Here is a 144,179-nt window from a genome sequence, read left to right as displayed (position 1 = left end):
GCTCAAAAGCAAATAAAAATAATTTAAAACAAGTTCCCACATTATTATATACTCTTATTATTATTACTATATCTATCTACTTGGAGGAAAGTATCCATTTGTCATGATGTACCTGACTTTGGGGGATCTCATAATCTGCTCCCCAGAACAGCGTCATCCCCAGAGAGTACATGTGCATCTGTAAAAGAAAGCATAATTTCAACACAAGAACAAACAATTTAAAACAGCAAACTGTAGAGTAAAAATAGAAAAGATGAGCAAAATTTTTTTGATGCTGTCAGATAAAACGAGGCGCTGACCCCCTTCTAAAATAAGTGTCTTTGTGAAGAAAAGACAGAGACTGACTTGAGCTCAACAACTGCTGGGTTGTAATAAAAGGAATTCATTCTTTTTTTGGGTGAAAAAAAAAAAGGAGAAAAAAAAAACAGGGGCTTTCAGTCTAAATCCAAAAACATTTTTCCATTTCCCTGTCCTTATTACCGTGCACTCATTACTTGGAGAGAAATCACTTCCCCTGAATGTTGGGCTTGGTAGAGGAAAGAATAATTCGAGGATTGCCAAAGAATGCAACATAGCCGTCAAGGTCTTTTAGGAACAAATCTCACAGTACAGATTTAAAGACACACACACACACACATTCAGTCAATGTGGAAATGTTCAAAGCCACTCGCATAAAAGCAGCGATACCACTGCATATGATGAAAACGTGAATGGAAAATAGTGGCATTTGCAGCTGACGTATATTTAACCAGTCTGTGATAATGAGAGAAGCAGATTACATTTTCTACACTGAAATAACTCAGCTGGGGAGACAGGCCTCGGGCTGGAAAACTGACTCAGCACAAACTGTGTTGAGGTCTGTGGGGCTGTGCCAGAAACAGGAATCCAGTCATGCAAGCTTTCAGCTCTTCTACCACAGGGGCAGAGTTAAATTGTGGGGGTGTGGTTCAGAGAATATGTAAATGAGGTTTTTTTATGATTACATTGCAGGAAATGATATGGCTTTTCTCAACATCAGAGCTATATTGGACCTGATGTGCTCCAGCACCTGATTATCCCATCACAACAACAGAGGGATTTCATAGCCACAGCTCCACACATAATCACAGAGGACATAAAGAGACCAGATGTATTGGATGTTGTGAATAAAAAAACAAAACAGAAACACTATTAAATGTAAATATGTGGAAGCTGACAAGAACAACAGCGGTCGTTACATATTTTGACAGTCATTTGCCTCGGAGACCACAGAGGGAAGACATTTAGTGAGGCACAACACAAGCACTTTGGTCCCTACTTCCTAGGTTGCCTTGCTACATCACATATATTATATTGTTAGTAGTTCGACTTCATTATATGGAATGCAGCCTATGCTGCTGAACCAGGAACCAGCTTAGAGTGAGCAGATTAATGGCTATAATCTGGCATATTTAAATGTTCAAGTTTGTTCATGTCAAATATCTCTAATAAAATAAATAAATAAATGAGTGATGATAGAACACAAAGGTGTGTTAGTCCTGTAGAGGAACTGTAACATGCAGCAACTCATACAATCATACCTTTTTTTTCTCTTTTAAATATTCTATTAAAACAAACATAATGTGAACATCTTAATTAGGGCACTGAAAGAAAACTTGATAATTTAAAATGAAAAATAAACCCTAAGACTTAATACCTTCTCTATGTCAGAGACTGAAGCCAAGGAAACCCCCTCCAGGACCTCTGGAGCTGTAAACGCTCTTAAGTCCTGCTGGGTGACATACTCGTCCATGAAGGAGATGTTGCCTGAGGGCATGAGCAAGAGGGACCAAGGAGAGATGATGAAGCCCATGGCTGCAGGGTCTGGAGGAGGGAAACACAAGTCAGCAACTGCAGATATGACAACGAAAGGAAACACAGATTTCAATGTCTTTAAATTCTTTGCTATAATCGCACAGACACAGTGGTGAAGTGAAGTGTTGTATTAAAAGCTCAGCACCAGCGTCAAATTTTGTCTAAGCGTTTACACGCGTGGACTTATCCAACCACAGCGAATGTTTCTCTCATAGGATTTTGGCGTTAATGGAAACTCAAGATGATTGAAGTAAACAAAAACACATGTCGCTTTCTTTGCCTGCATGAAAATAACTGTTGAAGCGTGGAGGCAGAGAGGAATGGCTACACAGCGTAATTCTCTTTTCCTACAAACCCGCAGCCAGTGCTATGGTTAGAGAATGTTTTAAAAATACACAAAGGAATGTTTGAGCAGCGCTGCAAAATTCTTTTCTTCGACTGAAACGAAACTCTGCGAGGCGCGCACAGAAACGAACAGAGGAACAGAATTTGAGGCGCTGAATATCTGCTTTCAAAAGCTGGAATTTACTATGTAAATAAAAGTTTCCTGTTTAAAACTCGTGTGAGCATTTGGAGATCGTACTTAAAAGTGGACTGGGTTACTAGGTGTAGCCCACACAAAACTTTAATCTGAATAAGCAAAACCAGAGCTGAGCAGAAGTGCATGACTCAGCCTAAGCACATTTTGTTTTTCTGTGGGTAACAAATGAAAAAAACTATTTCAACAAACCATACACATTGATGGCTCTAACAGAGACTAACTATTTAAAATCACACATTGAATATGTGCCATCGGATTACCCTACTAGACCACACTCCAAGTTCTTTATCCAATAACAACGTGGTTTGCCAGCCTGATGAGCTGTTCCTTATGTACTATATGCATCTGAGCTTATTAGAAGCTACATAGTCACAGACTGTCCGACAAAAACGGTGTACAAATGTATTCAATTCCCAAAAAAATCACATCTTTACCAACAGATATGGAGCACGACGACCCCAAACAAGAGAAACATGTGAGCATGTAAGACACTACTTTCTATACGGCCCTAAATAATGTAGATGGGAGGAACTCCTCTAACAACAAATCAGAAATGTTCACACATCGCTTATTTAAACAAATCATTCCTAAACAAATACAGTAACTAACCACTACTGTTAAACCTCAGGGGGAGAGAGAAAGAAAAAAAAAAGCACTTGTGGTTAAGTGTTTGACGACGTGACGCCATTCACAATGTTTGAGAAGCGCCTGGAAAGTCACGGTGAATTCAGCCAAGTCAAATGTACATTACCTCCTTTCCTCCACAGTGACTGTCGCCACACAGGGAGAAAACTAAAATACACACACAGCATGAAGTTAATTTTAATTTATCATTAAAAAGAGCAAAAAAACAAAACAAAAAAAACACCAAATTCTCCATTAATAGCCGACTAGGTCATCAAACTGCCCAACAAATGGGAAAAAGTTTAAATGGCTGCTGTCATTTATCCACTCTTGTGGTAAACATACTTCTTTACATAGCTCAGTGACTATATAATAGCTGGTTCTAACATCTGCTCTTCAGATTTTAGCTTCACTCAGCAGTCTAAAACTGTACGTGTACACGAGAGGCCACAATTTACCCAGGATAGCTACACAACTACACACTGAAGGAAAAAGGGGGGACTTGTTGACAATCGCAGTCACGGAGAATGAATAATCAAAAACACTACAAATATCCAACCTCGCATCTTGTCCAGAACATTTTAGACAACCTTCTTGTCATGAACCCCGGGTTAAAATCTCACAGGCACCTCACACTGATAAGGAGGGAATTCCTACGTCATCTCAGGATTGTGAGTGATGGGATTAGGCTTCAGATGTTCAAGTTCGTCAAGCTGGTTTATTGAGAAACACACAGGCAAGTCTAGTGTTGCGCAAGTCTGGATAACTGATACATCCGTCCTGTGAGCCCTCTCATCAAAGATCTGCTCCAAAACACTGGAGGACGCCGTTTGTAGTAGAACTGGAGAATTTTGGCTGCACTTTTGCTGACATTTTTTTCAAAACTTGCTCGCTAGGTTCTGGCTATCGTCTGTGCTTCAGCTGTGTTCATCTGTCCTGCTTGTTGTGAAAACTCCAGTCACACACTGCGAGAGCATGGGCAGGTCAATCGGTTAGTGACAGACAGGTAACACAGCAAATTATTTGATTATTAATTTTCGATTAGCATTAGCGTAGCTAGCCGTTTTGTGATTGTCAGCCACCACTAAAGGAATACGTACTTCCTACGGGCACTGCACTAGTGTTTCAAATGAAATGACCGGTGTATATTTCAGTATTGTGAGGGCTACAGATAGTGGCTTTTTTTGCAGACAACTTTAATTTCTTATGTCTATCGGGACAGAAGGAGGATATCAACAAATAAAGAAAGTTTTGGAAAATTTTATGCAGCTCTGAAATCCTCCGCTGAGTCACATCCTGCCTGATGTCCCCAGAGTTAACCCTTCTTTAGTCACACAATGATACAAAGACACTGTCACAGGACTTCATCTCTTTCTGCCTCCAAAGAGAAGACATGCATGCCCACACACAAATTATTTTCACAAATGATTAAAGCACATAAGAACAAAACATTGCATAATTATGCAATCTGCAATCCTGTTAATGACGCTAAACCAGTTTGGAACAGACAGCTGAAGGTTTGTGTGTTTTGATTTCACGGGAAAAAAAATCTGAGGCTAACTTAAAGGGATGGTGGTAGTAAAAGGTATTGACACATTATCAGCATCAAATTTACTGCTGATTTCCTGAATAGCCTTGCCATGCAGCAAAGGATTCATTTAATAAAATCTACACCTGCTAAGAACTACTATAACGCAAGACTATGTTCTCCGCTTTATCTCACTGTAGACAGCTTTGTGGAACAGGACACTCCAAAAAAAATGTGTAAACCACTCATCCTCCCACACCAAAGTCACTAGAGAAAAATCAGCATTTTTTGACTTTTTGACTCACAAGGACAAAGGAGCTGTTGGTTTACTGCAGCTTTGTTTGATCAGTTTGTGTCATCCATGTAAATCAAAGGATTTCCAACTCTAAGTCATAAAATAATGCATTTTAGTGTACCGACAGAGGCAGCAGTGGATTAACAACGCAGTAAAATTGCTGATTTTCTGGACTTTGATGTTAACTTTTGAGCTATAGAAAGAGAGAGGATTACAAACTTCAGGTTCCAGCCCGAATGAAGAAATTATTTGGTGAGTCTTTTATTAAGTAGCTAATGTATTGTAACTTCAGTCCCTGCTTGTAGCCATGTTATCAATGGTCCCGGTCCCAGGCTAGTTCATGGATACAGCTGTGATTTCAGTGTTTATAATTTGTCAGTACCTCATTCAACTCTACTTCAAATAATCTATAAATTAAACAAAAAAAACAATAAGCAAGTAATCTAAGAGAAAGACAATGTGTCGACATAGCAAAAAAAAAAAAAAAAATGTGTTTAAAGAGAAAAGGTTGTAAAAGAAAAAGGGGAACAAGTTGAGTGGAGCCGAGTATGTAAGAAAGACAAATCCATGAGTTCTGTGAGCATGTAAAAATATTTCTAGGAAATGTCCCTGCAGACTGGATTCCACATGTTCAAACCTTTGTGGAAGAGTTCCTGGAGGCTCTCCACACTCTGGCTGAGCACTGCCCAGACCTCTTCCTCCTGCAGCGGACCTCCTCGAACCTCCAGGGCTTCTGCCAGAGACACGTGCATCTTGCCTGTGGAGAGAGTGACAGAGAGACATGTGATCAACACCAGGAAATAACCCTGACAATAAATACACATAAATGTACACAAATAGGCTTTAACCATAGAAGGGGGGAAACGCACACGTTTTCCTGCAGTTATGTGAGAAAAGAGTCAAGTGAACCATAAAATAAAATCATACAGACACAAACAGACAGAGCACGTCCACTTCATATCTCTATTCTCTAGACACATTCAACAAAGTTGCACCAGCTTTTCTCACCTTGTAAATGGGGAAGCGTGTTTTCTGCACCAAATTGATATTTTGACCCACCCCTAATGTGCAGTGAAATGTAGGCTAGCAGCCTTAAAGGCCAAATGCATAGAATCAGGGCAAACTTGTCTGATGTGTAGACAGGCGATGCATTTTTTTTGTGTATAAACCTGTTAAGTGTGCATTGAGTATGTCAAAGTTGTAAATCAAAATATACTCTAAAATTCTGCTCACATTCCAGAACAAATACAAGCTCTTCCCTTCATTATGAAACTACAAAGCATTTCTGCACAGCACCCGAAATTAAATAAATTATAGTAAGTGATTTCTATCACTCCGGAAAGAAAGTATAATTTATTGACATTAATAATAGACAATATGCATGTGTCTGAAATCATGCAAAACTTGAATAACAAGCAAACAGAGAGGGTGGATGGAGAGCCTGTCACAGCAACACCAGATAATTGGTGCTAAAGACCACCAGGACCTGCCACCAGATTAAATTGGACAAAGCACTCAAGAGAGTTTAATCCTCCATCATGTCAGTGTGGTTTTGATATCTGAATCGCCAAAAATGTCTAATCATTTTTTCCCATGGGCCATCACATATCCAAAAATGTCCACAAAATCCTTTTAAACTTTTTGAGCTATGCTGCTCAAGGACAGACAGACAGCAAAAACGCAACCTCCTTGACAGAGATAATGACCAAGAATAATGGCTGCCAGAGATGTTGAGCTCAAAAGGATAAATCCATGAAACTCAAATTAATCCAAACAAATCAGAAATCATGCTGCTTTTACTGTCAAACTATGCATAGTAATATTGTATAAACTAATGCTAGACACCTACTGATAATGATAGCATTCAACTCTTCCTCCACTTATAACTCGAAAACTCAAGGTTTGATTGTCATCGATTACACTTCCCAAAGCCTAGCCTCGATGAGCGAAACAATGAAATGGGCATGGCACAATAGAACAAGAAAATGTGTTTTTGGCCGTACACCAGTGAAAATAAATGGGTTCCTTTCTGGTTCAACTGAGAGAAATTCATCATTTTAACAACTGACATCTTTTCTGATGTTTTAAACCAGGGGTCACCAAACTTTTTGAGACAGAGAGCTACCTTAAGGGTAAAAAATAATATGGAGGGCTACCATATAATATTTTTTTGTTTGTTTACCATTTAAATGATTAATATTATGCATTCAACTGCATACACATTCATTCCAGTGCTTACTCCTAATGATTATCAGTTTGTATAAACAATATCAAAGATATTTGACTGAGCCATCATACGGATACATGCAAGTGAGGTGAAGTGAAGTGAGCCCGTGGGCACCGTATTGGCTGCCTGAGGGCTACCAGGTGCCCGCGGGCACCACATTGGTGACCCCTGTTTTAAACTAATGTAACTTTGCCTTGAGAGCTTAAAGCTCCCAGAGAGTGGTCCTAGACAGAACTGTGTTGTGATTGGCCAGCCAACAACAGCTTTACCAACTGTCTTGTGATTGGCCAGGTACCTGGAGGTGACGTAATTAGCACGTCAGCTCTCAGAAGTGCAGCGCCCCCTCTGGAATAGTGGATGCACTGATACTCATTGTCAAAACATTGTTTTAACAGTGTTTAAAAATGGCTTTGTCATGACTCCCCGCCACAGTCGCTTTAATGCCTTTGACCCGGAGTCGGACCCAGAGTCAGAAGACACTGTCGCAAGTGAAACACCTCCACAACGGACGTCTTTTCTTCTTCTGCGGTTCAATGTACGCAACTGGATGTGCCTGGACTAGTGCCCAGAGCAGGAAGATTTGCTGTTCAGGAGACGGGATCCTTACATAACAATACCAGGCTTTTTCAGACCGCTTGCAGAGCCTGAGAATACAATCAAACACAGCGTTCTCAGTTGAACTGTTTGTTTTGAAACTTTAGAGCCTCATAAACATGGTAATGGCGCAGATACACACCAAAAAACAGCGTTAATTGGAACTTCTGGTCTATGGGAGCTTTAACCAGAGGACATCTGGCTGTGTGTCCTGCGATATTGCTACTGAGGCTTACAATGCACCTGTGACAACAAAGTCACAGCAGAGGATGTAATTACATGTGGACACTGGACAGTGTTAAGTTTGTTTTTTCACATGTGATCATATCTCACTTCCCTGCTCTGAATGCAAATATTAGCGTTACTATTACTATTAGTGTTTGAGAAAACCAAATTACTTTACATGGAGGATTTTTATCCAGTCAGAGTTTGCAGATGTGTGCTATGAAACTGTGTGTGTGAGTTTGCATGTTCTCCCATTTGCGCATGGGTTTTTTCCGGGTACTCTTTTCCTGCCACAGGCCAAAAGTATGCAGATTAGGTTAATTGGACACTCTAAATTGACCGTAGGTGTGAGTGTGTGAGTGAATGGTTGTTTGTCCAGTAGCCTGAGCAAAATAAACATTCCAAAGCTCTTTGTATCAATGGGTCACCAAACATCATCATCAGTGTCAGTAAAATTTAACTGGATGCAATACCTGAAACAACATCCTCTCTACTGATGTGGTTTGGGGAAGAGAGTTAATGAGTAAGCATGTCACAGGCCTAGTTGTTGATGCAGGAATGCAGGTTAACCATTCTAGTAAATGGGAGGCTTGGAGCGAGAGGCGAAGTGGGTTACTACCCATCTTGCTCATTACCCATGAGAATGGGGAGAGCGGGTGTTGTGAAGGTTGATTGTTTTGTGGCCCTTGTTATTTCAACAGAGACCTACAGTGGAATGTTTTTATCCGCACTGAGACTGCTGTGCAGGCCAGCTACACTCTCATTGGACTATGGTGCTACTCATTATTGAGGGGGCTTAGGAGGCATCGGCCCAAAACAGCAAGAGCAGACAGCCTTCACCACTTCACCGCCTCATTCTCTCTCACTCGCTCTCTCTCCCACCCCTTTTTCAAACAGTGGGGATGTTTGTTTCTAGGTATTCCCACACTATAACTTAGAGCAAAAACTTAAAAAGGGCTTAGTGTGCTGCTGCAGCAAAGTGTTTGAAAGTCAGTCACAAGGATTTTAAAGAAAATAATCCTCGAAACGTGATAGCGCTCTTAAACTCTGCACTTAAGTGAAACTATTCCTTTCCTCCCACCTTCCTGTCTGTGATACAGCTGCAAACCATGAAATGAATTCAAACACCATCACCTGAAACATTGCTCTATGGCTTAACAATAACCCAAAATGTACTTTGCTTTCTTTAAACTTTCATCTCTTCACATTTGAAGAAGCAGAAACAGCCTGCACAGCTTTCACCCATGTTATCCTAAATCTTTGAAAACCAGAGTGACTGCACTTTTCAGGGAAATCACCCATTAAAAACACACCAGATTCCACTTCTACTTCCAAAAGCATAACTCATAACATAAGATATCAGAAGGTATTTGCTTGTATCCTCCAAATATCAGAGCTGTGGTCTCAGCTGGCAAAAACATTTGGAACAGAAGCTGGCAAGAAGAGGACCCCGATGCCAACATAGAGGTGAAAATCTTCCTGAAAGGTAGGCGTGCCAGGAAAATTCAACTACAAACTCTGAGTGAACCTCTATTCCCAGAATCGCACTGTATCATGCCGACTGCAAGCACAAGATTCAAATTCAAAACACACGTTGTCGAGGAAGGCCCAGATCACAGTGTCTTTTAAACCGACAGGGCTGATGATGCAATAACGTATGTTTTCAAAATGCAAACCGAAACCAGACAGTGGGCTCGTGTCATGGTAAAATGTAAACTTTGCCGCTATGAATATACAACATCTGATGTATCCTTGCTACAAATGTGTAGAGGAAAAATGGTACCACAAACTATATTTACAGATGTGTCTTCCTTAATCTTGGGATGAAAACAGTAGCGGGAATGGAGCTCAAGTGGTGACTCACCTCAATAAAAGGGCAAACCCAGGGGCTGGTTTTCATTAACTGTACCCTACTTACAAGTGAGGCAATTTGCTTTGACATGCTTTTCCAGATTCTCTTACAATGATTAAACACAGAGGCATTTTTTCTTTTTGAGGGACACAACATTGCCCCATTACATCACTGGACCGAGTGTCTTCCAGTTGTGGAGCAGTCGTGTGTGATTAACCAGTAAGCCACCCTGGATGTTTAGTGTCTCAGCACTGTCAGTGTGAGGAACAGCCAGAATGGACTATTCCATGATTATCAGCCCAACTCTGGACCGACAGCCCTCAGTTCTCATTTCGGTCTCAACCTCATCCGCTCCATTTCTCTTAATCACAGGGTTGCTGCGAGTACCGTGACATGCAGAGCATGGTTTTGCAAAAAACCTCACTCCAACTCCCCCCCTTCTTCCCTTCCCTTCCCAAAACACAAACCCAACCCACTGGCTATTTTTCCGAGGAACATGCTCACTCACACAATTCTCCATCAAAAGCCTCCTTGGATAGTCAGCTTACCCAGTCACACAGCATCACCACTTTTCCTCTTCAGTCTCATATCTAAACCCTCACGACCTTTCACCTTGAAGCAACTTCATTACTATTCTATGTAATGAAGGGGGATGGGGAACAAGACTGACTTCTTTCAACCCCTCCATAAAACCTTCAAACTATGTCCATATGACTCATTTTCATTTTAAAACACGTAAGTTCTGCTCCGGATACACCTCGTATCCTGTCCCCCAAAAAATTTGAAGTTTAAAAACGCTGCAGGCTCCGTTTTCATTTGAAAACTTCAGGGCTGCATTGTAATATGGATGAGCAACATCTGAGACTTTTGACAATAATGATGCAGTTTCTCACATTTGCCTCTGGACCAGTTCTTACCAACCACAACATGACTATCAGCTGTGAATGAAAAACTCTGATAAACCACATACTTTCAGTTTCACCTTGTTGTCACCGTTTTTGTTTCTTGTTAGTGATATTCTCTAGAACTAGGCAAATGGCTGCAGAGGAGATGATAAACTTCCTGTTTAGACCAGCATGTAAACTCTCAGTGTGCCTGAACGGTGACATGACAGGCGAGTTAGTGTGGATGCAGATTAATGAGCTCACATGGACAAATTGACTTCACAATTTTTGTCTGAAAACATTTTTAGGGAAAATGTAGAGAACTTAGCTAAGTCTGTGCCGACACATAATCAAGGGCAACATGCATGTTGGTCAGAAACACATAAACGGTGCAGGTGGATGAACACCAAGGAAGTTTATGGTTATCTAAATACTGGTGTCTGCCACCTACTACTACATGAATTTATAGCAGGGTTTAAAGATGCCCACGGAACTGTTGTGGTTTAATACAACAGAGATTAAAAGAAGCTAGCTTGTAGCTTTGTAAGAGGATTTCTGTAGCTCAAAGAACTTCAGAAGCTTGAGGCCAATTAGGTATTTTGCCAAGCATCTGAGGCCAACGATTGGATTTGTATGTTAGCAAGAACTGAGCATGAGAGTGAAGTAAACAAACATTTTTTTGTCTCAGTTTAGCCATAAACATAACTCAGATGCACTTAGCTACATTAAAGCTGAACAAAGCATCACAATGGCTGCTAATGTATTGTTCTATGTCATTAAAAAATGAACACATAAATATTGAGACCCCCTCAAAATGAAGATGGTACATCTCAAGGGGTTTATCCTGATAATCCTGATAATGGTTTATCCTGATAATGGTGTCATCTTGTTTCAAACCTCGAATACATTGATTAGTTAGCTTGTATCTTGAGGTGAAAACTGTATAACAATCAAGTAAAAGTCGCACATTTGACATTTTAACCAAAACTGCAATATTCGTTCACATGTTAACACTTCAAAGTGTATATTATTAAATGTAAATTTAGACTGTTTTAACCCAAAAGTGTAGCATTTGTATATTCTCAACTGAGGCCCATATGTAGTACCTCCAAAGACCAGCAGTGGGTCGCAGTCCACACTTTGAGAAACACTTAAAAACGGCGTGTTTTTTTCGCCTCAACACAAACCGACTGAATGCCTCAGTTTTTCCCGGTAGAAGCTGCCGACGGTCACGTCAAAGTTGGCGAAACAATAAAGTTCACACCTGAAAACACCTTCACACGAGCTTCTCTCTTCTTTTGTTTTTTTGTTTTAAATAAACTAACAAGAAACTTACCGGACGAGGAGAAGCTAGAGAGCGACTTTCAGGCTAAATGTGGATGCTCCGGTTGCGAGGTTGCTAGGAGTGAGCACACGAACGGGACCAGACGCCATCCCATCCACAAAGCAACATCTTGGAACGTTCAGCAGCAGCAAGAAGCGAAGCAACAGGTTAAAGCCACCGGGGTGAATATCCACTGCGCCGCGGGTAACTCTTACAAACAGTTTAAAAAAAGAAAGAAAAAATATTTAAAAAAAAATACACATAAACAAATCTGTTCCTAGGGAAACTGCTCAGAAGTCGTGTTTGACGGCGGCTACGCGGCATCGAGCTGCCGTCCTGCGCAGCCGAGTTACCATTACTGCTGAGTGAGGAGCTCAATAACCCCTCCCTCCCTACCTCAGAGAGGGGGGGGGGCGGGGGAGAGAGCGCGCGTGGGCAGGCTGGAAGTAACCAGACACCTTACTATGGCTGTCTATTGGCTCCTGCTGAGGGACTGTCATTTAACCGTTTCCATAGTAACACACACACACGCACACACACACACACACACACACGGTGATTTTGCCATCTTTGTGTGGACACTCATAGACACAATGCATCCCCTTACCCTAACCTTAACCCTTTATGGTACTACTCAACCATTTGGTGGTCGACCACCACTTTGTCAGTATATCTCATTGAAAAAATGCATCGAGCTGAACTCACTAACACTAAATTAATGTGACTTGTTCTGAATGTTGTACTTTATGAATTATGCAAACCAGGTTTATTATGAATAGACATCTCAACCGTTTGGTAGAGGCCTGTATCTAAAATACTATAGGTCTAATTTAAAAAAGAAAATATATATATATACACACACATATATATATATGTGTGTATATATATATGTACCTAATCCTAATCCTAATCCAAACCCTAATCCTTACCCTAATCCTAAAAAAAACACATTAAAGTTGTGTGGACCAGCCAACATGTCCTCACAAGGTCAAAATGTCCTCTCAAAGATAGCTTTGTTTGACAAAGTGGTCCACACAGCCTATTCAAACACACACACACACAAACACACACACACACACACTCACGTGTACAGCTATTCTTGTTAGGACACTGCACTGAGTTCCATTCATTTTGACCAGTATCAACAAAGGGTTGTCCCTAAAGCTTCACCCTAACCTGAACCTAACCACAATTTACATATTTGCACTAAACTACTACAGAAAAGGTCGTAAAAAGGCCCAAAAAAATCATCAGGTTTTGTGATCAAACTTTTTTTCTGAACTCTTATATAGTTTGTTTGACCTGTTTACAACCATTTACGTTATCCAAACAGTTTAGTGTTATCTAAAGTTGAACTGTTATCTACTGTAAGTGTGCTCTAACACACCCAAATAACTTCATTTGATCATCACCAGCACTTTTAATGCTTTTCAATGTAGATGATGAATCGTGTGAGGTCTTCTTCTGCACCCTGTGTACTGTGTGAAACAGTTGGCACGTGTTTCTTGATGGAATAAAATTAAAAATCAAACCACTAAAACTGAGCTAAGGGTGAACTTATTTGTCTCTTTCCCACAACATCAAAGCTGTCTCACAATAATGCTGCCAGGAAACAATTCACTGTTGAGTACTTCCTTCCCCTTGGTGCACTTCAAAGCAGCACCATTCAGATTGACTGCCTTGTGCCACCTAGTGGCATTTGTCTACCATTACATTCTTCTTCTTCTTCTTCTTGTTCTTCTGCCTTGTGGTGAACAGACACTCTCTATCTACTGTATCTCTTCCTGCCAGAGCTTGTCAGTGCTAAAAAGCGTGACCTTTATCTCAAACTGTGGGCTGACGTGATAAGACGCTTAGAAGACTGCCAGATTAAGCCTGGTTTTCAGTGTTTAACAGAGAGCAGGTATTCTTGTTTTTCAGTGTTTCATGCTCCTGTTGCATGAGCATAAAACATTTCGGGTGCTTATTGTCATTTCAGTTTCCTAATGCAATAAAGGGAGGCATGGACTTCTTGGAATAAGTGTGCTGCTCCAGCTAACATAAGCTTCAAATCCTGCATATACTGTAGCAACATTGTGCAATTAAACACACACAAACACAATGATCTTGTTTTATACAACACATATGATAATTGTAAAGGTAGAAACTCAGTAGTTCTCAGTCTATTCTTTCTCTTGAGCTCCACTTGCAGCTTCTTTTTTGTTTGTGAAACTTTGATAATCTTTTACTCTGAAGTAGGTCACAAAAACAAGAACACCTAGTTAGGTATTTGACCTCACTGGTTAGTAAATGAATATATATTTAGGGTTGGAGCACAAATGTGCAAGAACCCTGAAATGCAACCAATTCTTCTTATTATTATTAAGCGTTAAAAATTTAAAAAAAATAAAATAATAATAATTGGAAGTGGGAGGGGCTAAAAACTGATGCAATAAAGTTTTAGTAGGTCATCACCTGTCGGGTTTAACGTATATGAACGAAACTGAGTACACACGTTCAGGTTGGGCACTAAATAAAAAGTGTCCTGTGAATCCTACAGGAAGGCTGCCATTTGGGAGGCGTTTTTGGCAAATTTGCACCAATGCTACAAAATCTATCTAGTTCAATTTTACTTTTCCTCACATAAGAAGTATAGAGTCACAGGAAGGCTGTGGTTCTGGTTAAGTCTGAGCAGAGGAAACTGCTCTGGTCTTGATAAGTAATGTCTCGTGAAGTGTAACTAAGAGGTGCAGAATTTATGATTCCTTTCGATTTATACCAGTGCTGTCCTTAATACCTCCCCATCACAGCTACAGCCTGAGCCCCCGAGGGCAATTTGCTCTCTCAAGACTTGAAAGAGAGGATCTGCCTGTCCTGACAGCCCGGAGAAATGTGGGGCGTCTGGCACTGCAGGTTGAAAGCACGCATGCGGCGAGTCGACCGGTTAGTTCAGCTTTTGTGTTCACCTGGAGAGCATTAAAACTTCTCTTCATCGCCCTTTGAAAGGAGCTCCTTGGTCTGCCAAGAGTTAAAAAAAAAATGTGTCAAGGAACCATCCGACATGAATGCACGCAAAGGAAATATTTGAAGTGAGCAACTTTGGTGGATACACATTTAAATTTCCATGCTTTTTTTCCAGGCATTTCTCATTTATCTGAAGCATCCACATCGGTCTTAATACATAAAGGGATTTGGATGTGCATACAGTATCTTGCCCAAGCAGGACACTCTGATAGATTCCTCTAACCTACATATTACCTGAGGCATATCAGGGGGTGAGCTTACATCACTGCTCGCTGCTCTCTCGATGTTAACACGGACAGCAATATTCTGATATATAGCATAGATTTTTTAAAACTGTTAAGAATTGCACAGTGTCTAATATGGAGTGGGATTGAGTTCCATTTTCCAGTTGCTTGGAATTAAAAAGCTGATTGCCCAAAAGTGGTCCTCTTAAATTTGGTGGAACAATCGCCTATAGATAGACAGATAGACTGTTTCCATCACCGTCCCGGATTAAACTGCTGTTTTTCATCTGTATATCTATTTAAAATGTGTATTTTGTATATTCTTTTAAACAGATTTATGTTCTTCATGTGTCAGACTGTTCCATAATTTAAAGGCGCCATATGTAAGAATGTGGCCAAAAACGGTTACTACACTCAAATTCAAAATACCGAGGTCTTTTAGGTTTCGTTTTCTCCGCCATTGTAGCTCAGACGTAACTGGAAACCCGCGGTTGCTCAGTAGCTGAGACTCTACTGACTGCAATGATTGGTAGACGGCGGTAGGTGGCGCCACATGCCAAAAACATGATTTCAAAACATAAACATGATTTGCAGTCTGCAAAATACTGTTTTTAATTCAAATATTTTGGCTGTACTTTTGTTGTTGGTGAGTTCAGTTTGTTATATGAACATTATTCCTGAGTCTCTGTGACATATTAGGAGGATTTTATGACCAGTTGCTTTAGATTTATTACATAATGCACCTTTAACACACACTGAAACACACATTAAGACAATAGTCTGATTGCATATTTTGACTATCATAACCTGACTCATACTCCATGAGTATGACTCTATTATGTCTTAATTCAGATAGCGACGCTGCCCTGTGTTTGAGTTTTTGCAGCAGTGGATGTTTAGCATGTATGACACACAGTCATCTGTCTAGTGAGAGATAGAGAGAGAGAGAGACAGAGAGAGAGAGGGTGTTAACTCTAACAGAGATTACAGCTGCCATAGGAACAGGAGAAAAGGATGAAATGCAGGATTGACTCACGGATCAACAAGTCTATATTCATTTTCACCAGAAACTGAGGTGAAGAGGAGTCACTGTCAACACTCGGACGACCTCATGACCTCAAATCAGACAATTATAGTCTCACCTCCTGTTGGGTCTTCAGGCTTACATCAGTTATGCTTGTTACTACTGTATGTCAGTGTTTGTGCAATGGCCCACTGGTGGTCCTTGGAAGTATTGCAGGTGGGCCTCAAAGAGGGATATGAAATGTGGGCTAAATGTGGTCAAATTCTTTTAAAATTAAACAGTATTTAATATCAATAATTAGATCAGATGTAGGTAAAAAAAAAGGAATGCTCAATGAAAGTAGAATATAATAATGTTTATTTTTGTTATAGCTTGCTTTGAAAAAGCACATTTTTGTGTCTAGTGATATAAGTGTGAGTATTTAAAAAATAATGCAAAAACATCTATGTTGTCTCTAATCATTATATAATATTAATATTATTATATAATAATATACAATAATAAAAATAAAACTCTACTTTGCATGTAGTATATTGAAAATAAATCATATTTTCTGTTCTTTTTTCCCATCTAAAAAAATGGTGGCATCGTGACAAAAACCTGGCATTTAAAGGGGTTAAATCTTTAAAAATGAATTCGTAATATCAATAATTAGGTCAAATGAAAGTAGCATATAGTAATATATATTTTTTATAGCTTACTTTTAAAAAGCATTTTTTTGCATCAAGCAAAAAAAAAAACATCTGTGTTATTGCTAATCATTACATACTATTAATATTATTATATACTGTTATAATATACAATAGTCATTGACATAGCAAAGGCTGCAATTATTCAAAACAAAACAAAAATCTACTTTGCATGTAGTATTATTGAAAATTAATCATATTTCCTGGTTTTTCTAAAAAAATGGTGGCACCAGGACAAAAACCTGACATTTAAAGGGTAAAATCTTAAAAAAATAATTAAATATAAATAATTAGGTCAAATGAAAATATATTTTAATAATGTACAATGTAGCATGTTTTGTGTCACTAATTCTAGACCCATCCCTGACATAAGTTATTTCAAAGATGCAAAACGACTGATATAATTATGGAAATATTATACAGAGAGTCATATTGTGATTAAAAAGCTGCATGTTTTTCACTCTGAGCCTCATGTTCGCGCTGGCGGGACGTCTCGGTGCAGGATGGGAACATCCCCTCCCTTCCGGGGCGAGACAGAGCCTCCTCTCTCTCTCTCTCACCCTCCTCCCCTCCTCTCCTTCATCTCTATCTCTCTCCGTCTATCTGCTCAGGCCTTGACGTCAGACGTGCTCCTGTTGAGTTGCTATGGCAACATGTCTCCCTCTGCCCCCTCCCTCCCTCCCTCTCCCTCTCCCTCCGCTCTGGTAGGTCCACCATGGTACAGGCAGCATCTTGCAGCACAATGGTTGTAAGGTGGTGAGCTGAGGGGAGAGTGATTCAGCATCAGCAAACCTCGGGTCTGTCCACCTCTGCTTTTGTTTTTGTTTTGTTTAATTCTTTTTTTTTGGAGGGGGAGTCCACATCATTCGCCATCTTTATGAAGCATCCTTCAGCAGCAGCAGCAGCAGCAGCCATGGTCGCCGCACCGTCTCTCATCGGGATGTTTTGAAAAAAACAAAAAAACAAAACAGGGACTGTCACCGGGACTGGGATCGTCATCATCAGCTGGCGCGGAATGGTAAGGCCTGGGTGGGCTTTTGTGGTTGGTTTAGCGATGTGGATGTTGATGCTCGGAGGGTGGAGTGATGCCTATCGATCGGGAGGGGAGGTTAATGAAGTCCACTAGCGATGACAAAAAAATAAATAAATAATTAATTAAATAAATAAATAAATAAATAAATGTTGTTTGGTAACATGGAGGGAGAAATTACATTATGGCGTTTGCGCTCCAGCTCCATCATCCATCCAAAAAAACGCATCCTGCGATTGGCTGGGATTAAAAATAAATAAATAATAATAATAAAATATATTTATATCACACAGTTTATCACATTGGACACAATGATAATAACATCACATCATGGGGGATGCCATACAGGACACTTCTCCTGGTTGATCTCTCATAATTATTATTACCCTTCATCCAGCAGCTTTTTTTTTTTATATAGGTGTTAGACTCACAGGAAGAGCAGGAGTGCTGGTGCAAAAATGGATGATGAGGTGTGGGATGAGCGATGCTCTTCAAAAACACATGCCTCACAGGCTACTGTACTGTAGGCCTTCATGCAGAGTTTGTCCCTCCTCTGCCTCTTCCACCTCCTCCTCCTCCTCCTCCTCTTCCCCCTCCTCAGAAGTCAGCTGCGCACCTTGTGCATTATGCAGACCATCACCACTTCACCAGAGACACAGGATCAGCCTCTGCTGCTCCATCATAACAGCATCAGATGAAGATGATGATTTATTGATTTGGTGGCATTTGTATCACTTCACCCGGTGTATCGGTGCTCTCGTGATACTGATGCTGTAAATTGCTGTGCAGGATTATAAAGAAATGGGGAAAGTTGAGGTGGATTTTTAGACATTTAAAGAGAAGTCAGTTCAGAGGGACGGGGTACAATCTGTGAGGTAAAGCCAGAGAGGAAGGTAATTTGTTAACATCCGATTTATTCTTTCATTATAGGCTTTCTTCTGCACTGTGCAAAGACATTTCTGAAAAGCCCCACTGCTTATCACAGTGACTGCCCAGACAGTAAGTAATCAGTGTTAGAAATGCATCACACTGAGCTTTCGGGTGTTTTATGAGCACAGATTGTCTGCTTTGTTGTGCTTATGTTTTCAAATATCTGGGTTGTTTTTTTGTGTTTTTTTGTCCACATACCTGTGCGGGTCCATGCCCACAGTCACAGACTCATTACCTGGTGGTGGTGTGCTGTGGAGTGCGTGAAGGCTCACAACAAACTCTCCGTGGTCAAGACAGGAGGGAGGAAAAAAAAAAAGAGAGAAATGTTTTAGTGCTGTGACCTTGGCTGCTGAATTATTCATAAGCATGCTTCCATGCTTGGGGAAAGTGCTGCAGGGAACATGCTTGACAATTAAACAACGCTTTTTTTGTGGGTGTTTCTGCAGCGGCTGAAGAGACTTAACATCTCTCTTTTGATAAAAACTGGCCTTATCTTCCTCATCCTCCTCCTCTTCTTAATTGTATTGTATTTATGGCGTGTTATACCCCATGATAAAAACAATGTGTATTGTGAGGTAGTTTTCACTGCAGGTTGATAATAAGTCTCCACCACAGCAGACTCATGTTGTGTTGCAGGAAGACGATGCCTGCCCTGCATTGTAATTCTTTTTTGTATCGCACTGTTTATATCATCAGTCTTCTAATCCAATGTTATGTAATAAAGTAAGGCCACGTATTTAGCCGAGATGATGGCAACGGAATTATATGCACGATTAATCAGTAGAGTAAAGGACAGGGGGCCGCTGCGGCTAATGCTTAGTTTCAGCTTCGACTCGTCTGCTGGTTATTTATCCAATTCATCGATTATCAGAGCCCAACGTGCTCCATGTGTGTTAGAGTCTGAAGTGTGCTTTAATAGGATTTTAGATCACTGATATGTTTCATGGTTTAACCGCAGCCCAGTGAATAGTTGTGATATTGTGATAGTGCCTCTGTAAGACACCTTGGAAACAGTGTATGACGTGTCATGAATGTTTTCAGAGTGGCAGAACATTACTGGCAAATGAAAAACATGTGAAAAGTGAAGTTTGGAATTGCTGTTATGAAGGTTTTTATTGCCGACATTCTGCTGTTGTCTACACTCTTAGAAATACAAGTGCTAAGTAGAAGCATATAAGGGTCTTCGGCTTGTCCTCATAGGAGAACCCTTTTTGGTTCCAGGTATAAAGGTTCCACATGGAATCCTTTTGGAGGGTTCCACCAAGAACCCTTTTAAAACCCTTTATTCAGGAAAGGGGTTTTAAAGGGTCCTCTGGATCAAAATGGTTCTTACTGGAACCATTAGTGTTACCAAGAACCCTTGAAAAACCTTTTTTATTTGGGAAAGGGTTTTTCAGAAGCAAATGGTTCCAGGTAGAACCTCAGCCCTTGTAGAAGGACCCTTTTGGAACCCTTATTTCTAAGAGTGTAGAAGGTCTTGAGCAGATAACTGTTGTAATTGACAACTGATTTGTTTAAGGGGTTGAGTTAAGAGTTTTTTCAGTCACATAGTTTGATTTAATTCACATTATCATTACATGAGCAAGATAAACAGAAAAAAAACCAGCAACACATTATTATTTTTAAGCGAGCCTGTTGTCAAGCGATGCAATCTTACATGTTATGTTCTTAACCGGTAGCATCAAATTACACTTAATCATTGTTACTCTTTTTCAACAGTAAACATAATATATTCCATAAAATTAATGTTGCAGTCCTATTCTAATTGAAGTTTCACCAGTGTCTCATAAATAAAACTGAAATCTTGCTGCATGTAAGTTTACTCCCGCAGGCTGCAGCACTGCTTACTACGACACACAAACAGGAAAACAGGCCTGTGTGCAGTAAAACAGCAGTTGTATTTGCTTTATGTTGCAGTTAGTCGTCGTGCCAGACTCCAAGCTGTGTCCTCACAGAGCACACGTGTGTGAAGTCACTAAAGGTCAGACGCTGTTGCATCTTTGAGGCCATCAAAGGATTTCCGATAAAGCCGACTTGATCTCAGTGCACTCGTTTAAAACTGCCTTACTAAAGGGACATGTGACACGTGCGGTATATACTTATGTGCTCGTGTACTGATGGGTTTTTAAACACATCGAGTACAAAACAGTGACGGAAAAAAAAGGGGATGTACATGTGAAGCAGCATTATCTATGTCGTCTTGGCATTGGAGTGTGATCGAGTCAGATATAACCATGGAGTGTAAAGAGTATCCAGGAGGTTGTATTATATAAAGCAGGGGTCACCAACGTGGTGCCCGCGGGCACCTGGTAGCCCTCGGGCAGCCAATATGGTGCCCGCGGGTTCACTTCACCTCAACTCACTTGCATGCATCCATATATTCACTCGGTAAAATATCATTGATATTGTTTATAAAAACTGATAATTGTTAGGAGTAAGCACTGGAATGAATGTGTATGCAAATGAATGCATAATATTAATCATTTGGTAAATGGTAAAAAAAAAAAATGGTGCATAAAATGTTTATATGGTAGCCCTCCATATTATTCTTTACCCTTCAGGTAGCTCTCGGTCTCAAAAAGGTTGGCGACCCCTGATATAAAGAGTCACAGTAGTTTTCAGTTAAAGGCTCTAAATCAGACGAATGTGCTCAGGCACCGTGCATGTTACCATGCAGCTCATCAGAAAACTGCAGCGCAAGCAGGTATTCTTCAAACAGTGAAGTTAGGGTGTGAGTGAGATGAGGCCTAGAAGCAGAATATCTGAATGTGCATTTCACAGTGAAGATGTTACATTCTCACCACCTGTAGATGAACTTAAGACTCAGAATTGTTATTGTTTTTCCCCGTGCTGGGCCTACAGTTAGAAGTGCCTCCCTTCTCTTCTCTTCCCTTCCCTTCCCCTGAGCCCAGATGGGAGGCTGTTCTGCATTTGGCTCAGGCTACACAACACAGCACAGCACAGCACAGCACAGGCAAGGCTGCATACTGCAGGAGAGGCTGAGGCTGCTGAACCAAGCATTCACAATGGAGCTCTGAGGAAGGGGGAGGGGAGACGTTTGCAGTGAGCCTGGGAGCCTGGGAGCGAGAATGGTGGGAGCGAGGGAGGGACAAAGGGGAGGCAAATGCAGGAAAGGGGGGGAACACAGCACTGATGATGGACGGAGGAATGAAGACTAGTGTGTGTGTGTGTGTGCACTCAGTGACATTATAAATTGTGTATCTTTCGTGTATTTCACAGAGGGGAGAAGAGAGATTAGAGGACAGGAAGCTAAGATGGATACTAGAGTGAAAAATAACACTGGTGTGTATATGACGGCACAGGACAGGCACATTGTGCTTCATCATGACTCTCATCACAGTGTGGACCACTGTAAACATCAGCAGACATAATAGAACTGCCTGTAATGTAACTCGAAGTCTGTGCTGCAATACTGAACAAGGCTGGGGTTTCATTCATGCCACATACTTTTTATTATTATTAAGAATTCAACAAATTATTGATTTTTTTTTTTTACCTCAGCAATCCATATGAAATCTTTTGGACTCTTTTGGAACCCTTATTTCTAAGAATGTACAGCTTCACAGTTGCTAAATGTTCTATGCTGCTCACAGCCACCAAATCAGAATTTTATTAAAACACTTGCAATTAATTATTTATTTTGGTTATTTTGCATTGTTGATCCTGGTGGCTGGTCTACAAAAATAGGGTTGACTAGTAGGGTTTGGGTATGATACGATATGCAATACATAGTCTGCGATACCAATAATATCACGATTCTGTGATAATCAATATATTCCAAGACAATCATATCACGATATCTGTCTAACTGATGAAAACAAACGACTGTGAAAGGTTAAAAGTGCAGGATTTCTCTGTTTATTCACAACAGAGAGAACAAAGTGCATAAAGTCTATGTATTGAATGTGGATGGGGCATCTCTTAACGCAGCTTTCTCCGCCCTCTTCTTCAGCCAGGTAATCAGGTAGCGACGCCCGGGGAGTGAAACTGCCAGGAACTGTTTACTCAGGAGTGCTTTAATTTGTTAATTCAACTATCGTATTGCATGAGGAAGGATGACCGTATATATCACCAAATCGATGTTTTGACTCACCCCTAATACAGAGACAATAGACATCTCTGTCACACAATTGGGATTTCCTTACTTTTTACACAGCTAATGTCCTTAATAACAGCAAAAACAACAGGCTTTATGTAACTGTCTATGTCATAACGACAGGTGCAGGAAATAGCGACATTGGTTGCATTCCTGTTAGGTTCCCTGCTGTCGTCAATGCTTCCTCTGAAGTAAAGGAGGTTTTATTTTCACCTGTGTCTGTCTGATAAGCGCTGTGCGCCACAGTCGAAGAAGGCAGCACTGTATACAGAAACATGAGAAGGAAGGATAAGAAGATAAGAGAAGAGAAGGAGACAGTAATTTAACTCCAGGTGCCCGCTGCCATAAAACTATAAATATCAAGTTGTCGATGTGCATGTTAATGAAGAGTTGGTTAAAGGGTAGATGGATTTTCTTTTTATTACTTTCTCTACAATTGCTAGAAGGAACAGTTTAGCCATTTTTCCCCAGTAACACCATAGCCTGTTTGGCCTCAGCGTAGGTGTGTGGTTCAGGTGAGAGCCACTATAGTCATTTTAGCTGCCATGAGAGTGAAACATTGTTCTGGGAAAAGAAAAAGCCTTCCCCTGTCCCTGGTGCATGCTCTTAAAGTGTAAATGTTAAAAGAAATATGTCCTCCTGGATGAAATGACCCTATAGGTCATCTATGCGAGTGGTGTTTTACAGGTTCAGTATACTTTATTGCTGGGCGACCTGTAGTAGCTGTAGGAGTGGATGGATGATGGATGAAATCATCCAACAATCATCACAATCGTTTACATTTTGGAGTGGATTTGGATAAATTAGCACATCTACCCATTATTTTTTATTATCAAGAATTTGTGCATATGGAATTAAATTAGCCAGAGATTTCTATTTTTATGATATTTAAAAATGATGGCTTATGTTCCTATGACATGTCTATAATACACTATGTAAAAAAAAGTACATTGAACTCACAAACATCAAGTTTCACATTTGAAACCCATTATAAACCCATTTCTTCACCTCCCACAGAACATTTCTTACCATTCAGCATCATTTTAACCCATTCCCTGATTGATGTAGACGTAATATTCTTGGTAACCCAGCATGTAGTGGTGTCACATTATAAATATTCCAAAAATACTCAAAATGAAATATATATATATTTTTTTACAATTTTTATCCATTCAATTCATAATTAAGTGAGAAATAACTTTTTTTTTTTTTAAATAAATGTTTTTGGATACAGATGGCAGAGATGTTTGGGCACTGTGACATTTCACAAAACTGAATAATAAAATAAAATAAAATAAAATAAAATAAAATAAAATAAAATAAAATAAAATAAAATAAAATAAAATAAAATAAAATAAAATAAAATAAAATAAAATAAAATAAAATAATAATATCCTTCAAAAGTATATGGGAAATATCACACAGTTATGTTTCTTAAATTTTAGAAATTGTGCATTAAAAGAAACTTTTAGAAAGTAGCAAAAAAGATACAAGATTTAATTGCGGTTTTAAGGAAATGCACACTTTTTGCACTCAAGGTCAATGAATGTTTTTTTTTTTTTTTTTAAAGCTTTAATTTTAAACTCCTAGTATTTTTTGTGCCTTTACTTAAAAACATTTGCTCCTTTGCCTCTTACCTAACAGTAGATTCAAACAATCCTGCCGAACTGAACTGACCTCTTTCACATTTCACGGCCGATCATTCACCTTTCAGAGTTCTGCTTTGCTCCCTGGCTGTAAAGTGACAGATGAAACAGGGAGAAAAAAACCAAAACATTTTTTTTTTTTGAATTAGAAATACTGGGATGAACAGTCCATGCTGTACAATAGCAGCCTGCATGCCTACCAAGTAGTGATCTTTAGTTTGCCTGAGGCACTGAGGCACTGTTGCACCCACTGGGGCGAATGTAACTGAAAGCGCAAGAGCCAAATAACAAGCAGCAGCCACAACAGCAGAGCGTGCACACACACACACACACACACACACACACACACACACACACACACACACACACACACACTGGAACACTTCAGTATCAATATACCAGAAATGGTGAATAATAGTCTGCTGTATCACTAATATGCACCGGCTCATTCCACCTCTGTTTTCTCACACCTCTTTCCGTCTCAAATTCTTTGTTGAGTCTCTTTTGCTTTGTTCATAATAACAGTTGTTTCGTCAGCGCAAATGGCCCAATCTTTTGTAATAAACAACATGCAGTAGAATTATTAGTAAATGTGATTGTGTGTGTATGATGCAAAAAGGAATATTGTGCTGAAAAGTGTGTCTCTGTGCTCTTTTATGCAGGACGTGACACGTCGTAGTTTTCACATTTTTGCATATCTGCTGGGGTTCACTAGTCTGACTACACTCGTCTACGTGGACATGACGTCCAGATGTATATATACATGTGCTGTATGAGGGAGTGAATGGGTTTGTGTGGTTAAATGGCAAACATGCACTGTAAAGTGTTCTGACCTTGATCGTGTGGTTTCAGCTTTAATACTTTACTTATTACTTTCCCTCACTGCTGTGGCAAGAAATTCTTCATGACTCTAAAGTTGTCTCTTAGACAAACTATTAAAACATACAGATATGTAAACATCACACGTTATCAGTCAGTTCCAGAAGCAGGGAGTAGTTCTTAAATCCACCTGAGCAATTTCACACCATCTTAAAAAAAAAAAAAAAGTGCTGCCACTTTCCAGTCTGCGATGTAACAGCTCCCGAAATACAATCGAGCAGATGTATCCAGGAAGGAGAATATTTCCAATATCATGGTTAATGGACATACAGTTTATCTTGTGGAGGTTTAGTAGACTATTACCTCAAACAATCAATTTTATTTCTCCAAAGTTCAAGTCACTCTGCCTTAAATAAAGGTGCAATTTGTGTTGGAATGGAAATCAATGGCGTGGCAAACCAAAATGCTGCCTTACACTGAAATACCAGCCAGTGCAGAGATATGAAATGTGGATTTTATTTTCTTTGCAAAAAAAACATTCATCAGTTGGCTTGAAGTAAACTCGGGAACTGTATTTGCACTGGCTTTAAATAGAGCAATAGGGAGACTGAAATTTCAATTCAGTTATACGTTGATTAAAGGTGCATTATGTAATAAATCTAAAGCGACTGGCCATAAAATCCTCCTAATATGTCACAGAGACTCAGGAATAATGTTCATATAACAAACTGAACTCACCAACAACAACAGTACAGACAAAATATTTGCATTAAAAAATATATTTTGCAAATCCTTTTTATGTTTTGAAATCATGTTTTCGGCATGTGGCGCCACCTACCGCCGTCTACCAATCATTGCAGTCAGAAGAGTCTCAGCTGCTGAGCAACCACGGGTTGCCAGTTACATCTGAGCTACAATGGCGGAGAAAACAAAACCTAAAAGACCTCGGTATTTTGAATTTGAGTGTAGTAACTGTTTTTGGCCACATTCTTACATATGGCAGCTTTAACAGATTTAGTAATAGTTTGTTATTTCAGTAAAAAAAAAAAGTTAAAATGACAAAATGAGTTATATCATACCTGATCTTCACTGACTGGTCACAGAAGGAAAAGCACAGGTGAAACGAATAAGCTAATTAGTGATGGCTGCGTTCCATTTAGCTTTCTCAGTTGCAGGTTGCATGTTGTTGGCTACCTATGACACGAATAGCAAGGCATCATTAATGTAGTAACACATGTATTTTTATTGCAGAGACAGGAAAGTCAAGTTTAGTTTAGTTTAGTTTATCAGTTTAGTTGACAGGGACCATGTATAGAACGGTGTCTATACCAGCGTTAGCTAAATAGCTCATTTGCGTCAGTGGTCCCTGGGCAGAGAGAAAGTAAAAAAAATAAAGAGAAGCACAATATAAAACACTAAAGAACAACATTGTATGTTCTGTAGTTGTTTTATTATTTTTTATATGTATATGTTTGAATTTACTAAGGTGATATGAAGACGAAAAACCTTGATCTAAACCAAATGTAGTCAGTGTTACTGCATGTTTGTGAGTGTGTAGCTACAGTATAGTCCCCCACACAGGATCCAGGTGGTGTTTGAGTTGGGACAGTGTCGACTGATGAAGACAAACAAACAGTTTGGCCATGTGAGAGGTTTAATATCTTATGTACACAGATGGATAAAGATTAGGACATCACAGATAAAGCCGGCTCGGTGGTCATGTGTGCGTTACCGCATCAACTTGTTGAGATTAATAGCAAATATTGCGCTGCTATTGTGGGGCCAGTTATTCATGTCGAACATACAGATGTGGTGTGGAAATTACGAGAGTGGTTTGAGATTGAGTTTACACCTGATAGGGATCACAATCCTGAAATCACTTTGTAAGACATGGCGTCCTCATAAGCTTCCACTTGTGCTATTTTTCTGACTCTTGCTTCATCATGCATTCCCCATACACCTCTCTGCTTGTGCATTTTTTGATTGGAATTCAGCAAGTGAGTGATTATTATTGTGGTCCTTCCGCAAAGTGCTGCATATTCCTCTAGGTTTTTAACCCCTAAACACACCAAGAAACATTTTTGTATTTTTGGCTGTTCATTTCTAGAATATTGTATCCGTATTTCATGCATATTGTTAAAAATGCATGCCATGTTTTGCATTTTTCAGTGTTCTCAATTTTTTTCTTCTTCACAACTCAAACAAAAATACTCACATTAACACACTTTACGCAAAAAGGTCCTCACTGAAACCTATTCAAATCTACGGAAGCCTGTTTCCTCCACTTAGGGGAAAAAAACTATCTTATAATTATGACTTTGTACCTCATAATTTCGACTTTTTATCTCATAATTATGACTTTTCATCTCATAATTTCAACTTTTTATCTCATAATTATGACTTTTTATCGCATAATTTTGTCTTTCTTATCTCATAATTATGACTTTCTATCTCATATTTTCTGCTTTTTATCTCATCATTTTGACTTTCCTATCTCATAATTTCGATTTTTTATCTCATAATTTTGATTTTAATCTCATAATGATGACTTAAAATCTCTAATTTATGACTTTAAATCTCGAAATTACAACTTCATTTCTCATAATTATGATCTGCCAGTTTTTTCCCCCCCAAGTGGTGGAAACAGGCTATCATACAAATCCCGATTTTTGGTGCATCACAAGAAATACATGGCAATATAGGGGTTAAAAACTTAAAATGAATTAATGTTTGATATGAGGACTTGATTTAAAACATAATAAATATAAAATTGTATACAATATATATAGCTTAATTTTTCATGAGAACATTTTGGCGCTCTAGGTGTAACTTGAAGGTGCATCTAAGGGTTAAACACAGCACAGCCAGTTATGATATTAAAAAGTCCATCACTGTATTGACTGGATTTTTTTTTAAACGCTGACTTTCTCTTTGCACATTAAATCTGTCACATCATTACAGCTAATGTATTACCTTTACCACTTGAGAGCAAATTTTATAGCCCTGTCTACTTAAAACTGCTTTTCTGGACTTTGTGGAGGCACACGAGATGAACTGTTTGTGGGTTAATCATGTCCCATTCTCACTAGGCCAGCAAAAAGAAAAAAAAAAAAAATTATCACCACACATTATATTGTTCGGAAAATGTGATCATTAGCACTGCAGGGGCTTCATTACCTGGAAAACCTTTAAAGCCAGAGGCTCATTGTGGGCAAGAGCAGCAGCTGAACTCTTTCCTGGTTAATGTAGGGAACCAATATTGTTAATAGTTTAGTTTCCTCTTTATGCTTTCCTTTTTTTAAATGGCTTGCACAAAATTAGCAAATTCCAATGAAACCAAATGGATCCCTTAGCTGCCTCTTCACAATGAAAGCAGAAGAATGACTATAGTTTCTGTGCAAATGCCATTTCTAATGGCACTGAAAGCTTGTCTAACATCAGTATTAAATTTGAACTTCATCAGACTGAATTCATAATCTCTCCAGTCTGTAGATAAACTCAGGTCCCAGAGGCCATGTTGGTAAAAGGTCAGCATAAAGACTGGACCCAAATTCATTTACTTGCCGCTTGCAAGTTAGGTCTATTATAATGTCTTATATGTATTATAATTTGATATTTCACCGTTTTCCCCATATCTTTATGCTATGCTAAGCTGACCAGTGCAGTGTATCCCTTATATTTAACACTTTGGTTGTATCAATGTGCCCATAATTCTCAGAAAGAAAGCAAAACTTGTCCCAAAATGTCAAACTATTCGGGGAGCAGATGTTACAAAATCATCTATCCAGCACATGTAGGCAGAGGCCATTCTAGAGTCTGTAGGGGCCCTAAGCAAAAAATTCCCAGGGGGCCCTTCCTTCCAACCAGAGTTCATCACCATTATGTTATAAATAATCTGACACTAACGAAAAATGTACGAGTTAAATAACATGGAAAAACCCTGTAATTAAAAAGTATGTGAAACTATAAATGTAAAGAACAATAAAATACTGTAAATAGCTTTTAAAAAACTAGACAAACTTAGTTAAAAAAATACATCACACTGTAAATAACCCACATTATAAAACAATATAAATAGAGCAATAAAATACAGTAAATAACTGAAAAAAAAAAACATATATAAACTGTGTAAAAAAGATATGCATGAAACTTATATTTTCCAACTTGCACAACGATAACTTCACACAGGTTAAAGTGAGGTGGGGCCCCTTTAGGGAGGTTTCCTACTGAGATGTCATTGCAAATCGCCCATTGTTGTTTAAGGGGGACAGGGAGGCGGCTGGTCACTGCACATTTCAGTAAAAACAGCCCTCAAGCTCCGAGTGTCGGGGGCCCCCTATCAGCTCGGGGCCCCAAGCAGTTGCCTCTGGTAGGAGGAGACATATTAGGCTTTATCTTACCAGGGAATCATCATGAAAACATTTGTATTGTCTTTCAATTCTCAAGTACATCGGCGATTCATATCTATTTTTTCCTACCCATACGTCTCAAGTGACTGTTTCCTATTTACAAAGACCACTGTGATGAATTAAACCATTATTATCATGATGGTTTGTTTGTGTTCACTGATTCCTTTTCTCCCTTTTTGTTGTTGTTGTTGTGTTTTCCAGGTATTTATGAGCAGACATTTCTTATATAACTGCAGCCAACCGATCCTGGATGTGAAGATAGCCTTTTGTCAGGTGTGTGTTCCTTACGGGTAAAAAAGGTACAGTATTCATTCCCTTTCATTCCCCTGCATTGCTCTGTATGTTGTGATTAATACACAGTACTGTTGTGTCTCCATGTCAAAAAGCTTTCCTCGAGACAAACGGATCATAAACTTGGCTCAGTTTTAATTTGAAACGGTGAAAAGGTCTCACTTGGCTGAGGAAAACACAGCTACAGCCCGTTTTCCGTGAGCTGCAGAAGACAAACTTACTAACTGAAGCTTTAATCACACATATGCTCTCGAGCTGTGGCAGTGTCAATGAAATACTCCTGTGGGGATGTCATTTCATCACCCCCACTGTCCATATCACATGCCTGGTTTGCTGCCGCGGGCTATTCCACTCAGACGATTCTGGACGGAATGTCTGCACGGCACAGGCATGTGAAGCTGGATGTTTAATAGCCACTGTGCTGCGGGCGATACCGCAAAGGCTAATCAGCTGAAATCATTTAATAAAAGGTTTGGGTCACTTACCTGCAATGTAGTATTTAAGCGTATTACATTACATATTTTAATTTTAAGACCCCTTAGTAATACACCGAGGAACGATTTGTTTGCTTCGTGAACTGTCTTGTAATTACTCAGTCTGTAATTAACTGATGTTTTTTTGTTGTGCCACCATTTCTACAACTCCTCTGCCTCGATGTGTAATTATAGCCTGATTACTGTGTGCGCATTAAGAAATGAATATTGTCTAGTGAAGTAAGTGAGGACATTAGTGGCACTAATGTCATTGCACGGATATTGAATGAGAGAGAGTTTACATTTTTTTTTGTGCGTAGAAACAGGAACAGCAAAAATGATGTAAACTCAGTACGGTGTGGTGTGCTCTGTCATGTTTATGTTGTATGTCACATTTTAACTATTACTATACAACATGTCTTGTTGCGTGGTACCATTAAAGGTCCAGTGTGTTAACAGTTAACAATAAAATGTAGGCTTACGGCTCGATTCTGCACGGAAATACAGCGGAAGGGATTGTGACATGGCTCGCAATCGCTGGGTTTTAGGGGGCCGTACCTATGTTCCCTGGGTCCTATGTTCCCCGGGTTCTATGTTCCCCACTGTTTGCCCAAAGGGTCCTATATTCCCTGCTTTGTATGTTCCCCACTTTTACCCAAAAGTACCCGGGTTCCCCCGATCGGGGAACATAGGACCCGGGGAACATAGGTACGACCCCGTGACTGTGTCAGACAGAGTCTGTGCTTTGGTCATGCAGGAAGTACTGAACTAATCTTCTTAATGAAGTGATTCTAATGATTCAGTACATCAAAAACAACTGCCTCAACAAGTCACTAGTCGCTAGTTACTAGTTTATGAGTGTAGCGGTAGTACGAAATATGGTGGAGGGGTTGTGATGCGGCTCGCGATAGCTGGGTTTCCGTAGTCCTGTCTTTAAATACACCGGACTCCCCTGTTAAATATTGAGATTTTATATATTTCCTTGCTAAATATTGGAGATTAACGCACGTTTTCAGGATTTCAATTTTTTTTTAACTGATCTACACATTGTTCGGTTTGATTCTTGTGTCGGGCATCGCACTCATGACTCTTCCAGACTCTTCCACCACCTCGTACTGATAAAGTACCAGGTATTATCGCTAATGGAAAATTGATAATGATGAAATGAGTCGAGCCGTGTTGGAACTTTGTAGTGGAAAAGCGACATTAGTAGAATAAACCTTACCACTGTATATCAGACAGGGTAGCCTTGCTTTAGGAAGTGTGCCATTTTTTACCGATAATGTGAAAACCAAAGAAAGAGAAAGAGGAAATGAAAGAGAGAGACAGAGAGGGGGGGGGGGGGGGAGAGTGTAGAGAGCGTTTACTGTACATCCTTTCTGACATATGAAGGTCACCGTAGTTGGCTTTCATGCTTGGTAAAAGGTGAGCGGAGTAGCCCTCTGCAGCTTCACCGTTATGCGTCACAAAATATTACACACTGGTCCTTTAAGGAGATAATAGTGAATACAGTAAATAAGACATCCTCACCAACATGATTTTTTTTGTTACTGCTGTTGTTTGCTTCCTGCAGGGTTTTGGAAAACAAGTGGATGTGTCATATATCGCCAAACATTACAACATGAGCAAAAGCAAAGTGGACAACCAGTTCTACAGCGTGGAAGTGGGAGACTCTACCTTCACAGTTTTAAAGCGCTACCAGAATTTAAAGCCCATCGGCTCTGGAGCTCAGGGAATCGTCTGGTAGGTTCTCAGAACTCTTTATGTCCTCTTTAATATCATAGCAGGGTATTGAACTTGTTTTTATGTCGTATTTTCTACAAGATTATCTCATTTAACTGTTAGTTGTGTATCTTAATCGTTGTAGTTTATTGTTATGGCTTTAATGCAGGATGAGGATCTCTCTCTGCTTCAAGGAGTGACAATCAGTTACAGATATGACAAATAAGTTGTATCTTGTTCTGCTACTTCTGGTGTCATTGTTCTTGAACTTAAAGGAGCATTATGTAATAAATCTAAAGCAACTGGCCGTAAAATCCTCCTAATATGTCACAGAGACTCAGGAATAATATTCATATAACAAACTGAACTCACCAACAACAACAGTACAGCCAAAATATTTGCATTAAAAAAAATATTCAAAAACCATGTTCATGTTTTGAAATCAAGTTTCGGCATGTGGCGCCACCTACCGCCGTCTACCAACCATTACAGTCAGTAGAGTCTCAGCTGCCGAGCAACCACGGGTTGCCAGTTACGTCTGAGCTACAATGGCAGAGAAAACGAAACCTAAAAGACCTCGGTATTTTGAATTTGAGTGTAGTAACTGTTTTTGGCCACATTCTTACATATGGCGCCTTTATATTTGAAAGAATAGCATGCAAACCATGTGACTCGTCCGTGCAGAGACCTGAGGGGAGATCTGATCAACATTAAAGATTAAAAAGGGCTGTTGGTGCAGAAAGATTTTATTGGGCTTTAATCTTGTAATGATAAACTGGTGCAAGTGTCTCTAAAAAATACACGTATTGAATTATTAATGTTTTTCCCATGCAGGTAAAACATATTTTACTTGTAAAGGGAATTAAAAAGAAGACATAATATGTAATTTTTTTTAAAATCTGAATATGACATAATTAATATTTTAGCCTACCCAGAACTAAATAAAGAGCACCCTGACCCTGAAAAATGTACCATTCGTCATTTTTGCCACGCTTTTGCTGTAAATTGTGTCTTTCCAAAAGTTCAAATCCCCCTCCATGCAACCCTGCACGCCGATGACATATCTGTCGTTTAGAATATGGATGCGCGGTCTAACAAGATGGGCACTTAACTGAATCCTGAAGATTGCAGAGACAGTTCATCGTCTTTGTGATTCATTGCACGTCTGCCGTGTGTCAGAATGCAGTGGAACTAGTGCCAAGGCTCCACTTAAAGGAATGCACCCATAAGTTATATTCATGTTTATGCTGTGACACTTTACCAGCCTTGGACACCCACACACACACACACACACACACACACACTGGTATGACCGAGCAATGTTTTATTGACGTTTTTGTCATATTAAGTGTTTGAAGATTCACCGGATCTAACCGTCCTTACCCCCGCTGGCCTTCACATGTCCCCCCCGTGACTTTGTCCTGCTTTGACTTCCCATGCCCTCTCCCAAAGCAGGTTTGTTGCATATGCAAAAGAGCCAGGGCAGGATGTGACTGCTTATGCCTGGGACTGTGCCCATTTTGAAGGAGAGATTGTTGGGATGGATGGCAGAGAGAGAGAGAGAGAGAGAGAGGGCAAAATCTAATTTAACCTGTCGCTTGGCTCTCCCCCGCAGCTGTCATCTGGTGTCATATGGTCACGGTATTACCGACTAAACCACATAAAACCCCAGAGCGGATATAATGTCCCGCTGATTACAAAGACAAAAATGCAGGTTTATTCTTTTAGACGTTTTTTCATAATATGAAATGAAAAAAAAAGAAGAAATAATATGCAATCTTTCTGCATGGAAATATCTAAAAACGACAAGACTGGTGTTACATACTGTATATCTTGTTGGTATAGTGTACTTACAGGAGAGCCAAAATGTGTCCAAGGAGGGAAATACTTTGTTCTGCAAACCAACATCTGACATCAACAAAACAAACTAATCCAACATCAGACCTGTCTCCCTGAAGCTTGTAAATGAGAGAAAACTTCACAGCTAAAACTCACTCTGTGCCCTTATGACTGTGTGTGCTCTGCAGTCTGGATGAGCAGCATCTTTAGCCGAGATGGAGGCTTTAAGTAGTTTCGCCGGTCATGACATCATCTTTCACTCAGCTGGAAAAGTGATGACTGACTCAAATCCCTGTTGGATCAATGCTTTTATGAAGGCTGCCACTGTTTCCATGGCCACACACTTCATCCCTGGACTGCAGTGGTCCACAGAGACACGACGGACCACAGGCGCATCCCACCCACACACCCGCACACATAGCATCATGGGTTACAGAGTTACACTGAGGCTGCATGCAGACTTGAGCCCCTGCGTCATGTCATGAGGACTGGTCAGAGATAAGACGCCATCTAGGACTTTAACTGGAAATGTGTGGCACTTTTATAGCAGCTTTTCTTTTTTTGTTGATAAATCTTCACAAAGGTTCAAATCCCAGAGGTTTTTCCCGAGGTTTTGGTGTTTTGCTGAGGCCAGCAGAGATTTCACTGTGCCGCACTGACCTCTACGATGGGCCGGGCCACTTTGTGGAAAGAGAAGCCATCAGCGTATATATCTTACATGTTACATGACATTTTTTTTATTTTAAAACATCACTCATTCTTACTATTTTGGATTAAATGTGAATTTAGAAACACTATTTTTGTTAAAGGTGCCATATGTAAGAATGTGGCCAAAAATGGTTACTACATTCAAATTCAAAATACCGAGGTCTTTTAGGTTTCTTTTTCTAATGTAACTGGAAACCCGTGGTTGCTCGGCAGCTGAGACTCTACTGACTGCAATGACGGCGGTAGGTGGCGCCACATGCCAAAACATGATTTCAAAACATAAACATGATTTGCAGTCTGCAAAATGTTTTTTTTAATGCAACTATTTTGTCTGTACTGTTGTTTTTGGTGAGTTCAGTTTGTTATATGAACATTATTCCTGAGTCTCTGTGACATATTAGGAGGATTTTATGGCCAGTTGCTTTAGATTTATTACATAATGCACCTTTAATCAATCATAATCCTTATTCAAATACCCCAAGTTTGCTTCTTTGGTCGTGTTTCATATTTATAGTGTCAACATTCTGTTAAACACAGTCATGACAGCAATATCAATCTTTGTATTTACTGCTCTACAGGAAGAAGTATTTCCCCCAAAACCCCCAGACAATTTTCTGATCCTGTTTCTCCTCTTGACAGCTACACTGAACACATTGTTGTTGTTTCTCTGATAGTGACAAGTTCATACCACTGAGGAAAAAAAAAAAGTTTAACAGATAAAATTGAGTTCAAAACAAAGGCATCTGTTCACTGGAGTTGTGACAAATGATCATTGTATTTGCGACAGCATGGACGTGCATCATCGAATCATCTCGTTTCGATGGGAAAAAAAATGGCTTCACTTTTGCTGTTTTGTTGTTCTTGTTGTTGTTGTTGTTTCTCCTGTGCAGTGCGGGCTATGACGCTGTCCTGGACAGAAATGTGGCCATCAAGAAGCTGAGCAGACCCTTCCAGAACCAGACCCACGCTAAGAGGGCGTACCGGGAGTTGGTGCTCATGAAATGTGTCAATCACAAAAATGTGAGTCTTTCAGCCGAGATATTCTCTCTACAGAAACACAGATCAGAAACTGCCGTGTTGTGCGACCGTGCTAAATTCCATGCCTCCAGATACTTTATGTACCGAACTGGCAGGAGCATGAAACAAAGAGCACTTGAAGGCATGAATGTAATCTCCTCTCCTGCAGTTTGGACTCTTTTTTTTTCCTCCCCTTCCTCCTCTATCTCCTCTTTTTATCTCCACTCTTTTGTTCCATCTCACTTCTTTGCTTCTCGCTGTCCCCCCTCACTCTGCAGTGTCCTTCATCAGGGTCACTACCAACTTGCATCCACACAGGGACTTGCTGTAACTCTCCTCTCATGTGTGCATATGTGACTGCTGTACAATGATATTATGTCTCCATTCTCTTCTCTCTCCTGCAGATTATCAGTTTATTAAATGTTTTCACGCCACATAAATCATTAGAGGAATTCCAAGATGTGTGAGTATACGAAACACCTATTTACACAATTACATTTCCAAGTAATGTTACATTAAGTTAATCTCATATTTATCCTACGTTCTTAGAAATAAGCGTTCCAAAAGGGTCCTTCTACATTCTGAGAAATAAAAGTTCTATGTTCTCATAGGAGAATCCTTTATTAAGGAAAGGGGGTTTAAAGGGTTCTCTGGATCAAAATGGTTCGTACTGGAACCATTAGTGTTACCCAAGAAGCAAATGGTTCCAGGTAGAACCTCAACCCTTGTAGAAGAACCCTTTTGGAACCCTTATTTCTAGTGTACTGAATAAAGTGTTTTAAAATGGTTCTTGGTGGAACCCTCCAAAAGGGTTCCAGGTGGTACTACCTGGAGCAAAAACGAGTTCTCATGAGGACAAGCCAAAGAACCATATATGGTTCTACTTAGCACATTTATTTCTAAGAGTGTACAATGGCTGTGGTTCTACCTGGAACCGGGAATGGAATTTGTTTTTCAAGGGTTCTTGGTAACACTAACGGTTCCAGTAAGAATCCTTTTGATCCAGAGAACCCTTTAAAACCCCTTCACCGAATAAAGGGTTTTAAAAGGGTTCTTGGTGGAGCCCTACAAAAGGGTTCCAGGTGGAACCTTTTGAAAAAGTTTCTATCTACTGCAAGGGCTGAGGTTCTACCTGGAGCCATTTGCTTCTGAAAAACCTGAAGAAAGGGTTTTCCAAGGGTTTTTGGTAACACTAATGGTTCCAATAAGAACCATTTTGATCCAGAGAACCCTTTAAAACCCTTTTCCTGAATAAAGGATTTTAGGACCTGGAGCCAAAAAGGGTTCTCCTATGAGGACAAGCCGAAGAACCTTATATGGTTCTACTTAGCACTTATTTCTAAGAGTGTATGACAGAGAACATTGGGACTAATTATATTATATAATATTATATATAATATACTTATTACTCTGTTGCACAGACAGTTGTGACAAGTGTTGTCAGTAAAAATACTACGGGTGAAACCCGAGGCTGTTTTGAGATATCCTGTTCTCAAACTGCGTGATAAATGAGAGTGTGTTCACTTTCAGAACAAGCTGTCAGTCAAGTTTTTTATATGACTTTTTGGCATTTTTCTGCACATATACACAAGTCATAAACATCTCAGTTGATCTCTCTTTTTCCCCCTCAGGTATCTAGCGATGGAGCTGATGGATGCCAACTTGTGCCAGGTGATTCAGATGGAGCTCGACCACGAGAGAATGTCCTACCTGCTCTACCAGATGCTTTGTGGTATCAAACATCTGCACTCAGCTGGCATTATTCACAGGGTAAGGCAGCTCCCATTATTATTATTATTTTATGTCTGTATAGGCATCACATTAGGCAGAAAAGTGCATCCCATGCTGGTAAAAACGCTGCCGTGGAGTCACTTCAAATTTGTGTGAGCACAAATCAAATGTAGTTTCTACAATGTTCCATGTCACAGCTCATGAGTAAAGTTCAACCTGAGGACCAACACTTATTAGCAGAAACAGTACACGTGTTAGGACACGGTCTTTCCAGAGTGAGAGAAAATAATTATCAAAAAAAACAACAACAGCAGACAGTTTTTGTGAATGAATATGTCATCACTGGATCAGATATGGGACAGATCAAAATGCACAATCCAAAAATAATCCTATGTGTCGCATGCTTCGCTATGCACAGACTGTAAAAATGCAAGCAAAAGAGCAGCAAAAGCACTTTAGCTGAGTCATGTTTGGGCTGTTTATTTCGTCTTTTTTGGGAGAACAGTATTTGTTACACAGCTGGAGAATGATGTCTTAGAAATGACTCGGCACAAAATGTGTTGTCAACAGCTTCATAGAGTTCATAAATGTAGGACTGTATTGGACTATTATCGGTACACTCTTAGAAATAAGGGTTCCAAAAGGGTCCTTCTACAAGGGCTGAGGTTCTACCCGGAACCATTTGCTTCTGAAGAACCCTTTCCGAAGACGGGGTTTTTCCAGGGTTCTTGGTAACACTAATGGTTCCAGTAAGAACCATTTTGATCCAGAGAACCTTGTAAAACCCCTTTTCTGAATAAAGGGTTATAAAATGGTTCTTGGTAACACAGGGTAATCACTGAATCAGAAAAATGAACTGTCCTTTTGTCCTTTGTTTCTCTATAGGACCTCAAACCAAGCAATATAGTGGTGAAGTCTGACTGCACCCTGAAGATCCTGGACTTTGGTCTGGCAAGAACTGCAGGCACAAGCTTCATGATGACCCCTTACGTGGTGACTCGATACTACAGAGCCCCAGAGGTCATCCTGGGCATGGGATACAAAGAGAATGGTGAGAATTAAAGAGTCTCTTTGCCAAGTTTTAACCAACTGTCTACTAATAGAAACATTACAAACACATCTCGTCAAATCACGTTTTGCAGATAAGCTCAGTTTCCGCTCCTCTAATGTATCTCCATACATCTAACTTAATATTTCACCACTGCTTCATGTGCCCTAACACTAACCTTTTGCTTTCTTGTTCCTTTTTTTCCCCTTCGCTTCCTGTTCTGTCTCACCTTCACCTCTGTGCGTGCAGTGGATATATGGTCGGTGGGGTGCATTATGGGAGAAATGGTGCGCCACAAAATCCTGTTCCCTGGCCGGGACTGTATCCTTGCTAAAACAAAGCAACGTTAGCTGACGGTAAACGCTGTAAATGTTGATTTAATAGTAGTAATTTGTGTACAAGTACAGGTATAATACACATGTTTATATTTGTAATGCACCTTTTAGCAAGGTCATTTGGCCTAATGTTCTCTGTATGTGTCTGAGGTGAACTAAACCACTCTCATATCCGGCTGGCTTGATAACACATCTGTCTCTATCTCACTTTTAATACAGTATAACCAGCAGTAACACCATAATATAAGCACACTACATTATGTCTGTTTTTAAAACTTTAGTCTGTCACATTTTGACAAGAGGAATCATTCTCTCCTCTCTCTCTTCTCGCTCAGTGTGTCGCTGAATATTTAAGTGTGTGCTATTTTGTGGAGTGACGCCTGGTGAGTCTCTCCCGCAGCGAGGGGAGCTGCTGCTGCTGCTGAATTCCCCGGGACGGTTTCTTTCAGCAGGATGGATATGAATAAACAGGTCGTCCTGCTGAGTTTGCATACGTGCGCGCACTTGAAGAACATCCTGCCAATGTGAGGGTTGTCCACATTTGTGAGTCAGGCATAGTAATTAAGCTTTCAATGAATAAATAATGGGTCATTAATGCAGTCGTTTTTTGAATAGCAGCACAGACAAACTGGCTCGGCGTGAAGAGATCGCTCAGTGGTTTGCTAATATGTCAGCATGTAGGCTTTGAAATAAACATCCTTCAATTATGAGTTGTACACTCTTAGAAATAAAAGTGCTAAGTAGAATCATATACAGCTCTTCTGCTTGTCCTCATAGCAGAACCCTTTTAAAACCCTTTATTCAGTAAAGGGGTTTTAAAGGGTTCTCTGGATCAAAATGGTTCTTACTGGAACCATTAGTGTTACCAAGAAAACTTGAAAAACAAATGTTTCCATGTACAACCATAGCCCTTGTGCACTCTTAGAAATAAAAGTGCTAAGTAGACCCATACAAGGTTCTTCGGCTTGTCCTCATAGGAGAACCCTTTTTTGCTCCAGGTAGAAACTTTTTTAAAGGTTCCACCTGGAACCCTTTTGGGGGGTAAGACCAAGAACCCTTTTAAAACCGTTTATTCAGGAAAGGGGTTTTAAAGGGTTCTCTGGATCAAATGGTTCTTACTGGAACCATTAGTTTTACCAAGAACCCTTGAAAAACAAATGGTTCCACGTAGAACCACAGCCCTTGTACACTCTTAGAAATAAAAGTGCTGAATAGAACCATATAAGGTTCTTCGGTCCACCTGGAACCCTTTTGGAGGGTTCCACCAAGAACCCTTTTAAATCCTTTATTCAGGAAAATGGTCTTAAAGGGTTCTCTGGATCAAAATGCTTCTTATTGGAACCATAAGTGTTACCAAAAACTCTTGGAAACCCCTTTCTTTGGGAAAGGGTTTTTCAGAAGCAAATTGTTCCTTGTAGAACCTCAGCCCTTGCAGAAGGACCCTTTTGGAACCTTTATTCTAAGAGTGTAGATCTGTCTCAACTTATCCTGTGAAAGGACCTGCCATTACAAAAAAATGAAGTAACTCTACTTCATTAGGGCTGGATACAGTATTAATATCAATATGTGGACACCAATTTATTTTACATACCAACTTATTTAATAAAATCTGTTTCAACAAACACATTATAGTGAAATTCTTTAGCTGTAGCTGACCCGATCTTTGTCTTCAAAGTTCTGCTCTTATTTCATGTACTTTAGATCTTCTCAACATTCTTTCATTCATTCAAAACACAACACAAACCAGTTTTCTTGTCTCCTTTGGGGCATTTTTAACCCTTTAGATAATGAAATATTAAATAAAAACTATATTAGGTGATACGGAGGAAGTTCGATTCCCATCGGTAGACGTGGTCATCTGTCATGATGAACATGGTTTTTGGGCTTTAAGCTCATAAATAAGAGCATATTATTGACTGATGGACTTGACTTTACACAGAATGTGTTAACCATATGTAAAGTATGAAAAAAAAACACCTTGAAAATGATGATTTTGATCATGGATGCAAACAAGACACAAAATGCTGACTGCGCTGTCTGTGAGTGCTTGTGGCCAGGACTTTGACCTCTACGTCTCTGAACCTGCCGTCCTCAAGAGACCGAGGCTCTGGAGAACCCGAAACTCCTGTAATGAACTCTGCAGTATCTCACTGTCTCCCTCTGCTCTCACTATGAACCTGAAATTGTGTAACACTCTATCCGTGCTTACTGTGTCGATGAAGAAAGAGCAGTCACACACGCCTTTGTTATCTGTTTATGGATCAGATCTGGAACCAGTACCCTGACTTAAATAATCTTAATTCCCTAACATGCTGAGGTCACAGCACAGGGAACCTCGGGTGTTTTGATGGCTGTATAGTGCAGCAGTGATATTGGGTTATGTTTGTTGCTTAAGTCAAATACACAGCTATGCTTATTGAATACTCACATATTTGGCACACAGGAAATTAAAAACCAAACACAAAAGGGATGTAGAATTTGAACTTGAAAGTGATTTTTGGATGGATGTTAGTGGTAATGCTAGTGTGTGCATGTCCTTGTGTGTGTTCATGTGTGTCCCCAGTGGACATGTGGTCAGTGGGCTGCATCTTTGGAGAGGTGATAAGAGGGACAGTGCTTTTCCCTGGGACTGATCGTATCCTTCTGCTGCTCCTCTCTCTCTTTTTCTCTCTGTTGCTCATATGTAACCTGAACACTGTACATTGTTGTGCTCAGGATCATGATGCACCAACTGGAGACATTTGTGATAGTCATGCTTTTTGGCAATGGCACACTTGAGCTTGAGAGCTATGGATAAGAGCCTTAGTGGATTAAAAGAAAACTGCCTCACTGAGTACTGGGGTGGATCACAGCCAATGTGCAATGGAGACAAAAAAAAAAAAGAGGTGGAAATGTGTGGTGATCCAGCAAGTTGAAGTAGCAGGGATGTGGCGTTGGCACTGTCAGCAAACTCTACCAACATGAGAGCATGGGAACATGGAACATGGAGTAATGAGGGAAGAGGTATTTGTTGTCAAGGGGGCAAATACACGGTTGATCGTATATAATCCTTGTCAGGAGGTTCAGTGAAAGCTCTGCACTTTCATGACTCTGTTTTGAGTTTCTTAAAGAAGCTTAACAAGTAAAGAGTAGCACAGTTATTGTATAAAATAAAGGTAGAGGAAGTAGGGACCACTTTAAGCCAAAATCTCCACAAAATGGAAGGAAACTTAAAAAAAACCAGTAGTAATATATGGGTAGGCAAGAGAGTGAATAGAAATGCTTGCCTCCATTTAAAAACCAAAAACAAAACAAAACACATATACAAAAGTAATTGTTTTCATTAGATAGTTATTAATAGTATTTTATTGTTTTTTCTTTAAAATGGGTATTTTAGGTATATTTTCTATATCTCTGATGTACAGCACTTTGTCCCAGCTGTTTTAATTTTTGTTTTCATCTAGCTACGCTAATGCTAATTGAAAATGAAAACATTTGCATTGTGCCTCATGAGGTTGCTCACTCCCACCTCCCCGCTTCAGACAGCGCAGCTGCTGCCGCTGAGTCTCTGCCTGCCTCGTGTAGCGTGATAAATCAGCGAAAGTGCAGCGAGCTAAATCGGTGAAAATTAAAATTCCTCCCAAAAATGTGAAAATCAAGGATGCATATCATCAGGCCATTCACAACCCATATCCAAAAATCTTAGGGCGATCTGACTAATGGTCAGCGACATATGCCCGTCACAGACACACACACAACTTGCTTTATAGATAGATGATTGGATTAATGTTTTAATGGAACACTTACCCTATACCAATCTCACTGTTGTGTGATGTTTCTCATGATGATTATTATTTGTAGCACCCCTCCATGTTAATACTGTATAGTCTACAGTCATTTTTACTTATTTTTATTTTATAAGTCTACATTTATCTGCCCCATAGTGATTCTAAATATCAGTTTAAAAGGCTGTGTGTTGGTGCAGTTCCACATGAGACAGCGTGTTGCCCTTAATCCTGACCGACCACATCAGACATCGACCAGTGGAACAAGGTGATCGAGCAGCTGGGGACTCCGTTACCGGAGTTCATGAAGAAGCTTCAGCCCACCGTGAGGAACTACGTGGAGAACAGGCCAAAATACGCCGGCCTCACCTTCCCCAAGCTTTTCCCCGACTGCCTTTTTCCTGCTGACTCTGAGCACAACAAACTCAAAGGTGAGGACGTGCAGTTCTAACACTAAAGATGCGGTGACCATGGGGGGGGTGGGTGGGACATGTCCTTCATTTTATGGACTGTTTATGTGAGATCTAAAACGAAAAAATAAAAAGTATGATTGTCTACTGTAAAAAGAAAAAACCCATAGGAGAAGTAATAACCAACAATGTTTTACCACTCATATATTCCCTTTAATTACAAACTCAAAACTACTAAACCGGAAACATGAGGTGTAAAAATATACAGTTTTTTCTATCATGTAGGACAGGGGTCACCAACGTGGTGCCCGAGGGCACCTGGTAGCCCGCGGGCACCGTATTGGTTGCCTGCGGGCTACCTTCACTTCACTTCACCTCACTTGCATGTTTCCGTATGATCACTCAGTAAAATATCATTGATATTGTTTATTAAAAACTGATAATCATTAGGAGTAAGCACTGGAATTAATGTGTATGCAATTGAATGCATAATATTAAAGGTGCCATATGTAAGAATGTGGCCAAAAATGGTTACTACATTCAAATTAAAAATACCGAGGTCTTTTGAGTTTTGTTTTCTGACGTAACTGGCAACCCGTGGTTGCTCGGCAGCTGAGACTCTACTGACTGCAATGATTGGTAGACGGCGGTAGGTGGCGCCACATGCCAAAAACATGATTTCAAAACATAAACATGATTCGAAGTCTGCAAAATATTTTTTTTAATGCAAATATTTTGACTGTGCTGTTGTTGTTGGTGAGTTCAGTTTGTTATATGAACATTATTCCTGAGTCTCTGTGACATATTAGGAGGATTTTATGGCCAGTTGCGTTAGATTTATTACATAATGCACCTTTAATCATTTTAATGGTAAAAAAAAATTAAAAAAATTGCATAAAATGTTAATGTGGTAGCCCTCCATATTATTCTTTAATCCATTAAATGTCCAGTGTGTAACATTTAGGAGGGTTTATTGGCAGAAAATGTAGTATAGTACCCATAAGTATGTTTGTATGAGTGCTTTAAAAACAAGAATTATTAGAATATTAGTACAATTAGCCTGTTATATGTACTAAAATTATCATCCGATCATAGTCACATGTCTTAATCAGATTATAATATCTTACTGGAGTTTTTACAGCACTCTAATTATGTAATCTGATGCTCTGTCACAAGGTAAATAGATTATCGGTGTCCATATTATTGTAATTGTGTAGAAATAAGGCTTGTGTGTTCTTTTATCACAGAAATCCTCAGGGCATTCTACTGTGATAAAAACTTTTCTTAAGTGCCATCCTGAGTCTAAATCATTTATTTCTGTCATCTCAGTTGAGAAGTAGTGGAAAGTATTTTCAATGAAAGGCAGTTTTTGAAGTCGCCCCACTCTTTTACCGTGACATGTATGGGCTTTGTTTTTTTTTTGAAATTTAGGAAGCAAGCGAGGACAAGAGGAAAGAAAAGAGGGGAGAGACAGAGTCATTTTACACATTCACATCCTTTGTCCATTTTATATTGATGTGTTGGTTCTGAAGCAAAAAAAGAAAAACTCAGGAAGGTTCGCCAGAGTCGTCTTTCTTTCTTTGTTTCCTCAGTTCAGTTTCTTCGCTCCTTCGGTGGTCTTGAGATATTTATAGTGAAGGTCAGTGTGTGCAGGAGAGTGGGACGGTGTGCGGTTTAAGGGTCTCCATTTCCGACCGAGCCAAGTCTGAGGGTGTAAAATAAAGTATGACCAACTGTGAGTGATGCTGATGACAAAGCTTTAAAAAGAAAGAAACACAGTGGTCGTTTCTCAGATTCGGTCGATACGTTATTTTCTTCATAAACAGTGTGGCTTCCTTTAAAGGTGCAGTGTGTCAAATATAGCAACATTTATTGATGAGGTTGCATATTGCTCATGCTTCCTTTACCAAGTATGAATGAGCTTTTCAGTTGTCATTAAAATTCGAGATGTTAAGTTTGTCTATCGTGGGCTGTTATAAAAACATGGTGCTCTAAAATGACGGCCTCTGTAGTGCAGACTCAGCTCATGTTATTAATATGAAAGGCTTATTCTGGGATAATTCATACATTATTTTACATTTTTTACCAGATTAACATAACTTAACCAAAATTGTGCTTACTGGACCTTTAAAGGCTTTATGTAATGCAGACTGTTCTCATACCAAGAGCATCATATACACTCTTAGAAATAAGGGTTCCAAAAGGGTCCTTCTACAAGGGCTGAGGTTCTATCTGGAACCTTTGGGAGGGTTCCACCAGGAACCCTTAAAAAACCCTTTATTATAGGGTAAAGGTATAATATAATATAGGGTTCTCTGGATCAAAATGGTTCTTACTGGAACCATTAGTGTTACCAAGAACCCTTGAAAAACAAATGGTTCCAGGTAGAACCACAGCCCTTGTACACTCTTAGAAATAAAAGTGCTAAGTAGAACTATATAAGGTTCTTCAGCTTGTCCTCATAGGAGAACCCTTTTTTGCTCCAGGTAGAACCTTTTTCAAAAGGTTCCAAATGGAACCCTTTTAAAACCCTTTATTCACTCCCTTTATACACTCTTAGAAATAAGGGTTCCAAAAGGGTTCTTCTACAATGGCTGAGGTTCTACCTGGAACCATTTGCTTCTGAAAAACCCTTTCCCGAAGAAAGGTTTTTCAAGGGTTCTTGGTCACACTAATGGTTCCAGAAAGAACCATTTTGATCCAGAGAACCCTTTAAAACCCCTTTCCTCAATAAAGGGTTTTAAAAGGGTTCTTGGTGGAACCTTTATAAAAAGGTTCTACCTGGAGCCAAAAAGGGTTCTCCTATGAGGACAAGCCGAAGAACCTTATATGGTTCTACTCAGCACTTTTATTTCTAAGAGTGTACTACTGCTCTAACACACTTTTGTGAGCACTAAGCAAGGAAAATATATACTTTATTTTGTATTATTTAAGTCGCAAATCCTCAAAATGAAGTTGGGAGTTCCAGGGAATTCTTTGACTTGGAAAAATTACATGGTCGAACAATCAATTATCAAAAAATAACTGCTCTTTGCACTCGTTCTATATCGTAACTATATCAGATCTCTGGACAGAACATCGCTGTGTGCTTATAGATCTTATACCCACACAAAATCCATAATAAAAATAACGTTGTTATATGCTTTTCCAAAGCTCTTATTCCACATGAGATTGATTTTCTGCGAAGGTCTGGTTTCCTTTGACAAGATGCTGTTGTTTATTACTCTCTATCATCCATGCATTTCTCCCGTCTCTTCCTCCTCCTCCCGTTCTGTTTTGACGAACAGTTTCTTGCCTCATAGAATCAACCAGATGTTGTTTCTTTTGTCATTTTTGTTTGTTTGTTTTTTTTTTTTTTTAAACCACAGCGAGCCAGGCCCGAGACCTGCTGTCTAAGATGCTGATCATTGACCCCGCTAAACGGATATCTGTGGACGAGGCCTTGCAGCACCCCTACATCAACGTTTGGTATGATCCAGCCGAGGTGGAGGCGGTGAGTAGGCCCCTTTGGCTACAGAGCTGCGTATCGATTACAGTCCCGTGCTCAAATCCTCGTCAGCGCTGTTCAATATGAGACTCACATGAATAGAATCTGGAGATAAAACAATGTCTCTCTCTTTGTTTTTGTGTGTGTGTGTGCGTTATCTTTAGTTTTTAAAAAGCAAATACACTCATTTACAAAACTATTTTAAACTCTCACTTTGAGAATTATCAGTAGCTTTTTTGCTTTGCATCTCATTTTCATTTTTTTTCCTCTGCCTCTCACATATTATGATTTTATTCCTAATTTCTGAACATTTAGTTTCAGATTTGTTTTTACTCCATACTTTTTGTTACTGCTACCGTTGTAACAGAGTGACTCAGTGCATTGTCCTGTCTTGTAACGTAAGAGAGGTAGTGGCTCTGGTCTATAATTCTTCTTCTTCACCACTGCCTCATTAGTACGAGGTGACAGTGAGTGAGATTCGGGGGGAAAAAAGAAAAGAAAAGAAAAGAAAGAAGCCGTTTGCGGCTCAGTTGAAGTCTCTCACAGACGCCCACACTGATGAGTACATGACATGAAGTTCACACAAACACATCCACTGTAGCTATGAATCACACGTAGAGGATTCTGTGACTGTACACCCGAGTTGTGTAGCTGTTGTTGTTGTTGTTGTTGTATCGGTGATGATGATGATGATGATGATGTTAAGACTTGATGTGAACATGTTCTGCTGTTTTCCCTTTCTCTAATGTCATCTCATGCTGATGAAGGCCAAAGATCTCATCCAAATATCCATGGTAAATAACAACCGCCCTACTTCAAAAAAAGAAAAAGACTCAATTTAGAAAAGAAATTTGGTTCTGCAAACTGTTCTTCAAATTTAAATCTTTAAAAATATCGATGGTATGTGATAAAGGAGAAGGAGAATGTTTCCAAGAGGCCTGACTGTAGTTGCAGGTTGCAGCTCTTGTTGTGCATGTGTTCATTCATCTCAAATCTGTGAGGCTGCATATGAGTCATGTTGAAAATATTAAAGGTCCAGTGTGTAAAATTTAATAGATTTGTTAGAAATTTAGCTTTTTTTTAAATAATATCTTACTGTTTTTTATAATAACACCTCATGGACGAACAACATCTTATGAGTTTTGATGAGGTGCAAGTGAGTGATATACAGCTTGCATCTTACCAGTCAATATTGATAAATCATTTTACACACTGTACCTTTAATTTTCTTTAAAAAAAAAGTGATGCCTCCTGGATTATAAAACAAATTTGATTCGAGTTCTGTGCCCGGCTGTGTGGCTGCTGAATGCTGTGACCTGTTAATGTCCTGCCAAGGTCATAACAGGGAGTTTCTCTTTGTGAGGAGGAGGATTATGTTGTTAGCGTCTGGCGCAGGATCACTGTGATGTGTGTGTGTGTGTGTGTGTGTGTGATAAGAGAGACAACATATTTCTGTCCTGTTAGAATGATCCTCTGAGACAAGTTCAAAGATGTAATACGGTGGGGAAACTCCTCTATGTTGTTCTTATCTCTGCGCTGAATATAATGTATTAACATTTAAATCTAAAAAAAACAAAAATGTTGGTTTATGTATTCATTTATTTCTTATTTTCATCATAATCTACACATTTGCATCATTGCTTGCTTATATTTATTAATTCCTTCATTTGGTGAATGCATTATACATGTACAAGGTGTAGTACATACACTTACTATGTGCATGAAATGTCAAAATGATGAGTTGTTTGTCATAATACATGACATATGTATTATGTCACTTAATATGTCCCTTCATTTTACTATGATACAGGAAAAGATGAAAAGCGCTAATTAAACTGTTTAACACTTAACCCTTTAAGGTACTAGTCAACCTTTTGGTCGACCACACTTTAAGTCACTATATCTCATTGAAAAATGCATCGAGCTGAACTCACTAACACTAAATGAATGTGACTTGTTCTGAATGTTGTACTTTATGAATTATGCAAACCAGGTTTATAATGAACAGACATATCAACCGTTTGGTAGAGGCCTGTATTTAAAATACTGTAGGGTCTAATTTAAAAAAAAAGAAAAAAGAAAAAATTGATTGTCATTAATGTTATCATAAGTAAATAAAATAAAATAATAACATAATAAAAAAATGCATAGAAATATTTTTTCCTTTGCTTTTTTCTTGGTCCGTACCTTAAAGGGTTAACGTGACCTGGCTCAGTTAAAATGTGATTTACAGCAGGTTCCTGATGTGAAGAACAAATTAATTTACAGAATAACAACGCAGACACGCAAATTAAATACATCACAAAGACACTACAAAGAAGAGAAGTCGAGTGAAAGAAATATTAGCCAAATAGAATATTACATCACTGATTATAGACATAACTTTCCAACAGATTTGTTCAACTAGTATGTCAATGTATGTTTTCTAAAACTGTCTCTAAAATAGAGTGCACTCTCTCTTTCTCTTTCTTTCTCTCTCCCCTTCAGCCTCCACCTCAGATCTATGACAAGCAGCTGGATGAGAGAGAACACTCTATTGATGAATGGAAAGGTGAGAACCATCAATACTTCACTACCGGTCAAAAGTTTGGGGTCACCTATACAATTTTTTTTTGTGTTTTCCGTTAAAAGTCACACTTTTGTTCATCAAAAGAGTTGCAAAATGAATAGAAAATATAGTCAAGACATTGACAAGATTAGAAGTAATGATTTTTTTATTCCAAATAATAAACTTTGCTTTCGTCAAAGAACCAGCAAAACTGTTTTCAGCTGTGCTAACATCATTGCACAAGGGTTTTCAAGGGTTTTCTAATCATCCAATAACCTTCTAACGTGATTAGCAAACACAGTGTACCATTAGAACACTGGAAATGGGCCTCTATACACCTATGTACATATTCCATTTTCCATCCCATCCATCCAGACGTTTGCAGCTAGAATAGTCGTCACATTAACAATGTATAGAGTGGATTTCTGATTCATTTAATGTTATATTCATTGAAAAAAAGAGCTTTTCCTTAAAAAATCAGGACATTTCTAAGTGACCTCAAACGTTTGACTGGTAGTGTACTACCTTTTCTACTACTTCTTCTTCCTCTATTACTACTAATAATAATGATAGTCAAACTATTAAGAGTGAGTAAAGTTATTTTTCCCTTTTATTACATCATGTTACTGCTACTTCATTGTGGTTTTCAGTCATTTTTGACCCAGGACAAGGTCTGGAAATGAGCAGCGGAATCTGTTTCATTTTACTAAACTGGAACAATGCTTATATGTAGTGGCCCCTATAAAAAAAGAAAAGAAAAAAGTTAACTGCATATATATTTTAATGCATGTATTAACCCTTAGTCCTTATATGGACATCCTGGGGGTCTGCCTTTATAGGTCGCATCTTCAGGCTTGTGCAAAAGTCACAAAAATAAGCCAAGTGAACTTTGAAGTTAAACATATTTTAAATTTAAAGAATTTTTGATTACTTGCTCAGGTGTGTTTTATATAGTTGGTGAAGATGAAAAAAATATATATTTCTTATAGCGTCTGTATAAAAAGCAGCCTAAATGCTCTGTGTTCTAAGGGTTAAAACGTATGAAAAAACAACATTTTGTAAGCCAATGTGTATCGTTAATTATTTTCTTCGCTTGTTTTATATGACAGTTATTTAGTGGCTAAAGGCCTTAAAGTTGTGAGGTTAACCATTTTCTAATCCCACACTGTCCTGACTTTGCTCCCTGCTAGAACTCATCTACAAAGAAGTGATGAACTTTGAGGAGAGAACGAAGAATGGCGTTGTGAAGGGACAACCTTCACCTTCAGGTACTCTCAGTGCATAACCCTAATCGCTCTGTAAGTGAATTTACTCGAACCTTAAATGGACTTTTTACCCTTTGTATATATATAGAGCAACTCATTGTGCTGTCGACCATGTGTCTCCGTCTCCTGCATCCAAACCTAAATGTTGTTAAGTTTAATAGTGATGTCATTGAGTAACTGCTAATATTGCCTCTACTGAATATTTTAATAGTAGATGATGAGTGCTTTTTTTTATGATTATATATGTGAATATGCATATACGTGTCATAATTTAAGGTTTGGGTTTGCTGGGATCCAGCACAGGAAAGCTGCAGCTGACATTTATAAAAAATATATATACAGTATATATATTTGGTTCTTTCCTTGAAGTTCTCATGGTCTGGCACAGTGAGGCAGTATGGAGTCATGTTAGTGGTAACACCTTGATTAGGCCGTACGCACACACACACACACACACACACACACACACACACACACACACACACACACACACACACACACACACACACACACACACACACACTAGAGTCAGACACGTGAGGAACTAAAACTTATTGCTGAGTCACATTAGCAGACGTTCCCCATTAAAAACAAACAGCAGGTCCATTTTGAAAAATGGGAAAGCAAAGACACAAGTGATGTAAAAATCCTGATGAGACAGCAGCATCTGCTGGTCATGAGAGGTAACTGCATGTATAAGTGTGGGAAAAAAATTAGTGTAGGTCTGAAATATAATGTTTTGATACCATATTATATCCCATTTACAGTGTTATAATGTAATAAAGTACAACTACTTTGTTACTACTTAAGTACAAAACTCGCATATATGTTCTTTACTTTGTTTTTTGTATTTCTAGCAACTTTTACTCCACTACATTAACTCCAACTATCTTTGTTACTCGTTACTACCAAATAAAATCAGAAGAAGAAGAGTTGGTAATGGTCTGTATTTATAATATACAGAGCTTTTCTAGTCTTGATGAACTGATTTACACTATAGTTTTGCCATTCACACATCTTTCATACAACAACATGGGGTTATGTGTACTGCTCAATGACACATATAGACTTAGCAGAGCCAAGAATTGAACCCACAACCTTCCAGTTGAAAGACAACTCGCCCTCAGAAAATGACTTAAGTATTAAGTACAGTAAATGTCATATAGTTTAAGGCCTTTATTAAAGTAACATTATACAAAAGTGACTTCAACTTCTACTAAAGTCATTGTCTGGTCAGATACTTGTACTTTTACTCATGAATCCCTTTAAGGTACTTAGGTATTTATGTCGATCAAAATTCAGAGATCACAGTTTGCCTCGATGGGCTTTACAATCTGTACATTCATAGGTCACTGTATTTTACTATATGTCTCTAAACCAATGTTGCTAAATCCTGATCCTCTGAGACCCTCACGTCCTGCACGTTTTTAGACATTTCCCTGATCCTCCGACACACCATGAGGGTCAACTGAGGGGTCATTGTCAGGCTTTTGCTCGATGACAAGCTCGATTATTTGAATGAGGTGTGCTGAAGCTGAGAAACACTGATCTAAACTAATACAAACAGTTGATTTCATATTTTCTTTCTGTTTTCCTCCCTCACAAACTTGCCACTTCAAAAGTTTACAACATCTGTTTTTCTTAATATTCCGTCCACATACACTCATACATGTCTTAGCCACAGTCAGAAAGCTCCTCTGAAGTCCATCAACATGAATTCATGATCCAAAAGCCGTAATTAATCTTCATTTTAAGTATTTTTACAGCTGCCAGGGTGAGGTCAGTTTTCAGAATTATCTTCCTTGCTTTTTTGCAGATATTCCTGATGTATTTACACTAAAGTAAAGCAGCTGGTATTTAATGCCAGCCATTAATATTGACTTATCTGTTGTATTTTGGGTCAGCTGTAATACTTCCCAGCCTCCATTAAGCAATTACTAGAAACAAATAGCAGATTCATGATTTGCCTCATCGTACATGCCGTTCGTGCAATTGACGGAACTGTTTATACGGTGGGGAATAAAAGCAGTTGATTTAGTGTATAAACGCTCGCATTCTTTGTTCTTTCCACTCACAGTTTCTGTGGCTAAAGCAGATGTTTCCATTGATTTGAGAAGACATGTACAGTGTGTCTCCAAACATTTACTGCAGAATGAATCGCTGTTTCCTGTTTCTTTGACTTTGAAATTAGATAATTGGAAAAACACAAATGATAGATATTGTCATGGCGAGTGCTGGACTTCAAGAGCAGGCAGAGGCAGTTTATGAAAGAACGAGTAACAGATGAGATCAATTCATGCAGGAATTCTGTTCTCTGATCTATAGGAAGTTCTGAGCACAGGAGTTAAGAGCAGAGTACAAGCAAATTACTAAACACAAGAGAACTGAGAGAGCCATCGTGATGTTAACCACATAGAGGTCTGTGACAATGTGGGAAAAGAGAGACTGGACAACCAGGAAATAAGTAGAGGTGGTTGGGGATTAGATTGGGAGCAGGTGTGCTCCTGACACAGGTGAACTGATTGCAGACAGAGCTGAAAGCAGGAGACACAGGAGGAGATGAAGGCGGAGCATGACCAATATGAACTTGACTGTTAACAGTACACCTTATGCTAGTTTTCCTGGGTGGGTCCTCCTTAAATAAACATTCATTAGACATTGAGCAAATTTGAAACATTGACAAAACTTAAAGGTGCATTATGTAATAAATCTTAAGCAACTGGCCATAAAATCCTCCTAATATGTCACAGAGACTCAGGAATAATGTTCATATAACAAACTGAACTCACCAACAACAACAGTACAGACAAAATATTTGCATTAAAAATATATATTTTGCAGACTGCAAATCATGTTTATGTTTTGAAATCATGTTTGGGCATGTGGCGCCACCTACCGCCGTCTACCAATCATTGCAGTCAGTAGAGTCTCAGCTGCCAAGCAACCACGGGTTGCCAGTTACGTCAGAAAACGAAACCTAAAAGTCCTCGGTATGTTGAATTTGAATGTAGTAACCGTTTTTGGCCACATTCTTTCATATGGCGCCTTTAATAAAAGCATGTTTGAAATCATACAGTCATGACACACCAAAAGTAATAATAATAATAACATTGGTAACACTTTAGATTAGGGAACATATATACATATATATTAACTGGGTGCTTACTAATAAAAAAAAAGTCGCATACTAGCCCTTTATTAGTAATCATTAAGCACGTATTAACACCTTATTCTACATAACCTTATTCTACCTCTATTATGAATTTTTTTCCTACATAAGGTGTTATGTGCTTAATATTTACTAATAAAGGGCTAGCATGCTGCTTATATGCATGTTCGTAAGCACCTAGTTAATGCTGAATATGTGTTTCCTAATCTAAAGTGATCCGTTAATGTGGAGGAACCTTTAATTTGTGGCCTAGTTACGAGCCGAGCAGCGATGCTTCCTGTGGAACCCACTGGACCCAAACCTTAACCACCCTTGTCTCATATAAACGCAGTGTTCTTGTCGTGCCCCACAGTCGTCACCGTTGTCGTCGTTGTTGTTGTTGTTGATGTTGACCTCCCACTCACAAAATGACCTCTCCCCTGGCTGTTTAACTGCTCCCGCCTTTACCGGGACTCCTTTACGTTGTAACCCCCTGCTGCTGTTGATTCCCTTAGCACAGGTGCAGCCGTGAACAGCAGCGAGAGCCTCCCTCCCTCCTCCTCGATCAACGACATCTCCTCCATGTCCACTGACCAGACCCTGGCCTCAGATACTGACAGCAGCCTGGAGACCTCTGTAGGACCCCTGGGGTGTTGCAGGTGACTAGCCGCCTGCCTGCGCAACCCCATGTTCTTCCGAAGGTGAAGAAATCCAACTGAAAAGGCCAAAACAAAAAAAAAATATGATTAAAAAAAGGAAAAAAAGATCAAAATCAATATATTAAGAGCAAAACATGAGCTATGGGATGTGAAATGTTGAAATCTAAAGCCTGTGCATTGTCATAAAAAAAAATCAGCAGTGGTATTTAAACTGAAGTAAATGAGCTGAGGTATATGTTTATGATTCTCTAGTTGCTTTGCTTATATTACCCCCCAATATCTTGTATAATGGCATCCGAACATAACGGCCAAATGCTTCTGAACAGCATCCTCTGCAAAGTGCATATTGGCTGGCTGCTGGTCTCCCAACTCCTCTCTGAAGCATTTAGGCTCCAATCATCGTGGCGAGGTGAGGGTCGGCCATTTTGCTCATCCCTAACTGTACAATACAAGCGTCACTACTCGCCTCCTCCTCCTCCTCCTCCTCCTCCTCCTCTTCCTCCCGACCCGGCCCTTATGTAATGACACTGCTGTGTTTGAACCCTCATCTGCACCCGGCACAATCCCTGACGTAAGGTTGACTGAATGGTGTGTTTGTATGTGGTTATTCTGCAGGGATTTGTCGTCGCTCCCACCCAAGAGCGGCGCACTCACCCCCCACCCCCCCCCCCCCCCACTGTTGTACTTGTAAATAATGTAATTCTGTACAGCTGAAGGGCACACAGAGTGGGACTGACGGCCAGTACACTGGGAGTTTTTTGTTTGTTTTTCGGACTAGCGCACCTTGCACGTCACCGCTTTCCACCTCAGTTGCCCCCACTCCTCCCTTCCTCGCCCTCCCGCTTATTGCTGTAGTACCTGCATGATTAGATTTGAAAACAATGCTAATCTCACTGTATGCTAAATCGAGTCTGCATAGAGACTTTTGTTTATATATGATGTAAAACTAACACAATTCCAGACATGGTTGGGTCGGAGGGGTCTGGGAGAGACACGCCATTAAAGGGTCATTACACTCAGACAGAGTGTTTATATGATTACCTTTAAGGAGTCTGATGTGTGTGTGTGTGTGTGTGTGTGTGTAATGTCCCTTTTTATTTCCCACCTTGCAGTGTGTGTGTGTGTGTGTGACTGGTCCCTCCACCGCTCATGCATGTCACTGTGTACCATTAACCCTGTACAGGCATTGGAGATAGGTCCATTTCTGCACCTTGGCGTTAAAAACCACGAGGAGACTCTTCTTATTGTTTTGACTCTTAGAAACACACGATACACGTGAGGTTGTTCAAAGGCGGATGATGAGTGTTAACCTTTGTAGCAACGGCTCGTCCTTGTAAAAGTTGGACACGCGTCCGTTATATTTCACCTCACGCTACATGAAAACGTGTGCTTTATCTTCGCTACACTCTTAGAAATGAAAGTGCTAAGTAGAACCATATAAGGTTCTTTGGCTTGTCCTCATAGAAGAACCATTTTTGGCTTCAGGTAGAACCTTTTTATAAAGGCTCCACCTGGAACCCTTTTGGAGAAAAACCCTTTATTCAGGAACGTGGTTTTAAAGGGTTCTCTGGATCAAAAGGGTTCTTACTGGAACCATTAGTGTTACCAAGAACCCTTGAAAAAAAAACAACCCTTTCTTCGGGAAAGCAAATGGTTCCAGGTAGAACCTCAGCCCTTTTGGAACCCTTATTTCTAAGTGTGTATGAAGTGCTGGACAAATGCCACCTATTGGCTGTTTTATTTCTTATTTATTTGTTAGTTTTTTACCGCTTTATCCTCCATACGAGGTTTCGCACGGGGCTGGAGCCAATCCTGGACAGGTTTTCGGTCCAAAAATACAGAGATGAACAACAATTCAGTCTCATCATCACACCTACGGACGGTCACAATTTAGAGCGTTTAGATCTCTGCATGTTTTTGGACTGTGGGAGGAAACCGGAGAGCAGCAACAATGTCCCAGCCACCGTACCACACCACGTGGCTTGTTATTTTAGTCACTTTTAGTACTTACTTATTTATTTATTTATTCCGATGAATGAAACCTGAATATGGCAAGTGCCTTTTGGAATGAAGCATCGCAGGTGTAGTTGAGATAGTTGAGAGTTCCTTTCCTTGGTCTGTTTTTTTTTGCCATTTCATTGTTTTTTTTCCATTTAATGTCCCATCAGTCAGGATAACAGGGTGACTATAGATTCCCTTAAAAAAAACAAACACTTAACTTTGTTTGCACTGAACTTTGCAAAGACACGTCAGTGAACTCTTTCTCACCTTCCTGTTTCCACGTATGGCCTATAATAATTCACGTCCGACGGTGAACTTTTTATTTACAAAGGAATGTGTGCAGGAGATAAAGAGGAGAGACCGATATCCTCACCTCTCTGTCTGCTGCGTCTATTAATCTGTCTCGTAGCAGGTTTGTGGCGACAGCTTTCTTTTTATTGCTTTAGATAAAACTGCGCTCCTGTCAGGCACGTCGTCTTTTTTTATTTGTATATAGTGTGTTTATTCTTAGGTTAAAGGGAATAATGGAAGACATTGTCATTTTTTTTTTTAAGCTTCCATTGCCATATTTGATGTTTCCATGCAGGTTTATGGACAGTAAAGTAAAGAAATGGGATAGGAATAGGATTTAAAAGTTGGCGTCCTTTAAAGGCGTCCTGCAAAGCTGTGTTTGTATAAATGGAACAGATATACGTCAGGGACGCTGACAAAATCAAGGACACTCGATTGTTTCACTTAACACGGCACATGTGTTTGTTTAAAGTGCGTCAGAAACACACTTTACGGTAATAATCGCCACATTACTACGTATAGAAAACCGCATGGCTCAACCCGGTTCATTGTCAGTTGTGGAGATGTGGTGACATCACTCTTAACGTCTTCATTTGACATATTTTTGTCCCCCACCCCCCCCCCCCCCCACTTTGTATGTCTGCACAGCTGTGTCCTCTCTGTGCATGTCTCCCCCAAACATCCTTCCCAAACACACACATAACACTTCATATATATATATATATAGCTACTTAGTTAACACTCACTCTGCCTGTTGGGGCATGTGTGCACAGTGAACCACACACAGAGGGTAACTGAGGGCGGCGGCATCTCCAGGATAAGCTCGGGGGGGGGGGGGGGGGGGTGGGCGAGCTCGGCTTTCTTGTTCAGGGTCTGGCCAGGGGCAGTCGTTTCAAACAGGGTGCAGCTTTGAAATTCTTTGTGCTTTGGAAAAAAAAATGTTTTCCCGATCGACTTTGTCACAAAAAGGGGGGGTTCGGTGTTTTGAGTCGGCTCCTGCGCCACAAACACCCTTTTTCTACAGGGCGTTGTACTCTCTCACTACAAAACCTGAAACATGTTTTTATTGTTTTATTTCTTTTTTTCTTTTCTTGAATGTGAACTTCTTTTTGTATAAGCCATCCCTCCAGACAATTCAATTGTAATAATAATATTAATGATAAAAAAAGGTGCTTTTGAACCTTTAAACGCACCTGACCATGAATCATCTGGGTTGTCGGCACTGAATGTAGGAAATGAATGGTTGCACAAACGACGCACACTGTTGTTGTTGTGTGTGTGTATGTGTGTGAGTGTGTGTGTGTGTGTGTGTGTGTGTGTTGGGTTTTCAAATAAACCAGCATCAACTTGAAACACTGTTGAGCAGGGGTCTCAAACTCAAATGACCTGGGGTCCAATGCTCATCTCTTGTGGTCAAGAGGGGGCCAGGCCGTGAGAACAAAAAGTTGTTGAAAAACTGAATCACACGTCTACTTAATAATACTATTTATGATCCAAAATGAATGTATTAATATCAAAAACAGACATTTATTTTGAATTACATTAATAATAGTGTGGACAACTGTAATTAAAATTCGTACCAGGAGCCGTTTCGGCCACTGCCATTCGTGGCTCGGGCCCTAACAACCGTATTTATATATGTAATAATTAAATGAGGGGACAATTATGACCAAATGTCTTATTATTACTGTTATAAAAACATTGCTAGCAAACAAACAGTATTATATTCTATGACCTCGCTGGCAGCTGTGCCTCAGCTACACTGTGTTTAAAAGACGGTGAAGTCGTGTTTGCATTATAACATGATATTCAGTAGGGGGGCTGCATGTAATGGATTGTGGGGACCGCATGTGGACCCCGGGCCGCCAGTTTGAGACCCCTGCTGTTGAGGGTTTAATTGGGAAATGTGATCTGGCATCAGCTGGACAATTTCATTTTTCTTTTTTTTTTTCTCACAACATTAAAGAATGTCAATCAGTGCAGTCGCGTATTTGAAAGTCGACCATGTTTGTATTTATCTTCAGCCACAAAACCTTTGGATTAGAGAGATTTTTTTTTTTTTTAAATGTCTATTATTGCTAATGTTAAAGTCTTAACACAAGGTACTTACGATTCCCCCATTTCACTTCTTCTTTTTCTCAGTCACATTGTAAATAACAACAATACAACAATGCAATAAACACTTTATTGCACTCAAGACAGGGAGGCGAGCTACTGCAAGGGTCAGGTGATGCTTAAATGTTTAGTCTTAAATGTGGAACTCTACAAACGATGAAAAAACCCCTGTATAGCTCATCTGAATCAGGTGATGTTGTTCTACAATTCTTTAACAATTCCCCCTAACACCCCCCCCCCCTTTTTTTTCTCTTTTCTTTTACTCTGTGCTGTTTTAATAATAATAATATTCATTCTTTTTTGACATTGTCAGGTTAAAAAAAAGAAAAAAAAGAAGAAAAAAAATGGAGAAAAAAAAAGTTGTATCTGTTTCACGCTAATCTCAAAGCTTCGGAGCGATAGCGTTTCAAATAAAGTCAAACAAATGCAAAAGAAAAAGAGACAACAACAACAACAACAAAAAAAGAAGATAATACTGAAAGCTGTACCTGTAAACACAACATTTTAAAGGAACTGTGTATGTAAAAATAGTATATGTATGTGATTGAAAATAAAGAAAACCTTTGATCTTGGATAACAGAGTTCATTTTTCTTTTGTACACGGCATGTGTTAGTTTGAGGATTTCGTCTCTATTTCTCTAAAGGTTCTTGTGCAGGAGTTTTAAGACGTAACCTGGATGCAGAATGAAATCAAATGCATTCATAGAATAATAGAAATGTGACTGGAGACCATATCAATGTCTTTTCCATTACAGGCACACTGTTTAGGCATTAAGCTGACAGCTTTAACATAATGTTGCATTAATATCTATGATTTTTTCATTCATTTTAAATTGTTTATTATTTATTTAACCTTAATTTAACCAGGAAAATCCAAGAATCCAATTAATCTAATTGAGATTAAGAATCTCTTTTTCCTGGCCAAGATAGGTAGCACACTCTTAGAAATAAGGGTTCCAAAATGGTCCTTCTACAAGGGCTGATGTTCTACATGGAACCATCTGCTTCTGAAAAACACTTTCCCAAAGAAAGGGGTTTTTGGTAACGCTAATGGTTCCAGTAAGAACCATTTTGATCCAGAGAACCCTTTAAAACGCCTTTCCCGAATAAAGGGCCTTAAAAGGGTTATTGGTGGAACCCTCCAAAAGGGTTCCAGGTGGAACCTTTATAACTATCTACCTGGAGCCAAAAAGGGTTCTCCTATGAGGACGTTCTTTGGCTTGCCCTCATAGGAGAACCCTTATTATGGTTCTACTTAGCACTTTTATTTCTAAGAGTGCAGTAAATACCAAACACTCAACAGTTAAAACACAAAACTAAAAGTAAAACTGCCAAAATACCCAGTGCTCTGCTTATTTTTATTATTTTGTTTCAGATCTCATTTAACTGTTTAAAAGTTTCTATAAAGATATTTTGTCCACCTGAGACAAAAATAGAGGGGAAAAAAGTATGTTTTTCAGTATGTAATATTTCTTAGGGCTGATGACCACTCAATGTAGATGAGTTATCTTTAGTTCTGGAAATCTGAGATGAGCATTTTTACTGTTTATGACATAGACTTGATGAATTAAACAATGAATCAATACATGGTAAAGGTCTAATCTAAGTCTAATGTCCTGTCCATACATACAAAACAGTTGCATCAATATTTGAGACACTCAAAAAAGAGAATATCAAAGTGGTATTATGATGAAAACACATCTTTATTCATATTAAATAATTTTTCAAAGTTGCTGTGTGTATCAAGTATCACGTCATGATAATATTCCACCATGCCCGTCCTCCTCTGCCCACTCGCCGCCGTGTCCGTGATCTGCTCGTTTGTGTGGAATTCACAGAACAAGGTGACACTTGTCCGCTTGGCTTAAGCCCATTATTTTACCAGTGAAGGGTGCAAAAAATGAGAAGCCTGGATTTCAGTCACTCAGGCACTTTTCCTCCATCTATATGTGCACATTCCGACGTCCTGCAATGACCAGCAGCAGGCTTATGCACACGTGCACAAAGAATCAACTCCTGTGGAACTCAAGTCCAGACCTGGTCTGTGCTGTGCTGAGGTGCTCTGTACCCATTTAGCAAATCCACCGTGCGTATGCAGACATTCACTTGTTGTTCACGCTGATGCACTTATCACACACTCGCTGCAAGATTTTGGCAGCAAATCTCCCCTAATGTTGACAAACTTGATGCCGTAATCCCCACTTTCCACATGAGTCATGAGCCAAAAAGCACAAGTCAACAAGTGTGTTGTGGCGGCAGCTTGTTTTTGTGTGTTAGGCGAGACTACAGGGGGAGTATTTGTATCAAAGCTGGCACCTCGTGTGCTCAGCCACCAGCTGTGTTTCCCATTGGAGGATTCAAAAACTGACACCATCTCTTAATTAGGAAAGTGGAATAAATCATCCGCTACAGACGTTTTTTGGGATTTACGCCAGTGACCCAACGTGCAAGTCACCATCGTGCAAATGCATTTTTTTTCTTTTTGTACAGGCTACATCATTCTACAGTCAGCATTTATATCGTGTGCCACATCCATCTGAATATGCTTCAAACCACAGGACAGGACTCACAAATTAGTGTCTACACTTACACACAATATTTACAGTACAGGCTCTTGTTTTTGGTCATGGGGTGAATACAACAGCGTAGAAGCATCAGGCGCATAATATACAGTGTCATATCTAATTTAATAAATCATACACACACACACATTGACCGACAATACATTCAGTACCAACAGTAAGTGCAAGGAAAGATCGTAATATAAAATATCACACATTGATAAATTGGCTTAAATATCACTGAAACATTGAAAGCAGGACTTTAATGTCTCTTTACATACATACGCTGCTGTTTTCCTGCATTATTTACCTCTATGTACATGAGTAGACACAGAATCACATGAAACAGTAAGATTTTTTTGTTTTTTTGGGGGGTTAGATTTAAAATGAATTGAGATAGAAAGGATGTAGCTGATGATGCTTTATTCCTTGTGTTATGCTGAACACGGCCTTTTTCAAATGTTCATCCTTCCCTCTGTCTGGCTCTAGGAGCTAATATATGATAATGGTTGTCCTGTATATCATCACAGACTGTGGAGAAATGTCCCTTTTTCTCCACTTCCAAGTCAGATAAGTGAGTACCACAGCAGTTTCTGAGAAAAAAAAAAGTTTAAATAATGCTGTATTTACACGGTAAAGTCCCTCTGACATCACTCCAGGTGATGTCTACAGTCGTACAGGTGGGCGACACCACCTACTTTACAACCAGCAGCCAAATCCTGTTTGGCGCCTGCCTACTGTTCACGCTCATTCCCCACATCCCGCGTCCTCCCCTTCACTGTATCCAGATGGCGTTGTTGCGATCCGAGCGGCGCGGGTCAGCCGCTGCCGCCGCCGCCGTCGTAGCAGCGCCGGTTGCCGTGAGGTCACTGAACGTGGAGAAAAACTGTTCCATCTCTTTCTGCAGCATCTGATTCCGCCGCTCGGCGTCGTCCCTGGCGCGCTCGGCATTGCGGAGCTTGATCTCCGCCATGGTGTACTTCTTCCTCTCCTGGTCCAGCTCCTCGTGGATGCTCACCATTTCTGTCTCCAGCTCCAGATTGCGTTGCTCCAAGCTGCAGAGAAGGGTGACAAAATTGTGTTTCGTTTTTTTTCTTGAAGGTGAATAATATAACACATTCACTATCACAGTATAATCATGTGTCCACATGCCCTTTACACTGAATGTGTCAAGGTCAGCACAGATCTATCTGTGTCTGATGTACCAGTACTGAAGCAGGAGGATTTCATATGCAGCTTGCAACGTTATATTTGAGTCCTCTGCGGTAGACTCAGTCATGTTCGGAGTCCCCAGTGTCCCAGGATATGAACCATAATACACTAAATTCATATTTAATGAGCCCTGACTGCGCCTCTAATCCTCCTCAGCTCAGACTCAAGCACCGGTGACTTGGCTTTTGAGCACTGACTGCATACTCACTCACACGTTAGAGGCAAAGATATAGTTATGAGATATCAAGGCAGATTCATAGAAGTGGATTTACGGATACCGTCCAGTCATCTGAATGTATTTCAATGGCTGTATTGACTTTATTCTAGCTGCCTATGAACTCCTCTATCAGCACTAATACATCATTTTCCAGGGTACAGTAAATTAGACACAGATCAAATGAATTAACCAAAATTTCCACATTTTAATGATGCCTTCAAAGAGGGTGCTTTACAGGTTCACATTTGTGCCAAGAGTAGATCAATATCACTCTTATCGCAGCATTCTAAATATAAATCAATAGAAGCCAACAGTCAGTATATTAGGTTGGCATACTGCAGAGAAATAGTCTAGGAATCAGAATCTGGTTACTTTGTTTTTTATTCCTCCTTTTTCAATTACTCATCAGAAGGTATTTAGTCGTCAATAAATTAATATCACCACAAATCAAATAATTTCCTTGCTTGGGTCATAACCTGCGTCACCAGAGACATTCTGCTAAATCTGCACTTAACTTTGTGAGTTATGCTCCTGAGAAACAGACAATTATCATAACCGATGTAAAGACGGGACCATACCTCTTTATCCTGGCCTCATATTCTGTCTTCTGCTTGTGCATCTCCTGTTTAAGACTGGCCACTAAGCTGTGCAAAGCGCTGTGGCTGCCGGGCCCATTAACAGCAGTGAAGCCATCGCTGTTGTCGCTACTGCTGGTTCCCCGACTGCTCCCCCCTGCTCCATCTTCACCTCCTTCCCTGTTGCTGATCCGGCTCTCCCCCTCTCCTCCTCCGCCAGACTGGGGTGGTTCATTATCCTGTGCTGGTCCGTCCAAGTCCTCAAAGTGACCGCCATAGAAGTCCTGCTCAGGGCAGGTGGTGGTGGAGGAACGACAGGATGTGGAGTTGTCCGGAAGAGAAATTTCACAGGAAGAAGTGGACCAGGTGGCGCTGTCGACGCTCTGCTTGTCCTCACAGCTGCTGTTCAGACACGTGCCGGTGATCTGGTTCTGTAGCTGCAGGTTCTGGTGGTTTAACTGGACATTGTCGTACGTAGACAGACGATTCTGATTGGTCGTTTGATCCCCGTTGGAGCCGTCACGCGTTTTATTGTTCACCCGTAATGTGACACAGCCGTTTGGCGCCCAGAGGCCATTGCGGCCGCTCAGGCAACCAGTGACCACGTCGGTGCCTGAAATGCCCATGCGCACGACTCCAGTCCCGTTCCCTCCAGTGCCACTCCCACTTGTGACACCGCTGGTGCCCATTTTTGTGCCTGAACCTTTGAGCGTCCCACTGCGCCGCACCGGTAAACTCCCACCTCCACTGAGAGTCTGGTTCTTTTCTTGACTGGGGTCTGAGGAGGGCGAAGAGCTAAAGGACCCGTTTGTAACAATCCCACTGCCTTTACTGAACGCTGGGTTCTTTTTAACCGTCAGTGGTGGACTGCGGGTGATGTCAAAGCGTCCGGTGACACCGTTACGAGGGCTCAGTGACCGTGGGGAGCCACTGTTGTCTACATGCTGGCGGTGCGAAGGGGAATCTGGTGTTTCCCAGACACACTGTCGCACCAAGTGTGTGTTGTTGTTCTCTGCGTTCTGAGTCACTGTCATGATAGTGGAGGTAGTTGTGTTTGCTTGCCGCCGCGGGAGTTCAACGTTGTTGTTGACGAGCTCGAGGGCTGTGGGGCTGTCTTCGTTGCAGGGGAACAGCACGTCGTGGCGGCCAATCAAAACGGCCATAAGCTGCTGGACCAGAACAGTACCTGAGAACATGGGATCACATGTTGTAAAATGTGTGTTAAATGTATGTGACATTTTCATTTAAAATCAATTGTTATTTTCATTTCCCCAGACTGAGCCTTCTATATTTACTAGTGCAGTGCCCATAGAAAGTATGATTCCTATAGTGGGAACTGAAGAAGATTTTTTAGTTATGGTAATGCATGATAAGGAACGTAAAGGCTAACATAATACAAACACTGTGCAACAACGCACAACACAAACTGTCACAACATCTAGCTACGCTAATGCTAATCGAAAATGAAAACATTTGCGTTGTGCCCAATGAGGTTGCACAGTGTTTGCATAATGTTAGCCCTGCGCTAATGCTAATCGTAGCCTCGCTAGCTTACCTTTGGAAACAGGTTTGCCAAGTTAGCGGCAAAGTGGTAGTATGCTAATGCAAAATAAATATGTGCTTGCATATTGGTGAATGGACACCTCGTCGTTTCAGTATATGCTCTGCGGTAAATTTTGATGCTAACTGAAGGCTACGTAGAGGAAGTTTGACACACCGTATTTTCAAAACAATACTGACCTTCCATTATGGCTACTGGATCCTCCAACTTTGGCCTCAAAATATTTGGCCCAAAGACTGTCGCCAAGTTCTGAACACTCATTTTGTTCACTCCTGAATATGACTGGACTTCATCTAAAAATCTGACACAGAAAAATAAAATATCCCCAATGTTACGTTGATCGATGATGGGGAAATCAAAGCATGTGGAGACTTATACAGAAGACAATGCATCAACTTAAAGAAATAATCACTACCTGCAGATGTACTTGAGAAGGTTGTGATTTACTGGAGGTAGACTTTCCAAGAGTCTTCTCAGCTCCTTCAAACCCTACGGACGATGCACACATTTTAGGTAACAGTATCTCCTTAATAGGACCAATAACTCACACCATTATAACACCAGTTGTAATCAATCACGGGTCATTTCTAGCTCATAAAATACATCACCCAAAGACAAGTGTATTGATGTGTTACCGAGTTTCAAAAGAGTCATGAAAATGTTTTTATGAGAGCAATTTAAAGGTCCGTTATCTCTCATCTAAAAACAGTGAGTCAGGGGTGCAATTCTCTCTCTCCCTCTCTATGAACTTTTGAATTTATTTCTGGAATGCCAACATTTTCAGTGACTTCCAGTTACTGCTTGAAAAATCAGTCCCCTGACAATCAGCGGGTACATTTGAACGACAGAAGCAAAAACAATGGTTAAACCATTAAAAATGAATATATAGATATATATATATATATCTATATATATGCTGCAAATACTGGCTATGCTGCTGTTCCTTCTTTATTCAGGTCTAATACACACTGTTGGCATATTTCCGGACTTACATAACACTCATGAATGCACACAAATACAACAAAATCTGCGCTAGGACAACAGGTCTGACCACAGATGACTGAGCAGTGGGGGACACGCTTGAAAGCTTTTTTAGAGATACATAACTCCCACTTTTCGCTTCATCTGGAAAGCAAAGTGTGTGAATGTGAACCTGTTGAGTGACACACTGTAGATGTGAGAATTTCAAATACCCTTTCCTACCATTTCGTCATCTTTCCCAAGGAGCTTGGCGGTTGCGAGGAAATCGTCGTACTTTTGGAAGGGGATGACAGGCTCCGGCAGCTCTCTGAGATAGAGCTTCAGTAGAGAAGCCACTGTGTGCACATCTGTGTTACTGCAGGGAAAACAAGACGAGACAGTCAGACAGAGACAGAGTGGGGGTAGGCTGTTATGATTTATTAAGGCTACATTGCAGAGAGTCAAAAAAAGAATCGCGGTGAAGCCTTGTGCAGGGACAGCGCTGCAGGACATAGATGGAATCAGTGGAGAAGATAATGTAAATACCAGTGAAAGCAAAATGTGTATCACTTCACTTTCTGCATCACTATAAATAAAAATGCAGAGGATTTCCACTGTAGGCTCAGAGAGGCTAATAAACCAAGGTGGGGGTGGCAGATGAGGCAGGTTTAGAGGCCAGGAAGAAATCTAATCTGACACTGTAGCTTTTACCATGACATGAGTTGTGTTAAAGCTGGAGGTGGAGAGCACGGATGTGCATTTGTGCAGCTAACATAATGGTGGGTGTCTTTCTGCATCCTGTGTTTCAAGCAGGCGTAGACATGTTGATGTACAGCGAGGTTCCTGACAAATTTTATTCATGGCGACCTGATTACATGGTCGGAGTGATGGATGGTGTGAAAGGGGCTGGAGGAGCAGAAACGAGGCGGCTGTGTATGTTCATTCACTCATGCATTTCTTTGTCATTCTGAGTGATGAATGAAGCTTGTCGCGTTGTATATCAGCTCTCTGTTTCACAGTACTGCCACCTGTAGGTGGCAAATTATAACAATAACAAATTATAATTCATTTCCAACTTTGTTTTTTTTGGTCAGGGTTTGTACTGGTTAATTTCACAACCCCCGGATTTTCCTGGATGTCACTTTTATTTGAACATATATTCAGTTTTCTTTCCTGTGTACCTCATGTGTAGTGCTTCCTGTCCTGTCTGCCCTGATTGTCTGCCCCGCCCTGATGTGTTTCACCTGTGTCTCGTAAGTCACACCTGTGTTTGATTTTTCCTGCCTCCTTAGTGTCTTCAGTCTGTGTGCTCTGCCTTGTGTTTTTCTCTCCATGTTTTTTGTGTTCCCAGTCACCTCCCCATGTTTCTGCTCCATGTTGTTTTTTTAAGCTTATGTTTCACTCTTTACATTTTTAACTTTATGAAATACTCTTTTGTTCATTTTAGGTCTTCTGTTTGTTAGAAGCCCTTGACAGTGTCATGGTCAAATGCGTTTTATTTGAGTTTTGTGCCTCTTTTTTCACACTTATTCATCTTCTCTCTCTCTTTTTTTTTTTTTTTTTACATCTGGACAATGTGTTTAAATTGAAAGTCCTGACAATGTGTTTTTAATCGTTCCTTTTCACTTTCCAAAATATTGCTTCATTTGAACTGCATATTTGGTTTGAATATAATAAATATAATACGCTATATTTTTAAAAGAACTGAATAAAATTATAAAACGAGAGGCACTCGGAGAGCGCAGACCTCCGCCAAGGCAACTCAGTGCCTACAAAAAACACCCTGGGTCAGACAGCGAGTGTTGTAAGCAGTGATAGCGTCTACGGATCACACCCAACATTTAATCACTTGTTCCTGGTTCCATTGTGGACATTTCCTGAAAATGTCATCCAAATCCATCTGTGACTTTTACAGTTATCTTGCCAACAGACAGACAAACAAACAAACTCCGGCGAAAACATATAAAAATAATTTAAATGTAGCAATTAGTATTTTTTGCACATTATGTCATTTCTGCTGCTTGTAGTCACTCAATCTCAACCAGGATGCAGCATGAGATCATGGAAATTGTTGTCTTGTTTGGTTCCCCTTTGAGTTTGGGCAACTTTTTTTTAATTATAAATTCAAGCAGAAAATCCTGACCAAGACAGGCAGCAGCAAATACAAAGCACTCAAGAGTTACACATTTGCAAAGTTAAAAGAGAGCGTTGGCGGCACTTTCGTTCACTTTCTTTGTAAATGTACAGAATGTGACCAGTCAGCAGTCTGAATGTACACTAGCTATACTTTAAATTGCGCTCAGTGTGCGCTCACGTGTTTCCTCACCAATCAAACGCAGGCTTTTCACCACAGTCGAAGGCGTCCTGCAGCTCTTTGACCAGGTTAGCCTGTCCGGGCAGCCGGAATAAACCCTCCTCCTGGAGGCCCCACTGGCGAATGAAATCTACACACTGCTCTACCAGCATGGGAGCGAGCTTGTTCCCAAAGCGGCGTTCATAGCGCACCGTCTCCTCCAACTTCTGACCAAAAATCCCTGAAAGGAAAGGCAAAAATATTAAATGACTGTGCAAGAGGGATAAGTAATGATTCCCCACCTAATATTTGAACATTATATTATATAATATATCAAATTGGATACAGCTGCCATTTATAGTGGGTACTATACTTTTGGTGCATTGTTTAATACTGTTTTCACAGATTTTTCAGCTGAACAATTCAACTGTAACATGAGAAAATCTACAGTTCAGGACCAATTTGTGTCAAGATGGACCACACAGCCAAAGCTCAAACATGTACACCCACAAAGCTTTAACTCTGATGATCAAATCTCTAACTTCCTGCTGAGCAGCTCTCCTCTTTTGTCTGAGGCAGCCGCCGTATAAAAAAAAAAAGAGGGGCTGATTTCCATTTGCAGCCTTCTCATGTGAACGCAACACAAGAGGGGATTTAGGCAGCCTTCCTGAGAGATTTGGATCTGCATACTTTTCCGGTCTCTAGATACAGACAGAGGCTACTCACACACATGCACACACGTGGTACGACCAGGTACCGCAAGGTGACTGAATCCAACTGAGCTTACCGGAATCCTTGTGCTTTTGACAGCGTTTGGCACGGCTTAAAAAAACCCCCACCAGTTTTCATCTGACCACTCTGAATTCATAGCAAATACGAACATTTTATCAATTCGTAACGTGGCTTTTCTGGTAAACAAGCTCAAACGCATCATTACAACATCATAAGACATAGAGATGCTGACATTTTCTACCAGCTGACTGTCGTACTCACCCCTCTTGAAACTTGCAAGCTTCCGGAAGAAACGCCTATTAATAAGTTTGTGATAAGACAACATACCAGAGGTGCAGAATTTAAAGCGTTCTAGCATTTTCCAACAACTGGTTTTTACAGCTATGCGGGAAAGCAGAAAATCAGGGCAGAAATAAGAACGATGCATCCGTTTGACAACAGGTCCGTCAAACTGTCCTCATTTCCATATGTGAGAAAGTCCTCTTTCATTTGAAAGCAGGCAGCTCAGACTTTAACAGTGAAGTCCTGTGTGCTGTTGTTTTTCCTTTGGGTCAGTCACTTTGGAGATATTTTCCACTTCAATCTTTACAGCAATGCATAAGACAAAATGGTCAAGTCCCAAACAAACTGGAAAACAGACTGGAAAATCCACCAGAGAAAGAAAAAAACCAGATGAATATCCTCACAGAGATGCTGCTACGAGCGTAAGAGCGCAAAGGAGAAAAGAGTGACTAAATGAAAACGAGGTCATCCCTCCTCCAGACAGTCTGGTCATGAGTCTAGGAATGTTTTCACGGGTCACATGTGTGAACCAGCTTAACAACTGGATGTGTATGTGTTTATGTATATTTGCTTTGTTTTTCCCTCACTGGACCAGATTGTACCACAACCCACGGAACATCTATCTATAAAGCAAGTTGCGTATCTTGCTGACCGTTAGTCAGATCGCCTTAATACTTTGGATATGGGTTGAGCATGGCCCGATGGTGTGCATCCTTGATTTTCGCTGACTTATCATGCTACACCAGGCAGGCAGCGGCTCATCAGCAGCAGCTGCGCCGACTGGAGCGAGGAGGTGGGAGTGTAGAGGTTGTCCTCACGGTGGGTGAGACATTTTCACACGGTTCACCGCAGAACATGGTGTTATACTGAAATGACGAAGTCGGTGTACATTCACCAATACGCGAGCACATATTTATTTAGCATTAGCATGCTACTATTTTGCGGCTAACTTGGCGAACCTGTGTCCAAAGGTAAGCTATCGAGGCTATGATTAGCATTAGCGTAGGGCTAACATAATACAAACACTGTGCAACCCCATTAGGCACAACGTAAATGTTTTCGATTAGCATTAGCGTAGCTAGATGTTGTGACTGTTTGTATTATGTTAGCCTTTATGTTCCTTATCGTGCATTAACATAACTGAAAAATCTTCTTCAGCTGCCACTATAGGTATACATACTTCCTACGGGCACTGCACTAGTTAAGCAAACAACGGAAGAGGGGACACCATATTTTCTCTACAGGTGTTCCATCAAGATGCTTCACAAACCACACACACACACAATTACATCTATACTCACACAAGGGGAGGGAGAGTGATGAGATGATGCAGGCTATTTTTTTCTCTCTCCAAGCTTCCTATCATCTTTTCATTGTCTTCAAATTTATAAATGCTGATATTAACTGCTTCCATACTTAACGCTGCATCTGTTTGATTCTGTCTCCCATGATGCAATGCTTTATATGTTGGAACAACAATGAGATAAGTGAGCTGACCTCAAAATTTTTGCATTTTGTTCAAAAACTAAATTCAGCAACTCAAACTGGCTGAAATCTGCTTCTCAATAGTTGACAGCTTCACTGATTTTACTTCGTTTTTATATTAGATCCAATTGACTTGGTTATTTATAAAATGGTAAATGCCTGCATTAATAGAGCACAGGTTGACGCTACACACAAATTCCTACAGAGAATCTACAGCATACAGTAGGCAATGATATCGTCACAGACTGCTGACACAGCCCGCAAGAGCAATTTCAGGGTTTAGTAGAGTTTTGCCCGAGGACACTTGAGCATGCAGATGGATCAAACCCCCCTACCTCCTGATCCACAGACACCCCGTCTACAAAACATTAGATTATTAGATATCTAACACAATTCAAGACATTAATGTCTTATATCATTGAGTGATTAGCTTAAAAATCACTTCACAGTATTAAACAAGTCACGCCAACCAGTTTGGAGCTAGATCAGAGCACAGAAGCAAAAGAAAAGAACTATGAGATGTCCGCAAAAACATCATCATCATCACCACCATGTGACTGACAAACCCTTAGAGAACCTTTATACTCTAAAAGAAGCAGAGCACGCGCAGAAAAGTCCATAACTGTGTAGCTAATGCGTTCCATTACATTTTAACTGTTAAACTACAGTTAAAACCGTCAGAATAAATAGAAACAAACGTCTGCAGGAGGTGGATGCGTTACCAACAAACTTTTTAACTCATCACTACATTTCATTGCAAAATATTCATAATACAAAATCAATAAAATCCACAAGCCCAGTCTGGATACTTTTAATATACGTTGTGATAATACAACAAACTCAAATGGTGCACTACATAGTATTCGTTTCAAATTTGAACAAAATAATTAATAATAATTAATATTTATCCTCCAGCAACAACAGAGTCCACTGCTACTATTTTAAAACGTGTGATTACCATGAAATAAATCTCCCAGTATCCAGATGGAGAGGCCACAGCTGCACATTTCTCTGACTTCGAGTTCTCTCTGGTCCAACTGTGTGTACTAAACTGGCTGGTAATTAATGCAGCATCATAGCAAGTGTTCAGCACATGACAGCAAAAACCGTTGGAGGCTCCAAGCTGCTCTGTGGGCTAAACACTGGGGATCTCTCCCTCCCTGTCTGTCTGTCTGTCACTCTATGAACAGAATCACACTTCAGGGCAAACTGGCCAGCCAATCAGGGCTCACATCGTCTCTGTTGCTACTGCAAAATGTGAAAGGATGGAACATGAGGGCATGTGAGTGTGTGTGTGAGAGAGAGAGAGACAGAGGCAGCCGGGGCTCCGCTCCAACGTGGAGCCACCTTTCTTGTGGCATCTTTGACAAATGGCTCGTCCTTTTGAAAAGCAGTCAACTGCAATAGACATCAAACTCCCTGAGCTGAAAACAGAGAGGCCAGCTCAGCCGAATCCATTCACTGTGTCACTGAGAGCGGCATGAACTCCCTGTCCGGTTACAAATGCCGCACTTGTACCCGGCCCTTACACAATGTTAGCCAATGTTTGGCCAGCGCAGTCAATAATAATCCACAGCGGCGCAGTGGGAGGCTCAGTAATCAGCACAGTGATGCCACATAAGTCAGGACACAAGTAACTGATTTCAACGCATTCATACATTTTGATAGAAAGCAAAACAAACAAGGAAGATCAGATTTGATATTTTACATTTTGTCCTTTCTGCAGAACCACCTGAAAGGCTTAATTCACACATAAAAATACAATACACAAATACACGCATACAAATCAGGTTTTATCTCACATCAGAGAGACAGACACAAATCCGACTGGATCCAGCCAATAATAAAGCTATCTGCATTTTGGTAGCAATGTAGCAATACCGACATTTGTGAGGTGGCTTTCTAACTTTGATGCAGGAAGAAATGGAGGTGCATCATCTCACTCTCCAAATAATCACCATGTCAAGTTGAGGTGAAGAACCGGGGCACAAGGAAAACTAAAGGCCACATTATACTTCTACAACTGCGTAATGCGTAATCCAACTGCGTAACCACGGAGACCCCTTGAGCTCTCATAGTTCTCCGTCGTGGTGCCGGATACGCACTGCAATTTCCCGCCCAATCAGTACGGGTCGATACGCAAGGTTGTTGTGCTTCTGGCTACAGTGAGCAATGGTGCCCGAGAGAGAAAGACTGTTGTTGTTGTTGCAGCTGAATAACATTGAAAAACAGATACTTTTGATATAAAAATGGAGACATGTCCGGAGGATATATATTGGACTGATAAGGGACATGGACGAAGAAACGCATTTCAGGTACTTCCAAATGTCAGCTGGCAAATTTGATGAACTTCTATGTCGTGTGCTACCTCATATTAATCATCAGGGCACCCACCGCATGCCCATTGATACTGCCCAGAGACTGGCTGAGGACCAATTACAGCCCTTGCCGTCTCCGTTGTCCCTTGACGGAGACGATGTAGAGGCTCTCCGTCGACGTAGAGGGATCTCCTTAATCGGCGCAGAGCACTTTACGCAAGAGTATAAATTGGGCTTAAGCAGTGGAGGAGACGCATACACTCACTCACTTCCAGCTGTTTTATCCTCTCCAAGAGGGTCCGCCAATCCCAGCTAACATAGGGCGGGTACGTCCTGGACAGGTTGCCAGTTCATCACAAAGCCACATAAAGACAAACAGCCATTCAATCTCACACTCACACCTATGGTCAATCTAGAGTGCCTCATGGCCAAATCTGCATGTTTTTGGATTGTGGGGGGAAACCAGAGAACCCGGAGAAAACCCATGCACACACAGGGAGAAACCTGCTCCATGCAGAAAGGCTCTTGTTCCAACCGGTCATGACACCCTGATTTCGCCTGGCACCCCCAACAAACCCAGAGCCATCAACAAAAACAAGAAACTGACAACACAAATCTCTTTATCAACAAGTTATTCACAAGATAACCGACTGATAAAAATGTTTGCATACTGACCTCCACCAAAAGGTGCCCAGATGACTCGTCGAATTGTCTTCACCCAATCCTCCATGTCATTCTGGGTGCTGGCCATAAGGAGGTAGGTCTCATGGTTGGCTGTCATCCGCTCTCTGTCTCCCCCTGTTCACAGAATGGAGGAGAAAATGAAGATTTAAGAATCCAGAGTTGTCTGTTTTACAACATTCAAAACCATATTGGAAGTTCAAGATGTTTGGTGTTCCAATCATTCTTTCAATAATAATTGAGGTCTGGTAAAGTCCATTATCCGTCAATGGAAAATCCAGATTTCTTGAACATGAACATTTTCATTTCAAATGACATCCAGGCACATGATGTCTATTATTAGTAAATGAGTTTAAGTTGAGCGCTGGACGATGATTGGTGTCCTGACCAGTTGAATAGAGTGACAGGCAAACATCAAATGAATTTTAACCAAGTTCAAAGTGGAGATAGAAGTGTTTTCAATGTACAAATGTTCCATTAGAGACAGGTTACTTATACACTCTTAGAAATAAAAGTGCTAAGTAGAACCATATATGGTTCTTTGGCTTGTCCTCATAGGAGAACCCTTTTTGGCTCCCTTTTGGTGGGTTCCACCAAAAACCCTTTTAATATCCTTTAATCAGGAAAGGGGTTTTAAAAGGTTCTCTGGATAACACTAATGGTTCTTACTGGAACCATTAGAGTTACCAAGAACCCTTGGGTAGAACCTCAGCCCTTGTAGAAGGACCATTTTGGAACCCTTATTTCTAAGAGTGTACTGAGTCCACAAAAAGACCAGTTTCATGTAACAAATGTGGTTGCAGTGATCACGGTGACTGCAGCACTGTTTTGCACAGCTCCACTTGAGCTTTATTAAGATGAAAAACCAACAAACGAAGCAGTGACTCACGCCATTTCACATGTCTGCACCTGGAGGAACGGATGAGCTATTAACAGACATGTGTCACACAACAGCTGAATTATTCATGACTCAACCCACCGGGGATCCTGATCCATTGATTGTACAGTTACACGGATGTGAGCTGCACGTTGCATACAAACACTGTTTATTGACTAGAATGGGAAATGACAGGCAGGGTTAGAAGCTCAGGTTCATCCCTGTGTAGTTAAAGGATTTTCAATACATTTAAAGTCGAAACAGCAAAGCAGTTATTTTGTAAGTGATTATAAGTAAGTGAGGGGCAGTGTGTGTGTGTTTTTTGTTTGGTGTCGACTGATCAGAGAGCAGGACTCACATCTACACTGGTTGCCAAACTTTGACAGAGAGATTGATGCACTCTGTTAGTCCCGACAAGATCTCATTAGCAGGCAGCAGATGCCAGTGTTTGTCCAGTGCAGCACTCACTATGTTAGCGTTTATCTGCTCTCAGTTCCCATGACAAAGAGACAATAATGAACATAAAAATGCCAATTATTCTTCTTCTTTTTTTTTTTTAACCTCTAATGGACTCAGAAAATAGTTCAAATTAGAAGTCACAATAAGATTCAAGGTCGTAATATTGCCGTCTCATGAAACACCATTACCAGCTTCACTGAACACTCTCTTAGAGCTAACACGCACCGCACACTGTGACATTGTGATGTGAGCATTGAATTGAATATGACGCAACCTAGCGTTTATCTCGCAGGCTGATGATGGTCACTGATACTACTGTATTACTCTGCGCTAATATCAACATGTACTGTTTACATGTATCGTACATTCTCAGCACTTCTGAAAGTGCTTCACTAAACGTGCGCTCGTACTAAGGCAGTGACATAACAGGAGGGATTTTCAAGGGAAAATTACAAATATAGCACTTCTCAAAAGAGATGATTTGCTACTTGTATTTCTTTTGCATAATACGAGAATGTCTTCTAGTATAATATGATATAATATAACATCATATAATGGTTTGCTTTGTTTGGTTATCTGTTAAAAGCAATACACTTGAAGAATTAACCCTGGCTGCAGTGAAATTGCATTTTGCAGACCTTGCATTTGATTAGTTGAAAAACTTGAAGGTTAAGACCATGATCCGTGCAAAGATAATGATATTTGCCAGTTTTAAAAAAGTCACAGTTTGCACATTGCTGGAAAAAAAATATCTGACTGATGTAATAACAGTGGAACAGCAACACCCATGTATCCATCCATCGTGTGGCAGTAGCTTCAAAATACTAAGGGTGGGTCAATATATTGATTTGGTGATATATCGCCGTCCTTCCTTGTGCAATACCATTATGCAACACCAGGGCAAATATCGATATTTGAATTAATACATTAAGGCGCTCTAAAGTAAACAGCCCCTGCATGTTTCAATCCTGCTGCGCCGCTACTTCATGGTGCCTCTAATCAAATGAATGAGGAAAACTTGGGTGAACGTTACCTGGCCTAAGAAGAGGGAGTTTATAGCAGGATAACAATGGAGAAAGCTACTTTAACCCTTTAAGGTACGCACCAAGAAAAAAGCAAATTATTATTATTTTTAATTTACTTATTTAATTTTACTTATGATAACAACAATAACGACAATCAATATTTTTTTTATTTTTTTATTTTTTTAATTAGACTCTACAGTATTACAGATACAGGCCTCTACCGAACGGTTGAGACGTCTGTTCATAATAAACCTGGTTTGCATAATTCATTAAGTACAACATTCAGAACAAGTGACATTAAGTGTTACTGAGTTCAGCTTGATGCATTTTTCAATGAGATATAGTGACTTTTATATAGTGACTTTGACTTTTATATAGTGATCGACCAAATGGTAGTACCTTAAAGGGTTAAGAGATGCTCCATCCACTTTCCCAACTAGACTTTATGCACTATGTTCTCTATGTTGTGACTAAATAGAGAAATCCTGCACTTAGTTCGACAGATATCATGTGTTTGGCTGTATGATTGTCTTGCAATATATTGATTATCACAGAATCGTTGTATCGCGACGTTATCGGAATCGTGGACCATGTATCGTGTCGGGAGGAACCCTGTGATTCCTGTGAGGTTTTCACTTCATTCATGCTGATCTGTGTGCAGAAGTCCTTCACTTCAATAGTGGGTTAGTAACCTCTGACCTCTGATCCATTGCATTGATTAGTCACTACCCGTAACTGACTTTGCCTTGAGAGCTCCATTAATTGTCAATCACACACACGCACACGCACACGCCCCCCCCCCCCCCCCCCCCCCACACACACACACAGAGAGAAAGAGAGAGAGCCTTGATTTCCATTCATATGGTCAGCCAACCCAAAGCATTATCCCTAATCAATCATAACATAAATCTAACCACATTAGGACCAGGTTTTGGTCTCCATGAGGACGAATGTGGTCCTGACAAGGACAGTGTTTATGTCAGCACACACACACACACACACACACACACACACACACACACAGTAGCAGTGAAACAACATTTGTGTCCATGCGGCATAATTTCGACTGCGCGTGCGCTATTTACCCACTCACAACAAGTAAAACAGCTAACAAAAGAGACAGCTTTACACAAACAACGTCACGTTTTCTTCATATTATACCGAGAGTTACACGTTCCGTTGTACGTTACGGGTCAACAACTACAAACAACAACCGAAACGAGGCACTGACCGGTGACTGCAGCTTCTTCTACTCTCTCATGTGAGTGACTCTTCTGCCGCTGTGAAAAAGAAAAGAAAAACGCTCCAAAAACACACCGAACACAACGCTTCAGGTGTGGGTTACTAACGCGGACAACCTCGGCGAAACAGAGTTGTCATGTGGGCTGAAGAAATAATGAATTAAAGTCGGAGAGAAGGAGGTTATCGATGTTCTGCTACTTCCACTGAGAGAGAGAGAGAGAGAGAGAGAGAGAGAGAGAGAGAGAGAGAGATAGACCATAAATGCCGGTGCAGGGACGGCCCAAGCTTTTTGTGGGCCCGCCCCCCTTAAAACAACAAAGTCTTATCACTTACTTTCTCTATCAGGCTACATTTACTATGTTTTCATTAAGGAAAATGTAATTTCATATAAAATGCTTCTTAGCTCCGTATCAGCAATAATTAGCATTTATTATGACACGTGAATACTAGGTTATTACACTCATGTTATGAGTATTACTAACGAGAAACAACACAGCTGAAAGTAATAACATGAAACGACGATTTAAAGCTGCACTCTGTAACTTTGGTCCGTCACTGAAATTATTGAACTTATTGCAAAACTAAAATGAACTGTACAGGGAAAAAAAAGTATATTCAACTACACATACAGTATATGAAAGATATTTAAACAACACAAACTAATAATGAATGTAAAATTACCATTTAAGCTTATTAGGCTCTGCTTCACAAGTATATTCTTTAACGTTTAGCAAGAATTCCTTCTTTTGTACTTTTATTTATATTCATTAATTCATCTTCATCACACTCACCGGTTCTGTGTGGATGCAAATAAACAAATTCTCGTGTGCACATGTTCTCAATGGCCTATTTGGCATTTAGCATTGTTGTGTCAATTGTCATTCAAATTCATTGTGATTCCCTGTGAGCTTATTTGCCATCATTTTCAATCAATCAGCCATTATCCTAGATCTACTGTTTCCATGAACAGGCTACATTTCCTCCCAGAAACAATGGTTGTCAATCTGTGAAATGAGCATTCAACAGCGTACCGTAGTACTGTACCGTACTTTCCATTTCCTGCCTTCTTTCTTTAATAGTGGCTCACTTCACCACTTGATTTATAAAGACAAGTGAAATGTCAAACACACTTTGCTCAAGGACAGATTTCTGGACAAAACCTTCACGGCATTCTCTTCACGGAGAGCTCATTTGTCCATGACTGAGTAACAGGCTGTATTTTGGAAGCCTTCTCTGACATTTAAAGCTAAGTGTGCGTAACTTTATGGTATCTTTGCTGCTGCTGTTAAAATTCTGCCTTTGTGTACGAAACAATGTCATGTAAAAGTGTAATTATATATATGTTATACATGGGACGGATGAAAAGGGTTTATCCCAGCAAACTGCTGAATAAATGTTTCTTTTTAAGCAATAGCATTCACTTGCATAACAACTAACAGATCACATTGGATCTAAAAAGGCACAAAACATCCTGTGGGCCGGATTGGACCCTTGGATGGGCCAGTTCTGGCCCACAGGCTGTATGTTTAACACCCCTGTTCTACACAGAGAAACACAGAGAGAGTCTTAATCGGCGCTGTGTGAACTCATTTGACAATGATCTGTTCATATTTTAATGTTACACACCACATTTTAACAGTATTAATGTCTTAATTTAATTAATTAGAGGCATGACAGCATTCAGGTGCTGCATCTGCAAAACAAGCATATGCAAAAGCCTGGTAATGACCTATTTGAATCAGGTGTGTTGGAGCAGGGGAACACCTAAAACATGCAGGACAGTGTGTCCCGAGGATCAGGATTGTGAAATGCCACTGCTTTAGAGGGATAAATGACTAATACCATTTGCATCATAATATAAGTCAGTAATAACCTTTTAGCGCATCAGTGCTAATGCTGTTTGTAATGATGTTTGACTCAATGACAGATTCTGGATTGTCCTCTGACAACACACACACATACACATACACACACATACCTGCTAATCAGTTATCTGACTCCTTCACATTCCTGTGAAAAATAAATATTTGCTTCTCCGGGCCCCTAATTGCAGCTTTCATAGTAATAAGGAATTACAAAGAAGGAAGAAAAGCTACAGACATTAAGCTCAAATGTCAACGTGTCACCTGTGGGTCGATGCTCCCTGTCTGTCCACTAGATAAAACCACTGGAGGCTATTTCTATTTTTTTTTTGACAGATTCTTTACAAGCTGCAGTTAAGCAGCCTTCAGGTATTATTCTCCACCACGCAACTTATGTGTGTGACTGGCACTGCTCCTCAAAGGAAGCCCTCAATCACCGGCCCCTTAAATGAGACCAATCCTCGCGGGAGTTCCGATGATACAGACAGACGGGGGTCTTCACTCATAGCATGACTCAACGTGAAGAGACAACCGTGGCAGCTGCTGCTGCTGCTGCAATTCCCCTGATTCACCATGCTTCAGCACACCGTTCCAAAGTTTTAGAAACTCAGCGGTGAACAATTGTCAGCGCTACAGACACATGCAGTCTGCTACTTCAGAGGACAGCTTGTAGTAAAGAAGTCAGGATTCCTTATTCACTGTTACATTTCAAAAGGGATTCTGTCTAATATATCGCGGATTCACAGACAATAGTATCTGCAGTAGAACATTTATTAAACTGACTACTTAGTTTAGTCACCCTTCTGTCTCTTAAGCCTCTTTCTCACCTGGATTAACACGCTGAAAAAGGTGATTAACACCATTCTTGCCAGTAATTGTTCTGTTGCCCTGTGGCACAGCTCAGTGACACTGTGGTTTTACATCTTTGTTCCTCTGAGACAAACTGTGTTTTCATAAATGCACACCTGAACCAAAGCTGACTGCCAATTAAATGGTCAAAAATCAATGTAAACCTGGGTTTAATTGTTTTTTTTTTAACCAGTGGAAACGGGGTTTAAGGGGAAATAAATATTGCACTCCAGCTGCATTGTGTTACAGGAATACTGCATGTTTAAACAGGTGATTAACACAGACCCCCAGAAACATGATTATAGCACAAGTACAGTAAATTGGCAATAATATGCAGGACATTTTTACACAAAACTGACCTAAAAGTGATCACCTCTCAGTAGGTGCTCTCCCAATTTGCAGTACAGCGTATATGGTTCGCCTTTGTGTGTCATAATTACCGTCTGTTCACTCCAGTTGTGGCCACTGCTTTTAATAAGTGGCCAAACTCAGCTGCAGACTGGTCTTTAAACTAATGGCTTAAAACAGGTGGGAGACAACAAAGGCTCCCACTGTGCTGTAATTGTTCAAATACCTGGAGCCCCAATACATTTCACTGTGACCTCTGTATGTCAATGCTGTAAAACAAGATGGAGTTCATCCAATGCGAGTGAGATACTGAGTAATATGAGTTAATTAAGTGCAGACATTTTGTACTGTAGTACTCTACAGTGTCTGTTAAATACAATATATGCTACAACATGAGGACAGTTATCTTAAAATGCATCCTCACTAATACTGAGTCTGTTTTTTTGTCTGCATCTGTCTGTTATAATGACCATCCATTAGTTTGTAGTCGCTAGTAGTTGCAAAAAGACCACAAATGTAGGCAAAGAGCGGGGATTTCTTCTCTTGGAAAGACAACAAAGTTAGTTTTATTTGCTGCCGGGAGTCAAATTGTGACATTGAGCATTTATTAAGAAGTAGTTAGGTATTAAGGAGTATTATTACTGTGGATACAAGTCCAAGACAAGTAGAGTATATCCTATCCTTTTCTTTTAACTACAACATACAGTACACTCTAAGTAAGGGTTCCAAAAGGGTCCTTCTACAAGGTCTGGAACCATTTGCTTCTGAAAAACCCTTTTCCCAAAGAAAGAGTTTTTCAAGGGTTCTTGGTAACACTAATGGTTCCAGTAAGAACCATTTTGATCCAGAGAACCCTTTAAAACCCCTTTCCTGAATAAAGGGTTTTAAAAGGGTTGTTGGTGGAACCCTCCAAAAGGGTTCCAGGTGGTTCTACCTGGAGCCAAAATGGGTTCTCCTATGAGGACAAGCCAAAGAACCTTATATGGTTCCACTTAGCACTTTTATTTCTAAGGGTGTATATAAGAAACGCTAAAACATTTAGAATGTTAATTAGTTAGCTTAGCCCAGAAGCCTTTGGTACCCATTTTTCCAGCCTCCATCCTGCCTCTCATTGCTTTCACGGGATATAAAAACAGAATTCTCGTCTATTTTTCAGCTGAAAAGCAAACAAACACATTTTGCAAAGTGTTAAAACTATGCCTTTAATGTGGTTCCACAAAGAATACCCTGTTGCGAAAGAATCTAAGAGCAATACAGAGCGGGACACTGCTGAAAATCTTCTGTCTTGCTATACCTTTTAAAGCCGTCTGCAATGTGGCAAAATAGTGTGTGGAATAAATTTGTGTCAGACTTGTGGAAAAGTTTGGTTCTCACAGACTTTGGCTGTGAGTCTTGTGAGTGGAGGAAACAGCTGCTGCTGCTGGCAAACAATGCAGACACTGTAACTACAATGTTTAGCTTTAAATAACTAAATAAAAATATGTATTCCAGCCTTTGCATCTGTGTGTGTATACAATGGGAGGTTCAGTGACTTCATCAGTGTCAGTTCTCTCTCTTGTCTACATGAGTCTTCTTGTTTGCATGCAGGCAGGGGCAAGTTGAGATCCAATATTGTGTCTAATGATAGTCTTCTCAGAAGCCCACACATCATAAATACCTCCAACGGAAGAGGAAGTTGCTCACCGAGCAACACAACAGTGCAAAAAGTTCATAAGAAAACCTGATGGCGATTTAATAAAAAAAAAGAAATACCCAGATTTAATTCATCACCTTTACAAATGATGCCTCCCCCCCCTCACATGCCGAGTCTCTTTGATTCATGAGCGATATAACCTCCAGATGATCTAATCCTCCTCCTGAAACGTGCAGCTGTTACAACAGAGACATCTGTATCGCGGCGACATCTGTGTACGTGTGCAGAAATACATCATGCATTATGTATTTCATTACATATCGAGCTAAACCTCAGGCTCATAGCAGGAGTCGTATATTACCTTGATGTGATGATGATAAATTAGAGAGTCCATACTGAGGTAAACTATGATGAACCACCTCCATGCCTCCTCCACGCTCCCCCCCGTCTCAGGCAAACCCGGAAAAGAGGCTGCAAAAGTTTTTGGCTGCTTATAGGTTAACTTGAGGACAGGAGTTCCTGACTGTAGGAGCTGCCTTGCCAGTTTTTGGAGTGAGTGAGCACAGCTGAGAGGGTGTGAAAGAGAAAGCAAAGGAGGGGAGAGAGAGAGGTGAGGTTTGAAGAGGGGGTTGGGGAGTGCACACACACACACACACACATATTTCCCTTAAGCACTGTTGTGGGAACAATGGGCAGATCTCTATTAAGGCTTGGTTTTTTTGAAAGGGCCACTTCTTTGACACAGGGCACGACCCCATAAGCAAACATGGCATCGGCCATTCACACTGCAGTGCTGTTTTAACATCTGCGACCACAAAAGTGTTAAGAGCAGAATGATGTCATGAAATGTGAGCTTTTCAGATGTGAAGTCACTCAGGACTTACAGTAACGTGCAGTAAAATGGTCACATACACACTAAGAAATCAAAGTACGAGACTGTACCTTTCGCTGTCGCTCCAGGGTACAAGGACTGTACCTTTCTCAGTGTGTACAGGTACATTTTTGTCACTAGGGGTGCAGAAATGTTTCTTTAGAGGTACAAACAAGCAGGTACAAATTTTAAAGGTACAGTGCTTGTAACCTGATAGGGTACAACTGTAGCGACAAAGCATTTGTACCTTTTTAGGTACAATACTTACTTTGATTTCTTAGTGTTTAGTTTTGTGTTATTAAGTTCATGTCATGTCATCGTCTATCCATGTATTTTCTGTCACTTCTTGTTTTTTCCTGTTGTTGTTGTCATTACTAATCTATTGTTCTGCTGTGAAGTCTCCTGCCTGTATTTTGTTATGTGTGTGTGTACCTGCAGAGGGCTGTGACTCTGTAATTGTGTACATGCTTTTGTATGGCAGCCCCCGCATGCTTGTTCCAGCCAGGATTGACTCAAGATGGCTGGAGATAGATGGTGCTGCACGCAGAGCCCATGAATTACCGTTTTTTTTTCTTTTTTCTGTTAACAATACAGACAGAGAAAAATGCTGAAATTGCATCCTGGTCTTCATTTTGCATACAGAACACACATAAAGTGTGATTTTAGTGCGACCATACAAACCCTGATAATGTGGTCGGGAGTCGAACTACTACAGTATACACTACCATTCAAAAGTTTGGGGTCACTGAGAACTTTTTTTCCAATGAATATAAGATTAAATGAATCATAAATACACTCTATACATTGTTAATGCGGTAAATGACTATTCTAGCTGCAAACGTCTGGTTTTTAATGGAATATGTACATCGGTGTATAGAGGCCAGATTTCCAGCAACCATCTCTCCAGTGTTCTAGCGGTACATTGTGTTTACTAATCATGTTAGAAGGCTAGTGGATGATTAGAAAACCCTTGAAAACCCTTGTTAGCACAGCTGAAAACAGTTTTGATGGTTCTTTGATGAAAGTTTGAAGGGCAAAATTATTATTTGGAATATAAATCAGTATTTTTTCCAATCCTGTCAATGTCTTGACTATATTTTCTATTCATTTTGCAACTCTTTTGATGAATAAAAGTGTGACTTTTAATGAAAAAGGTGACCCCAAACCTTTGAATGGTACGAGTGCTCTACACAGTCTTATTTAACTGTGCATGCAAACTTACTGAATTATTCTATATGTTCCACTTTCCTGCCCTAACAGCCTAGTCTCTCATTATGTGTACATTTGTCATGCTGCACAAACACCTGGCGTACAGCTCCTCTCTCTCTGCAGCTTCAGTATCTCCATGTTATCTATAATGGGAGTCCTGTTTCACCTCACCCCCCCCCCCCCCAGTAAAGCACTGGCTCATTCTCTTCCTGGTGTCATGGTGGTTTCTTTCCTGTCAATAGACATGATCTGAAGGCAGACAACACAACATTAGTCTCCACCTAAACTCCCCAAAGACATTGTCTGGTAGAGAACACAGACTCCACAGAGTTCCTGTGGCTATCCATTACCATCTGATGCTGCGTGAGCAACAAAGTGAATAAGAGGGGGGGGGGGGGGGGGTCAAAGGGGACAAGGGTTGCTTGGCTCTATTGTGCGTCTGCAGGTGCCCATAGGGGGCGAAGGTAATCATGGCACCAAAAAATGGGGAATAATGGCCACATCAACCCCTCTTTGGCAAACATGATACCTTAACTATTCGGGGTCTAGAGCTACAAGGTAGCTGGAAGTAAGTGTGGTGAGGTGGTGGTCATAAATCTTTAAGTTGATGCTACAAGTCTAGAAAAAGATTAAAGGGATTTAGCTAGTACATATTTATTCTACTGCTCTGACATGGTGTTGGTCCGAGTAAACGATACTGTTGCTACTTTTACCATTTGGGTCTGTACTTTTTTGGCCCCAAGATAAGAAAATCCAAGAGTTTGCTCCGTTTCTGTTTCTCACAATGATTGACAGGCAGACAGACACATGTCTGCTTGCTGCGGTTGTATCTCTGTGTGTTTGTGTGCAGCACAGCTCAGTGACAAAGTTGTGTACAGGTTAACAAGAACCTGTCAACTGTGATGAACTTGAGCACTGGAAGAGGAGGAGGATGGCGCTGACAGCAACGTCCTACATCTCCGAGACAAAAACAAATCTGTCACTGCAAGAGAGATTATCATTAGCCTACACTCTTAGAAATAAGGGTTCCAAAATTGTCCTTCTACAAGGGCTGAGGTTCTACCTGGAACCATTTGCTTCTGAAAAACACTTTCTTCGGGAAAGGGTTTTTCAGAAGCAAATGGTTCCAGGTAGAACCTCAGCCCTTGTAGAAGGACAATTTTGGAACCCTTATTTCTAAGAGTGTATACCATCACCCCATCCTGAGGTCATGAGGCTAGGGTTCTTGGTAACACTAATCATTCCAGTAAGAACCATTTTGATTCAGAGAACCCTTTAAAACCCCTTTCCTGAATACAGGGTTTTAAAAGGGTTCTTGGTGGAACCCTCCAAAAGGGTTCCAGGTGGAACCTTTATAAAAAAGTTTCTACCTGGAGCCAAAAAGGGTTCTCCTATGAGGACAAGCTGAAGAACCTTATATGGTTCTACTTAGCACTTTTATTTCTAAGAGTGTACAAAGAAGGAACCGTAAACTGACATAAAAGCATTTGCTCGAACATCTACTTAGCATCGAATTCAGGTGAGCGAATGAAACAGTTGCTGGTAAGATCAAGCAGATACATACACAATATAAAATGAACTTTCGCCAACCCTGATCTGACACAGGACGAGAAGAGAGCGATCTACACTGGTCAAGTATGACTGAGCACAGTTGTCATCAGGACAGTCAGGGGGTAGCGTTGGGTCAATCCGTTCAGGCATGGTTGCAGAGGAGCTGTCAAAGAGCCAAGCGTCTCCATTCTGATTTCAAGCCAACTAAATAAAGAGCGATGTCTCCGTGTGCTGCCAAGGCTGCTGTAAATATACCATTATGTAAGTGGAATCGATTTCAACTTTAGGAAAAGGGAACACGACTCAGACTGGGGTCCCATGTGTGTTCTGGAAAATGTGCTGACGTGATAAAGGCTAATACACATGTTGTACTTTTACTTGTAAACACTGTGCTGCTATTCCTGATATACCATGTCTTCAGTTTAAGTGACTTGACTAAAATGGAAACAGTGGCTGCATTAAGGCCAGGAAATTAGTCTTCGATAAACAATTTTTGCTTTGGAAATGTATGAACAGGTGCAAACACATACAAAGACTGACACCCAATTCAATTGTTAATAAAAATCATAAATGATATTAATGGAAACAACAGGAAACCACACACACATTATGGTTTTTCTGCGGTGACTTGCAACACGATGAGAGGACTGCATCGGTGCGTATTGACTGGAGGATTAATATCCCATTAAAGTGTTAGGAGCGTTGAGTTTTGGTGAGGGATGGCAGCTGTTACTTGAGCTGTGAGAGTCACACCTCTTCAGCTGAGATCTCTTAAGTCAACCTGACACTTATTTTTAATGCACTTTTAGCTGTGGGCATAATCACCACATTGTCAGCCAATAATTCATATTTAACAACCGGTTATAAAGTCTGTCTGCAGTTTGTCTTGAAAAGGATGAGTGTTTGTACTGTTATCTCTGCTGCGTGTGAGCGCTCATTGTGTCGAAGGCTAACGTACGGTTCTGCATAAGCGTAATCTCCCGATGACAGATCGCCAATTTGACAAGTGTACGGTAATCTCACAACCATGACGCTGTGGCTGGAGTGCGTTCCATGCACTCGTGCAGTATGTGCAAGCCAAGGTTTCCCATGATGTTTAGCCAACATTCAAAGAATATTTTCAATGCTACACCCCAGACAGACTACACGTGTGTATTCCATTAAAGTGCTGAATGACCATGTATTAGATGAGTAGTAGTAGGTTCTTCGGCTTGTACTCATAGGAGAACCCTTTTTGGCTCCAGGTAGAGCCTTTTTATAAAGGTTCCACCTGGAACCCTTTTGGAGGGTTCCAACAAGAACCCTTTTAAAACCCTTTATTCAGGAAAGTGGTTTTAAAGGGTTCTCTGGATCAAAATGGTTCTTACTGGAACCATTATTGTTACCATGAACCCTTGAAAAACCATTTCTTTGGGAAAGGGTTTTTCAGAAGCAAATGGTGCCAGGTAGAACCTCAGCCCTGGTAGAAGGACCCTTTTGGAACCCTTATTTCTAAGAGTGTGGGGTGTTACTGTTGCCCCCATCAATCTCAATCACTTCTTGTGTACAGCTAAAAGATCTCAACACCGCTATTCTTGAAAAACTAAAAGTGAACTCCCTTGACAATTGAACAAAATGGACGTTTGTTAATTTAAATGTTGACAATGTTTTGCAGGATAAAAGGTCTCTTTATTTACTCACATATTGCAATAACTTGCTTGTATAAGAGGAAACGTTAAGAGTTACTGTATATTCCAAGGAATATATGCAAGCAAGATCCTAGCAGGGCTGAACCTCCCTTAATCCACACCAGAGAATGAAACAAAGACTTGACAAAATGCCTGTTGCTCCACTCACTAATACCTTCTAATATCACCTTTCAGCACTGATGAGGGTTTCAGGGCAGATGCACACCTGCACTCCCCACAGCCAAAATTGGTAGGTTGTGTCAGCCCGGCCTTAAGGTAAGCCCTTTGAACCTTTCTGGTAGGGTTTTAGAAACCTGACTTTACCTTTATTGTGACTAATGGAGACTCTGTTTGTTCCAGTGAGAACAGAGGACAGAGTCAGCAAAGTGAAACAGAGGCAGCCTAAGTATGGATTTGATTAAATTCTGGATATACTGTTGGTATAGATCTGAGGGAACAAAAATGTGAAGTAATAAAAAGGTGTTGGGAAGATAAAATGTGAAGTCATTTCATTATAAAATGTGTCATCAAATCATTAATCACTTGTTTTTTTTTAATTTTCTAGATGGCTTCAGGAGATTGAAGGGCCTGTCAGAGGTGAACATTATTGTGATAGAAAGTAGAGATAAATCTAACTAATCTCATCAATCACCACCACGCAAAAGCTTTCCCCACCACATATTTCCATTTAGTGACTGATGAGGTAGAAAATGAAAAAAACATTTTTTGTGCTCTCACAACATACAGAAAAGTCATGAAAAACTTAGAACTTGGAAACTTATTTTAAGTATACAATTCTGCAAATATGTCTGTGTTAAATTAAACCTCACTGCATAGTTATTTGATGAGACAACAGCCTGAGCTGGATTAGAGAGTTTTTAATTTCTGCTTCTATCGCAGCGGTCCGGTCTGCTTTGCCTCTCCACATCCTCGTTGTTTTCTCTGACAAATCTAAGTCAAAGGAACTGTGAGAGGGCTGCAGTGCAGAGGGGGGGGAGTTGCAGTGAAGCTGGATCAAAGCAAAAGATCGGTGATGATCTGAGTGGAGGAGACCTGAGAGAAATGCTGACGACGAGTTTGGCTCATTGTGAGTGTGCGAGTGTGCAAGCGTTGAACTTTTGCTGATGTTGTTTCGATCAATTTCGCAAACTTGTGAAGCTCTCATGTCTGCAGTCACTGCTGCAGAGTTTCCGCACATGCATAGTGTTTTTGAAGTCAGTGTTTTTAGTAGGTATTCCATACAGGTAGAACCTTTTTTATAAAAGTTCCACCTGGAACCCTTTTGGAGGGTTCCACAAAGAACCTTTATAAAACCCTTTATTCAGGAAGGGGTTTTTCAGAAGCAAATGGTTCCAGTTAGAACCTCAGGCCTTGTAGAAGAACCCTTTTGGAGTCCTTATTTCTAAGAGTGTAGTGTATGAATTAAAATAAGTCGTCATCGATCAAACGTAAGACTTTATCAATTTATAATTTTCTCAATGGCATTGTTTAAAGACGACCCCTTCAGATGGATTGCTTTGTGCAGATAAGAGTCCTAAAACCCTAAAAAAAAAAGGGCACATTCTTAACTTTGATGAACATTTCAATGTCAGAGGTCACCCACTGATGCGGTGGCTATTGTTGCCTCACAGCAAGAGGGTCAACGGTTCAGATAAGGCTCATGTGTTAGTTGTATCCACTTACTGGGTTAGGGTTTGTCAGCTTTTACCTGACCAGCTATCAAGGTTAGTAAGACGAGATATATTATATTATATATTCAGCAAAGGGGTTTTAAAGGGTTCTTTGAATACTGGAACCATTAGTGTTACCAAGAACCCTTGAGAAACCCTTTCTTCGAGAAAGGGTTTTTCAGAAGCAAATAGTTCCAGGTAGAACCTCAGCCCTTGTAGGGGTTAAGGACCCTTTTGGAACCCTTATTTCTAAGAGTGTACTGAAGATGACAATGACCTGGATGAACAAGAACCTTTAACTGACATTAGGACATACTCTACGGCTCCATGCACTTCAACAGGTGCTTTAACATTCTTGATAATGTTCCATTTCTCTGCCCTTTTACATTTTTGTATGAGAAAATCCCTTACAGGGTGTTACAGTACAGTACAGTATACATAGGCAGGATGGGAGTGAAGAATTCAAGAGTCTGTGCTGTTATCTGCCTCAGGCATCCAAGCAAAGTGAAATCTGATCCAGCTATGTGACTACACTTTGACCGAGCATGACTTTTATTCCACTGGAAAGCTGTACATAATGTAGTATAGCTACACTGGAATTGATATTACAGATATGGTTTAAAAGCATATTTTTCCTGATATTTTTAATTGTGACCACGTTATTAGCATGGAGTTAGGAAGGTTTAAAAATTCCAGACAGGTATTTGGTGCTACTATAATATAAATATTTAATACAATTGTATATTAATTGGAGATACTTATTTCAGTAAACTTTGCAGCAATTTCATTATAGCGACACCCAAGTTATTACAAATCATCCTGATGGGAATTTGAGAAATACAACCAGTTCGTTGACTGTTGCAGAGTCTGTCTTTTTCAAATCACAAAAATCAGAATCGACAAAGACTTTCGTGACAATAGTTTGGAGAGTTGTTGAGATATTTCATTCTGGACCAAACGTGAAGATTGACCAAAATGTCAAACTGGCATTGTAGTCCCAAGAGCAGTGGAGTTAAAGTGTCCATTCTCTCAAAACCAGCATGAATTACTGACTAAAATGACAAAATTACTAAGAATGACTCACACATGTTTGTGGATGTTTCATAGTGAACAAAAACTGAGGAAGCTCATGTCTCACGGGAAATTTCGGAATGCAACCATCATAAAGTGCTCATGTGAAATTACAGCTGCAATAAGCATAAGCTATGAACGGTTTCTTGTAAAACAATCATCTGCTGACATAATGTATGGACAGCACATGGAGGAGACACTAGAACAGAACAGACTGTTACGTCATCAATTCAACAATTTCTTCCTTTTAGTTTAAAACAAGTAAAAAGTGACTCTGTCACGACCATCACTGTCTGATGTGTTAAATCCATCACCAAAAGACACAGACCTGAGTTAAGATCCGTGGGTGGGGGGCTTTGGAAGAAGACCAGCCCCCTTTCATCCACATGCAAATGTGTTAGTATCCGTCACCTTCATGGAAAGACACAGACCTGAGTTGGAGTGAAGATCCATGGGGGTGTGAAAGCAGACAGACCCCCTTCTCTCCTGAAGGGCGAGGGAGCAAAAGCCACGCTGTCGCTGCTGACCGCCGTCACCCCTGTGTGCCACTTCTTCATCTGTTCTTCAATCCGTACCACAGATTGGTTTCTCTCCTTCCCCCTCCAGCACACACACACACACCTCTGCACCTACTACTGTAATTCCAACTCTCTCCCCCACACACACACCCTTTCTTCCTTTGTTTCTCTTCTACCTCATACAGTAACTCTCTGGCTCAAAACTTCATTTTTCTTTTTTCTGCCAAGTCAAAGGCAGGTCAATGTGACACGCCAATCAGCAGCACATGGGGGCAAGGTCAGGCCGAGGGTAGTCCGTCTAGTGCCTCTCGCTATAGGCATATATCGTCTCACACGTACGTTTTGTCAATGGAGCTGAAAGAGCAGAGGAAGCGCGCTTGTCTCAGAGACACGCACGGAAGGCAAGATGGTTTGTTTCTGCTTGTCTCTGAGGGAAGTAGAGTGAGGGGTGGGAGCCAGTGGAGCAGGGAGGGTGATCTGTGGTATCGTAAATCAAGCACGGTGGGCACTCGGCCAAATGACTCATCCCCAGCGCTCTATAAATACAGCCGTGCAGGGTCGGAGAGGCTGCTGCTGCAGCTACCGTTGGACAAAAAAAAAACCCTAAATACACTGGGGTTTCTCCTTTTTCGCAGGAAGGTCTTTAATGACCTATCCTTATCATTTTTCAATCTCCTCCACACAGCACTTGGTTTGTTTCCACTAACTGGTCCAAGTGAGCCCGTTTTAAACCTGTACCCTTCAAGGATGAGTGCATTTAAAGTGAACACTACCTGTTGAATCTGATTCAGAAGGGTTAAAATGTGCTCGTGTGGAGACTCTAAATATTTATCCATAGGCAAATCTGTTTACATACCAGTGATCTGAGCGTTCAAGTCAAGGGTCCTTACAAGACAAACATACTGTAGTAGTCAGGCAGCAACGTCACTGGAGGCCAACGAGTGCCCTCACTGACACGGGGCTAACATGATACATGTGTACGGGGGGGGGGGCACGGGTTGTGGACGTGGGGTTCAAGTGGGAGCCCCCGATGCCAGAGACAGGTATGCGACATGTCAAATTCCGATCCCTTCAATAAGGCTGTTATGTAAGTGTCTAAACTTCCTGTCCACGTCCTGAGACTTGCAGCCTCGCTGCATTTCCTGCAACCGGAACTCGCCACACACAGGAATAAATGACACATGGACACGAGAAAGGAAGACAAAAGGTGTGGAAATTGTCAAGAGCCCAGACAACAATGAGGCGGATATATCAAACATCATCTCCTCAAGGTATGTGGCTCGCTGTATGGCCACGTAATTCCGTAGCCTCCTGCTTTTTGTCGCATACCATCGCGGAACTGGAATTTTGTGTGGCGTGACTAAGTTATGGCCTGTTTTACGTCATTCTCAAGACCCGACTGTATATGGACCATTTTCTGTCCTTCGCAGCTGGTGTGAAAACATTTACTATCACATGCCGTTTATCATCTTTTCGTCACATTCTGAACAAAAGTGTCTCACATCCTATGAGTTTTCCCTGTGCTGTTTTTTTTATATAGGCTTTATTCTTCACTATGCAGTTAAGATCTTATGTTGGGTCCTACACTCTTAGAAATAAGGGTTCCAAAAGTGTCCTTCTACTAGGGCTGAGGTTCTACCTGGAACTATTGGCTTCTGAAAAACCCTTTCCCGGAATAAAGGGTTTTAAAAGGGTTCGTGGTGGAACCCTCCAAAAGGGTTCTAGGTGGAACCTTTATAAAAAGGTTCTGCCTGGAGCCAAAAAGGGTTTTCCTATGAGGTCAAGCCGAATAACCTTATATGGGCTATATATAAGGGCTTGTTGTTAAAAGAAAACATAAGCACTGTGACAACATACAATATAAAACAATTAATCATCTACTCTTGTGCTGCTACGAAACCTATAAAGTGAATTTTTGGCGTTATGGATCAATAATTCCATAAAAACTTCTTAAACTTTCCATATAATGTACATTAAGCAACTTGTATGCGTTCTTCCTCACAGCCTTTGCTACTTCTCACCATAGACAGTATATAAACATTAGATGAACACCAATGCAAAAGTTAAAAATATATTGAATACCAGCTGGGGGAGACTGCTGGTTGCAAGCCAAAGAAGTCAACTTCTTACTTAATTTACAAAAGTTAACCGTCACTAAACCATTTCCTGAGAAGTCAATGACCTCAATCACTAGTTTCAGATCAACTTAACTTGCACATGATGCCAGTGTTGTATATGATGTTCCCATTTAGAGAGAAAATAGACAATAAAGTATGACCCATATGAGTGGACACCAGTGTGGTTGACTCTCAGAATCAACTCACTGCAGTCAGGTGTGTGTGGCACTGATCGGCGTTGATCAAGCCCAGGTGTGAGCAGTCTTCATATACCCTGAGTCTCCAGTGCTCTGTGCTGACTCATTGCCTCACCTTCAGAGGTAGTGAGAGGTTCTCCCTGTGGCTTCTTAGGTTGTCAGTGTATCTATAAACACCAACTCAGACCTTTGTGTGTGTTTGATGTGAATTGTCTGTTTCCCAGTGTGTAACTTGTGGTGCTGGAGAGTTTGTTGTGACTTCAGCTTTTTGGGTTATCAAAGGTCTCCCAGGCAGACTTTGCCTTTTGTTTCATGTTTTCTCAGTCTCCTGGACAATTCTGGAGTCATGTGGTTTAGTTAATCATTTTAGTGTTTCATTTCTATCGCTATTGCAATTTTGTGGTTATCCCTCTGCGATGACTTTGAGACACCCCTGGGTCCGCACTTGTGTCCCAACCTTTGTTTCCTGACAGTCACAACCACTTGCCACTTGATTCCGTTCAATTATATTGGCTATTCCGACTCTGGAAACATCTCCCTTTGATTGAGTGATTGCTATTCCAGCAATGGCAACAACTTAGAAACCCCCAAAAAAAGAATATACTCTGAAAAAGAGTTGGACAGTAAATGGAGAGAATCATCTGGATTCTCTGTCTGTGTTCAACTGGTGAGAAACTCTAGCAATCCTGCATACTGCTGCTTTAAATGTTTGTACACAACACCTGGCACCTTAGCAGCAAGACTACAAAGCCTCCGGATCATCATCGTTCTTCCATAGCCTTGCTTTCTTGACACCTTTAAACATAGGTGTGTTTGCTACCACAAAGCAACACAGAGACTTCCACAAGACACTAATAAAACTGTAACATTTACCACAAACTGTACATTATTCCACCTGTAATCAAATGCCCCCCAGACATTGTGCCATAATGTCCAGTCTGTGAGATCCCACACAGAAGGGAGGTGTCCTTATATGGACACTCCTCCCTGAGTGTATAATGACCATGCCGGTCCAGTTCTCCCACAGCAACCTCAGTAAAATACAGTGGGGAGCCTGATCAATGACCTTTTTCCTAATTCACAAAGCACATGTAGCCAGGATTAGTCAACTCACAGTGTAAAAAAAGGCTATGCAACATCTACATTGTTGCTTTTTAAATCTGTTTGACAGTCAGCGAGTTTTCCTTTCCTGCACCTTGTCAGGTTGTTTTCAGCAGAACGGTAGCTCGAGTCGTCTGCAATCTGAAGCCCAAACGTTGAAATACTGAACAGATTTCAGGCAGAATTGATTCAAACCCACATGCCATGAAATTGTCTCAGCAACCTCTGCTAAGCAAAACCTTCAAGACTCCAACATTTCCCCCTGAACAAAAGCTGTCGACTTGGGTTTGTTTCTGAAACTGCTCTTCTGACATTTCTGTCTCTGCAAAACCCCCAAACAATGTCCTGATTTCTCGTTCTTTTATTATGAGCTGATCTGTTCCCCACTCGAGCCTCTGCTTTGAAAACCAGGCAGCGGCAGCCACTGTAAATAATTTTATGAGTGGGAAATACAACCTGGATCCAGAGGACGTACTATTTTAAACTGAACGCTCTTCCCTTCACTGGCAGCAGGAATGAAAGCTACTGCTCCACGACTAGTTTTTGACCAAACCCCCATTCTTCACGTTCCTATAGGACGGATAAGAAATATAGTAAGACATAAGAGAAGTATATAACAATATACAAAGTAAGTGTGATCATACTAATAAGTCATGATAAATCAATTATCATGCATCTAGACTAATATTATATAATATATAATATATGCCAAAAGTCCCACAATGCAAGGCTCACAGGCTGATATATACAGTATATACAGAGGCTATAAGAATGTGCAATATAGTGTCTGATATCCTTTTCTTCAGCACGATCTAGACAATCCGATTTACATATGTATATATATATATATATATATATGTATATATATACATATATACATATATATAAACATTCACCAATTATATATATTTGGATCGGACTGAATTTGTGAAATTAGGAAATAGGTCACAGTTCAAAATTTGCCTGGCTCTTTTTATGAACAAAAATAAACGAGGTCGGTGCCGCCTGAGCACTAAGGGTTGCACACCTTTTATTAAAGGTGCATTATGTAATAAATCTAAAGCAACTGGCCATAGAATACTCATTATGTCTCTGAGACACAGGAATAATGTTCATATAACAAACTGAACTCACCAACAACAACTGGACAGCCACAATATTAGCATTACAAAAATATTTTGCAGACTGCAAATCATGTTTATGTTTGGAAATCATGTTTTGGCATGTGGCGCCACCTACCGCCGTCTACCAATCATTGCAGTCAGTAGAGTCTCAGCAGCCAAGCAACCACGGGTTGCCAGTTACGTCACAAAACGAAACCTAAAAGACCTCGGAATTTGAATTTTGAAAGTAACTGTTTTTGGCCACATTCTTACATATGGCACCTTTAATGCATCCCAGTTTTTGTTTTGACACACAACAATTGGGCATCACAAATTCATGTTGGACGTCATGTTGTCTTCATTGATATTCCCTGTGCTTAGAAGACTCACACACTTTGAATATTAAACGATAGACACCGCCTTATATGTGGGGATAAGATTTATTGATTAGAAATGTCAACAGCAGCCGTTTGCCGGACCTCAACTCTTCCAGTAGGCGTGTTCTGTTGTGTTACAGGCGCCACGTTATTGACTTTATATTTGTTCACACACACACACACACACACTGAGAAACATCGGATGTGCTTAAACATGTCCACACACACACAATGAGGAAAAGAGGAAAGAAATAAAAGTTCAGTTACTGACCTTTTTGGAAAATGTCATGACTGAAAACGTCTCACATGCAGCTCTGAGCAGACAGAGTGGGGACGTGTGCAAATGGACATAATATAGTCAAACCCTTTGAAACGCGGAGCCAAAATCTTGTTTCTTATGTTTCTCCGGGCTTCGTCATTTCTCCACAGCAATGTCCATATCGTCTGTTTTACAGCTTTTGCTCTTAACGCATGCTTTCATACTGTTTCCTCCTGGATTTATGATGCACAAGAGTCTGTGTATCTAACTGCTAATTAAAACAGTATCGTAAAACATGGAGCTGCTTGTTCATGTTGTGTGTGTCAGATTCATTCTGTTCATTCGTTCTGCTGTTGCTACATTATAAAGGAAAACACAAAGGTCCCAAACTTGCGCCCGTGGGCCACATGAGGCCCTCAAAGTGATTTAATTTGGCCCACAACTTAGTATTGATTAGTTATAATATGGTATTGTGTATGTTTTTAATGCAAATATTCATTTTGCATCATAGATACCATTTTATCACAAACTATATATCATTCCATATCAACACAAGCACTTTTATTTTCAAAGTCTGTGAAATATTGTGACAAATATTGCTGTTGTGATGGAATATCTTGATATGAGGTCATTTGAGTTTGAGACCCCTGCATTAGGCAAAGGAATAAGTTGGAAGCTTGAATGTTTGGACGCAAATTTAGCCTCATGACATCAGGATGATATATATATATATATATATATAAAGAAATAAGGGTTCCTTATAAGGGTCCTTTTACAAGGGCTAAGGTTCTACCTAAAACCATTTGCTTATGAAAAACCCTTTCCCGAAGAAAGGGTTGTTCAAGGGTTCTTGGTAACACTAATGGTTCCAGTAAGAACCATTTTGATCCAGAGAACCCTTTAAAACCCCATTTCCGGAATAAATAGTTTTAAAAGGGTTCCAGGTGGAACCTTTTTATAAAGGTTCCACCTGGAACCCAAAAGGGTTATCCTATGAGGACAAGCCAAATAACCTTTTATTTCTAAGAGTGTACTGTAAACTTTTTGTTTTTGTCTGTATTCATGTAGAATAAAGAGTTATTCTATTCAGGGTGCAAACCTAACAGGCCATGCCTAACTGAGGACATGAGTTTGTCATGAGAATAAAATTTTAATGTGTACACTACATATACAGATGATGTATAAACATCAGATGACTATAAACAGTCTTGGCCATTCAACCCACTGATAAAACGAAGATATACGAGTTCAAACATCCTGTGGATTAAACTGCACAAGAGCTCATTAAATGTTGCTTAAACACTGAATACTGTATACACACAGTCACTGCCAACACCGGGCGTTATACATGACTGATGTTAATATTGGGGCTCATTTGAAAACCACCACCATCCACCCTGACACTGCGATGTCAGCACTACAGATTAATAGTCTCTTTAAATGACTCCACTCTGCTCCACTGGGGATTCTTCAACCTTTAACACAGTGTCTGTACAGGGTGATATTCTCAGCAGACCATATTTATTCCCATCAAGTGTTTGGATTATAAAATACCTGCTCCTACTGAATTGGATTTCTTTAAAATGTAATTCACCCATGAATAAATATGTTTATGATCAGCTGTAGGTGCCTAAAGTCAGATTTGCCAGCTGTTCAATAACCTTGCTGATCTTTACACCTGCATATCTGTCGTCACTCTCCAATAGTAAATTGTTACCATTAGACTAAGACTCAGTCATTACTTTCTAATAACACGTGCCTATATATCATAGGTTTAGGTAAGATGAGCGTGCTATCTTGAGAAAGCACATTCCCACATGGATCACAGAGTGACGGTTTACATCGATTTTTCTCATTAACCAGAATAAAAATGACATCTTCTCTAACTGCTTGGCTCTGATTTACTCCCTTCCCTTTCCTGCCTTCACATAATTACATTGTAATTATCATAACTCAACCGCACACGTCAGACTGTGTGAAGAAGCCGTGCACTTCAGCGACATATGACACTCGTAATTCATTGCAGAGGGGGGTCACAGAGCTGGCCACCTGTCAGTAATCACAAATGCACTTAATCTAAAATAATTTCATTATGTTAGACTAAAAGTAGTGCTTAATACTACATAATACAGTATAATACAGTTAATATCACACTCTGCAAATCCTCTCAACAAGGATATGGTTTCACAAACGGCGTGAAAAACAACAAGTTTCTTGTGTAACGCGATCTCAAAATGGCTCTCATCGATTGCACTGAAGCATTTGCAAAATGCAAAGATGAACCACTGCGCTCGCTGCACTTCCTCAGAGCAAACACAAGATGGCACTCTGACACTGTCCCACATCCTGACAACTTACTCCACCGCCTTTAATATTCCCTAAATGCCTTCACTGTGACTGTATGCTTCTCAAAAAGCTGGAGAAGAAGAAGAAGAAGCTGCAGCTCTTCAGGTGCTTTGTAATATGAACTCGAAAGACCCTGCACCTGTGCACAACAACATGATCCTGAGATCCTCTCACGAGTGAAGCGATGGTCGCCTCTGGAAACGAACACGGGGAACCATTTCCCATAATTCATCAGCAGTGTCCTGCTGTGGCCTGACCAGCGACTTAAATCACTTCATGAGGAACTGAAAGCCCGAGGCAAAGAGAAGAGGGAGAGGGAGAATTCACATTGGTGCCAAAGTCTTGTCTTTATTAGAGTTTGGGTGAAGAGGATCACACTGTGTGAAAACAATGGAGGGAGTGTTTCTTAACCATCCTTGTTTTATGGGGATGGAAAGATAGTTGAACCGCAGTAGCATTCACAAGTAAAACACATCACAAATATGATCGTCTAATTCCATAAACTGCCAAAGTATCTGCGATACAGACACGATTGTCTGTATCGCAGATTCAAGTTCTAGTTTCCCCCGCTCCCCCCCGGGCGTTTCGAGCTCATTGTTACATCACGCCGCTGTATTCAGATCATACCTGACATTCTTGGGAGGATTCAAAAAAACACAAGACACAACATCACACAGCTCCTAAGCAGCAGGATGATCCGGAGGCTGCTCCAGATAAATGGACTGATCCTGTTTTTATTCTGTCAGTGCTGCCTGAACGTGAAAAATAAAGTTTTAGACATCACATGGAAGGGGGGCCGACGGTTGGTGTAGTGGTTAGCACTCTTGCAGCAAGAAGAACCAGGTTCCTGGGTTCGAGCCCCGTTTGGAACAACTTCGGAACATGTTCTTTACCCATGCGTGGGTTTTCTCCGGGTTCTCCGGCTTCCTCCCAGTGTCACACTCTCACACTGTAGGTGTGAGAGTGTGAGTGAGTGGTTGTTTGTCTCTATATGTGGCCCTGTGATGGACTGGCAAACTGTCCAGGTTGTACCCCGCCTATCGCCCAATGTCAGCTGAGATAGGCACAGCAACCCCCGCGACCCTCTGGTGGAGGATAAAGCAGTAGATAATGGATCGATGGATATCACATGGAAAATAACGAAATTGAATAAAATACATCAGGTATATGACTCTACAGGATCTGTCATAATCCCCTGTAGTTGAGGCCCATGTGTGCTTAAACATGTCGTAACGTGTCATCGCTGACGGAAGACAATGTCACACTGGTGCTCGAAGTCTCGGCCTGGGCGAGCGAAAAACAAGACGTCCAACTGCGTCTGTGTACCCGCGTGTCTCTGTCAGACGGTTGAAAATGTGACATAAGCGTGATTCTAGTCTAAATATCGTTGGTTAACGTGGTGACTCTGCTCCAACAATCTCCCGCCCACCCTCTCTTGTTTGTCTTTCTGCAAGATTTGCTCACACACTGAAGAGACAGAGATGAGAAGAGCACCAGACGCTGCCGAGCACAGCACAGCGCAGGTGAATAAAAGATGAGGAGGTGTTTGCTGAACTGTCTGGCAACTTTTTTTTTAACCGAGTGAAACTTTCCGGAAAAAGCTAAAAATACAGTGTGTTAATCTGACAGCTGAGACTTCCCTCGCCTGCATAATGTCCCAGCGCTGCAATTCAAGCTCCAGGCGGTCACCAGACACCCGGCCCGTGTTCAGACCTCATCACCGCCCCTTACAAGACAACGGACATCTCTGTACAAGTCCTGACTTCCACCACTTTTCCCCCTGCCGTTCTCCACCCTCTGCCAGAGACTGTCCATGTGTTGTGTTCAAGCTGCACGGCCACATTTAGACCAGTGGAATATGTGTGCTGTGTTTTCCTTCCATTTGCGCTCCCTCTGCGACTTAGAGCTCTTTATTTGCTGCCTCATAACAAGTCATGTTCTTGTTTTCCGTCAGTGTGAGGGCGTTGTAGATGATGCAGAATGGAGAAAAGCAGTGCGGTGGTACGCGTGAGAGGCTACTGAAACTCTCATAAGTTCCTTAATGAGTCCTTGGGCAACCTTCAAACCCTCTTTTATTGAACAACACGCGGCGAACAAATTGACACGCACACTTGAGATTCGGCGATGACGAGCTCGACTTTTGGCAGTTTGAAGAATAAGGGTTTATGACGGACATCGTTGTCATCATTAGGAGTGAAGTACGAGCATGTGTGTCGTCCTGAGAAATGATGGAATAAGTTCATTTGACAGTGAGGCAAGGACACTTTCATATCTGGCCATTAAATATGAAGTTGATTGATCTGCAGGTTGTAGGTCAATCGCTCTTTTTTAATGAAAGCTGTTGCTACATTATAAAGGAAAACACAGAGGTCCCAAACTTGCGAGCCGTGGGCCACATGAGGCCCTCAAAGTGATTTAATTTGGCCCACAACTTAGTATTGATTAGTTAAAATAGGGTATCATGTATTTTTTAATTTTGACTCATAGATACCATTTTATCGCAAACGATATATCATTCCATATCAACACAAGCACTTTTATTTTGAAAGTCTGTGAAATATCGTGACAAATATTGCTGTTATGATGGAATATCTTGATATCAGGTCATTTGAGTTTGAGACCCCTGCATTAGGCAAAGGAATAAGTTAAAAGCTTGAATGTTTGGACACAAATTTAGCCTCATGACATCAGAATGGGGGGTGATGGTATACACTCTTAGAAATAAGGGTTCCAAAAGGGTCCTTCTACAAGGGCTGAGGTTCTACTTGGAACCCTTTGCTTCTGAAAAACCCTTTCCCGAAGAAAAGCTTTCCTGAATAAAGGATTTTAAAACGGTTCTTGGTTGAAACCTTCAAAAGGGTTCTAGATGGAATCTTTATAAAAAGGTTCTACCTGGAGCCAAAAAGGGTTCTCCTATGAGGACAAGCCAAAGAATCTTATATGGTTCTACTTTGCACTTTTATTTCTAAGAGTGTCGCTCGGTGGTAGAGCGACACTCTTAGAAATAAAAGTGCAAAGTAGAACCATATAAGGTTCGTCGTCTATCAACACGTAGGTTGTGGATTCAATTTCCGGCTCCGGTAGTCTACAGTGTGCATGGGTATGAAAAATGAGTGATAGAAAATGCACTGCACATAGATGCGCTGTATGAAAGTGTGAGTGAATGGCAAAACTGTGGTGCAAAAGCAGCTTTGAGTGGCCATCAAGACTAGAAAAGTGCAATATAAATACAAACCATGTACCATTACTTTTTTGGCCTCATTGACTTTAAGTACAGTAGGGAATATAAACCTAGTTTTTTAAGTTTCCAAGACAAATCAATTAAATTTGTTAAATGTATACAAACAACAGCATATTTTCCATGTATTGGCCATGGGCAGCCCACGGAAAGGGAACTTGTCTTGTAACCGCAGGGTTGCTTCTCCTAATTCTAGGAAGGTTTCTAGTAAAGGATGGGCATTAAGATGCAGAGAAGGAAATTTCCCCTGCGAGACGGATAAAGGACTAATTTAATTCAAGTTATTGTAAAGCAGACTCAACACAGTTTTGCTTGGCCAACCCACTGGAAACTGTCCATGAAAATCAAATTTAAAGAAAACAGTCGCGCAACAACATTCGATAACGCAATGTAAATTGTGTTTTTGTACAACTTACTGTTTATTCAAAATTGAATAGATGTTTTAACAAAGTTGTCGGCTTACAAAGCATAAAGTGTAAGTGCATTACATGGTGCCACATCGTTATTTTAAATATTTGATTTACTGTAGGCGTCTAATACAATGACACGCTACGGGATGAAATCAGTGTTTGGCCTTGTTTGCAACCATTTTGATAAAAAGCTTATAAGACAACCATGTAGAATGCCCGCTGGGGATAAACTACAGTAAATTTGAAAATTATGCTACAACTTCTGCTGCATGCGGACAAACATTTCCTCTCATCCGTCTTCACTATATTTACAGAAGCTAAGAACAGTCTGGGGATACGGGAACAAATGAGAATGCAAAACGAGGAGTCTCACAAGCCCAGCAAAATAAAATGTCTGATATTACACATGTCATTCTTTACCCAGAGAAACACAAGAGCATGTAACTACATAACCGTTTGTGTTAATGTGCCTATTCTATTTCAGTTTGAAAAAACCCCAACAACATACACTGCAGTGGATGGAAGAGGGGAAGTGAAAGTGGGCACAATAGGTCATTGAAGCATGTGATTACATTTTTATTGCACTCTATTTTGAGACTTACAGCAGAATACAAATTTCAAGGGACAAGAATAAAGTTGCTAACAGATCACATTCTTAAAAAGCGACGTAGTCAGCCGTTTTTTTGTAAATCTTTACATCCAATGAAATGTATCCCAGTGTGGCCACAATCCTCTGTAACACAGTGTATTTGCTGCTCACATAAGTCTTTAATAAGGCTGATTATGAGTTAATGTTAAAATAGATTCATGGGTAAACTCACATCTCCTTATTTTTGTGGTTATTTATCAGCTGACTTGTACAGACATATACAAAAATGTGCGGTTTTGTTTTTTCAAATGTCCTTTTGGTTCCTCTAATGCAGGGGTCACCAACCTTTTTGAGACAGAGAGCTACCTTAAGGGTAAAGAATAATATGGAGGGCTACCACATTAACATTTTTTTTTGTTTACCATTTAAATGATTAATATTATGCATACACATTCATTCCAGTGCTTACTCCTAACGATAACCAGTTTTTATAAACAATATCAAAGATATTTTACTGAGCGATCATACGGATACATGCAAGTGAGGTTAAGTGAAGTGAGCCAGCGGGCACCGTATTGGCTGCCTGCGGGCTACCAGGTGCCCGCGGGCACCACGTTGGTGATCCCTGCTCTAATGTTTTCCTCTTACTAAAAATAAGCTTTTATTTAGTTAAAAAGGAAGCAAGTCATTTAAAAAAATCCCAAAATTGAAGTCGACCGCTTTTAGATCCAAATGGCTGAAAATAAATTTGCCAGATAAAATGTATAATTGTATATTCATGTGTCTTTATTCAAACGCATACACTCTTAGAAATAAGGGTTCCAAAAGAGTCCTTCTACAAGGGCTGAGGTTCAACCTGGAACCATGAAAAACCCTTTCCCGAAAAAAGGGTTTTCAAGGGTTCTTGGTAACACTAATGGTTCCAGTAAGAACCATTTTGATCCAGAGAACCTTTTTAAACACCTTTCCTGAATAAAGGGTTTTAAAGGGGTTCTTGATGAAACCCTCCAAAAGGTTCCACCTGGAACCAAAAAGGGTTCTCCTATGAGGACAAGCCGAAGAACCGTATATGGTTCTACTTAGCACTTTTATTTCTAAGAGTGTACCTGCTCAGGCTCCCTCACTGAAAGGTTATTAAACAGCATCAAAAACTGAAATAACTTGGTCATACATTGTTGTATCATGTCAGAGACACATGCACATGGAAAAGTAACAACTCACACAAGTGTGAAATCATCTTGGCAGTTAACTGTTAACCCTCACACTTGGAAATGAGCAATACTGTCAATTATTAACCGACTATGTCGAAAAAGCATCAAAAACACCATCAATATGCACCTGGACTGTTTATCTGTCAGATCCGGTTTAAACTATAATCCGCCGTGATTCCGCTGGGAGCCACAAATCACGTGAGACAACATACTGATATTTCCTTCGAGAGAGAGAGAGACTCTGGGAAAAAGATTAACACAAATAAAATATGAACTGTTGCTGCAGACATCCGGTGTAATCTACAGGGTTTCTTGGATGATCAGTGAGTGCACTCTGCTACCGTATCATTTCACAGCTGGGGTTTACTCCCCCCAGTGTGCATTAGAGCTTAAATATCTTTTCCATATTCTTGGCGTCGCTCAAACCAGGAAAACACTAACACACTATTTCTCTGCATCATTTTGCAGCTGATGTGTGTGTGTGTGTGTGTTTGTGCCTGGTTTTCCTTACATTGTGGGGACCTAAATCTGTTTACACACTCACGTTATGGGGACCTGTCTTCTTATGGGGACATCACCGTCATGTAACTGACAAAATTTTAAGGTGAAGAAGAATGATGAATATAAGTCAATGCAATGTCCTAAATAAACTGTGTGGACCAACTGTCAAACAAATCCATATTCATGAGGACATTTTACCTTGTGAGGACATTTTGGCTGGTCCACACAACTTTAACATGAGGACCTGGTTTAGGGTTAAAGGTGCATTATGTTATAAATCTAAAGCAACTGGCCATAAAATCCTCCTAATATGTCACAGAGACTCAGCAACAACAGTACAGCCAAAATATTTGCAGTAAAAAAATGTTTTTTTGCAGACTGCAAATCATGTTTATGTTTTGAAATCATGTTTTGGCATGTGGCGCCACCTACCGCCGTCTACCAATCATTGCAGTCAGTAGAGTCTCAGCTGCCGAACAACCACGGGTTGCCAGTTACGTCAGAAAAGGAAACCTAAAAGACCTCGGTATTTTGAATTTGAATGTAGTAACCGTTTTTGGCCACATTCTTACATATGGTACCTTTAAGCATGTATTGTGTCTATGTCTAAAACCAGCATGTATGTGTGTGTTCTTGGATTTTCAGTTTTTAAGGCTCAATGGTTCAAACTTTGATATAAAGACAGATAAGACAGAAAAACGATATTAGAAAAACTTGAGCTTGAATAACTCAGTAAAAAGTGAGAGAGAGAGAGAACGAGAGAGAAAAAGTTTTTATCTTCTCCTACCTGGAATGACCTCGAATAGAAATCTTCCCCCTTCATCACCGCTGGTGTGATGCTCCGCAACTTTGTTTCCGGGTAAGAAAATGACTCCCTGCGGAGAACAAAGAACAGCATCTTTAAGCATTTTGGTTAAATCATTCAAGTCTGCTCGCTGAATTTTAAAGTAGTTCATTTTTTTTGTGTGGGTACAGTTTTACAGAGTATTTCTTTACTAATATTTGCGTATTGATGGTTTTACGCTTACTGTGCCAGGTTTAAAGCCACACAGTCAACATCAGATTTACACACGCACAGTCCACATGTATAACATACAGATTATCATTATTATACCATATATTGAGTGCAAATTGGCTGCGAGTGATTGCACAGGCTTGACTTTGTGTACAAAATGTGTAGCTGCTCAGAACGCTGACATGTTTGTCACAGGATTTTTGCCTTGTCATATGCATCATCATCTCTGCCGGTCCGTGCAGGAGGTGGTGGTGGTGTGTGAGGATGTGTCTGGATGATGGAGCAGGGTTGAGATAAAATGTGACAAAGTGGGTGCATTACGGCGGATCACCGTGTCCCTGGCTCAGCTCTGCATGACACGAAAGGCCAGGAATTCTCTTCTTTATGTACTGTGTATATATAGCGAAAAAACATCAGCATCTTTTTCCAGAATCAACCTCACAACAATCTGGCTGTTGGTGACACACTGTCTGTTTATAAATGCTGCAGGTGGCAGATTTGTAAAAGTCACACAGCGACATCCTTGCAGCAAACGAGGCTGATTATCTGATATTGACTAAATGACCAGGAAACCATAATCAGCTAGAAATGTAAATATTAATTTCGTCTCTACTACTTGTGTGTGTCTGCAAATAGTTGTGAGTCTCTGTGGGAGAAAGCGATGGCATTTAGTGAGGTAGTAAAAAATTCACTGCTCCACTTACTCATCTGCATTAACATTTAGTTCTACTTATGATGATTAATTCCACATGTGGAACATTAGATCAAACAGTGCTGCAGCGTTGAAATGATGATGACATATTAACGGCACTATAGTGATTCAGTAATGATGGTCATTCAGCTGCCTGATATCAATTCACACGTTCATTTAGCTGGTGATACGTTTGCAATTTTGTCTTGTAAGCTACGAATGCCGGACTTCAACTTGTATTAGATGTAAAAGTAGTTTTAAACTGGTGGTTCTGGGGGCACAAATAGTCCATCCATCCATTTTCTACCACTTTATTCTCCACATGAGGGCCACAGGGGGGAGCTGTGCCAATCTCAGCTGACATAGGGCGATAGTTTACCAGTCCATCACAGGGGCACATATAGAGACAAACAACCATTCCCTCTCACACCTATGGTCAATTAAGAATGTACAATTTGCCTAATCCCCATATTGCATGTTTTTGGACTGTGGGAGGAAATCGGAGAACCCATAGAAAACCGATGCACACACGGGGAGAACATGCCAACTGCGTGCAGAAAGACCCTTGTTCCGACCGGGTCTCAAACCCAGGTCTTCTCGCTGCAAAAGAGAGAGCGCTAACCACTACACCAACCGTGTTCCCTGGCACAAATAGTAAATTATAAAAATAAACAAGAGACAATGGAATGACTTTACAACTGCTGCACTCAATTAAAGGTGCCATATGTAAGAATGTGGCCAAAAACGGTTACTACATTCAAATTCAAAATACAGAGGTCTTCTAGGTTTTGTTTTCAGACTTAACTGGCAACCCGTGGTTGCTCGTCAGCTGAGAGTCTACTGACTGCAATGATTGGTAGACGGCGGTAGGTGGCGCCACATGATAAACATGATTTTCAGTCTGCAAAATATTTTTTTTAATGCAAATATTTTGGCTGTACTGTTGTTGTTGGTGAGTTCAGTTTGTTATATGAACATTATTCCTGAGTCTCTGTGACATATTAGGAGGATTTTATGGCCAGTTGCTTTAGATTTACTACATAATGCACCTTTAATTAGGCAAACGTTTCAACATTCTCTTATTGACAACAGCTTTGGTGGCAGAATGCACGGCAAATGAGACAATGAGTCGTCGCGACATTTCTTTCCTCACAGTGATGGTTTGCCCCAGAAGTTAAAGAATCAAAAATCAAGAAGATGACGTCATTTAAAGGGAACCAAAACAAAGGAGTCCTTCACCTTGAAGAGAAATACAAATTTCACACTCAACAAAACATATAGCATTAGTCATTAGTTGGTTTTAGGTGCATAAGTTGCACATATTATGAATATTAATTGACTTCAATGTGAATATCTGTTGGTTTTCTGGACATTGATAATTACACTGTTGCTTTTCTTCCATCTTTTCATCCAGAGGTAAAGCATTTACGTATTGTAAACTGTGTACACCACACGCTCAGCAGTTTAGTAACCTTACCAAGTACATTACGAGCTAACTTCATGACCTGTAGGTTTCTATTCTTCAAACAGAACACCGCACTTTCTTCATTATATCGACTATAAAACAGCATTACAACACCATCGTTTACCATTAACACGATCAAATGCCGGCTCTTCACTTGATTTACAACTCCAGCGTTAAAACCACAAACACAGTATCCGTATCTGGGTTAACAACACTAACGCAGACAAGATGTGCGGCGGTGACAGCGGCGGTGTTTAAGATCTGCACACATGAACAGCATCTGAGGGGCAGTCGGTCTACTTCCTGCTGAGAGAGAGGGCTCCTTAATGAGCCATATAACTGTGACAACCAGGAAGTGGAAACCCTACCTGAGGCCTTAGAAGAAGAAAGTGATTTAAAAGGAGGTTACTAAGACGGAAACTGACATGTCGCAAAATGGAGGAGTGAGGGAAGAGAGAGGAGATCGTTTGATGTGGCTTTCAGCGAGAGAATCTGTTTGGCTTCAATATCTTTGGGATTAAAACCACCGTCGCTGAACACGGATCTTGTTGTCATGCACAATGTAGTGATCTCAGGGAAAGAGGAGACGACTGAAGTGAACTGTGTGACGTGTGCCTCAAAGAAGAAAGAGGCCTGTGTAGTCCCTCCATACTGTGAAACCACAAAACCATGGATTCTCCTCTGGCCACAGCCACACTTTCCATACTGACATCCCACCGGTGGTCTGTTGTTTGCTGCAGACAAATCTAACCACAGACAGAGTCATATTTACCCAACAAAGCATAGGATAGCCCAGCCCTAAAAAAAATAAGCAACAAAACCCAACCTATTTCATGGGCTTATGCATTTTTATAATGTTGTTAAAGGCAATGAGGTCACCTTTGGAAACCATTTCACGACAGAAACCTAATTATCTTTTAAACATGCACCAGCACAAATGTAAAACAGAAGAGGCTTAAAGAAATCTGTCCGAGGGAAGTGACAGCAGGAGGCTCAGGCTCATAAGCAGCAGCTCAGAGTTGGGGGTTTTGTGTGTGTGTGTGTGTGTGTGTGTGTGTGTGTGTGTAGGGGGGGGGGACTGTTTCTGAGACTGTGTCCAGCATGTTCCAAATGAAATCCAATTTGTCGTTGTCTCAGACTACGAGCAAATACCAGAACACTGACTGGGTGCTCCAATTCTATTAACTCCTTTGTCACACAACAGCAATTAAACCCAAATGTGTGAAGTTTGAAGTCATAAACCAAATGTTGAACACGCTGAATATTCACTTTTATTTCAACATTGTATTGTGTAAAATTTACACAATGTTCAAGCAGTTCTACTTTACTGCTGCAGCTGCTGCGGATTTGAATGTTTATATGTATTAATCTGCCATTGATAGGTCAGACAGTCTTCTACAATATAAATATATTGTATTCTTTCTTAGCTGTGGACAGAATGTTTCCCCAAAAGCCAACTAAATAATTAGTTACTTCAGTATAGCCATCAAAACACTCTCATTGTTTGGCATGTGGTCAGAGCCAAATCGAGGCATATAGGCCATAATCTATGTTTATTACTTTTATTACCGTCCATCCATCCATCCATCCATTTTCTACCGCTTTATCCTCCACTGTGCCAATCTCAGCCATCACAGTCCCTCACAGGGAGACATATAGAGACAAACGACCATTCATTCTCACACCTACGGTTCATTTAGAGTGTTTCGAATTTAGAATCCCCATATTGCATGTTTTTGGATTGTTGGAGGAAACCGGAGAACCCAGAGAAAACCCACGCACACACAGGGAGAACATGCAAACTCCATGCAGAAATGCCCTTTTCCAACTGGGTCATCTTCAAAAATTCAAAGATTCAAGATTCGAAGACTTTTATTGTTAATTTTCTATATGTACAGGACATACAGAAAAATCTAAATATCGTTTCTCTTGTCACCAAAATCCCCATCTTGCCAAAGGCAGCAAATGCATAGTGCCGGCCCTGCACATGGTTTTTACGTAAAATTCCATTGTTGGACCAGTTTTCTTAGTTGTTTCCACAATCTACAATTATCCATTTCAGTTGAGGCCACAGTAATTTGAAAACAGAAGTTGAGGTTTTTTTCTTTTTATTCTTTATTCTCACAATAACTATATTTGTTTGTGGGCAGAATAACACTCAGCAAAAAGAAAGAGACATCCTCTTTTAGCCGTTTTACCAATTCCTACACAGTGGTAGAGTATAGTGGAGAAATACGCCTCCATGTCTGCTGTTTCTTGATGCTTGGCAAATTTTCAGAACGTTAAGGCTGGTTAACCTTTACAAGACTTGGTACCGAATGGGAAAGCTTTGACAAACTCTAAAGGCTGACATAAAACTTAGCCGAGCAGAGAGGAACTGCAGCGATACGTAATTATTCTCTCCACGTCCATGAGCAGCTGCTGCTATTGATCACAGAAAGAACAGAACAATCTGACATTTGTCAACATAATGAAATCCAGAGCAAGATACTGCGGGGGCAGAAATTGATTTCTAAACTGCAAACATATCAAGGCTCATGCACTGGTCAATTAACCTGGAGTTATTAGTGTCATAGATCATACTGATTATTACATCTCAGCTTGTTGGCTTTTTTTTATATCAATAATTACTGTTCTCTATGGTCAAAGGCAATGGATTCGGAATCATCAGGAGATCTGGATAAGTTAGATATTCTTATGTGTATGAATGTTGTAATGGTAAAATTCAATTTCTCAGTCTCAGAGCTACATTTGCCCAACACTGATATCCACGCAGTACAGAATATCAGGTACTTTGTGTATAGTGTATTGTATATTGTGTATTGTGTCTAGCCTGCACCTTCCTGCCACACCAGCAGGGAGCCAGCTCCCCGATGCCTACAGTAGACAAAGAGGTGTGTGAAAGCACCGTCTGAAGGTAGGGACTTTGCCTATTGGAGGAATGCGAAGGGGAGCTTCTCAGGCATAAATGTGGAGTGTTCACTATGCTCTGGGTCTTTCTCCAGCAAGGATCACTCCTGTGAAGATTGACCTTTTCCTTGCAACGAAAGTAAAACCTTGTCGGCCGGCAGAAGTTCTCTATTTCATTCTTTACCAGCAGCGAACAATGTATGATTCTGTCTTTATATACTGCTCTATTTGATACTTATTTTACTTTTAAATCAACATTAACTGTCACTTATGGTTGTTCTCTTCTGATTACTTCACTGAGACCATCAATCTATCATCATTATTCCACTGGTATAAAACAAGTGTACCTGTTCCTTAAGTCATAAGGCACTGTAAAATAATAAACAAATGCAACTGTGGTGCATTCACTTCAAGATTAATGTGCCAATGGGCTGCAGTGGTGTTGAAAAAATGAGGATTTGGCCATTAACTTTTAACCGTGCGGTGGCAAACGAAGCGAGAAACTACCGTAGATGTTACGTTAATAAACCAAGAGAAGCTGAACTGGATTCTGCTGGAATCATTACTACACAGTGTCTAAAATAATAATAATAAAAAAAGCAGCAGAAAGACATATTTTCCTCAAAACCGTGAAAAGGTGAAAAAAAAAAAGTCACCTCCTGTTTTGCCTGAACACGTTCTGAACCCACCTCTGTGTCGAGCTCCGTGTTTGTGTTGGAGTTTCACAAAATTAATTAAATGACATAATAAATCATCTCATAGCCTGTCCTCCTCGCTGGAGGCAGACTTTACAAAAACACACAGTTTGTGGCAGTGAGGCTGTAACTTGTTTTTTTTTATATTTTATATATTTGCATATTATATTGTAACACAATCTGGGACAGGGACACAAAGCATGGAGACAGACAACAAAAAAAGAGACATTAATGGTCTTGAATACGTTCGACACATTTTTATCCACCAAAACCCACATGAAAACAAAAACAATACAAAACAAAACAGAAAAAGTAAGAAAGTCAACAATGATTTTGGTCACGTCTCTTTCTTTTAGGAAAAACTGTCACTGCTGCTGCTGCAAAACACAAACTTTTATTTCAAGCCAACACATATAAAGTTTCATTCGGTATCATCTTGCCAAAACAAGCGGCAGTAAGACATAAAATGTCACAAGCAAAGCCACTATAGATAATATACATCAAAAACTGATTTTTGGGAAATGTATACTTTATGAATTATTTTCGCAATGGCTCTGCGTTTTTTTGTTATGACAAGACTATAAATGTCAAAGAATTGATGGTAAAATCTTATAATTACACAGTAAAAGGATAGGGGCGCAGTGCACCGTGTGCAGTCTTGGCATGTGAGAAAAGTAATACCTTTGAGAGGAAGAATATAATCTTTAAAGAATGCTAATAGCAGGTTTTTACAACACGTTGCTGCTCTGCAACTCATTTAATCGAATTAGACTATCATAGACCTTGTTAAACAACCGCTTTCTGTGGAAATTGTGACATGATGGAAGCCAAAATACACATTAGGCGGATTATAATAGTTTATAGTTTCCATTCATATTTAAGGATATTTTTTATTCATACAGGTGTCACACAATCCATAGTTTACGCAACATTACGTAAACCTGAGGTCCTTTTTTTTTTAGGGTTTTTGGATTTATCTTTGGTAACGGAAACAATAAAGAAAACAAGATGTGTCACTGTATAGCAACCTTAACTTTTACAAGTTGTTGGATCGGCTTTTGGAATCAAGAATGTCGTATATTTGTGGCAATTCAGTTTGAGCTCACCCATGTTCTAGCATGGACACAACATGGTTTTAATTTATTTATTTTTTCAATAAATAAATGAAAGATTTAATCAATACAGAAATAAATAAATAAATAAATTAATTAATTAATTGATACATAATTAAAGGTGAATTATGTAATAAATCTAAAGCAACTGGTAATAAAATCCTCCTAATATGTCACAGAGACTCAGGAATAATGTTCATATAACAAACTGAACTCACCAACAACAACAGTACAGCCACAATATTTGCATTAAAAAAAATATTTTGCAGACTGCAAATCATGTTTATGTTTTGAAATCATGTTTTGGCATGTGGCGCCACCTACCGCCGTCTACCAATCATTGCAGTCAGTAGAGTCTCAGCTGCCGAGCAACCACGGGTTGCCAGTTACGTCAGAAAACGAAACCTAAAAGACCTCTGTATTTTGAATTTGAATGTAGTAACCGTTTTTGGCCACATTCTTACTTATGGCACCTTTAATTAATTAATAGTAGTTAGCACTCTTGCCTTTGCAGCAAGAAGACCCAGGTGCATGTTCTCCCTGTGTTGTGTGTTTTCTCCGGGTTCTTCCGGTTTCCTCTCACAGTCCAAAAACATGCAGATTTTGAAATAGCAAAATCACTCTAAATTGACCGTAAGTGTGAGTGGTGATATGTTGGATGGTTGTTTGTCTCTATGTGTGTCCCTGTGAAGGACTGCCTAGAGTGTGACTCTACCTTTCGCCATTATGTCAGCTGGGATTGTCACCATTAACCCTCATGTGGACGATAAATCGCTAGAAGATGAGTGACAATTAATAAATACAGAAATAATTACAGACCTAAATAAATATTCCGAATTATTTGTCATTACATTTAAAGCGGACCTAGACCGGAAGTTCCAATTAACTGTTTTTCTTGTTGTGTATCTGCGACATCACCTTGTTTATGAAGCCCTGAAGGTTTGAAACAAACAGTTCAGCCATTGCTGAGAACACTTTGATGTATTGTAATCTCGGGCTCAACGAGATCTCTGAAAAAAAGACCCTTCCGGTTACGTAAACAGCGGTTCTCCTGAACAGCGGATCCTCCTGGTCCGGGCACTAGTCCGGGCATATCCGGTTCTGTACATTGTACCGCAGAAGAAGAATAACGTCCGTTGTGGAGGTGTTTCACGAGCGACAGTGTCTTCTGACTCTGGGTCAAAGTCATAAAAGGGACTGCGGCGGGGAGTTGTGATGAAGCTATTTTTAAACATTGTTAAAACAATGTTCTGATAATGAGTGAGCTGGTGTGCTAATTATGTCCCTTCCGGGTATTGGCCAATCACAAGACAGTTGGGAAGGCTCTACGCTGGCTGGCCAATCACAACACAGTCTGTCTTCTGGGTGTGAGATTTCAGTCTGAAACACCGCGGCTGAGGAGAGCGTCAGAAAGGAGAGATTTCTATTGGCTAATTTACAGCAACTAGGAGGTTTTTGACCATAACAACAAGTTAATGTATGTAAGTAGACCTCCATAACTAACATATATGTGCAACAGGACCACTCTATGTGAGCTATAATACATTCCCTACCACTAGGTATCTTAATGGCATCAAGTCCACATAAAATAAAACGCTCCACACAGTTCACATTTGAACTTGAGTGACACACTTGTATTGAGCCAGCGAGCAAAAAAAAAAAAACAGTAAAGTGAGACATCTCGCCGCAGACAGCCTTGAGTCTTATGTGATAAACACCCCAGAGGCTTGAAGATAACTGGTTGCCAAGAAATAATGCCCCCTACAATAAAACCTTGATAAACTGTATAGCTCCTGAACTCGCGATGTGACATTTAGTCTGCCTCTATCAAAAGAATGACACCGACTGGAACAAGGTTGGTAGGTCTGCGCTCTGTTCAGGGTCCCAAATGCGACATAAAAAGCGACGCTTTGAGCTACACGGGCCTCGTGAAATAATGAAAGACATAAAGTGCAGTAAATTAAAGGCATAAACATTCAATTTTGACATCTCTGATGTGGTCAGAGGTGAATGGCAGGTTTTCCCACAAGTACAGACACAACAGTAAGTAAATACACAACATTACAATATTTTATCATTAAAAGGATAAAATGAAAAACAGAAGTCGTTCAATGGGACCGTTAATTTTCAGGCTACCTCTGTCATGCAGAGCCTCGGTCAAGGGGAGTATCTGTGTACGTTTAATAGAGGGCCCGATTTTATTACACCATTTTGAAAAGCACTGAGATTTATAGGTTTAATAAAAAAAAGTCATTCTCCTGACTGTACCACGTTTATAGAATGAAATGATATACAATACTATATATACCTTTACCTCCGTAACTTTGAAATCAATATGATCCTATAGGACATTTTGCAACAAACACAACCAGAAAAAAATGTTTTTGTTCTATTGTAAAAAAAATGAGCTTTTAAATTGTGTGAGAAGTGTTGCACTGAATCAGTTCTCACAGGATGAGTTTCTAGCCTCAGTATATATTTGGATTTTATTGATGGGTTGTATTTATAAATAGCTTTGCGTATGCAGAGTGGTAACTCAATCTTTTTTTTTCCCTGCTGCTTCCAATTAGGTCACTGAAAGTGAAGATGTACGTTATATCAGAGAGGTATGTTACTGGGTTTCCACAAAGTCTCTCTGGTTTTCATAGAATAAACATTAATAACAGGGCTATAATTTTAGAGTGTGTTATATGAAGTGATGAAATGACCATGAAGTGTCATAAAAGATGAAGGAAAATGGTGAACTAATAATTATGGTACAGCCTGTTTGTTATATTTTGGTCTGTTGTTTCATCCACTATATATAATATAATAAGAATGCAGCTCAGTACATGTACATGATTGATACATGGTTTGCTGAATGTTATCAAACCTAAAAAGCCTCACAACCCCTCTCAAAAACGACAATATGCTTATTTTTGTAAGAGGTTGTCAATTATGGAATTCACTATCAAATGAAGGCAAATCAGTTTCAGATAATAAATCTTTATACTTAAATTTTACTTTACACAAATCAAATTACTTACACTTCCAATTCCCCCCCTCCCCCCACTCAGTCAGAGGGTTAGAGCACAGCTGCAGAATGTACTGAAGGAGGACAAAATTACATCTGTAAATAAATATGAAATATATGAATATGAAAAATGAAAGATTAAATAAATACTTGAATAAATAAATACATGATTAATTAATTAATTAATAAATAAATAATATAATAATATTGCAGCTCAGTACATGTACATGACTGATACATGAATTGCTGAATGTTATCAAACCTAAACAGCCTCACAACCCCTCTCAAAAACGACAACATGTTTTTTTTCTGTAGGAGGTTGTCAATTATTGAATTCACTATCAAATGAAGTCAAATAAGTTTCAGATATTAACTCTTTATACTTTATTTTTGCTTTACACAAATCAAATTAATTTCACTTCCAAACACCCCCCCAACCCCCCGTTGCTGACACACACAAATGAATGAAATAGGTATAGTTATGTGTGTATATGTTTGTCATATATCCCCTTTAAGTAAACATGTAAAATCACAAATCTCACATGGTTCGCAGGTCCGACTTTGACAGAAACTTTTAAGCTGTGAGTTATTATAGTTTCTCATACCTGACTCCGTTCTGAGAATATGCCTCCTGCAGAGAGTCTGAGTGGACACAGTGGGAGTGAGTTATATGCTACACACTGATACTGCTCATGCACATTTTTGTCTGACAGGTTACTTCTGTCACTGACTGGGGACTGACGAGAAAGAGAACGTAGGAAACGTAAAAATGTTTCTGGCAAAGAGATTGAAGAGTTTGGGTCTGCATGATTTCGAACTACTACTTGTTGGCAACTGCATTACAAATACAAAAAACCCCATTAATTTTGTCACTAAATAGCAGCGGAAACCGAACCATGTACACAATTATTACAACAGACACAGAGCAACATCAGCATCATGTTCCTAGGCACCAGGGAAATGATGTTAGCCAGCGAATGCTGCTGACTGCGCAACTTGTTAACATTCTTGGACCGTTTGTTCGTGAGAAATTTGTGTATAGTTTCAGTTCTTTCCCGCTGAAGTTAAACGATGCACCAAAAAAAAACAGTCAAGTTAAAGTCTAAGGAACTAAAACGATGAGGGAAAAACTCTCCATAGAGCTGCAGGGAACTGTAGAGTTGGCTGATAATTCTCCATGGGTTTGTCACATTTGTTGAAATGATCCATAATAACCCGATTAAATCTACTTTATGTTGAATAAGACTGCCCATATTAAACAATACTCAACTGTCGGCGTGATAACACAGAGATTAACACATGCAGCCAATGGCAGGTGAAGTATTTTAAGTCAGACAAAGTCGGTGCCTCTGGAAAACCATCTCAAACCACTGTTGTGTGTGTGTGAAGAGCTTCGTACAGCTCCGGCACCAGCGGCATACTCACCTCTCGTGAGGAAATGCACTAATCGCCAAGTCGTGCAAACACCGCTACACCTGCACATACCTGAAATTTATAGCAGAGCCCGAGCTGTTACCGCCCGAGCTACTGGAGACCGAGAACAGAGATAATGCAACTTGCATGAACTTGTTTCAAGTCCAGTGAGAGTTAAGAGACTTTCCCATCCATCTATACAGAGCTTATTAGACATGCAGTCACCCGCAATCAAAAGCAAACCGTCTCTGTGTTTAGTGTGTGCGCTGTCTCATGTTAATAATTATTCCCTCCCTCCACGCTCTTAAGTATTGAGCTCGCTGAATAATATGTCTGTGCCTGAATATTATTCTTTAATGAAAGAAATGATGTCACACACGAGACAAAACGAGAAGTGATGTAGTAAATAACAAGTGTTTCACATGTGACCCGGCACTTAATGTCAACTTATTTTTGAGTATTAGATTTATTTTGCATCATAAATACATTCTTATTGTGAGCTATATATATCAACACAGGCACTTTTATTTAGAAAATCTGTGAAATATCTATCATCTCTAATATTTGATTCCAATTTTTTTATTATCTCGATATAATTAAGCTCATATTGCCCACACCTACTGAAAAGTTTTTCTATTGACTTTTTTTCCCCCCACTTGACTGCCCCCTACTGGCCAGACCAGGTGCTTGGTAGCCGCCAAGATCATTTGAGTTTGAGACCCCTGACTTTACACTTAAAAGATTTGTCTTTGTTTGTGTAGTAAGCTTCTGCTACAAACACTAAACGCACACAGTAGTTGTTTTTTTTCTCAGGATGGGAATCAGTATTGTTCAGTATCGGTATCGGTCCGATACTGGTCAAAATCACGGAACCTGATATCAGACAGATACAGATTTGAAATCCGATACAAAATCCTATATATCTCATGCTTCACTATATGCACGGACTGTAAAAATATGAAGAAAAAACATTTTAGCTGAGTCATGTTTTTTTTTGGGAGAACAATATTTGTTACGAAGTTAACAAGTCCTGTCTTTGAAATGACTCAGCGTAAATGTGTTTTTAAGAGCTTCATATTTCATAAATGGTCTAAAACGACCGTATCAGACTATTATCGGTATCGGTAGATTTTGTGATATCGGTATCGGACACAGAAAAGTGGTATCGTCCCATCTCTGGTTTGTTCAGGCTGCTGCTAAGATGGCAGCACAAGATGGCGACCTCTTGCCTAAAGTACTGTAATTGTATGACTGCAAAAACCAAACGATTATACAAAGTTATTATACACTTAAGATTATTATACACGTAGATTTGGATTCAATTTCTGCCAATAAACCTAAACGCACACATCTACATGTCACATATCTAAAGGAAAATGACATGTAACAAGCTTTTAATGATGCTTACTGTACATGTGAGTGTTATGGATAGTGTTCACACTATTGTCCACATTCCTCTGACATTCAAACGTACGTGTCAGAGCTCGTGTGGAAACCAGTGAGAGAATCCCTCACGAAAACACCTCACATAAAAATGACGCAATTATTTTTGTCCTCCAAAAGTAAGTTTAAAATGCCAATAACGTGCCATCAAAGCAGTGATAAGACGATCAAAAGTCCCGCATCGTGACCAACTTCACCACCGCAGCGGCATTTTATGCACTCCCGTTAAATGCCAAGGTCAAACGGTTTCCAGCTCGAGCAGAGAAAACAAAGGATTTTTAGTGCATTATTGCTTTGTTGAATTATTGATTTAATGCAAATTCTCATTAAAGAAAACTACTTTTCCCCAGATCATTTCGCCTGACCCTTTCACACCATGAATATTAATTAGCTCTCAAGTCTTTGTTGCGGCCAGAATCTTTAGCAGGCTCTTCCATTCCTTCATACATTATAATAATATAAAATTAGTTGAATGTATTTGATCACAACTCTCCCATTCATTCATACAGTAATGTTACCTCACTTACATCCCGAGCATACAGATACAATTCTGAGTGGTTTAAATTACAATAATAATTCTATTCCCCCGCCCCTTGCTGGATTAGTTCTGTCTTTGTGTTTTTGCTCGGCCAGATGTAATCTGAGGGCACGTCTGTGTTTGTGCGCATCTGAGAATGTGAGTGAGTACATGCGTGCTTGCGTGCCTATACGTCTCCACGGGCGAGTGTGGGCAGGCAGATGGCATGTTGACACGGAGCCCACACGTGCCGTACCCTACGCATGCTTCGCGGCGACCCTTCACCTCCATCTGACTCCATTCTTCAGATTCCTCGCGTTGCTCAGAGAGTCGTTGCCCCCACTGAAGAGGACACAACAGGGTCCCCCTGTGTTGACGCTATTATTACGGGGTAGTGTCTTTGATTCGTATTATCTGCAAACGTATTATCGGGGCAGCGGTGGAGTGAGTCGTCTTTCAAATCTACATGCAGATGTGTCTTTTGGTCAGAACACTTAACCCTATGTTGCTCATGACGGTGTGATGATGAATAAATGTATCATGTGATCATCAAACGCCTGCTCTGAGACACACGTCTCATTGCAAAAACAACAGAGGAAGTTGGCACTCTCATAATCGACATCAAAGTCACTTCCTTCAATGAAAATAAAAGCCCTATGCTGCTCTTCACTGAGTATCTGTAAACTATAGTGTTATGAGTAAAGTAAACTTCAATAAGAAGATAAATAATATTCCACCATTGTAGGAGAATGTGAAATAAACAAACACAGCAGCATCACAAGGATCTTAAGTTTATTCCTCACTTAACCGAGTGGAAAAAACAACTTTTTTTTATATTAAAGCTGCAGTTGATTTTGTTTTCGATGATTATTGTTTATTATTAACAACAGTAACATTATTTATACCATGAAGCTGCTGAATGAGCAGCAGGATTCACTTCAGAAACTTTTCCCTGGCTGCTTCTTTTGTGTTTTCATTCATACTACAAACTTCTTTTTTTATTTGCCGCCGCCGCCTCCTCACTTTATTAGTGCAACGTTGCTGTTGCCGACATCTGTCTTTACATCAAACAAATCACTTTCAGTGCGCAGTGTGGGGATGTCGCTGGGTAACATGTGCTGTAAACACTGCTAAACTGAAGAAGACGGAGGTGTTTACAGCTGAACAACAGGTTTGAATGGAACTGATTGAAATCGAAGAAAAAAAAAAACAATCGATATATTTACCCCCTCATGCTTGGTCAAAAAATCACTCCACATTGAAAACACTGAAGAGAAAATGAAACAAAAACTATTATACAACGACAAGACAATGCAGGAGCACATTTTGTAATATATATAAAAAAGTGGATTTTGGGTCATATATAAACCCATAAATACTACACACTGTCCCTTTAAGGGACTGGGAGCTAACAACAGTTAGCATTTGGAAAAGTGATCATCAGGTGCTAGCAGGCACATTGTCATCATCCAATGGACAGATAAATCCTCTGAGGCTGGAAGTGTGTGTAAGACTCTGTGCTGCACTGTGGAGCCAAGAATAGAACTTTTCGCGGACTTCCGGTTTTCGGATGACGTTGCCCTCGCCAGCACTCTCGCGGGTTTTACGGACAAAGCGGAGCTCCGCGAGACAACAAATTTCAGGAATTTAAGCGCATTGTGACGTCCGAGTGAGTGCGGAAGTCAACATCGCGTGTTTTATCTCCTGTACTTAGACTGAGGAGGACCACAAAAACATGAGTGAGTCATCATTTTTCACACTAATAGAGCCTCCCAAATATAAGTATAAAGTTGATTTTGCATAAAATGGTCCCCTTTAAGACCAGTTCAGTAGAGTTCATAATGTGCAGCCCATTCAACACACAAACACCCGCCTGGAGAAAAATACTTTCAGCTCCACATGGTTTCCGCTCTGGCGCCTGCACTGACAGGAGTTCATCAGCGCTTTTCGACACACAACACATGTGGCCGTGACAAAAACAACAAATCGCATCAGCAGTTCAAGTTGAATCATCTCTAACCAACGACACATAATGTGCACTAAAATGCAACTGGGAAGCATCTCCGTCCGTCACAGGCCTTTGGCTTCTACTGTTCACGTCAAAACAGTCTGAGCTTTGGCGGCGTCAGTGTTGCCATGGGCAACCCAAAAAAGGGCAGATGCTGGCGCTCCAATACAGGAGGCAGCAATTAGGCTAATGTGACAGGAGACAAATGGAGCCCTTCATAGGATGCGACAGAATGAATTAATAGCTGATCTAAATATGGCTTCACACCTCTACAGCATGTGGTCCATGAATCAGGACGGGGAGATTTAACTCCAGTGAACTCTCAGAAGTATGTACACTTGTGTGCATGTGTGGCCTCATCTTGAACACTAGTGTTAGAGGCCATAAGAAACACTCTAGAGGGCAATTTCTCCTCTTTGCCCCCCACTTCACTCCGGATGCTAGCAACTTGAGACTAGTTATCCTGTATTCTGCTGGGTACTGTATCTTGTTAAGTTTTCCTTTTTGTGCCAATCCATGCTGTTCCACATTGGAGGTCATGGAGATTTAAGGACTTTGAATACACTGCTCTGTGCCTGACCTACTTTTATTGAATTCCCCCTGTTCTCTGCAAAAAAAGTAGCAGCTTTAGGTATCTGAAATTTATGTTGGCTTTGTTACAGAAGTAGGGTAAGAGTGGAAACTGTGCAAAAACATACATGAGTACAGTGTTCCTTAGGTACCGGCGCTTGTAGGGAACACTGATGAATAATTATTCTAGGGTAGATAAATATAGATGACAAGATATTTCAAGGGAAACTAATTGTTTCACGTCATGTGATGAAGAACTACTCCTCAGCATTTGTATCATTCCCTCAGGAGGACGTTCCCGGGCACCAGGAACTAAAACACAACTTTAAATATGCTGCTTATGATCCAGAGCTGCTCAGCATAAACGCGGAGGAGACTCTTATTGTCTCTGCATCTGGCCAACTGCCCACCTTCAGGTCTGGTGTGTTAACCTTGCGAGACTTCTGCTGCTGATGTGGCTTGGGTTTGGCTGAGCTGAGCTGCGCTCTCTGGGAAATCAGCCAGACAGAACAGTGTGGGCTGATGAGCAGAATGAAGACTTCAATTGTTCAAAAGTTTGTTTTTTTCTTTTCCCCTTGGAAAAAGGGAGGATATTGATTGAGAGGAAAAAGATATTAGGAAAGGTTGGGCTTATGTGTGGACTTTTCTGTCCTGGCTTTCTGTTGCGAAACTATTTACTTGTACAAATGCATCCTGGTTTTTATGCTTAAGTTATTTATTCTCTTTTGGCTGTAGCCTCATATTTGACCTCTGCCAAGGAGGTATATGTTTTCGGAGTTTGTTTGTCTGTTAGCAACATAACTCGAAAAGTCATTGGCGAATTTGGATGAAATTCAGGAAATGTCCTTAATGGGATCAGGAACAAGTGATTACATTTTGGGCATAATCCATAGATGCTATCACTGGTTACAACACTCGCTGTCTGACGGCGGGCTGTGCTCTCCGAGTGCTTTTCTAGTTAACACTGTAGTAGGCAGGATTGCTTTAAAAAAAAAAAAAAAAAAAAAGAGTAGTTAAATGTTGAGTTTCGTTCCCAAATCTATAAAATATTATGGGTTTGAGACGCTCTGATGAAAATGCACTTCACAGTACACACACACTGAGGCAATCTCTCCTTCTCTGAAAAACCCCCACCAACACAGACCGACATGTTATTGCAATTATTGTCAGACTCGCCCCTTTTACTTTTTCGGTTGCTTTGCAGCATAGTCTGCATAGACACGTTCATGCAGCTGCTTAAAAGAACAGCCAACTGGATAGATTAGTATATATTTATTAGTCCTTTCAGAAATCCTACATACGGCGATTGTCAGATCAGCAAACAAACAACGTCTATCTCAGAAATCGACAACACCTGTTGCAAACAAAACCCACATCAAACAAAACATCAATTCATTTTACAAATAGACCTATTAAAAGTCACATAATGTGCGTCCTCACAGATATTCCATAGAGCACCAGCTCTCTTATAGGAAACAGAATGTGTGGTGCAGAAGTCTGGTTCTCTCTCTATGGATCAATAATGACATTAGCTACTCCAACTTGAACTGGTAGATATACTATTACGTATTGTCTTGGCAAGAGAGCACCGAGCGAATACCCCAAAATGACTAACTATTCCTCTAATATCCCCTTGTTATCCGTGTTCTGCTGTCCTTGGCTCCCGGATACTTAATCCAAGCAAACTGATCCCCAAACAGCCCGAATACAGAAATAGCACTAATCAATGAGCGCAGATTTTTTATCTCATTGAGCTATCCTCGTAAAATTAACTGTGTATCCATGTTCTTCCACATTTCTGTGATTTGAAACCTGGCTGAGTCTTTGTTCAGTGGACACATGCTCAGTGAGAGGAGCTGCCGGGTTACAGTAACGTTAGAGACGGCCTTATTGTCTACATTACTCACTGTCTCCTCTCCTTTCACTATAGCTTTCCTGTGTCGGCTTCGGTGGAAACGAGCCCAAAACAATTCGCTCTGACTTTCTAGTGCAAAAGTCAAAACAGCGCGGTTTCGGTATAACTTGGCGGAGATGCCTCTCTGCTCTGTGGACTCCAGGTGTCCATTGTTTCAGAGGCAAGAGAGTTGGAATTGCACACATTTGCATAATAAAAGGGATTTTTAAACATTTTTGTAAAAATAAGCCACCACAGAGCAAATTAATATTCACAGAAAACTACAAAGCTCTCTATCATTCTTGTAATCTGAAAGTATTGTTAACGGTATGACTGTGTCACATAGAAACTTATCACTGTTCTCTACTTGACGACAATCATCCTTATCTTTGGCTTGGATATCAGTACGTTCTGTGTCTCTGTGTCCTGTCCTGACCCTTAGATGACCAAAGCCTCACAAGATAAGTCTGCAGAGTGAATGATAAAGAAAAAAAAAATGAAATTCTCCAATAAAAATGTGCTTGAAATGGGATATTCTCAGCTCTTTGTTGGTTTCAGTGGTATGAATATCCTTTCTTCTTTGGCTCTCTAGTAGTTATGTAAATTAAATAAATGAAGAAGCTTAAATGGGAAAAGCTCTATACCTGCCGAATGTCATTCAAAATCAGCCAAAAACATTTGCGAGAACTGTTTTACGATTGTTCAAAAAGATTTCATCCCCAACAACAAAATCTGTCGATGCTGTGATGTCACGATTTTGACGTGTGGGTGCGTTCACAGGCTTACCAGGGCTTTGGTCTCCTCCTCATCCTTGTAATAGTGCAGCTGCTCTCCTCGCAGAACAAACCAGCGACTGTGCCAAGTCTTCACAAAACCGCCTTGCTTCCTGAGCCACCCACACCTGATGACATCTGGCCGACCCTGCCTCTGATCGTCGGTGCTGGCCGGACTACCGCTGTGCTGTGAACTGCTGTGGGACACACACTGGTCCTCCATTCCAGCAGCAACTCTGATCTGTGGACGGGCAAAACACTTTGATTAGGTTTAGATAAGGTAAATGCATCTGGCAACATATTCCATAACTGATAGAGATCGACCCTTTCTAAAATCAGCACGGGAAGAGAAATGGAATAACCATTATTCATTCTGTTCATTCAATATTTCTTTACTGAAGTCTTCTGAAAAGACATGTTGTGTTGTTTTGTTTTTCATGGTTTAGAGAAATCAACCCTTATACAGGAATGTCTGGCTTATTCACCGCGGTTTGCCTTTCGTGGAGCTCTGTGGAATTTGAGCCAGACAGAAGTGCGTGCTGCAAAAAAAGACAATGGCAGACGGGGAAAATGGTGTGGGATGAGGAATTGGTAAGCCAGATAACGAGACCACAGACGAAAACCAAATGCCTTTTATGTTGTGTTTTTTTTTTTCTTTCTTGCTTCACCCTCCTACATTTGTTGCCCCCACCATCCCCCCATGTGAAACCCACCCATCCCTGCTGCTTCTACAAACCCAACACAACACACACAAAAACAACAAACTGTACAAACACGAGTGCAACCACAGCAACGCATGCAATAACCCGACCTACACATATTTCCTCCTAAGCACAACAGAATGTTTCAACCTCCGCATCATTCAATCCCATGCCACTTCTCACAGAGAAGACTGTTGCTGCACTGGCTTGTCATCACTGGCTCTGGTGGAGCTTGGCTTGGTGGACATCCAAACAGCCCACAGGACCAGATGAGGACCAGATGCAGTTCAGCCGTGTTCCAGGCTGTGGTGCGGCAAGTGCAGCAGGATTATGGCAAACCGTCTGAGCATTTATTCAATATCCTTGATATCGGACTTGAGGTCCATGTACTAGTTAGCTTTTGTCCTCAAGTAAGCAGTTGTCCTAGTAAGACAATTTGGGTAACTAGTATAACTACTAGGTCGCTCTAGCAGAATGACTGTGTCTTACTAGTAACGTTTGTTTCCACTACTAGTAGTGCTACTTTTGGCCTACTAGTGGGCAATCGAACCTTACTAGTAAACCACTGTGCTGCTCTAGTAACAGTTGACCTGTTGTAGTAACAGTTCTAGTAACACTACTAGGCCCTACACTCTTAGAAATAAGAATGCTAAGTAGAACCATATAAGGTTCTTCGGCTTGTCCTGATAGGAGAACCCTTTTGCAGGGTTCCACCAAGAACCCTTTTAAAATCCTTTATTTAGGAAAGGTGTTTTAAAGGGTTCTCTGGATCAAAATGGTTCTTACTGGAACCATTAGTGTTACCAAGAACCCTTGAAAAACCCTTTCTTTGGGAAAGTATTTTTTCAGAAGCAAATGGTTCCAGGTATAACCTCAGCCCTTGTATAAGGACCCTTTTGGAACCCTTATTTCTAATAGTGTAACACACTACTAGGCCCTACTAGTAGGCATGTGTCATGCACCAGTAGCCTCCTGGACCCTACTAGTAGCGCAAGGTAAGGTAAAACACTACAACGTAACAACCTTACTAAGGTTTGATTGCACACCAGTAGGCCAAAAGTGGCACTAGTAGTGGAAAAAACATTACTACTAAGACACAGTCATTCTACTAGTAAACCAAATTGTCTTATTAGTGAGGACAAAAAACTTACTAGTACATGGACCTTAAGTCCGATATCAAGGATATTGAAGAATGCTCAAATGGCTTGCCATACAGGACGGCTGAGGTGATTTCAAAACGTCTGTCTGGTCGTATGCACGTAAACATGTACCGTACACAATGTACATGCAGTAACACGCTCGCCTCGCATTCCTATCAGAAAATAGCATTATTATTATTTTGTTTGCACTGTGGTGGACATAACCTGCCTATTATCTCAGTTTCATCTCTGTTTGCAAAATTTCAAATTGCTTCAACTTGCTTGCTTGCTTCAAAATCAAAGCTTTCAACAGAACTAAGTAAAAGCTCCGATGTGAAACTTGTGTCGTCAAAACGTCTCTGGTGATGTCACGTCCTTATTCCAGCCGGTATCTTTCAACATTCTAGAGCTGCAACTAATGATTATTTTCATAATCGATTAATCCGTCGATTATTTTCACGATTAATCGAGTAATCGTTTGGTCCATAAAATGTCAGAAAACATAAAAAAATTGTTTATAGTGAAAAGATACATACTGGAGCTTTAATTCAAGGAAAAACATATTTCTAGGTGTAGGAGTAAGTTTTTATGTCAAATACTTGATGGTAGGGTCTGACACGACCATAACACAAATCAGTGGTTTTAATGGTGTGGCTGATTGGTGTAAGGCCACAGCATAAATCTCTTTCTGGGGTTGATACACACATCTGTTGATGGAGAACACGCCTCCTGGGTTGCCAGTTTGGTGCCAAAGTCCTTTTGTAATTTCATGCCTCCTGCACAGAGGGCTGGTTAATGGCAGTGCAGGGACTGACCTGTGCTGCTAACAAACTGAAATGGTAAATAACTCACTGTGGTCTGGTCCAGAGGTAATAAATCTTTACACACAGGCACGGACAAGGTATTACTAAATTATAAATTACCAGACAAAGTGGAATATGGTTATTTGAAAGGTAGTTGGTTCAGTCGTAAAATGATGAATTGCGGCCTTAAAAAGTTTTTGGAACCTCATTTTTATGTTCCTGATAAAAGTAGAAACTGTGTGGGTTCTATTAAACAGAAGCACTCGAAATAAAGCAACAAATATTGACCACCATCAATAATACTATAATGTGTAAAGTATTGTACATGTATGGAGCCATTCAGAAATGTGTTTAAGCATTTTCTGAAGCATTAAGATGAGTGTGACGGTCGACCTCACTGTGTTGTGGTTCAGTCTGAAGCAGTGCAGATGTGAACTGAACACCCTATAAAAGCAGATGAAGTTATTGCTTGACTACCTCTGAAAAATCCTCGCTGCTTTCCATCCTCCTTTTCCATTCAAATTCCAAAATGTTGCTCGATCAAGTGCAGAATCAACAACAACAGATGCATGAAAAGCTATACATCTCGTCTTAGTTAGAGCCAGTAAAACTCTCTTCTTGTTAGCACATTTGTACATAGTTGCATACACACATACATCATAACAGCATGAGGCCGTGAGGGTCTAATGCAAGTGCATGTCTTTGCTTAGCTGAATTTTGTAAAGCTGCATCCTAACAAGGGCTAAAGGCAAAAACAGCTGACCTGTTTCTCAAAACTAGTTTTCATATACATAAGTAGACATTCTTTTTTTTTTGCAGACTCGTCGACTATGAACCTCCCTGCTGGTCCCAGGTGTGGCTATAGTGTGCACATTTAAGAAGCAGCTGCAATGACTCTGAACACACCTCTGTGTGACGGTTTTGACCATTCAGCACACTGAAAACAGCGTCCCAGCGGTGCGTCCTGTGTCCCTGTAAAGCACCTGCATGTGTGTGTGTGTGTGTGTGTGTGTGTGCAGGTACCTGTATATGTCTGTACCTTTCTGTGTGGTAGTGGTGTCTCTGTGCTCTCAGTAGACCTGGCTCGAACTCTATTCTTTTTAAGGATTCGGTTATTCTGAGTCACTCACTCAACTGATCCGGGTTATGCCAATCACTTGAGTCACTTGAGTCAGTATTGCTAAATCGCCAAGAAAACTCAGTCCTAGTTTATTTATTATATTAACTTAGTGTAGCATAAACAATGTATAGGCTTTCAATGTAGACATAGAAACAGGAACAGAGAACTGCCCACAGTAAATAAATGATTAGGCTATTGTTATTATTATTATTAGCCTATTATTATCATTATTATTATTATCATTAGCCTATTGTTGTTATTATTAGGCTATTTAACAACTCGACCGACGTAATTATTATATGCTACATTCTATACACCAAACCTACGGCTATAACCTAACCTATAAACATGCTATTTCAGAAGTGAAAGTATGGGTTTTGTTGTGGATTTGCTGTTCAAACTGACTCGTGGAGAAAATAGCCTACTTACTCTCCTCTGCTAGCCGGCTGATTCGCGCGAGTCGCGACTCCGCGCTGTTTCCGGCTCCACCGGAAGTTCTACAGATCCACTGGGCTCGTGCGAGTCGCGACTCCGCGATGTTTCCGGCTCTACCGGAAGTTCTACAGATCCACTCATGACAACGGAGCCGGCTCGCGCGAGTCGCGACTCAGCTCTCTTTCCGGCTCTGGGGGAAGTTCCTATCTCGGACTTGTGCCTTCGAAATTGTAAGTTATACAACTTTTGGCAGCTAAGATGGCTTGGACTAGTAGCTAATGTTGCAAGATGTGTGTGTGTGTGTGGCACTGTTTAAATGAAATTGTAGTATGACTCAACTGATCCGGGTTAATGATGCTAGAGACTCGCGACTCATGGGTTCATTTAAAGACACGGTTAAAGATCCGATTGAATCAGGATTCAATCAGCTCTACCTCTCAGCCTCCTCAACCCAGTAGTGGAGCGAGACGCGTAATTGCAGCAGCGAAACACTCTATGAAAACAAAGACGTGTCATACATCTGCTTTACTCAAGGGAAGCGTGAGACCTTTAATTAATGACAAATCAAGATAAATGCCTCTACTGTTTCATGGACTAATTTGGGGATTTAAACCTTTTACATATGACAGAGCTAAATAATAGGTGATTTACATGAATCGTGACATCAAGCTTGGTCTCTGGTGGCAATAAGATGGATTCAGTTCTAATGAATTCGTGCTTCATTCTTGCAACACTTTCAATAATCAAGTAACATTTAAGATTTTAAGGAATAACTTTCTCACAGCACATGGGAGAACTGAGAGACACACTGACCTTCACGATAAACAACAGCAGCTCAATATAAAGCGCGCGCGCACACACACACACACACACACACACATCCTCCTTAAAAACGACAACTCAAAGATAGTCACTAGTCAGCCCCCGCTGGTTTTGTGGCGTGCACTATAATTTCTTAGCAGGATGCGACATATCTGTGGCTCTGTGGTATTTGAAGAAAAAAACGATTCAAACCCCACACGTATGAGAAGAAGGGGAGTGAGGAACTCTTCAATAAAGGACATTTAAATAAGGAACTTTTTTTTTTAACTGCAATTAATCTCTGTCTCGGTTTTCGATGTTGACATTTTGCCGCTCTTTTTATCTATCCGGCTCCAACATGGATATCTATGTACCTGTGATCATTAGCCAATGCACAGAAAGCTCTTCTTCTGTTTGATGAGACATGCTTTTTGTCTATTACTACCATATGCGAACTACAATGACTTTTTCCTGCATCGCTCAGCTTCGATTTTGCTGCATGCATAACTGAAATCAGATGCGCCATATGTCGACGACATCCTGGATAACATCAGCATTCACAAAAATGATTACATGTAGGAGTCTAAACAAGGAAAGAGGGTTTGATGAGATGATGAATTCTCCGAATTGTGAAACCGCAAAAACCCCCACGCCAGGACACAGGACCAGTCTCATCATAGCGTTAGGAGGTTTCCAGTTGTCTGTGCATACACAGACTGTTTGCTCCCTATATGTGAAAGCACTGAAGAGCACACAAAAGCCTGAATGGTCTGAACTGAGACAGTTTGGAGGACAGGAGATTGCGGCCTCACAAGTAGCGTTGTGCTATAGGTGTGATGGCGGGTTAAAAATACAGCAGATATTTAAATCGCACATACATACACACAACTTCCCTCTAGACTATACAGATGTTCTTAAACGGTTGGAGATTTTTGGGGTTGGGCAGGGTCAGTTGCAGAAAATCTGTGACCACAGGAAGTGGCCAGTCAAAACAGCTACATGGGAGCACACTGACTGAGAGAAAACTGAACTTTCTTTTCTCACCCTGTGGTTGCTATATAAGCATAATAGACCAGCATGGCAAACAGGAATGTGATAAGTGTGATTTTATAGTTCCCAAACCAATGACACTCTCCACTAAGTTAATATTGCTACGCCTGACAAAGCTTTTTCTCTGTGTACAGAACAGATGGCCTTTACATTATTAACCAACCAATATAACTACGTGTTATTGACTTCAGACAGAGACAGAGAAAACCCCTCTCTTCCAGGCAAACATCTATTTTCAAGTCTTCAAGTGATCTGGGCTCCACGAATTGACTGGAACCGCTGTCTCTGGTGGTATTAATATGCATTTAATAAAACATGCTGTAAATGATACCATGCTGACATGACTGAGGCAGAACGCTAACATCCCGGGTCATGTGGTAAGCATCCACACAAGATGGTTATTCATGTGTGTGATGTGTTTTTTAAGGACACGTTTTTCCTATAATGTGCACCACAGTTATTCAAACAGAACTGCTTTAGATGTGCGGTTTACTTTATTGAACTACTCTTTCATGTTTTCTATTTTAATGATAAAAAAAATAAGTGACAGTCAATAAGCAGCCGTTTGGGGGATGCCTTGGGCAGTAGATCTTATAACCTAACTTGTAACCTCACCAATGAATAACACTTTTAGCCTTTAAATAATGTTTATTAATTATACTTGTGCAGTGCCTGTAGGAAGTACGTATTCCGATAGTGGGAGCTGTAGAAGATTTTTCAGTTACGCTAATGCATGATAAGGAACATAAAGGCTAACATAATACAAACACTGTGTAACCTCATTAGGCTCAACGAATTTTTAAAGATTTTCGATTAGCATTAGCGTAGCTAGCTGTTGTGACTGTGGCTGACAGACACAAAACAGCTACGCTAAGGTTATGAGGTTGCACAGTGTTTGTATTATGTTAGCCCTACACTAATGCTAATCGTAGCCTCGCTAGCTTACTTTTGGAAACAGGTTCGCCAAGTTAGCCGCAAAATAGTAGCATGTTAATGCTAAATAAACGTGTGCTCGCGTGTTGGTGAATGGACACCCGAATTCGTGGCTTCAGTATAACACCGTGTTCTGTGTGAAAATGTCTCACCTACCGTGAGGACAGCCTCTTCACTCTCACCTCCCTGCTCCAGACAGCGCAGCTGCTGCTGATGAGCCAAGGATGCACACCATCGGGCCATGCTCAACCCATATCCAAAATCTTAGGGCGATCTGACTAACGGTCAGCGAGATATGCCCATCACAGACACAAATTTCTTTATAGATAGATAGATACTAGTCTGAACTAGACACTCATGGGCCTAATTTTTTGCAAATAATCTCTTGCTTGAAGCTTTTATGATTCTCTGATTAACATCAGACACACATTCTTTATTTGTGTCCTTTTGCATGTGGCAGACAGCACCGTTGCCATCTGCCTGTCTGCCTTCGCTCAGCCCTCGGTTTAACACTGAGCAGCAGCTGCTGTATATACTGCACCATGTCGGCCCCCGGTGCTTGCCAGTGATTCTCGTGCCAACTTTTCTTGGATGATGCAAAGGTTGATGGTGCGTGAAACATTAATGTCAATACGAGAGGTCATGACAGTGCCATCCTTTATCTACCTACAGTAAAGCAACAGATACTGCACCACAAAGCTGACTGATAGACAGATGCGGCAACGTGACATAAACTTGCTTTCTGGTTTTCCTTACAAACTTTCAGCTCCAATAGTTCCACCAAATTTTTATTTGGGTATGTTTTATGTGCTCGGACCACCCTATACTGCCCTGCTAACCCCCCCTAAAACACAACACAACATGAAAAGACGAACTTCACATTACCAGCCAGTGCTGTCAACCCTTTAAATACCCCTGAGCACTCTTCCCCCCTGAAGTCCTGAACAGTAGGGCCCCCATGACCTACATGTGGTCAAGACAAATATAACCCTCCACGCTACCAAAGCTGCTACCTCGAGAGCGCTCCGTTTCTCCTGCTGAAAAGTCGCAGAGGCCATGTCCTCTTGCTGGGCTGTTGCTTCGCTAACCGTAGAAGAGGATGTGAAAGAGGAAGTTTTACACGAAGTGGACACAGATGGGAGTTCTGGTCAAACACAAACACTCACACACACACACACACACACACACACACACACACACACACACACATACACACTTGGGTGTCTAAGAAGTTAACTTAACATTAATATTCTCACCGTGTCCATGATCAGTCATTGCCCACAGCCCAGTGTGAGTCAGGTGGATGGATGGAAGCAGGAAGAGGGAGGCAAGGTGAGGGTGTGGGGGGGGGGGGTGTAATGTATCACAAAAAGGGTCAGTTCTTGAAGATAAATTTTCTTTTTTTCTTTTTACTCCCTTTGCTGAGATGTCTTCTAAGCTCTTGAGTCTTTGCTGTCTGAATCAGTGTGATGAGTCAGTGTCTATTTTGTCTACACCGTGATTTAGACACCATATGTGACCCCCCCCCCCCCCCCCCCGCCCCTCCCTTTCACAGTCTACAATGTAGCCCTTCTGGTGTGATACACTTGTAACCCCTTCTTTTGCTCTGCCACCCCCTCCCTCTGTATTTTCCTCCATACCATGTGTCACAGTGTGTCTGGGAGCTCAGCAGTGGCCCTGTGGAGAGAGCTGAGGGTGAGGGCTTCACAATGGGCCTCTGACTCATTTGTGCATGTGTTTGACAGACTGTGAATGAAGGATACTGTTGATGTGACTTTTGCAACTTCAATATGTGAACAGAGGAGGGCATTTTCTTCTTCAAATTGAGATGCACAAGGTCACAAAATGAGAGAGCGAAACCCGGAATCACATCTGCGATCACGGTCATTTCCACCCAAGGATACGTTTGTGGTAGCAGTTCAGGGAAAGCTATGTTGACTCTGCATGTTTTTAGCCTTCATTAATGGAAACGTAGCAGATGTTAAAGGGGCTACTATGACAGTATCGGTTGACTTAGTTTAGCATTAAGAGTGGAAATGTTTCATGGTTTACACGAGTGAGACCATAACCGTAGCATTTCTCGTGGGCAGATGTTGAGGTTCGGCAACGGCATAACAGAAATAAAGCTGTTCTCCTCTATTTCCAGCCTTAAATGGTCCAGTGTAAATAAATTGGTGGGACTAAAGATAAAAATAATAATAAAATAATATTATACTGTTAGTAATACGTGTTATTTATATAGACCTTCTGAGTCCCATGACTTTGAGGGAACTAGAGTGGTCTATACCTTGCATTTTAATTTGCGTAGTAGGCTTCCACATTAAAACACACACTCTGCCTGGTTTGTTCATGCCGGCTGATGTACACTCTTAGAAATAAAAGTGCTAAGTAGAACCATATAAGTTTCTTTGGCTTGCCCACCGCTAGGAGAACCCCTTTTGGCTCCAGGTAGAACCTTTTTATGAAGGTTCCACCAAGAACCCTTTTAAAACCCTTTATTCAGTTCTCTGGATCAGAATGGTTCTTACTGGAACCATTAGTGTTACCAAGAACCCTTTCCCAAAGAAAAGGTTTAAGGGCTTTTGGAACCCTTATTTCTAAGAGTGTAGAAACATGGCACCAAAAGATGGTCGCCTCTGTAAAGCAAAGCCCTTGCCGGCACGACATAGCCTAAAAACAAGGCTGTCAATTTCTGGCAAGAAACCCTCCAAATGTTACACACTGGAACTTTAAACTACGCTAACACAACCAGCTGCTGTCTGTAGCCTGGTGAAAGACATGAGAGTGGTTATCGCTCTTCTTGATCTTCTACCACCTGCAGGCGAGTGCTCATCCCAGCAGTTAAAGTAGTCCTTTTATCGGCCGATTTTCCCAATTTCAGTCCTAATCTAGTTTTGCCGCAGTGTACTTTTTCCTCCTCATCTCCATCCCTTCCTCTTTTTTTTTTTTACAGTAAACAGATGTCACAGTTAGACCTGGGAACAGTCGGGTGCAGCAGCTGAGACCAGGAACCTGATCCCTGGGCTTTCCAGCAGCATAGCTCATGCACTGCAGACATTCTTGGTGCACGAGGTTCATCATATCTTCCCTTCTCCTCTCCTACCTCAACCCCCCTGTTCGCTTTAATATTAACCTTTTCCATTTGCACAGAGGGTGAAGGAAAGAAATTCAGACATGTCTTTCTCTGTGTTCTCTGCCTTTCCTCTCCCCTCCTTTCATCCGTGTTGCTTGAAATATATTTTCCATTCTCGTTTTTTTTTTTTTTTCTGCTTCTCTTGGACACTGTGGGGACTGTGCAAATTTGCAGAAACACTCGCGCATGCAGCACAACCAACACATTAATCCAGACGTAATTGAGTTTTCTTCTCTGCTTGTTTAGCCGACAGCCAGACGGCTAAGAAGAGTGGGGGGGTGTGTGTTAGTGGTTAGGATGGCACACGCAACGGTCTTGCCATCTGCAAGTCCTGCGCCACATTAACAAGCCCTTGCTAGAACAAAGCCGCTGAATATGAATTTGTGTGACTGCAACCTGAAAAAGTCCAGAGAACGGATGCTCTCCAGCTGCCCCACAGTCGTTGCTGTGGTAACCCACGTTACATTACAGTATTTCACCTGTTGCAGACTAATACATTTTTGTCAATGTGTTGCACAGATTGCCCGCTATGCAGGTGTGAGACACCTATACATGAAAAGAAAGTTGTGAGCTCATTCACCCGACGCTGCACCCATGCTAATGCATTATACTTGTGCCGGTGACACGGCTTAATGAGTTCTGCCGCTAGTTTAACGCGGTGAAAACAGATCGCACTAATGAACTATTAACCCGAGGATCGACTCCTTCAGGAAAATCGAGCAGTGCCAGAAGTTTGTTTGAAGTCTGAAGTTCAGTCACTGAAATGTCATCAATGTTCGGTCAACCAAAAGCACTTCCTGACCTCAGGGGTTATACGTGTGTCGAGGGAAACACGTGCTAACGATTAGATAGTCTCTAAGTCTAAGATGGAAAACAGATTTGAACAGCACTAAAGCACCGTATCACCAAATATGATCACACATAGATCAGCCGTTACATTAAATGTGGTAAGTGGTTTTGAATGTTGTGGCTGATCTTGATCTTGATTTGGTCAAGTCAAGAAAGTAAGTTTTAGCTCAGATGTTCCATGATTGTACTCCAGTCTGCCATGACAATACAACACTGGTTTTAATGATGAATGCTGCATTTTAAACTTCAGCTCCAAGGATGTCTGCTTAAAGAAAACATGACATGACTGCAAGTGTCACTATGTGCATCTCCACTGGTCAACCTGTTTGCCTGCAGCATCTTCTCATTCCCATTACATGCCAAAGTTAGTATAGAGACACTGCCACAAAATCCCCATCATTTAGGAAAGAAAAGAAAACACACACAACAACCACACAATGGAACTGTGCAACCTCAAACAGACGACTCACCTTTTAAATCAACAGCCTTGTTGAATCCCTCAGCTGTGATTGTTGACGAGCGGTGATGTACAGCTCCTGTATCCAGTCCAGTGACAGACAATCAATCAACAGCAATAGAAATCCTCCAGGGCTGAGACAGGCAGAGGTTGTACCTCAGATCTCTTGCTGCTGCTGCTGCTGCTGCTGATCCTCCTGCTGCTGCTGCTGCTGCTGCTGCGCTGAGTCGCTGTGTGCAGATGAACTGCTGCAAAACTTTTTTTTTTTCTCCCCCCCCTCACTGCTCACACAATTTTGTGGACTGAGGAAGCCTCTGCCCGTGTGTATCGTTGGTCAGCACGGAGTCACACTTGGTGCACCATTACCAGTGGGAGTCCTTCCAACCAGACACACACACACACATCCACACACTCACTCACTGCACTGGACGCTTATGCAGCTCTGTCTCCTACAGTCATACTACAGTCATTGTGAGACAAACACTCAGTGAGAGAAGACTGAGTGTATGTTGGGTTACAGAGGAGCGAGGGAGAAGGGAGGGGAGAGGGAGGAGGAAAGTGTGTGTGTGTGTGTGTGAGAGAGAGAGAGCAAAGGAGCATGTTTGAGGAAGTCTTGAGATGAGAGGTGGAAGTGAGTGAGCAGCGCCCCACTGGTGCACTAACTTTCTCTCAAGCAACTTTCATTTTGAATTCACAAAATCCTATATTATGTTCCACTTTTCAAACACACACATCGCTCTGTTTCACAATGTGGAAAATGCTGGCTTTTAGACCTGTGAAGTAATCCAGCACATGGACTTATTCGAGGGGCTGCCCCAGTTTTAAGGCGTCTTCAACGTGACATGTACAAATGACTGCGTGCATTCAGCTTGACAAACATTTATTCAAGTGACTCTGTTCTCACTTTGGTGTGAGCCCAGCTGTGTACACACACTGGTGGGAAGAGCATCTTGTTTACTTGGAGTGGTCCAGCTATAGTCTAGTCTTGCACTTGTTTTCTCCAAGGAGGAGAGCACATGTCATGTTCCTGTGTGTGTCTATGGGTAATTGAAAAATAAAGTGATAAATGTTTTATTGGATTTTAACCCTTAACCCAGAAATGCTTTTAAATGACTTAAACGTACAGTATATACAAGAATGTGCAATATAGTGTATTATATCCTTTTTTTTCAGCAACAAAAACCTAGACAATCTGATATGCAATTTATATAATAAAAAATGATTATATAAGCAGATCTGAGCAAAAAGTACAGAAAATGTTTAAAGGCGCCATATGTAAGAAAGTGGCCAAAAACGGTTACTACACTCAAATTCAAAATACTGAGGTCTTGTAGCTCAGACATAACTGGCAACCCGTGGTTGCCCGACATCTGAGACTACTGATTGCAATGATTGGTAGACGGCGGTAGGTGGCGCCACATGCCAAAACATGATTTTAAAACATAAACATGATTTGCAGTCCCCAAAAGATTTTTTTTAATGCAAATATTTTGGCTGTACTGTTGTTGGTGGTGAGTTCAGTATGTTATATAAATATTTTTCCTTAGTCTCTGTGACATATTAGGAGGATTTTATGGCCAGTTTAGATTAGATACCACTTTAGATTTATTACATAATGCACCTTTAAAATAGGATTGAATTTGCGAAATTTAGAAACACGCCACAGTTCAAAGTTCGCTTGGCTCGTATTTATGAACTAAAAGAAGAGAGAAAACGGTCTATTTTGTGACTTCTGCACAATTCTGCAACTTTATATCACTACTAAAAGTTTGATAAAAAAACGAATCAGAACTTTGACTCAACAACACATAAGAAGACAAAGATCTGATCTATGTAGCATGAGCACTAAACCTTAATAACTTTTGTCTTTTATGTTTCTCCAGAACAAATAATGCACATTATGAATTTTTTATGTATGTAGTAAATGGAAGTTGTAACCTTATCTGCATTACCTCCAAGGCCCACACTTTGGGAATCACTCTCACTCTCATACACACTAACCATCAGCAGATCAGCAAATAAAAAATCAATTTAATATAAATTATAGTCACCACACACAAAAAGAGTTTTTTAAAGTGTCATTAAAAGCCTCATTAGGTCAAATAAAGACGACAGAAAACAACAGCCGTGCTCCCTGAGCCATCTGTCCTCATCCATCCTTCAGCATGTATTTATTATATCTGTTTAGGACGTGGAATGCTGAACACGAAACACTGTGACCTTGTGATGTAAGATGTGGCCATCTGTAAACAAACATGGCGCCGCATCTGCCCCCATGAGATGTTGCAGGGGGGGGGACACGACTCTGTGCGATAGGAGATAACTCGTGCGATTAGAGTGGATGCGTCTTCGCAAGAGGAAGCCTCCGGGAATTCAAATATTCTCAATAGATGTGCTGTTCTCATGGCCTTCCAGTCAGAGGTTTTGGACAGTGGGTGACTCACGGAGAGATAATAGAAATCTCCAGAGTCTCGCATTGATGGAAATTGTTGCCTCCATGGACTTTTACGAGGTTTTGCTTCTCTGGTTTCTCTGGCTTTATGATAGATTTATGATACATCTTTGTGTTGTTGTGTGTCACGTGGCTTAAAATACGATCCTGAATTGATCCAGAAAGGAGAGTGTGTGTGTGTAAATAGGTGTGTGAAGACAAGGACAGATGTCCCATCCAAACTTGCATATTAACAACAACGAAACTGATATAAAATAACACTGTGTGCCCAAACAACTGATAGACAACTGTAATCATCTGTGGCTGGGGAACATACTGAATTGTTACGCTTTATGAATGAAATATTCCAGCTGGAATATCTTTGCTGATGTATCATCCATCGTTATGAATCACCAAATCATTGTGGATTCAAAATCGCTCAGAAAATCAAAGACCCGTGATGATTAAACGCTTCCTACATTTTTTAATGAAGAGTTTTCTGGCACGGTGGATTCAAAAACAGGGCTTTAAGGGGATGAATGTTGGACTGAAATCTATCAAGCACAAGTACAAACATGAGTCGGAGTGAATGCCACTGTTGTTATGTATCTGGTGGATTTGTCAATCGGCAACCAACATATCCACTGATTCAACTTAAACAGTGTACTGTGTACAGCAATGTTTCCTGTGTCTTACTACTGCCCCCAAGTGGCCAGATTAATACACACGGAAAGTGTTTGTTTGACAAAAGGATTGACATCAGCTCAAGTGAATGAAATGTATAACTTTTACATGACAATTAACGTTCATCCAGTCCAATATTCTCTCGATCCCTGTCAGCTCACTACAGTTGAATCTAATGAAGCCATGAAACAAAATGAGTGTGAGTGTGAGAGTGTGTACACATTATTAGCTGTTGTTTGTCATAGTCAACACAAAGGTCAACACAAACACATGGACCTCGGTGAAGCGCTGAGGAGGTCCCAAACTTGCGACCCGTGGGCCACATGAGGTCCTCCAATAAATTGCATGCGGCTGTTTAACATCATGTTACCATGAAAACAACGACCCTTGACCTTTTCTTCCTTGTAAACACAGCAGAGGTGATAGATTATAGAGAGTGTACTAAATACTGTATGTGTATAAGTAAAATGTTTTTATTTTTAACACATTTGACTGTATGTATCAAGTCATTGAATACAATAAATCATATGAATATATAAGCTTGTTTAGGATTTTAATTACACTATTCTATATCTTATTTACCTCATTTATGATGATTCTGTTCTGTTTCTTTGTTCGTTGTCTGTTTTTGTTATTTATAGATTCATTTTGCCCCATAATTATTTTTTTTTTTTTTGAATTGTACATCATTCCATATGAAAACAAAAAGTGTTTACTTTATATATATATATATGTGTATGTGAAATATTATGACAAATATTAATGTTCCCCCTTCTTGACCAGACTAGATACCCATGGGCCTGGCCTGGTTTAGTGTGTTTGTATAAAACTACATCTGCATTTGTTGGGGTAATACTTCTAATAATTATTATTGTTTTTTTTACTTTAATCTCATATATAATATGTATATACATATATATATCGCTCCTAGATACTGTACGAGACAGCATTGTGAGAGCTTCCTACCTCTCTTACTGTTTTCGTTGAAGCAATACTGCATCCTGGCGGTGACTTTTTAAACTTAAGAAATTCAACTTAAAATTGTACATGTCATTATGTCATCAGTATATTGTTTCAAGAAATAACATTGATGTAAATGTAGTGTCACAGTCATCCTATTAGTAGCATAAACCTCCTATCATATTAACTGCAAATGACAGACATACAGTATCCAATGTAAAGCGATTAAAGTGTTTCATTGGAGTATTTGTCAAAGCTTCAGGACAAAGTGAATGGGAAAAACAAAAATGTGAAGTAGCTGTAAGTTACAGTACCGTGAAGGAGCCACCAGAGGTCCACGTGTCACCGAAAATATGGCACTCAGAAATGATGGGACTCCCTGGACTTCCACAGTCCATATATTTTAGCTCTTTTCCATTATTATATGGTGACACAACACTGACCTATACACCTGTGTATTCATGCTATTATGAAATCATGTGACAAACATCACATTTAGTTCGGGACATTGTGAAAAGCCTGAAAGTGAAAACGTTCAATTGAATTCAGCCATGATTAATATGATTATTAACAAATATGTTTTATTATAATCTTTTAAGGATTATTACTTCATGCAAAGGTTGCCTCCAACTAGTTTTATGAACATGTTAATGATGATGTTCAGTGAACTTCATTCATAACAGTGAACAGGTCTTGTGGCTATAAATAGTGCAGAATGTTATAGGGGAACATATCATTGCCTAAATAAACCTGGATGTGTTTATTTATGTAATTGAACACATTAAATTGCACATTTTACGTTTGTTTTGTGTTGAACTACATTTTTCCATATGTTATTATTTACTCCATTTTTGAGTCTGGTTTATTTCTGTCTGTTTTTGTTATTTATCGATTCATTTAACCCAGGGGTCTCAAACTGGCGGCTCAGGGGCCACATGCGCCCCCCCTCACTTAATATCATGTTAAAATGAAAACATGGCCCATGACCTCACCGTCTTTTAAACACGGTGTGTAGCTGAGGCACAGCTGCCAGTGAGGTGATAGAATATAATATTGTTTGTTTGCTAGCAATGTTATTTATAACAGTAATAATAAGGCATTTGGTCATAATTATCCCATTATTAAATGTATCACATGCAACATTCAATTACATATATAAATACGCTTGTTAAGGCCCGAGCCTGAAGCGGCTCCTGGTACGAATTTTAATTAAAGTTGTCCACACTATTATTAATGTAATTTAGAATAAACGTCTGTTTTTGATATCAATACATTCATTTAGCATCATAAATAGTATTATTAATATATGTGATATCGTGATGCAATATTGTGAACAGTTTTTTTTCCCCCCAGTTTTTGTGCTCTAGGCAGGCCCCCTCTTGACCACAATAGATGTGCATTGGCCCACAGGTCATTTGAGCTTAAGACCCCTTATTTAGCCTCATTATTATATTATTATTATTATTGTTATGTGAAATATCATCATGAATATGAATTCTGCCCCCTCTTGACCGGACTCGACAATCTACAAAATACCATAAATAGTTGATGTTCTGACAGCATAGGGGGAAACATATTAGTGCAGTGCAACCTTTATTATTAAAAGAGCCATTTTTGTCCCCATGCCCCCCAAATAGATTTAATCTGGAACTGCAAAAGCTATTTGACCCATACCAATAAGATCAATAAATCAATCAATAAATATCGATCAATAAATAAAAATTTAATTGGATTTTCATGCTTGAGAAAATCTGCTGGTATAATTATGAGGACTCTTAATGTGTACATGACTTCATTTAAGCGTTGGGAATGCCACATTTCAAACACAAGTTTGTTGGGTTTGGGGAGGTTTTCAATTTCTCATTTGACGTGGACATAGGATGTGATGCTCATTTTGGAGGACAAACTATGAAACCACGTCATTTATCACCTTGACACATAAAAAGTAAAAAGAAATGTTTCCTTTGAAAGTTTTTTTTTTTCCCAAAGCTGCAGGGAGCCAGTGCAGAGGCACTGAAGAGCCACAGGTTGCAGACCCCTGTTCTAGGTGTACTAATAACTAAAATAAACAAGCAGAAAAATGGCAAAATAAATAAAAAGGAGTATAAACATAACCTAATGTAATCCGCCTACCATGTGGAAGGAAACTACATTTACATCAAGAGATCATCTGATATGTAAAATCTCTTTGGCAGTTAAAACTAATACATCATCCATTATATGGTTAGAAACTGTTCTTTTTAAAGTCACATTCTTCAGAAAAAGACAATTCCTGTGGGGGTCAGATGTCTTTCAGGTCACTGAGGTCAAGGCTGCTCGGCTCGCTGTGTCTCTGAGAATCACGAACACACACAAACAAGTATGGGGAATTTTTTCGACTGCACTGTGTGAGTTTTTTTTTTTTTTATCTGTGTCGCTTTATCAACATGATCCATCAAATCACTTTAATTTCCTGGTTCGCAGTGTTTACGTGTTGCCTCCAATTAGCCTTGTCATTCTGCTGCTACAATAAACAACAATGTAATGACCAGGCCAAACTGTAAATACCCCCGAGCAACTATTTGCAGTAAATCAGTGTTATTTACTACACCGTTCACGCACCTTTGTTTCTGCGGAGACGGCAGTGACGTGTTCAGGGAGTCAGATAAAGGGTTTTTCTCACCAACGCTTTCCTGTTATTTTCCAGGGTCCTTTGTTTGGATGCGAGGCCTCGGCCTGTCGGTTCTCAGGGGAAAGAGAGGAACATACGAAGCACGTTCATACACAGGCTGCTCCCATACCTGTAAGACGACGTGTGTGTGTCTGTGTGTGTGTGTGTTCTTTTACTTGCAGCATACTGAGGACCAGTGAGGGTTTTTTAACCAACAAAGTGAGGTCATTATTACGAAGTGGGGACATTTTGGCCGGTCCTCACTTTGTTTTCAATGAAATCACCTCCTTAGGTTGTAAACGTGCTATACTCTGATTTTTGGTACAATTTGGTACAAATACCCATTTTCCAGCCCTGGTGTTTCAAACACTTTTCACTCTGGGGCTCCACCTGCAGACATTTTATGGTACTGCACCCAGTAGATCTTTTATAGATGTCATTCATGAAGTAGATATTTGTAATTGTATTGATTTATAAAGTGGAAATGCTGGTGCTCACTTTGTCAGCACTTATACCTGGTCCTCAGTATACAGCAAATACAAGAATGTGTGTGTGTCACTACATCTCCGTCCTTAATCCATATAATTTGGGGAAATTCACCATGTGTGACCAAATAAAAATCATTTAACAGTGAAATTCCTTAATATCCAGGTTTTAAATCAGAATTACTGGAACAAAATGACAAATTAAGAGGATCATTTTGTAAATCATACTAATCTTATTCATGTGTACATTAAAAATGTGTGTTTGTGGATTTATGTTTTTTTTTAAATAGTAAATGAAATTTGGACAGGAAGTGTCCTATCCTATGTCCCGGCAGGAAGATAAGGCCTTTGCACTTGTGTGTGTGTCACTTGCGAATTTCAAGCTTTTAGAGTGTCACATGCTTTTCAAATTCCTGCTGTGGACAGACACAACAACAACAGGAAGAAGGGACATTTTCACAGGTGTCAGGAAGCACAGGAAATAAACAAGCTGGATACTGGAAAACATTTTTTTTTTTGCACCAGTCAGAGTCAGAGGTGAGGCTAATAAGAGTTATTTTTAACCCGGGACAGGATTATTTTAACATTTTTCTCTCACGGTGTATGACATAAATTTTGATCTCCATCAGATTGTTTACTGCCTGCCTGAGCTATTGTACTGGAATAAAGAGGAAAAAACATTGTTTCTGACTCCTGATCGCAGAGTGTTTTAGAATTTAACATTAGAAAGACATTTATATAGACGTCAGCTTTATCATGGACCAATTTAAGGACACTGACAAATGTAAAATATCCATATATTTTTTAAATTATACACACAGATAGTGATATATTGTATTCTAATCAAACCCTCCTGTGGGTTTTCTAATATCTAGGAAAACATTATTTATTTTTTAACTATTCATTTTACTCCTAGACAAAGAAGCACTCAGGATTCAAAATATATCATCTCAATTCTGAGAGACGAACTAAAAACCATTCATGGTAAGTTTTCATATAGGAATTCTTTCATATGATTTTCTCAAGATAGGCCTTGAACGTCGTCTCAAAATAAAATCCTCGGATTTTGATTAATATAAGTCTGTAGCACATTTTTTTTTTCTTCATCCTGGGAGCCTCATCATCTATTCCACTTCATTGTTGTAGTCAAAGCTAAGTATGTTAAGTATGAAAAACTCTCCATGTGCCCAGCTGCAGATGTCTTCTTTCGTACGCCCATTCAACTTCTGTCTTCGCTCTTCAGTTCCTAATCTATTGATGGTTCTATTTTGCGTGACTGGGATGTTTCCAGCATGGGAACGAGAATACTTTGCCATTTGTGGAAGCTGAGAAAGTACTGCCGCTCCACAGTTTACAGAGTCAAGGATGCTTGACAAGGATTCCTGAACGTCTCTCAGCGCTAAAAACATATTTCTGCTCCTGTGTTTGGGTATAAAGTTACATCCACTATCACTGTGGGAACCATCGATGCAGACCTCTTCTTCTTCTTTTTTTAAACACTTTTTTTCCACATCCCTTAAATAAAAGTCTCTGTGTCCGTCCAGTTTCAAAAGTGCCAGGTGTCTCTGTTACAGATGGAGTCAATTTCTATAAATAAGCCATAATTAAGCGCAAAACGTTGGCTGTCAGAGATCATTTTCAGCCTTTCTTTGACTTAAGTTATAACCTAAGAGGTGTTTAAGTAAACGCTGCATCATATTACAGTGATGTCCCAACATAAAATTAAGTTAATTCACTCATCTGGCATGAATTCATTAATCCAGCACTGATGTTATAATATGAGCTTTATTATTGTCTCACAGCCATCTCTCGATGTGAGAACTGGTCAGATGTTCAACATGTCTTGGCATCACGCTGTTGTTGACAATAATATGACAGCGAAGTGAAGTGAAGCAGTGAAAACACACAGTCTCCTCCCAAGCTTAGGTTGGAACGGACTGAAAATCTGCCATCACAGCTCAAAGATCTCACTTTGAGGACTTTATAAAGCAGAGAGAGAGACGGTTTGAACCTAAACTGTAACGATGCATTACTTTTACAATATAATGATCATTTTTGTCTTTTAAAAAGGGCCAAATGAGCACCATGCACTGTATAGTTTCATTGAATTCTTGTTTTCAACTATTTAGATCATTGGTTCTCAAAGTGCGGCCCGGGGGCCAACGGCGGCCCTCAGAAACA

The 144,179-nt window shown here is 40.3% G+C and overlaps 3 protein-coding genes across 11 annotated transcripts in view; 1 reads left to right on the top strand and 2 right to left on the bottom strand.

Moving 5' to 3' along the window:
* ptpn13 (protein tyrosine phosphatase non-receptor type 13) overlaps nt 1-12,014 on the bottom strand; it is a 46,912-nt gene extending 34,898 nt beyond the window's left edge. The window contains exons 1-4 of the mRNA XM_083886416.1: nt 11,940-12,014; nt 5,459-5,578; nt 1,676-1,842; nt 113-178 (exon numbers count right to left, since the gene is read on the bottom strand). Of these exons, the coding sequence (XP_083742542.1) occupies nt 113-178; nt 1,676-1,842; nt 5,459-5,573 (348 nt within the window). The 5' untranslated portion in view covers nt 5,574-5,578; nt 11,940-12,014. The remainder of the gene's footprint in view (nt 1-112; nt 179-1,675; nt 1,843-5,458; nt 5,579-11,939) is intronic.
* An 18,005-nt stretch (nt 12,015-30,019) lies between these two features.
* mapk10 (mitogen-activated protein kinase 10) lies at nt 30,020-54,267 on the top strand (the record flags this gene model as incomplete). 9 transcript variants are annotated; one of them, XM_083894176.1, is made up of 13 exons in its annotated part: nt 30,026-30,091; nt 32,156-32,325; nt 35,742-35,871; nt 36,273-36,331; nt 37,500-37,638; nt 38,485-38,650; nt 38,897-38,968; nt 42,995-43,177; nt 46,525-46,649; nt 47,411-47,437; nt 49,131-49,194; nt 50,382-50,459; nt 54,125-54,267. In XM_083894176.1, 13 exons carry the CDS (start codon nt 30,026-30,028, stop codon nt 54,265-54,267), a joined length of 1,422 nt encoding a protein of 473 aa, XP_083750302.1. The 9 variants fall into 9 exon arrangements, with proteins under 9 accessions (XP_083750300.1, XP_083750304.1, XP_083750302.1 ...); XM_083894174.1 differs by lacking the exon at nt 47,411-47,437 and having other exon boundaries at nt 30,020-30,091; nt 46,525-46,679; XM_083894178.1 differs by lacking the exon at nt 47,411-47,437 and having other exon boundaries at nt 30,023-30,091.
* Nucleotides 54,268-62,006: 7,739 nt separating this feature from the next.
* Nucleotides 62,007-134,897, bottom strand: arhgap24 (Rho GTPase activating protein 24; the record flags this gene model as incomplete). The annotated part of the gene is made up of 10 exons (XM_083901136.1): nt 134,802-134,897; nt 123,381-123,608; nt 104,636-104,723; nt 73,542-73,664; nt 68,083-68,290; nt 66,000-66,132; nt 65,212-65,285; nt 64,976-65,097; nt 63,239-64,421; nt 62,007-62,286 (listed from the first exon to the last, which is right to left on the bottom strand). The coding sequence occupies exons 2-10, from the start codon at nt 123,588-123,590 to the stop codon at nt 62,007-62,009; spliced, it is 2,421 nt and encodes an 806-aa protein (XP_083757262.1). The 5' UTR covers nt 123,591-123,608; nt 134,802-134,897.
* Nucleotides 134,898-144,179: the final 9,282 nt, after the last annotated feature.

The sequence above is a fragment of the Microchirus variegatus genome (assembly GCF_963457635.1).
Source record: "Microchirus variegatus genome assembly, chromosome: 1".
In the NCBI taxonomy this organism is placed as follows: Eukaryota; Metazoa; Chordata; class Actinopteri; order Pleuronectiformes; family Soleidae; genus Microchirus; species Microchirus variegatus.
Note: the sequence above shows the minus strand (reverse complement) of the source record. Positions and strands in the feature narration are given on the sequence as shown.